At 42.4% G+C, this 144,179-nt stretch overlaps 4 protein-coding genes across 4 annotated transcripts; all 4 read left to right on the forward strand.

Moving 5' to 3' along the window:
• The first annotated feature begins 1,478 nt into the window (after positions 1-1,478).
• LOC125438105 (PTTG1 interacting protein) lies at positions 1,479-17,914 on the forward strand. The gene is made up of 7 exons (XM_048506290.1): positions 1,479-1,686; positions 5,565-5,617; positions 13,652-13,760; positions 14,244-14,349; positions 14,466-14,531; positions 14,883-14,929; positions 16,332-17,914. The coding sequence occupies exons 1-7, from the start codon at positions 1,587-1,589 to the stop codon at positions 16,376-16,378; spliced, it is 528 nt and encodes a 175-aa protein (XP_048362247.1). The 5' UTR covers positions 1,479-1,586; the 3' UTR covers positions 16,379-17,914.
• Positions 17,915-21,959: 4,045 nt separating this feature from the next.
• LOC125437892 (small ubiquitin-related modifier 3) lies at positions 21,960-31,507 on the forward strand. Its single transcript, XM_048505941.1, has 4 exons — positions 21,960-22,148; positions 27,357-27,485; positions 28,396-28,467; positions 29,879-31,507. The coding sequence occupies exons 1-4, from the start codon at positions 22,128-22,130 to the stop codon at positions 29,939-29,941; spliced, it is 285 nt and encodes a 94-aa protein (XP_048361898.1). The 5' UTR covers positions 21,960-22,127; the 3' UTR covers positions 29,942-31,507.
• A 2,380-nt stretch (positions 31,508-33,887) lies between these two features.
• Positions 33,888-60,334, forward strand: UBE2G2 (ubiquitin conjugating enzyme E2 G2). The gene is made up of 6 exons (XM_048505401.1): positions 33,888-34,003; positions 39,821-39,856; positions 39,946-39,991; positions 49,553-49,671; positions 53,267-53,407; positions 53,717-60,334. Exons 1-6 carry the CDS (start codon positions 33,961-33,963, stop codon positions 53,827-53,829), a joined length of 498 nt encoding a protein of 165 aa, XP_048361358.1. The 5' UTR covers positions 33,888-33,960; the 3' UTR covers positions 53,830-60,334.
• A 33,287-nt stretch (positions 60,335-93,621) lies between these two features.
• TSPEAR (thrombospondin type laminin G domain and EAR repeats) lies at positions 93,622-138,364 on the forward strand. Its single transcript, XM_048506354.1, has 12 exons — positions 93,622-94,096; positions 104,678-104,898; positions 108,983-109,221; positions 110,001-110,091; positions 115,883-116,039; positions 119,999-120,130; positions 121,785-122,017; positions 128,605-128,791; positions 130,659-130,888; positions 135,106-135,293; positions 135,593-135,694; positions 136,387-138,364. Exons 1-12 carry the CDS (start codon positions 94,003-94,005, stop codon positions 136,538-136,540), a joined length of 2,028 nt encoding a protein of 675 aa, XP_048362311.1. The 5' UTR covers positions 93,622-94,002; the 3' UTR covers positions 136,541-138,364.
• Positions 138,365-144,179: the final 5,815 nt, after the last annotated feature.

Raw genomic sequence — 144,179 nt, forward strand, 5'->3', positions numbered from 1 at the left:
CACCATGTCTCTGTTATACAACTTTACACTATGAAATCTAACACAGTGCTAAGGTGAATGAGCTTAAAAGACAGTGATTCTGTTTAGGACGGTGATCTGATTCATTAAGTTAAACCAATAGATCAATTGCACATGTGCTATCTATCTAAACTTCGAAAGTGATTTTCAGCCAGTTTTGGATCAGATCCACAAGCCACTTTATATTTCGCTATTGTACTTACTCACCTGCTAGATTTTTCTGTTCAAACAGGAAATTCCAAATAAATTATCAATGGTGGTGAAAAACCCATAGGATTTTCAAGGCAGGAGATTTTCGGAGGTGGTGTTCTTGGCCTCCACAGAGCAACTCTGGTTTCCCATCCAAGTACTAACCAGAGCTGATCCTGCTTAGCTTCTGATATTTGAGATCGGGCCAGCCTGGGCCATCCAAATCAGGGCACTGAATTATTTTAATAGTGAAATATCCAATGACTTGGGAGCTGAGCTTTAGTGTGCATGTGTGAAGGCGAGTAATACAGATAAGAGTGGGGACCTATAAGAAACTTCTGAGTGTGGCTAGTCCATTCCCCCCACCTTTGCTTCCTCCCCTCTCCCCTTACTTCAGTCAGTCTCTCACTCTTCCTCCTGCTACCCCTTTTAATTCTAATTGAACTCAATTGTCTTAGAAGGGCACTTAGAACTACATTGCTAGAATCAAAAGTGCAGCTTTATCACACTCCTGATTTCAGCCCTGCTTAGCGCAGGACAGTTTTTAAACCATGCCTATCAAACAGCAAGGGAATAAATCCTGTTTTCAACGGTACATTGATTCTGCACAGCGGATTTATAACGAGTTGCAATCATTTAAAATGAATTCGTTTTTCATTTATAAAAAGTGGAAGCACTGCCCTGATCCACAGCTTCAGCCATTCGCAGATGGGGACCTCACTTGGGAAACAGCTATATAGATAACAGATGTGTTTGTACACAAGCTCTCAATGAAGCATGCATATAAGTTCTACGCAGACATTTTAAAATACAGGAAACGCTGAACTGGACATAAGTTAATTGGAACCTAGGACTGAGCACTGTTTATAAAAAGGGAGAACCCTTCCCTTCTGCACATGCAGAATAATCCACTTTCACGATTGTTTGCAAGTGGATTTTGCTATTCTGCACAGTAAAATCCAGCTGTAAAGTACATTGAAAGTAGAATGAAAGTGACGTATTTTGTATATGCGGAAGTGGCCAAGTTCATTTATAACGATTGCAACTAGTTATAAATCTCCTGTGCGCAGACCCCGAACAGCAGATTTATAACGAGTTGCAATACAGTTTCTCTTCTCTTCTGGTGAGCCTTCTGGGCCTGAGTACAGAAGTGGAGCAGAAAGCCCCTGAGTTACCGGAAAGCACACTTGTGCAAGACCCCCACAGCCCCGCCGGACCCCTCCCCAGAGGCCTCTCGCGAGCGCTCTTTGTCCCGCCCAGTGCGCGCTCCCGTCAGTCCCCAGAGCGAGGGCTGGGCAGGGCCGCGCGTGTCACAGGGCGCTTCCTGTTGTGGAAGGCGAAGGCACGGAGGGAGCCGCGGGAGGAAGGAGGGCTTCGCCATGGGACCCTGCTCCAGACTGGCGCTCCTGCTGCTCCTTCTCCCGGCTCTGGAAAATGCTGCCTGGGGAGCGCCCACCTCCGCGCCAGCTCAGCCAGGAAGTAAGGGCTTTGGTGGGGGGCGTAGTCTGCGGAGGCGACCCCTGGATAAAGGGGCGTTTGTGGGCCGGGGGAGCCGCTGGACTCTTCTGCTGGGAGAGCAACTTGCATTCTGGCACCTAAAGCTGTTCCTCGGCTGGGCCGAGCGCTGCTTACAGGGGAGGGGCAGCGCCAGTCGTGGAAGGCGCTGGACAAACGAGCTGTGTAGACTGGCGGCTGCCCCGTTCCTGACGGTGTCAGAAAGCCACTTTGCTTTGGAAAAGAGAGTGTCCTCGTTCGAGTAGACGCTTGGTGTGTGGTTCTGGTTCGCCTACATTCCTTGGTGTTGCGGCATTAGACCTATGTGCTTGGAGTGGCTGGCTTTCTCTAGTTCCGGAGCTGACCGATCTTGTTGCTTTCAAGAGTGATTCCGCACAGCATGCTTATAACGAGTTGCAGTCGTTATAAATGAACTCTTTCCCGTTTTTCTAAACAGAAGACGAATTCATTTATAACGATTGCACCCCGTTGTAAATATGCTGTGCGGAATCCACACAAGTATTTACGGGTCAGAGTAAGGCCCCTTCCGCAGGTGCAGAATAATCCACTTTCAATCCACTTTCAATCCACTTTGCAGTTGGATTTTACTGGGCGGAATAGCAAAATCCACTTACAAACAATTGTGAAAGTGGATTGAAAGTGCATTATTTTGCATGTGCGGAAGGGGCCTGAGTGAAGGGAGTTCTAACAGAATTCTCCGGGTGCCAAGAATGCGCAGCCATGGCCATGTGAATGGAGACTTCTTAGCATCTTTTAAACACTTGGTAGCCCTGTGTTCCAAAGAGCTGAAATGGAAATTCCAATCAGTTAAGAGTCTGATTCTGGCAGTTGCATCAAGTCTCAGTTAAATGATGTGTGGGCGAAGGGTTGAATTTAGTTGCCAGGCTGTGAACCCCATTAGGTACCTGTGCTACTGCCAGCTATATTATTTCCAGCAAGATGATGGACTGCAACCCTTCAATGGGACATGCTCTGAGTTCTCAGTGTTGCTGTATGTCCAGTTCCTTAAGCCCATTTAACTGTCTAGCTTTGCTGTAATTGGCTCTAAGCATGTTCCTCTTCCCCTTTAGAAAAAAAGTTGTAAAAAGCCACATTAACCTACACAAAAGAAGAAACAAAATCTATGAAATGCCTTTTATGCAGTACTTAAGACCTGGGCCTGGAAGACTTTCATAACATCATAAGAACATAAGAACAAGCCAGCTGGATCAGACCAGAGTCCATCTAGTCCAGCTCTCTGCTACTCGCAGTGGCCCACCAGGTGCCTTTGGGAGCTCACATGCAGGATGTGAAAGCAATGGCCTTCTGCGGCTGTTGCTCCCGCGAAAGCACCCTGGTCTGTTAAGGCATTTGCAATCTCAGATCAAAGAGGATCCAAGATTGAGGTAGCCATAAATCGACTTCTCCTCCATAAATCTGTCCATTGAAGCTCCCCTTTTAAAGCTGTATCTCAGGTTGAGTGGCCATCACCACCTCCTGTGGCAGCATATCTCCAAACACCAATCACACGTTGCGTGAAGAAGTGTTTCCTTTTATTAGTCCTAATTCTTCCCCCCAGCATTTTCAATGAATGCCCCCTGGTTCTAGTATTGTGAGAAAGAGAGAAAGATTTCTCTCTGTCAACATTTTCTACCCCATGCATACTTTTATAGACTTCAATCATATCCCCCCTCAGACGTCTCCTCTCCAAACTAAAGAGTCCCAAACGCTGCAGCCTCTCCTCATAGGGAAAGTGCACCAGTCCCTCAATCATCCTTGTTGCCCTTCTCTGCATCGTTTTTTCTATCTCCTCAATATCATTTTTGAGATGCGGCGACCAGAACTGGACACAGTACTCCAAGTCGCGGATTCAGCACCACTGCTTTATATAAAGGGCATGACAATCTTTGCAGTTTTATTCTCAGATTCCTTTCCTAATGAGTCCCCACCATAGAGTTTGCCTTCTTTCACAGCTGCCAAGCATTGAGTTGAGCATTCCCATGGAACTATCAACTTAAGGCAGCCCAAATCCTCTTTCCTGGTCTTGTGACTGATAGCACTGGACCCGCCTTGTAGCTTGTATGTGAAGTTTGGATTTTTTTTGCCCCTATGTGCATCACTTTGCATTTTGCTACATTGAACTGCATTTGCCATTTCTTAGCTCCACTCTCACCTAATTTATCAAGGTCCGGCTTGGAGCTCTTAGCAATCCTTTGGCTGGTTCTCTACCACCCTACCATAATTTGGTATCATCTGCAAACTTGGCCACCACGCTACCCACCCCTACTTCCAGGTCATTTATGAATAGGTTAAAGAGCACTGGTCCCAAAACGGATCCTTGGGGGACACCACTCCCGACATCTCTCCATTGTGAGAACTACCCATTTACAACCACTCTTTGCTTCCTGTTTCTCAACCAGTTTTTAATCCATAGGAGGACTTCCCCTCTTATTCCTTGATTGCTGAGTTTTCTCAATAGCCTCTGGTGAGGAACTTTGTCAAAAGCCTTTTGGAAATCCAAGTAGACAATGTCCACTGGTTCCCCCTTATCCACATGCCTGTTTACACCCTCAAAGAACTCTAGTAAGTTTGTAAGACAGAGTAAGTTTGTAAGACAGAAGTAAGTTTGTAAGACAGAAATGCTTCATAAACTTGATAACTTACAATGTTTTGTGTTGTTTTGGTTGCCTCCAGCAAAAGGCATTGGATGAGTGTGTTTATCCGTTGGGACTCCATGGTTTCTACTCTAAGTATGCTGGAAGGAGACATCTATAGAGTTTGTAGTACCTAGTTAGATCCAAAATAATGACTCAAATGCCCATCATGAAAAAGGTTCAGGGTATATTTCATTTAATAGGTTTTAAGGGTATGTAATATTGGGATTTTGTTCAATAACACTAACATCTACACTTGAGTTAATCAGCTACTGTGTAGTAGACTAAAATTTAAATATTCTTGATCTCTCACTGTTACTTTGTATATATATGTATCTGATACCATATAGTCGTACTGTAGCAAACATGTACAAGCTTAGATAAAGGCACACAAAGATGACCACCCGGGCTTTGGTTCTGCTTCAGAAATAATTATCACCACCTGCTGCTTTTAGTTTCTCTTGAGAGAAATGACTGTATCAGAATATGTAAACAAATCTTGTAGTTACACCTCCTCTTTTAGAAAGTAAGACTAACAAACAGCACACTGTCATAGGGAAATGGGTTTTGATCCTGAGTTTCAGTAGTTGAAGAAGTTGAAATTGGTTCCCAGTTTCCGATTTTCAGTTGCTGGTTCCTTAGTCTCAATTCCATCTACAAATAATATTGATGCTTAAACAGTTCTGCATCCCACAGTAACATTTGGACTAACTCAACCTGTTCATTCCTGGAATTTGGAGATAGTTCCCTCAAAGATCCTATATAATGTCCAGTTTAGGAATCTCAGTGAGGAATAGGGATTTGAGGATTCTGCACCCCAGAATAAATTTAGACCACCCCTACTCATCCATCCCTGGAATCAGAAGACTGTCCTGCAGGGTGCCATAGAATGGTGCCCATTGCATCGCTTGGCTTCTGAGAAAAGCCCGCCAAAGCAGAGTATTCCTAAGAATCCCAAGTTCTCATTCTTTGGGTTTTAGAAATACAGTTCAGTAGGATTTTGTAGAGGATGCGATCTTCTGATTCTAAGGATATATATGAACTGGGGTGATTCAAAAGTATTGTATATTATAATAAGGAGCCAAATTTGGCCTCAATTATTATTATTATTATTAATAATAATTTTACACTATTTTAATCCCCCTTTTTTGCCTTTTTGTTAACACTGTTTTAATCCCTCTCTTTTTTGCCTTTCTGTACTCTCAATAGGCTGTGGCCAGTACACAAATACGAGTTGTGAGGCATGCCTGAAAAATGTTACAGTAAGTAATAATCTCTTAGCTTAAAGTCCTGATACATGCTGTGTTCTTAAACAAAGTCAGCTGACCCAGAGTTGTTCTGAAATTCTAATGTACACCCCCAGCATACTTTGTCTAGTATGATAAGGAGAATCTGCATATGCATCAGAGATGCACGTAGGCAGCTGTCTTTAACTTGGCATGATTTGGCAGTATCTCTGAGAGAGTGCTTATTTGGAGATTAGAATGCCTGTGTGGAAATTCTGCCAGTTTTTGTGTTGGATTAAAGGGTGTACACAAGTAATCATATTTTATTTAAGGTGGGCCATGCAACATTTCTTTAAAGGGTTGGTGAACGTTTTATTGAGTAGGGTGGTGTGTGGTTTCCGGGCTGTATGGCCGTGTTCTAGTTTTATTGATTGTTTATTGATTTTTATTTATTTATCTATCAAATTTATATCCTGCACTATTCCCTCAGGGCTCAGGACGGGTCACAACATGGAAGTATACAATCAGTAAAACCATTCAAATAGCAATACAAATATTAAAAACAGTAAAAGGCCAACACCTAATAAAAAAACAACAGATGGTTATAAATAATACAGATCCCCGTCACCACTTCTCCCACCTCCTCCCCCCAGAGGCCAAAGGGAAATGATCTAATAGATGACTTTAATTAATTCTTGCTGAAACATGCACTGTGTGAAGAGGAGAATATAATGATTCCTGCTTAAAGACAGAGCATGATATCATATCCTTACATATTTTAAAGTAAGATCCACTGAAAGTGGTGCTCAAGATTTGATATGTTGGATTGCATTTATTGTTTGTTTTCAGTGCAGTCTCATCAGATGATAATCTTGTGACTGCTCAAGCCTTCATTTCTTTAGTATTACTGTTTTTAGATTACTTAGGGCCCAATCCAGATTGGGGGGCGCACAGTGAATTGGCCTGTAGGAGCAGCGGAGGGCCACGCCAACACATTTGCCCACCACGCTGGAGTAGGGGGCACTTATGCTGGCAGAGAAAGCAAAGACGGCAGCGTGCAAGCACTACACAACTCTGCAGTGGCCACATCTGGAAGTAGCCACTGCCCAGAAGTTGTGCCAATATCCAAGTGCATGCTGGCACAGCAGGGGGCAGGCTGGGGGCATTCCCAGGTATAGGACTAACTCCAGTTGGCTTCCTGTCCTTCCAGTCCAGGAACGCTCCCCTCCATGGCTGCAGATTTGCATCACCAAAAAGTGTGAAGTAAGCCTGTTTAGCCTATGAAGTTATTTGGGTGGCAGAAGAATTTTTAAATGTCCCTCCTTTCTGTGCTGCTTGAAGCCACCCATCTGGATTGGGCTGCCCAACTAATTACAAATGTATGATTCTCAGCACAATATAAGGATCTTGAACTCATGTAACCTGGTCGCTTTTTGAGATTTTTCTGAATTGAATGTGTTGGCAGATGCCAGAACTGTTCTAAGAGAGGGGACCACATGCACAGCTGGTCATGTTAAATAAACTGTCCTTGTGTTGTCAACAAAGTTGTAGACTTGGAATTTCTCTTACCTTGGCATTAGGTTGAACACATGGATTTAGGCTACAGTCCAGTGCATGTGCAAAAGTGAATTTGACTTAAAGGGACTGTCTTTTATATGAAACTTGTGTAGCATTCAGCAGCAGGTTTTATTTTGTGATTACACTGTTTCACCAGATAGACATCAGCTTATCTTTTTAGATTCAAAGAAAGATAAGAGACATGCTGACCTGTTCAAATTATTGCTGCAAGAAAAGAGTTGGAAAACTTTAAAGATTCTAACAGTGCAAGAATGGCAACTTAAAAGTCATGGAGTTTACAGGTTACATTTTATGCAAGTCTGATATGGAATTTAAATTAAAGTGGGAAGAATGGGTAGATTATATTTTATGAGATTACAAGAATGATAACATTGTGGCTGGCTGTGTAACGTTATAGTTATAAATATAATGTTATCAATAGATAATTATACATAAGATCGAAGAAAGACGGTGAAGGAAACGGGAAGCAGAGCCAACATTAATTTTTAATTGACATTTTTCTTACTAGTAATGTTGCATAGTGGTATCGTCATGTAATACATGCCACATTATTTACATTGCAACTGTATGAAAAATTTATGATGTTAATAAAGGATTAATTTTGCAAAAAAAGGAGAGGTAGGCATCAGCTGATTGAACTATTTGGTTCTGCCTATCAGATAGGGTCATGGAAGGAACTTGTGTTACAGTGGCTGAATTAGCTTAGTTTATTGTATACTCTTGACTAGTCGCAGCTCTGTTAAGTAGAGAAATGTCCTTCTCCAAACCTTGTTTTTTGAGACCCTTTAACTGAACCCAGGAATACATGCAGAGCATCTGTTCTTCTGTTTTCCAGTCTCTTTTCTCTGCTGTACTTTTCTGTACAGATAGGTATCTGTGCTTTGCAGAGGCTTGATGGAGGATGAAGCTGGTTTCTTTCCAGTTCTGAAGAGCAGAATCCAGTTTGCACTGCCTTTTGTGTGAGAATTTCAAAACTGGAAATTTGATTTAAAAGTTTGAAGACAAACTTCCTCATGAAGTCATTGTCAATAAAACAAGGTGCTTATATGCTCATGAACTAGAAACTGAAGCAGTTTATCAGCTTGTAAATGTGAGACAAGCCTTCTCAACACCTCCTCCACTTACAACTCATGATAGTATATTAGCACAATTTGTTCAGCTTTTGTGTATATATGTGTGGTCTGGGTTGGGGGAAGATAGTATCTGAGGGGCAAAGTATCTGGCCTTCACTAGTCTAAAGCTGCCAACTGAGAGCTGAGTATACCGTGTTTCCCCGAATATAAGACAGTATCTTATATTAATTTTTGCTCCCAAAGATGTGCTATGTCTTATTTTCAGGGGATGTCTTATTTTTCCTGTGTTCTGTTCGTCAGGCATGCTTCCAAACAAAAACTTTGCTATGTCTTACTTTCGGGGGATGCCTTATATTTCGCACTTCAGCAAAACCTCTACTATGTCTTATTTTTCAGGGATGTCTTATATTAGGGGAAACAGGGTAGTAGTGCCTGCAGTATTCAGAATTCACTGGGGCTATTCCTGGTCAGAGCTTTGAACCCTTTTGTATTTTATTGCTAACATAGAAGGCACTCCATTGCTTTTCAATATGGAGGATAAAACACTTAGGCTTTTCATACACCTCCTGAAAATGGAAAGAATAGAATGTCCTCACTCAGTTTCAGACAATCCAAATGTATATGTTGACTGAAATAGGGATTATTAACTCTTTGCAACTACACACTTGTTCATTTTTCGGTAACTTATACAAATCCTAAGAATATTAGCAATTTTGCAACATAATATTGAAATATTTTTTCTAAAATGCTAATTACTTTGACTTTCCAATGACAGACACCATGTAAACAGCACTAGGAAGTCTCTTCCTGGCTTTCTTTGTATGATGCCAGGCAAGTTGCTAAGCACACTGTTGATGGAAATGTTACAGATTAGCAGAACATTTTGTTCATCAGACTCTTTTCCTTGTTTTATCCTTCACAGCTGGTGGGAACTCAAGCAGGGTAGCAACATCAAGCCACAAGACTCTGTTGTAGTTTTTATCATGCTTTCTCTCAGTTCCACCTGACTAGTTCATGTAGTGGACATGGCAATCAAGGAAGCTGTAATTAGTTGCTTTTTGGGCAAGGTACATTAGCAGCAGTAAAGAAGAAAACATGTTTTCCTGTAATAATTTGAACATTTTGATTTGCAGTTAAATATGCATCTCTGTCTTCTAGGCCCATGATAGCTGGCTGATCTAGTTCAAGAGGAATGCCCACAACAATCACATTGTGTTTGTAATGCTTAGCATCAGAATTTGGGCAGAAATTCTCTCTGCTTCCTGAAATTTTTATGTGGAAATGGAGTGTTTTTAATGCTATCAGTGTTGCAGTGGTATTATTTTAGGTTACCAGAACAGTTAATAATGCTAACTTCAGTTTTCATTTTAAATCAGGTTCTTTAGATGTTTATTGAAGCTCTGAAAATTCAATTTAAACAAAAACAATAATCCATTTTGTTTATGTAGCATCTCTGAGAATATGAATGTTTTCAATATATATAGGAGTCTGAAACTTACATTCCTGTATTAAGTGAGAGTTGTCTTTTCAAAATCCCCCAAATCCTATATATAACAGGATTTTTTTGCATCTGAAAAAAGTCAACTGTGTCCTGAGTTGAAAGTGAATTCAGTCACTTTCTCTATAATGGGCTATTTTTGAAATTGTCTTTTGATATTTTAGTACTAAAAGTATCTCCAGTAATATGGAATTTTCAATATCACTGAAAAATACATCACTATTTGGACTGTGCTCTGGAACTTCATTTTGTGTGTCTGCCTGAATTTGTATAGAAGAAAGTCATTTGCTCTGAGTCAGAAAGCAATGAACATTTTAATTCTGTTTCCAATAACAGTCAGTGCAGTCACTGAAAAAGATAGATGTAGTATGTGAATTAAAGACACTTATTTCAATTGTATAGGCACTTAAAAACATTATGCATTTCAAGGCAGGCGTATCCTTTGTACTGACTTGGGCAGGATTTCCTTTTCGGATCTCTCTGTCCATTTTTTCCTTGGAATCCACCTAAAAGTAAATAAAGTGTGTTTTTGGATATTCATAAGTGCAGAATATGTGAGAGCCTGTCTTTTGGTAATGAACTATTTGAAAATGTTATTTTTGTTTATGGATCAGGAATAGAGGACACAATCTAACAAACATTACCACTGTGTAAGTTCTGTTGATTTCAGTATGAAATATCATTATATAATAATATTTTATTTATATCCTTCATGGAGAATTACAGAATTTTTAAAATTACAATAATAAAGGATAATGTATCCAATAAATGTTGCAATTTGACTGGGATTACAGAGTTAGAAGACACTGGGCAAATTACAGTGGAATTACAAAAGTAGAAGACAGTGCAGTAAAAGCAAGATAATAGAATAATCACTGCAGTAGGCAATTCTGTTCGATTAAAGGTGCCCTCCTGAATCATTCCATTGTACTATGGGTTTCATTCCCTTTATAGAAAGTGCTCTCCTGAACATTTCTGAGATGGGGGAGCCTCACTGACTTCAGGCAGATCATTATGCAAGGTGGGAGCTATCACAGAGAATGAGCAGTGGCCAATTTTACTCTTTTGCAGGGTGGCACCTTCAGAAGGTTTTGTTCAAATAAGTAAAGCTGCTGTGGTGGCACATACTAGGAGAGGCAGTTCTGCAGCTATTTGGATCCAAGGCCATTAAGGGCTTTGTAGATAACCAATAACTAGAACTGAACCTGATAACTGGACCAAAAGCATGGCAGCAGATTGACATACATGTTCCTCCTGGCATCCAATAATAACTAGGCTGAGGTGTTCTGTACCAACTGGAGTTTCAAGTTCCAGTTAAGGATTGACTGGTGTGAAATGTATTAAAGTAGTACAGTCCTGAAGTAATCCTGGTGTGGATCCACATGGCCAGATTAGCTAAATTAAGGTAGGGTGCCATTTTCCAGGCTAAATGGATGGAAGAATACAGCTGTTTTGACTTCTCCAGCAGTAATGCTGGATCTAATATAGCCCTGTACCTCTTAACTGAGTCAGCAAGTATCTGCTTGACCCCACCAAATGTGGTACGCAAAGTGACAAACACCTCAGCTGTCTGAAACTGCATTTCTTCCATTTTGTCAGAATTTATTTCAGCTTGTTTACCATCAGCCAGACACTGATTCTGGACCTCTATCATGCAATTCTGGTAAAGAAACGGAAGAACTGGATATCATCAGCACATTAATGACAATCCAATCTGAAGCCATGACTGATTTATTCTAAGGCTTTACACAAAGACTGAATAGCATGGGGGTAAGACCAAACCTTGTGGAACCACAGTATAAGTCCCTCACTGATGACAACTGGTCTCTCACATCATCCCTTCCCATAAAGAATTATTTCAACCAATCCTAAGCACATCCCCTATTTCTCTTTCTAAGTGGCTTAACTGGATGGCATGATCCAGAGTCTCAAAAGCTACTGATGAATCCAGTATGAGCATGGCCCTTGTCTAACAGATGGAGAACACTGATTAAACCTGACACTGATTAAACCTGCCAGCACAGTCTCTGACCTGAAGCCAGACTGCAAAGGGTCTAGAGTAGATGAGTCATCCAGGAAGACCTGAAGTTGTTCTGCTACTGTTTTTTGTATCCTTTTGCCAAAATAGGGCAAATTAGAGATTGGGTATTAATTGAGCATGTCATTCTTCTCCAGTGACAATATTTTTTGAAGTAGTGAACTGCATAATTGCTGTTTCAGTGACTAAGAACAGGTGCACTGATTTATTATGGACATAATGAACTCACTGATGTGGTTCTTACATGATTTCAGTAACCAGGATGAGCAAGGATTCAAAGGGGTAGCCTTTACAGAACTAAGGATCCTGTCAACATCCATCATGGTGATTAGATCAAAATGACAGTTCCTTGGGCATTCCTAGTGCCTCAGCTATATTACAATTGGCATCCAAATCTGGCATATTTGATATATTTCTCTATAGCTTCCATCATAATTAATCATCAGTTCCTGGGAATTTAGAGGCTGAAACTTGGGAGGAGTAATTTAAACAACTGAGCTTGGTATGAACTTTGTACGAACTGGTAGCATTTCTTTGCAGCTGTCACCACTTCCCGCTAGTTGTTCCAATGAACTCTATAGCACACTCTGTCTCATGTGGCTCAAGTTTTGCACCAACATTGTCCCAGTTTTCTTCAGGTCACCCAGTTCCATAATAAACCTTGTTGCTGGATTCCATCTTGAGGGTTGAAGGCATCAGTGGGGTGCAACCACGTGGGTAGCTTCCAGGAGCTTCTCATTCTAGGCTTCTACTTCTACTTCTATTTTACTTTTTACTTTTATTTGGTTTCTACTGGCTCTCAATACAGTTGTCTATTGGGGTTTTAAAATCCTGCAGAGATTCTTAACATTTCTTGCAGGTGTTCAATTTCTAATATAATCAAGTGAATACGAAGCAAATAAATTGCCTTATTCCAGCAAATAAACATTGCCAGTATAAGACAGATAGCAACAGCTGATTCCTCAACTCTTAGTGTAAAACATTTATGTTACTTAAACAGGAAACTTCCTGTATTGAAGATGGATCCAGGTATGCATAATGTAGCTTTTGTTATGGTGATTTGAATATGTTATTGAGTGGTGCCAAACACATTATTGTTTCTTTGGAAAGTATTGCAATTCATTCATAGAGCACTTGTAGGCTGCACAGTCCTAAGACTCTACAAACAAGCTTAAGTTTCTTCCACTTTGAATATTGATTCTTTGGCACACTGCTCTTGTCTTAAGAGCTGCCTTATAAGATCAACCCATGGTATGTAGAGCCCAGTATTCAGTTTCCATAAGTGACCAGCCACATGATTCTGGAACAAAAAAAGGATCTAATTTCTTATGTTTTTATTTATCATTTCTCAGATTTTTTTTACCAAACAGATGTATATGAATTAACTTGTCTTAGAGAATGTTTCAAGGGTTGTTTAAGTTTAGTGGAACTAATTTCCAAGAATGTGCAAGATTGTCACTGAAGTCTCTCTTCCCCTTGTAAAAACTGCTTTCTTACTAAGGCTGTCTGAACTAATGACAGATTTCCTCCTAAAATTTGATTTACAAAATTGGCCAGTTTTTTGGCAAGTATGGCTCATTTACTTCTATCTGTTTTCAAACAGATAGAGATTAAAACGAGGACCATTTGGGTACTAGTTGTTTCAAAGCTGCCTTGAACCAAGAGGAGAGGGTGGGATATAAATGTTTTAATAAATAAGATAAATAAGTAAATGATATGGACTGTGAAGACCTTCAGAGAAACAAGGTGGACAATCAGTCTTGCCTCCATATAGAACTGGAATACAGTTGAGCAAAAAACACTACGTACCTGTCTGCAATTTAGCTGGTTTCTGCAGTTGTCTTATTTACCTTCCTTTAATTCTCTCTCCCCTCCCTCCACAGTGTTTATGGTGCACCAGCAACAAGAAATGCATAGAATATCCTGTTAGGAGTATCCTTCCTCCCAGTTCTGTCTGCGCACTGAGTTCTGCACGCTGGGGGGTCTGTGGTGGTGAGTGGCTTCTAGAAATACTTGAAGAATGTTGTTGCTGTATTTAAACCATTTGTAGGCCTCTTGTTGAATGTAATCTGTGCATCTTCCCCTTCAAGACATACTACTTTAGCAGGCTCGAGGAAAAACTTAGTATTAGAAGCCGGCAGTCCCATGGCAATATACAGAGATTGAGCTAATATCTATTTCAAATTGATGAATAGAGGAATTTCCTTTTCTACCACTGTATCAAATCCACTTTCTCCTTAATAACGAGAATAATGCGACGTTGGAGGCCGTAGCCAAATTTCTGTGTATTGTTATTTCAATACGCTCTTAACCATTCCTTCCTACCAGTATTATTGTTCTGTTGCTTCTCATGCCAATAAAGGTAATAAAATGAAATGACCATTTTTAGCTGTGTTTAAAATTTTTAGAAGCGGGCTTTTGTTACTGTTGCTGCTGTTTTGCAAATAACTCATTTGACCTCTTACGTTGTTCCAGTGAATTTTGAAGCTCTGATTATTACAATGTCTGTGGTGGGAGGAGGCATCATTGTCGCTCTGTGTGTTTGCTGTTGCTGCTGCTGCAGGAAGAAAAAGAGCAAAAAGCAAGTATCAGAACCTGTGTAGTGTATTTGGCATAAACATAAACAAGTACTTTTGATCTCATCAGCTTATCATATGCATAATCACATGTGTTGCAATTATTCTCATTTCTGAGCAGACCTGATAGGGAAGATGAAAAGGCTGCCAGGGAGAAGGAGCAAAGAAGAGTAAGGCAGGAGGAGAGGTGAGTTGTTATCAGCGAAAGACACCCCCCCCCCTTTTTTTTGGCCTGTTCACTGAAGATCTCTGGAATAGCAGGCTTAGATTGTTGCTGTGTTGTCTTGTACATTGTTCCTTTATTGTGATTTTAGTATGTATTTGGTGTATTCTATGGGTCTTGTAAATATGAATGTGGAATAATGTAAATTGCAACTTGAAATTCTTATTAGGATGGGTAAAAGGGCAAAGTGTAAAATTTACATTTCGTAGGTAGTTCTTATTAGCATTAAATTCTTTCATGCTTGGAGGAGAAAAATAGATACCCTTACCTTGCTTGATTTTAATAACTGCTTGATATGCTTTGTTTTCCTTTCAGGAGAGCAGAGATGAAATCTAGACATGATGAAATCCGGAAGAAATATGGTAACTTGCCATTGGGTTCACTCTGAATATATATGACATGTCAACTTCCTACAAAGTACAGGAGTTTTACCATATCACCTATTACTTGTTTTTCAGTGTCTGCCTAAAAGGTGGTGACTTCCCAAATGTCCTGCCTCTGGAGCAGGATTTGAACAACTAGAATTGCAACCATCCCCATATCAACTAGGAAACCTTAGTCTACCAGTTTTTCATATGTGGAATATCAGTGACTGGCACTGGTGCCCTAAGGCTTAAAAATTGATAGTAGCTTTAAAAAAAAGTGCTTCAGTAAGGTCTTTTAAGTTGCTAAAGCCTGCCCTTCCTGTCTTTTCAATAAAACTTTGGAATACTTCTTAATTGCACCACAAAAATATTGGCCTTGGAAGCTCTCTGTGGTTGAATGTCACGAAGGCCTGGTCTACACATTCAACCGAAGAAATGTGTGTGAGATGGACTGTACCACTTCAGCTTGCTGGAGGGTGAAGTCATATTTCTAAAACTGCCTTGCATAAAACCTTCCGGCCAGTGAAAATATTAGCATGACAGGGAAAGATAATCCTGGTATAGCCATTCACAAGCTTTGCTAGTTTTCTACTGACAGGATATTGTTAATGCAGATGAGCAATGGAAAATGCATCCACTCTCCTGCAGTCTGCTGGTACATTCCTGAGCCTCCTGCCACTGCATTAACCCTTCACCATTGCATGTCTAGAGTAGGCCCAAGTTGTTGGTACTTATGCTCTTTTCTCACACAAATACTAAAGGTACACTGTGTTTGAGCTAGCAGCAGTTCATGCTCCCTGAAGCAGTCACTTGACTGAGATTTTGCTTGAATAAGAACTTTTGTCCTGGAAATTCTGATAAGCTGTTATTAAGACTCCGTTTCCCTGGCCTCTTAAGTACTAGATTAGCAGCTCTAAGTGACTGGAGGAATAACCGGTTGAGTAAGCCAGAGTGCTACAAACCACTTTGTAGTGTAACATAACTGTAAAAATAGGTGTCCAGAAAAGAAAGGAGATGTTGCTTTACTTTTATTTTTGTTGCAAAATTTATCCCTTACCCTTAACTAGATTAGCCTGTGCATTCCAACACATGCCAGCTGGGTGACCTTGGGCTAGTCACAGCTCTATGGAGCTCTCTCAGCTCCACCCACCTCACAGGGTGTTTGTTGTGGGGGCGGGGAAGGGAAAGGAGATTGTAAGCCCCTTTGAGTCTCCTTACAGGAGAGAAAGGGGGGATATAAATCCAAATTCTTCTTCTTCTTCTTCTTCTTCTTCTTCTTCTTCTTCTTCTTCTTCTTCTTCTTCTTCTTCTTCTTCTTCTTCTTCTTCTTCTTCTTCTTCTTCTTCTTCTTCTTCATCCTTAATGTTTTTGTCTGACAAGAGCTTTTTATATTTTCTAGGTCTTTTTAAAGAAGAGAACCCATATGCCAAATTTGAAAACAACTAAAATGCCAAAGCCAACCCTGGCAACGCTGTATACACTACAGCTGCTAAAGATCTGTATATATCTCTCGATGCCTTAATTGCAAATGGAAGAAATTGTACTTGCACAAGACAAAGCCAGCTGTAATTCCAGTGAACTGTTAACAAGTGGATCAAGCCAAACATACCTCTGAAATTCCACTAGTCTAGCAAACTATAAATATTATGTTTCTGTTCTCTACCTGCTTTGCAGGTCCTTTGCTGATACAATATCTTGTTTGTATCTTGAACAAACTCTTCATGGAGGGGCAGTGTGTTGTGTCGTGTTTCTCTGATTGTAAAATAAAGTTGTTTTTAATGTCAGGATAGGAAAGTCACACAAGCCTTAATTCTGCCGCTATTAAAATGCCTGAACACTTCTGAAAACAGGTTTTCTGCAGCAGTTTTTTAAAAATCCTGGGCTTATGAGGTTTGCACTTTTATATAGATACTTTTTATCTTTAAATTCTGTGCCAAATATTGCTCCTTTCTCCTTTTGTGCCTTTTAATTATGTCTCAGAAATTATAAAAAGGCATTTAAAGACTGATTGTATGGATTTTTATGCCTGGATGTATTGAATGGTTATTTGAATTAGAATTTTAAAAGGCTCTGCTATACTTAAGTGAATTGATGGCCCAATCAGACTACTCTTGTCCTAACAAAAGTACTGTTCGTAATATTATGTTGCCAAATTCCTGTTGTATCTGAAGCTATTTGTAATCTCAGAAAGAATGTCTATAACAGCCAAATAATCAGAAAGATGAGAAGACTTCTTTTTTAGAAGAAACTGCAGTAAACCTTGGGGTTAACTTCTTTTACTTGAGTAGAGTTCTGGTTCTTTATACAGTCTTGTGACTTGATGTAGTAACTGTTTTTTTCAGGTTCTTCTATGTTTGAAACCTATGTACTGGTATATCATTCTGACTATGCAGACTGTACCATCAGGAAAATAATGTCTCATGTTACAATGCCAGGAGGGAGGGAGAGTAGACTGAAAGAGCCACGGTGAAAAATGATGGATTGGGGGGGGGGGGGGGGGACTGTTTTGATAGGAATATTGAATGTGTATTTTCCAGGGGAAGTCTTGAATATGCCAATTGCTCTGAAAGTGGGGGAAAAGGCATGAAAGTCTTCAGGCACATGAGTTGTTGGTGAGATAGTATGGCATAATGGACACAACTGTCAATGACATTTATGCTGTTATGACCCCACGTCTTGCACAAACTTTGCAATTTAAAAATGCTGTTTCCATGGCCAGCATTTTCAGAAGGAAAAATTCTGAAGGGTAGTCATCACTTTCTGATGTATTAAATTGAACATTCCATTGTGGTCTTAAAGCTAGTATAGGTGTCAACAGCAGCACACACATGTATATAATTTTTTTTTGTTTACTTAATTGCATAAATGAGTGTGACCTCTGCGGAGCTTTCTAGAATCCTGCCAAAACATACGTGATTCAGAAGTGATGAAAAGTTTTCATATGCTTCTCTGTTGCCGTGTTAATAAATATCCTTAAGTATACATCTACTTGGCTAAAAGTAAGCAGATTTTATGTATATGTTGGTCTCTTCCTGTTTGCATTCTAAGATTTCTAGTACTAATCTCTTAAACAGAAAAAAAAGCCCTGAAATTGTTGTTCAAGAGGTTGGATAGTGGTTAATTTTCACATAGGAGTAAATAATTATTTGATATTAAGAGAAGAAAATTCAAACCTGATTGTTTAATTGAAAGGTCTAATTCTACCATTCTGACCTTTCGCGCAGATTCACACAGACTTCCACATATCACGCCATTAAAGGTCAGCCCTTGCAGAATTATCAGTCCTGTCGTTCACCACAAATCCAGAGTGGGAACCATTGTGCAATAATCAGGAGCACAGGTGCACTATTCTAGGTGACAAAAGAAAGTTAAGCTATATATGGGGGAGAAAACAACTGTACGAGCATCTTCGGGAGTGATGAAGATGCTGTTTTTTTCCCTGCCACAAACAGAATGAAGCTGGAGTACAGATGTATGTGTCATCTTTTTCTCTGCAGTGGTTCACGGATTCAGAGTGTTTTTTTAGCCTCAAATCAACCCGTTGGTAGGTGCCAAGGTGTTGTAGAATGCCACAGTTAGCAGTAAAATGTCAGTTATAGGACAATGTTCAGGCATTCGTTGTGCATCATATATTATAGTTCTCTTTGGGCTACATGTTTAAGAGTGGATTGCAATTTGTGAAGTCAATTTTCTTTTATTCGGTAAAAAAAATTGTCAGCAAATATTTTAGAATATCAAGTGTTGCTGAAGTTAAGGGTGGGATTTCCTAGGAATTTAAAATAAATGTCCAGATCTGGAATTAGACTAGGATAGTTTGTTTTAGCAATCTTTAAGTGATGGCGCTACAATACAAGGCTAAAGTATTGGTAGAATAAGTGGATAAACTGGTTGCGGTGGGTTTTTCCGGGCTTTGTGGCCATGGTCTGATAGATTTTGTTCCTAATGTTTTGCCTGCATCTGTGGCTGGCATCGTCAGAGGTGTATCACAGAGGGAAGTCTGTTACACATCACAAAGTTTACTGGGCAGACTATGTTTATGGGGTGGTTTGCCATTGTCTTCCCCAGTCATCTACACTTTATCCCCAGCAAGTTGGGAACTCATTTTACTGACTTCAGAAGGCAGAAAGGCTGAGCCAGCTACCTGAAACTGACTTCAGTTGGGATCAAATTCAGATCATGACTGCAGTGCTGCAGCTTGCCACCCTGGGGTGGTGAAAGGAGAAACTCCGCTCGGGGCACACGTGCCCCCCTGTGCCCCTGCCGTGGCGCTGCCCACCCCAGAACACCCCCTTCATGGCCGTGCCACGCCTCCACTGTGGCTCCACCCAGGGTGTCGCACCCCACTGCTTGCCACTCTGCACCACAGGCCTATTAGAGGCATCAGATTAAAACAAAATCACAGGAAGGATAAAAACCCACCAACCCAACTATGGGCATAAAGAAAGACCGTTGCTGCTTAAATGCATATATTAAAAGTGCCAAATGAACCACACAGGGAGATAATTCTGTAAACACCACACCACCACTGAGGAGTCCTGTCCCTAGTCCCTGCCTGTTTCAGTTCACCTCCATAGAGGAACAGAATGCCCTTTCACATGTTTAAAAGCTAGAAGAACAAAAAAGGTCTCCTACCCCTTCTCACTACTAAATGTATGCCCCCCACCCCCTCGGTCTGGGTATCTGTTAATCCACATGTCCTGGGAATTAACTTGTTTATCAATTGAAATACTTATATCTTGTATTTCCTTGTGATGAAAGATGGCTTCAAATCACAAGAGCACCACAATTTGAAACAATCACCCTGCCCCCCCAGTAACACCCATTAAAATGTTTCTATTGCATGATCTTGGAGGCTAAGCAAGGTTAGTCCTGGTTAGTACTCAAATGGGAGACCAAGGAATTCCATGGCCACAATGCAGGGGAAGGCAATGGCAAACCACTTATATTAGGCGGATTCTGCATGAGTCAAAAACAGTGGCGTGAAAATGGTGTAAACCATTTTACATAGTTTTCAAACCGGTTTCACACCACTGTTTTTGGCCCATGTGGAATCCGCCTTAGTCTCTTGCCTTAAAAAGTCCCATAAATCAGTTGTGGCTTGACAGCATTTTACAAATACCCCATTGACACCCCATCCCTTGAGCAAATAAAATGACCATGCAAAGACTTCTAAGGAGAATGTTTCCTTCAACCTCTGGCAACTTGTTCTACAAAGTGGAGTTATAATGGAAAAGGAATGGGTTCTGGTTGATGTCGTGGGGTGACTTTGGCAGGGGAGCAATCAGTAGGTGGTTGCCTGAAGATTATTTATGGTGCAAGGTGTTGGAAGGTCCTCATGGGGACAGGAACATATTCCATGTCTGCATGGGATAGTCCTTCAAGTCCCACTTTGGATGGGGCCTTGGGGAGGTAGGTTAGTCTTTCCAAGTGAGAGAGCCATGCAGGATTGTGAGCACAGTGGGGGTTTGCAAGAAACCAGAGGGTGCTGAAATTGACCAGATTTATGGCAATGTGTACAGCCAACCCCTTTTGAGCTAAAACTCCCTCAAATCTGTCTGCAACTGCACTAATGTATGAAATGCAGGTGCCAACCTACATCTTCCTTACGTGTTTATCTGCATTTTGGAAACTGACACGGGACTTTTCCACCCCATGGATTGAGTCAAATATGATTTCATGAAATGATAGTTAGCGTAATTATCTGAACATGGCCCACTGCAGTATTTAGGGTCTTCCAAATCAGGATCTGAAACTATGTTTTCATAAGTTGGCTTAAAAGTCACAGGTAGTTTTTGATCTTCATGTGATTTGCAAATTCAGACTTCCTGCTTAATCCTGACTTATTCCTCAGTGCTGTCCTTGTCCATTCCCTGGTTGAGATGGAAACGAGATGGAACCAGCATTTGATGAGGCGAGCCAGGATTTAAATGAGAGCAAGTCAAATCCTGGTTTCACCACATACCAAGTTTAAATTAAATCTTGGTTTTGCATGATGTCTGAATAGAGTCTTAGTCAATATTTACAAGTTGAGGCCAATATTTACAAGTTGAATGCTGGTATCAGAAGCACTAGTGGAAAGGTTGTACCATCTGCATCATCGCAAGTCTTGTAGGCCAAGAGGAGGCAGCTAACCTGGAGAGAGCCACATTCATATTAACAAGCATATATGCAGTGTTCAAAATGGTCAGATTACCTCCTAAGGTAATTAGACTAATCAGTGCAAATTTGCTATCCAGTATAAATGGTTTAAATGTATTTCCTTTTTTTTAGATGAAAAAAGGCACTGAAACAAAGACGTGGTTAGAAGAGGAGCTACAGCATTCAGCACTCATGCTACTCACAAACTTTAAAAGGGTCTAATGACCTATGTTTGTGACGTTGATGCTATTACATATTATGCACTGTGCCCAAAATTTGATAGCGCTCTAGCTAGGAAGAAATCATTCTGTGGTTTGAATACTGGGATTGGGATATGATCCATAATATTCCTGAAACAGAAGCACCATTAGAGCCCTGCTTAACAGTGGGATTCTTGCACCTCTATGTCACAAAGGAGGTGGCAGGTAGTGTATATTTGTGGAACTGCTGGGAGAGATGCAGTCATCTGCCATATTTTGTGTAATTTAAAAAAAAATTCCTTCCACAGACCCCTTTCAAATGTGATGTTTTGAAGTGTAAATAATAAAAAAATGTGTCTGTATGAGTATGTGTTGATGGTCATGGGTGAGAGATGCATGCATCTTTGAGCCTGGTCTCTTAGAAATCTGCAACACATCAGGCTTCCTTAGGGTCAGGAAAGACAGTTTGACCCTATTCATTTTTCCGGTTCTTAAAAAGATATACATTTGAAGAGCTGGCCACGCCCCCTCCGCTGAGGTAGACCCTGACTCCACCCTCCCCTTGCACCTTCCCCCTCCCACCCTCTGGCTTGAGCGGGCGATGACGCACGTTCGGCGCCATCTCCGCCACCCTTCGAGGCGCGCTCCCGACGAGAAGAAAATCGTTCGGGAGCGCGCCTCGGGAGCGTGCACACCCACGTGACCCCTCCAGGGCCAACCGGGAGCCGAAGATTGTGGGGCGCGAAGCGCGTCCTCGCGGGCATTTGCGGAGGGCGGGAGAACGAGCGTCAGGAGAAAAGGGACTGGAGCGTGTGCGGCCCTCGCTCCCTGAGAGACCTTCTGCCTGACGCGTCGCCATGTCCGAGGAAAAGCCCAAGGTAAAGGGGAAGGGGGGAGCAGGCGAGAGAACCCCTCCGTCATACCTCCCCCCCTCCACGCCTGCCGTCCTACGCGCGGCTGCGGCCCGGGCGGGGATGGCGCAGGTGGGCCGGTCCTCTCCTCTCTTCCGAGCTTTCGCCGCGCTTCGGCCTTCGGAAGAGCCGGGCGGACTTTGTGTGCCAGGCCTCGGGCGGCCCTTCCCCCGCCCCGGTTGTGAGCGAGAACCGGACCCGCCTCACCCGGAAGGAGGGCACTGGAGAAGGGGCGGCCCGTCGGGGCTCTTTCGCGCCCCCGTTACGGTTGGCGCGGCGCGCGCCTAGGCCGTGTTCGCGCCACGCTCGGAGCCAGAGTGTGTGCCAGGCCTTCCTAGCCCCTCCCGGAGCGGAGTCCCCCATTTGCTGTGGGGAGAAGGGGGGCCGCGATCGTCGCGTGGTTGCCCTTCTCAACTTGAAGGCTGACCACAATTCCCTCTCTCCTAAAGCAAGAGAGGTGAAGTCCAGGTCCCTTTTTCAAAAAGTGCCATGGCACACACTCTGGCCCCTTCCGCACATGCAGAATAATGCATTTTCAATCCACTTTCAATGCACTTTACAGCTGTGCCAAACAGCAAAATCCGCTTGCAAACAATTGTGAAAGTGGGTTGAAAGTGCATTATTCTGCATGTGCGGGTTGTGGGGGAAGCTTTGGTGGGTTGGATGTTGCTTCAAGAGGATATCGCAGACACCGGCAATTGGGGCAGTGAGGTGGTTATGCTCAGGCTGTGATAATCATATGCAAGCTTACTCAGGAATAAGTGCTGCTGGTCGTTTGTAGGCTGTGGTTGGTCACAGGAGACTGAGCCCTTTCATATGGAATCCACTAGTTCCAATATTAAAGCATTGGAACCGATGATAGGGTGCTTAATTGTGCTCATAAGGTGCAGAACCTAAACATAATGATGTATGAGTCATTCTGTATATAGCCTATGTATAAAAGGTTGCATGTTTATAATGGGTTGTTATGAATTCCCCTAAAGGGAAACCGAGTTCATTTTTTAACATTTTTAAAATGCTTTATTGAAGGAAAGTAAAAAACACAATTGTTCATTTATAACGATTGCAACTTGTTATAAATATGCTGTGCAGAATCCACTTATGAGTCAGTGGAGGAACGTTCAAACTTTTTAAAGCAAAATTAAACAGGAGTCTAGTATTACATTGGAAAAAGACTTTGAAATTGTATTTCTGTGTATTCACTTCAGCACATGCTCTTGTAGGTAATTCAGGTATGTGGTGTTAAAATATTTAAAAAATAGAACTGAGAGTATTAGACAGTGGATTGGGGTGATTAGTTCATGATGGCTTGCTAGTGGATTTTTTTCCTGGCAAGAGTTTCAGCTAATAGACATTATTTTAAAACCAAAAAACTTTCCCCTCTAATCCAGGACACTATTGATTGTTGGGAAGTGGGAAATTCCAAGATGGTGAAGGTCACATTCAATATGTGTAAGCTTTCTGCAGCAGTTGCTCGAAAACTGTGCAGGGATCTGCTGGCATCTTGGAAGGTTCTGCTACAAATGGTTGAAACTGGTAAGGTTAAAGAGCTGAGGTGGTGTTTTTTTTACAACAGTTGGAAACTCTAAATTGCCCTCAAAATGTTATATTTGGGGAAACATCAGATTCTTGGGAATAAATGAACGATTGACCACTGTCCATCCTGGAGAAAAAGGCTATCATGAAAGCATCTGTCATCTTTGTCCTTTTGCAAATGATCACTTTATGCAATAATGGAGAAGATTTGTAATGATTTTGGGTCAGTTCTTTAAACAAGTGCATACAGTCTTATCTGGTAGTAACTTTGCTCTGGTAGGCTATGCTTTAGAATTCACAAAGTACTAAAAGGCCTTCACATTGATCTTCTTTAATGTGTTATCATGAGTTCTTTTGGAAGAGAGGTTTGTACACATGTATATATACACACAGCCAACACCCAATTTCAAATCTTTTGTTCCTGGGTAAGATAGTTGATTGGGCGGCAGTGAAGCAGCTTCAGTCCTTCTTGGAGGATGCATCAATCTTAGACCCTTTCCAGTCCTGGCTTCTGACCTAGCCATGGGACGGAGACTGTGCTGGCCACTCTCACAAACGATGTCTGCAGGTAGCTACATTGGGATGAATTTCTGCTGCTGCTGTTCTTATATCTTTCAGCAGTGTTTGACATGGTCGACCACAATTTGTTGACCCACTGCCTTGCCAAGGTTAGAATGTGTGGGACACTCCTTCAATGGCTGACCTCATTTCTCCAGGGTCAGCAGGAGGAGGAGGAGGAGTTTGGATTTATATCCCCCCTTTCTCTCCTGCAGGAGACTCAAGGGGTCTTACAATCTCCTTGCCCTTTCCCCCCCCCCCCCCCGCACAACAAACACCCTGTGAGGTGGGTGGGGCTGAGAGAGCTCGAGAAGCTGTGATTCGCCCAAGGTCACCCAGCTGGCGTGTGTGGGAGTGTACAGGCTAATCTGAATTCCCCAGATAAGCCTCCACAGCTCAGGCGGCAGAGCTGGGAATCAAACCCGGTTCCTCCAGATTAGATACATGAGCTCTTAACCTCCTATGCCACTGCTGCTTGGTGTGTGGAGTCGCAGTGCTTTTAAATATCTCTATTATCCCCTTGCCTAGCTAGTCAGGAGTTTCAGGCTGGGTTCCCATCAACATGCAGATGATACATGGCCATATCTGTTGACGGACAGCCAGCCACTGACCCAGAAAATCTGACCAGATGTCTGGAGGCTACTGATGATTGAACAGCTGCCTGAAGCTGAACCCATTAAAAATGCATGTTCTGTAGCTGGGCTGGGGTGGCCTTGGTCAGGGAATTCAGCTGCCCATTCTTGATCAGGTACAGCTGGTACCAGCCCTCTTTATCAGGAGTTTGGAGGTGACTGGATCCCTCCCTGCTGTTGGAGGTCTAGGTCACAAGCACTGCTTGGATGACACTCTTCCACCTCCACTAGTTCTGACATCTGACCCCTTACCCTGTCATACAGTGATCTGGCCACATTGATCCATGCGGCTGTCACTTCTAGATTAGAAATGCTGTAACTCACTGTATGCATGGCACCTTTAATTGCTCCAGAAAGTACAACTGGTTCAGAATGCGGTAATGTAGGTCCATATGGGGACCTCATTGATTGTGAACATACCACCTGAGCTCTGCAAGCTGCACTGGCTCCAGATACCATAACAGATCAGGTTAAAGACCTTTGAAGGTCCGGACTGTTATGTTCCTCTGGAAACAACTTCTTGAGAGTTCTAGACCCTAGAACCATATAACTGTCTTCAACCAGAGCCAGGGATTTCTCAGGTCTGACTCCAGCCTGGTAGAACTCTGTATGGAGAGACCTGCACTCTGTAGACTTAGCTCAGTTCTGCTGTATGTGTAAGAGGTTGAGTACAGTGATGATTATAGATCAGCTAGCCTTCCTTTACCCTCCCCTTTTCTCCTCTCCCTCTCCTTTGTATCCCTTCCCTTGTTCCATTTTGTATTTATAGTTGGAAGCCACCCCTATCTCAGCTATGCTGGGGGAGGACAGGGTACAAGTCTAATAAACTGAACTAAACTGACACGTCCCTTTCTGACATTAGGTTTGCCACTGCCTGTTGGACATGAATGAAACTGTCAATCATGTGTTATTGTATTGTCCTTTGTATAGGGACATTTGGTCTCTGTGTATAACTCCTATCACATTTTCCAGGCAGACCTGATTTTTTAAATATTTCCCTCTCAGATTATTCTAATGAAAACGCCTTCAAGGTGGCCCAATTTTGCACCTTGATATGCTAATCAAGGAAGTGAAGTATTTTTATTAAGCTCTGTCTGCATTATTGGAATCAGCTTATTATATGATTCTGAATTTTTATTGGTATGCAGATGTGCTGATTATTTTCTCTCTCGATCCTGGCTGATCTATGGTTGTAACATATAAAGATTTATTGGTGATGCTTGTTGTGAGAGATCTAAATAGTTGTCCTTAGGTGGTAGTGGAGCTTTTAAAAAGGCATTAATGACACTGTAGTCCCCTATTATAACATCCATGTGTATGCATGTTGAGCTTCCCTTTTAAAACTAAGAATGTACTTTACTTATCTGGTTTCAGGTTAAATAAGGCCTAAAGTGTATCCTAGAGATTATGAAATTTGGGAGTTTCATTTAGAGTGTCAAAGACTACATCTGCTCTTCACTGAGTACAGGAATTGAGTAACAGCAAAGGCAGCATGAATAAAGTACAATTAAGACTCTATTGTTTCAATTGTTATTTGATTTTACTTTCTTAGTCACTGTTTGGAGGCACAAATGGCTCCTGAGTATTCACTGCACTTTGCAAAAAAATACCAGTGGGGAGCATGAAACACTCCAGGGCAGTAGAGTGCTGGAAAATGTGGAGCGTGGAATTGAAGCTCATTGAAAACAAAGTTTATCCTGTTTTTTTCTGTGGCTTTGTTTGACCTCCCTTTTCAGTGGGATGGGATAGGTAGTTTGAAGCCTGAGCAAAGCGACCTCTTTTCTCACAGCTGCACAGCACTTTTTATTCAAACCTTCAGCTTTTGATTTTTAAAATATCTCTTAAATGAAGTTAATTTCTCTGTGGCACTGGATTGCCTGGCTGTTTATTTGGTGGATAAGTGGCAGAACACATCCATGAAACAGGCTGCTCTCATCCATTACATTGTGATAAGATATAACGGCATTGCATTGGATGGTACTAGTATAAGTGTAGTAGTATGGGAATATTCCAAGGGTCTTTACTCATTGTCTGAAGAGTTCTTCTGTTGAGTTAATTTCTAATCTGCCATAATTGACAGATTTTAATTTTTTAGGATTTCTGGAAAGCGGCTTCTGTGGATTTCAGTTTTGTTATTTCATTGGCCTGTGGCCTCAATATATAATGCTAGAAAACGGGGTCGCCATACATCAGCTGTGACTAGGTGGCACTTTCCTCCACCACTACCACTGCCACTCCTGCTGGTAATCTCCCAGATTACTTTATGAACTAGGGTGATGAGTATGGAGAGTGAGGATGTCCTTATGGTTTGCAAGGCAAGGATGCCTTTCTCAGCGGGCCCGATCTTGAACAGTCCTCATTGTAGATGTGTTTCTCTTGGATTCTGTGAGGGTCATAGGTGTGTATGTACTTCTTGCGCTGTGCTATATGTCCATATCTTGTTTTTCAGGAAGGAGTAAAAACAGAAAATGACCATATCAATTTGAAAGTAGCTGGTCAAGATGGCTCAGTGGTCCAGTTTAAAATAAAAAGGCACACGCCACTGAATAAATTGATGAAGGCTTATTGTGAGAGACAGGTAAATATGCTGGCCACATATTTCATACTTTATGGTATTGTCCAATACAGAAACATTCCAAAATGTTGTTACAGGGTTTACCAGCAAAAAGAATTCATGATGGCAAAATGTAATTTTTCTTGAGGTTTATGGCATTTGTGAAGATGTGAAGACAAAATCCAGTATAGTGGAGTACTGAAGTATATGAAACGCAGTCTGCAATTACTTCTGAAGTGGAGCTGAATTAATTTCAGTTTCTTTTTGCATTGATTGCGATAGACCTGGAACCTTAATTGGGAGTATTTCCATCAGTGTAATTCTTTCCAAATTTATGTTTAAAATTGGCTCCTGAATTGTGATAAATCCTGAATTGTGGAGGACGTCTGCACTGGTGCCACATTTGTCTCTGTTACTGTGCACTATTAAGTAGCAGTGCGATAAAACATTTAACAGAGGCCTTTCTAAGCTTGTTTTCTTCTAAATTGGAGACCCACAGGAGAAGAGAAAAAGAGGCAGACATAGCATGAGATGGATTGACTCAAAGAAAAACTTCAGTTTGCAAGACCTGAGCAAGGCTGTCAATGAGAACATTTTGGAGGTCATTATTATAAATATCATCAAGAGTCAGAAATGACAAGCTTGACCTGCTTCTATAGAGCCAGCTTTACATTGGGCCTATAAGATATTGTTACCATTATTTTTATAACTTTGTGGCCCTTCTTAGATTATTAAGATCATATATAAATGGTATATGAAGGTATCACTATCCCTGAGCTGATACTTCCTTATAAAATGTGTGTGCTATTCATCGGTTGTCAGTTTGTGTTTGCAAAAGCTGGTGATCATTAGCAATATTTAGTTTAAATTCAACGGAGATTTCTTTCTGTGGATTCTATTATGAAAGCCTTACGTGTTAACTTTCATATTACAGGGCTTGTCAATGAGACAGATTAGATTCAGATTTGATGGACAACCAATTAATGAAACAGACACACCTGCACAGGTAAGAGGGTGTGGTTATTGTATTAGTGGAGCTGTTCACAAATTAGGCCAATTTGTTCCCTTTTAGTTTTGGGAAATTAGCGGGGAACAGATCTTGCAATGTGAGAGGCTGGGTGGGAATCTTACACCTGTGTTTTGCAAAGGTCTTTTCCTGTAGAAATCCACACACACCAGAATTTAAGAGACGGTATATAGTGTTATTAAAGAATGAAAAATAGTAAAAATACACACGCAGTTCCACAAACACCCACAAAGTTTCAAGGAGCCTAGGATGGAGAGAGAAGTGAAAGATAGATGGGAATAGAAGAGGGCATTGAGGAGACGGCAATATTTACTGAGATCCGAAGAAATGAGGTCCAGTGCTGTTTGCAGAAAAAATGATGTCAGGCACAGTGAAGCAAGGTGCAGGGGTGGAGCAAGATCCAAAGATGAATTGGGAAGTCTAGGTGGAGGAAAAGTTAACCCTCTGGCAATGATAAAAGGAGCCACTTTCCAGAAACAAAACAGAGATCTCTTCTCAGGCAAGAACAATTATATGGAAAAAAAGGCTTGATATGGTTAATGTCTGGGAATGCCCAACTTCTGATTAGGTTGGGCTGCAATTGATGATATTGGATCCGGGGCATTCAAAGTCAGAATAAATCTGGAAGGTAAACAAAGAAACTTCAGTAGATTGATGGCTCTTTGATAGTTGGACAGGAGCTTTAAGATTAAATGAATGTTTGTGAAGAAGGGTTCAGGATGAGCTAGCTGAAGTCAGGGTATGAGGCATTTGCATGTTCTTTGTGAAGTCAAGGACAGGTTTGCCTACTCAAGGCTGTGCTGTTGTTATCCAGATCCAGGCTGCTGAGCCTTCAGGCAAACCCCTCTTGGTATCAAAGTCCAAGAACTAAGATGGTATCCATCTTAGTCTGAACTGGCTATGATACCAAGATATGACTCGCAGAACATGTTAGAAAAGAGCTCCCCCCGCCCTGCCTTGCTATGGGCTTTCATGGTAACAAGTTGCAGCCTTCCATGTTGCACTCCATTCTTTCATGAGTGTCTTTGAACCCTAAAGAGTGGGTTCTTTATAAAAGAAAGGTGGGAAGAGCCATTCGTGAAATCTCTTTTTTTAAGATCCAACTCAACATGGTCTAAAATGTAGTAGTTGTAGATTTTCTTTTGAAATGTTGTAACCTAGATGGAATATGTGAGGTATGAATACTCTGAAGGTTTATAGCAATTAAAACTGGAAGAATAGTTTGGTGAGGAAATAGTATGTTATCAGTTACTTACTTCTAAACAAGATGTTTCAGAAAAAGACATTGCCCTTTATAGATTTTTATTATATTTTTATATGGCTGTTTTAATCCATCTTTATCAACAATGGATTTTCACTACTTATCACTTTGTTTCCCCCTCTGTTACAGTTGGAGATGGAAGATGAAGATACTATTGATGTTTTTCAACAGCAGACGGGTGGCATGTTGTAGACATCCTGTCCTTTGGGGAAGAGGGATGTAAAATGTCACATTATCATCTGTCCTTGAATTTGCTATTAAATAGTAAACAAATGAACATGCCAATCATACAGGAATCTTCTCACGTTCTGAGGACACTTACCCAAATTCTTTTCCTGTCCCTGATATACTGCGTGTGCAAGTCGAAGCTGTGTCTGTGGAAAATAAGTGCATCATAAAATGGGCCCAGTCGAAATTAAATTTTCAAATAAGTGAAATACTGGCTGTTTGCTGTCATCTTGTTCTTATAAATCTGTGGCCTAAATACCCATCTACTGTAAAACAAGAAGTCTTTAGTCTGGCTTTTGTTGTTTTTGTTCTACAGCTTGGTTATGGTAATGTAAATATTGAAGTATTTTCTTCCTAAAAGTAGTAAATTTCTTCTGAGAAAAATGGCTTGAGAAAGAAGAAAAGGTTTTGCCATTAAATGCAGTTATTTTAAAACTGCTGATGGGATATGCAGAAAGGATAGTACTTGAGACACAATGCTGATTATAGTGGCAGTTTACAGTGATGCAAATGTATGTGTGCTTTTTCATAATAAAACAACATAGAATCCACCAGTTTTTTTTAATTCATGGAATGTCTACAGTTGTAGCACTTGCGTTTGTTAGTCCACTGGACTGGGCATCAGTGCATTTAGTAAACTGTTTAAAGAATGGACCATAATTCTCATGGAAGGTCTGCTGGGCAAGTTTTGTTCATTTTAATGGGATTTATACAGGACAGATTATTAGTAGCTAGTTTCCAATGATTTCTCCTTATTGATTTATTGGGCTGTTAATAAAAATGTGTACCTTATTCCCACTGTCTATTTTGAAATCTGACACACACCCACACATACCCCTTTGGTCAATTGAAGAACATAAACTGGGCTTAAAAAGGACAGTGCATACTCTGTGCACAGGGTCATACTGCAGCCCTTCATCCCCTGCCACCATATTTCTGAGGGTCTAGATTCTAGAAAATCCTCCAGAGCCCAGTGGTAAGAGATCTAGCTGATGTGGAAGTTGAAAGGTTGTGATGTACCTGCATGCATAGTCTGTGGTACAGAACTGTTTTCCTGTTTACACATAGGCTGCTTGCTTCCCAGCCATGGATTTGGAGGTTCTAAAAGGACAGATTCATGCAGATTTATCATTAAAACATTCTTGAACACAGAACCTGAATAACGTAACCTGGTGTTAACAAGACGTCTGCTTGGTTACTTTCAGAGAAGTTTCTAAGTTTTAAATACAATTTTGAGGTGACGGCCAGCTTATGACTAGTTTGGATATGCTTCACATAAAAATGTACGATCAGTGTGTTGATTTTCAGTAGGCTATTTGATGCTGCTTCCGAAGATCACTTTTCTGCCTTTCAAATCTTCCATGTTAGATCATCTACTTACAGGACATTCTGCTGGAAGAAACTTATTTTCTTGTTTGTATCTGGGCCAGGGAGGGATATTCTCTTAAATCTGTCATTGTTTATTCACCAATTTGTACTATATTTGTGGTCCTTTACTACTGTATACAGTAAATATAGTTTGGTACTCTGTCTCTTGGCTTATGCTTAATGCTGCTGCGGTTCATATGACTGTACTCAATGCTATATCACTGAAATACTGACAACATATTCATATGTACATCTTTATTAAAATACTTTTATTGAGAGTGAAGTACTTTTCAGGGTATAAACATCTTTTCAAGATGCAGATAACCCCTAGACACTTGTTCTTTATTTATTAATTCTTTATAAACAGTTCAAAGACTATGGTCAGTTTCATTTGAGAAGAGCTGATGTGAACCCTGTTTTTATACATAAGTATTCTCTGGATTTGCCTCCAATGCTTTTGCTTCAGTCACGTGTATATTAGAAAAATTGTATAATCAAGTTTTATTCGAAACTTTTGAAACACCAAGATAATCCTAGGAATCAATCTATGCATAGAAAAGTGCACTCATCCTGGAAGTTCTAGTATACCAAGGAGTGTTTCTATTGTGATTGGTTGTCGAAGGTAGGTTTGACATGTGCTGCTTTTTGATAAGTGGCACTGTCCTTTCTAGTGTTATGAACTTCTGTTTTATTTGGTCTTGCATTGGATGTACGTAGATCGAGAGAGATGCCATCAGTTGTAATACAGGTATCTAAGAGTTATTGGGAATCTGCCAGTCTTCAGGATTTGATATGACAGTTGATTTATTGTATTTCAGCCCAACCCAGATGGGGGGGGGGGGAGGAGATGAAGCAGCTGGAGGCAGTTTGGGGTCACACTGGCAGATTTGCCCTCCCTGGGGCACTTACCTTTGTGGAAGGGGAGCCCCACAGCCCTCTGAGATGCTTGAATGTGCCGGTGGTGATGGTTTGTTGTAGAACTGGAGATTACTGTAGTTGGTGCTTGGTCAGTTGCAGTGCTAGCTTTAACAAAAACAATTGTTTAAAAGTATGGATGTAATGTGTTCCAGAAGTGTTTGTCTATCAGTCCAGTGGTGGTGAACCTATGGCACAGGTGCCAGAGGTGGCACTTAGAGCCCTCTCTGTGGGCACGCACAGAGTGCCCCCACACACATCTAGGCTGGCCTGGGCCGCTGGGCTCGATTATTAGCATTAAACCTAAGACCTAGTTTTGGGGAAGCAGTGTAGGTAACCCTGTTAAGCGCTGTTAAACCCCACTGATTTTCATGTGAAGAACTAAAGTGTGATCCTTTACCTGGGAGTAAGCTCAGTTGCTGCCAATGGGGCTTACTTCTGAGTAAACCCTCCTAGGATCGTGATTCACCCATTGGAAGAGTTGCACAATTGCGTCAAAGCAAAGCTACTGACTACCACCATGCTTACTCCTGAGTAACGCACACCTCAGAGCCAACCGGTTTTTCTAAACGAAAACCTCAGTATTCAGATTAAATTGCCGTGTTGACACTTTGTGATAAATAAGTGGGTTTGGGGTTGCAATTTGGGCACTCGGTCTCACCATCACTAGTCTAGTTTGTTGACTGGGTTTAATGTGATTCCTTATTTTTTAAAGATGTGGGGAAGCATAAATATAATACACTTGAAGTTTTGATGTTAGATAAATTTTAAAACATGCTTTGCTCCACTATTCTGTAATAGCACCCCTGTCTGTAGGCAAGGACAGAGACAGGCCTGACCTCTGGGGACAGAGAAGACGGTGCTGTTTATTGCTGTGCAAAGATAACTAATTACTTTGTTATATACAGCAATTGAGATTTACAGAGCAAACCTATTTGAACACTGGAAGGCAGATGTGCATGAATGTATTACAAGATAAACATGATTTTTAAAAGTATTAAAAATAGGTAAGGAGATGTGAGCTTTTAAGCTTCAATAGGCAGCATTTTCTTTCATGAATACTGATCACACCAGCAACACTAAAATTTTTGAAGGGTAGAGACGACATTCAGCAAGAAAAAAACAAGCGTGCTTTAGAGATGGTTCATAGACATTGAAATAAAGTCTGTTAACTCATCTCTATCACTTTACTAAGACAAGGACCAGCAAAATTTGACATCTGGTTTAGAAAGGTAATCTGAAAGGGCCTTAGTCACCCTCTAACTAGTCTTAACCTCTTATTTCGTAAAAAAAAATTGATTCCAATCCGATGGAACTCTTTCCCATAGGGAAGAAACACTCTTAAACAAACGGGAAGACTCCCGTGTGCTTGTTCTAGGGGCAATCCTAAAACGTGCACTCCATTAAATAACATGAACTTCTGCGTAGGACCGTACCCTTTTTGAGAGCCGGCTGGCACCGGCTTGGTTGGTCAAACCACAAGGCTCGGGTGTGGCACCTTCCATCTAGTCTCGGTCGCGGATCGGACGCTCGAATATGCAGAACGTGTCTATGGTTTCAGAGAAAGCAAGAGGGGCAAAGTGAGTATGGGCTCTTTTGCCTCTCTATGGTAACTGCCAACCCGGAAGTAATTCCTTGGAGCGTTGCGGTCGCTGTGACAAAACTTGTGTAGTTGGGTCTTGCGGGCGAGGTAGTTGGCCATGGCGGGCACGGCGCTGAAGCGGCTGATGGCAGAGTACAAGCGTGAGTGTCGCCTTCGGGGCGGGGGGCGGCGACTGAAGAAGCCGTTGAAGGTCTTTGTCGCGTTGCGGGTTTCTCAGCTGAGCTGGTGCCGATCGGGCTCTCCCGGTTTCTCTTCTGTAACGTGGGTCGTTCTTCATCGCAGTCGGAGCCCCTTTGCCTCCGCTGCCACTCGCTCTTCTCTGATCCAGGGTTGGGGCTGAGACGTCTTCCTCTGTGTGAGGAAGGGGGAGAGAAAGTGAACTGATCAGGGCTGGCACCGAGCGGGACTGTAGTTTTCTTTACGGGAGGAGGCTGGGTCTTCTGCGTTGTGCGCATGCAAGCAAACAATCTTGCTTGCTCATTGGTCTCTATGAGAAATTCTTATGGTTCCGCCAATCTAGCAAAAACCAGATTTTAAAACTTAAGATCCTTGCTGGTCTTAGTAAAAACAAGAGGAGGCCGATTGTTCCACCTTGCCTCTGAGAATAAAGTAGCATGTTTGCCCCCATTCCTCTTATTCTTGCAGCACCGTTGTGGTAGGCTGTGAAGGTGACTAGTCTGACGTCTCCCAGTGAAGTTTCATGTTTGGGTGGGGATTTGAACTTCTGTGTCCTTCGTTTTGGTCCCACACAATAGTTTGCTTCCTACCTTTGATGAGGACCACGGGGTTTTTACCTAACTATTTTGTAAGAGCCTGCTCTCCAAGTTACTATGCCTCAGTAGCTTGGAGGCCAGGATGTTGTAACACAATTTTGATGGGACTGACCTTGAAGAGAAATCAGAATTGAGTGACATCACAGTTTAGGCTTATCGCAGGTCGGCACCAAACCCCACCCCACAACAGACGCTACTTTGCCAACCTGACTGCTCTTTGATCTATGCTGCCCCACCACACAAAGGAGTGCTGCTGCACAAAGGAAAAATGTTACATAGTTTTCCAGATTGTGGGGGTAGGGTGCCATACCCCTAACCCCAGCTATTTGGAAGGGTCAACTGTAATATGAATACATCATCTAGCTCCTAATAATGGTGGAGCTGCAGCATTCTGCACCAACTGGAGTTTCCTAATTAATTTGAGGGGAGACCAGTGTACAGTGCATTATAGTAGTCTAGTGTTGAACCGGGTTTGATTCCCCACTCTGCCACTTGAGCTGTGGGAGGTTATCTGGTGAATCAGATTAGCTTGTGCACTCCAATACATGCCAACTGGGTGACCTTGGGCTAGTCACAGTTCTTCAGAGCTCTCTCATCCCAACCCACCTCACAGAGTGTTTGTTGTGAGGGGGGAAGGGAAAGGAAATTGTAAGCCCCTTTAAGTCTCCTTCAGGAGAGAAAGGGGAAATATAATTCCAAACTCTTCTTCTTAATGTGGCATGGATCCAGGCAGCCAGATCGGCCTTCTTAAAGTGCCTTTTTTTGAACTAGGCTGAGTAAGACGAACGTTTTTTTCCCCAATTTCCTGCAGCAATAATGTTGGGTCCAACGTAACCCCAAGACTCTTAACTGCATCAGGACAGCAATCCCACTGAAAGAGGGAGAATAATGTCCTTCAAGACTTCCACCTTCTGAACCAGCATTACTTCTGTCTTTCCTGGCTTTGGTTACAACTTGTTCATTCTTAGCCATTTTACCATAGCAGCCAAGCCATTGCCATGTCACCAGGGGATAATGTCATATTTAGTAGGGTGTTATCACCATGTTGATGACTGGCAACCCGAGTGCTTTGTCCTAAAGGCTTTAGAAGAAGAAGAAGAAGAGTTTGAATTTATATCCCCCTTTCTCTCCTGTAGGAGACTCAAAGGGGCTTACAATCTCCTTGCCCTTCCCCCCTCACAACAAACACCCTGGGAGGTAGGTGGGGCTGAGAGAGCTCCGAGAAGCTGTGACTAGCCCAAGGTCACCCAACTGGCGTGTGTGGGAGTGTACAGGCTAATCTGAATTCCCCAGATAAGCCTCCACAGCTCAGGCGGCAGAGTGGAGAATCAAACCCGGTTCCTCCAGATTAGATACATGAGCTCTTAACCTCCTACGCCACTGCTTCTCCTTACATAATGATTGAAGAGCATGGTAGGTAAGATTTCTCCCACTCTGATAAAACTGGCCTGAAATAGCAAGTCTTTGTATCTGGTCCATGAGAAATGGTTTGAACAAGTCTAACACACAACCCCTGATGCCTGCTTCTGCCTCCAGATGCCTCAAAAGGATGTGTCAAAGGCAACAGATAAGTCTAATAGGAGTAACAGGGGAGCCTGACCTTTGTCTAAATTTAGATGGTGGTCACCAACTAAAGCTAGCAGTGGACCATGAATAGAACAGGTCTAGTATTAGGCAGTTCTTCTGGTGGACCTCTGTTATAGCCAGCATCTGAACCAGAGGATATTCATGATATTTTATCAGGAAAGAAAAACTTCGCAAAAGTATCACACCTATTTGCATGGTCCTGATATAATGAAGGCTCACGAGTAGCATGCTTCACCATGGTCCTGATATAATGAAGGCTCACGAGTAGCATGCTACTTCGTGATCTTATGGAGTCAGCAGGTGCTGCGTTACCTTAAACAATTAGGATGGTCAGAATTAGCTGATGCAGTAGCAAAGAAGTAACATTTTTTAGTAGCCATCTCTGCCATTTCATGGATCTCACAGTTTTGTAACATGATCTGTCAGAATCAGGTGTCCTGGGTCTCCATGTCAAGGCTCTGGGTTGCAGCCAGCCGGTCCCAGGAAACTGCTCCTCCGTCACTCACCCCGACCTGCTGCTGTCCATCTTGTGCTGGGCTCCCATTGGGTAGGTTGGCAGCGGAGGTCCCTTCTGGCTTGTTTTCCTCCCCTGCACCTGTCACAACACTGCTGGTGAGTCTTAGGAGTGCACTGGGGAGCTGGATGGCTGCGGTGATGGACCCTGACAAGGTGGTGAAGTCTCTGGACTGGTGCCTGCCACCGGTTCCAGACAAAGGGATTGAAAGTTGGACAATGAAGAAATCTGACAGGAAAAAAGTAGATAGCATTGAACTGTGGTGTTGGAGGAGAGTTTTACAGATGCCATGGGCTGCCAAAAAAGACAAATAAATGAGTGCAAGTACAAATGAAGTCTGAACTGTTCCTAGAAGGTAAAATGACTAAACGGAGACTGTTTTAGTTTGGTCACATTATGAGAAGACAAGAGTTACTGGAAAAGCTGATAATGCTTGGAAAAGATGAAGGCTGCAGGAAAAGAAGAATACCCAGCATGAGATGGATTGACTCTATAAAGGAAGTCAGCAGCCCTTAGACTGCAATACCTAAGCAAGGCTGTTAACCATAGGACATTTTGGAGGTCATTGGTTCATAAGATCACCATAACTTAGAACTGACTTGATAGAACTTAACACAACACACAGAGTTTCCAGTCTGCAATCTGAAGTGATGCAGTACAGGAACAGCTTTGCCTCTTGATTTCAGTGAAGGTATACAGGGGCCATTAGTGAGAATTGTTGCAGTGGGGTCTTCTGAAGGATCTTAACTAAGGTTTATAAGTTGTTTGCATTAACACGGTTAATGTAGTGTGTGGTGTCAATATGTGGGCTAATGTAAATAATAAATATACACCTGTCTTATACTTAGTCAGACCATTGGCCTATCTTACTCAGTATTGCAAGCAGTGAATGGCAGTAACCTGTCCAATCATCTGCTTGGGAACATTTAACTGGAGTGCAAGGGACTGAAGTTAGGACTTCATTCATGCAACACCTGTGCTATATAAACTTAGCTGTGTACTCTTACGTAGGTAAAAAATTGGTAACAAGACACAGTTTATTAAATCATTTGATGGTGGCATTTGCAGTTTCTCCACTAGAGAGAGCAAAAACTTTTCTTTTTACTGGAGTTCATTTCTCCAATTTTTCTATCCCTTTGTCTTTGCTACCCATGCAAAGGTTTTTTTCTGGCAAACAGGTAGAGATCTAGAAATTGGATAGGGCAAATACTTGTTAATACATACTGTAAAAAATAAAAGAAGCTTGTGTTTTTTCTCTGCTAAGTAGAGGATTGTTCGTATGAAAGCTATTTTTCTGCCTTTTCCTTATGGTTACACTTAGGCTTCACATATGTAATTCTTCTCAGTTTACATTGCGTAATATCAGAAATATACATATTTACATTTATTTGTTCATTAATGAAGACTAGACTTTTTCCCATTGAAAGCTGGCATTCTCAGAACACTACTTTAGAGAATTTGGGTGAAGCATGCTACTCGTGATCTAAAACTTTCTTTCCTGTTATTGTTATAATTGTTGGTATTAAAAATAACCCTGGGAGTGAAAAAGGGAGAAGAGTTCCTTCATGCATGGCCATATTTTTAGTCATTGTTAGGCTCTTGTACAGGCTAATTGTTTAAATTCCTTATTGATTCAACTACAAGAGAAAAAAATAGTGCTGCTCACCCTTCCTTCTAATTGCCATAGGAGCAGAATTGTTTTAATAAATACTGTATGAGTTACCCTGTAATAAAAGGGCTGCATAAAGATAAAGGTAAAGTTTCCCCTTCAGTCGTGTTCAACCCTGGGGTATCACTGCTAGTAGTGATTTCATAGGCAAGCTGTTTTTGTGGGGTAGTTTGCCATTGCCTTCCCTGGCTATTCTTTACCCCCTATCTGTGTGCTAGGTACTCATTTACTGACCAAGGAATGGATGGATGGCTGAGTTGACCATGAGCCAGCTGCCAGGGTATCTGGCCCACAGGGGGCTCGAACTCCTGACCGTTGTGAATGGCAGTGCAAGCACTTAACCACTACGCCACGCGACTCCTGCATATTAACACCCAAACTCATACTGTGCTTCTTTTCACAGATACAGCCATCATTATGATTTCTAATAAAGAAATTTTAAAGTTAGTAAAGCTATTAGAGAATTACAAGCAAGGGACTCACAAGGACTTGCAAGGAGCATTTCACTTTTTCCCTCCCTACTGTTTCCCATTGAATATTGAAAAGAAAGGAAGGAGAAAGATGGGGGATTGTCAGAGAAGGGGAGAGAGAGGGAGAGAGAAATTGGGGAAAGTTTGACAGAGAAAGGGGCAAAGGAGAGAGAGGGTCTTTTGGCAGATTGGCAGAGGGTCTTTTGGATACTTAAATGCAAATTATCTAGCTTCAGCATTTATAGAGACTGAATTAATTCATTATGACACTGCTAGATGACAATAATTGTTGCTCTTCTTACCATCATCCTGTAAAATACCTGCAAAAACATATTCCTAAAAATCTCTTGTGCCAAAGTAAACTGAAAACATTCTGACATGGCTGTAGAGAATCACATCATTAAAAAGGATGATTCTCCTGAAGTTCAGTTCATTTTTTCAAACTTGACCCTTATCTCCAGAGCTAATTAAAAATGGCAACTTTCAGTCAGTTTTATGCCTCCAGGGGAAAAATAACTGTGCTGTGTATAACATTTTCAGTCTCTTTCCATTCTTTTGATTATAGCAACATTTAATTAGTAAGTAATACACCTGGCCAGGTGTGGATCACTGGCATTCACAAAGGGGTACCATAAAAACCATGCCAGTTTTTTGCTATTCCCCTCAATATATTCATTATCATATGATTGTTTTGTAAAATCTGTTTTACAGAGCTGGAAGCAGTGGATAGCATCCCACTTCACAATTCCCCCTTTTAAACAATAAATTATTTTATGATAACCAAAAGCATAACCAGTTCAAATGAGAGGTGACATAGGAAGTATATGTTGAGACTTAAATTCAAATGGAAAATGTGTGGTTTTCAATAAATTACCATGGCAGGGAAGACTCTTAGCAAATTGTGAATGCCTTGTGCTAAAAATAGTATTTATTTTTCATTTTAGAGTTGACCTTGAATCCACCAGAAGGAATAGTAGCTGGTAAGGAAATCTTATTTATTCTTTCACAGCTATACATAGTAAGCTCAAAAGCCATTTTAATACAATTATATGTTTCCATCTTTTAACAGGGCCTATGAATGAAGAGAATTTCTTTGAATGGGAAGCATTGATAATGTAAGTTAATCCTTTATTGTGTAGAGTATTTAAAGATTGGCTAAAGGTAGAAGGGATATTGCAGAAGAATAATCCTGTGTGAAACAAGCTCATTGATTCCCTGGAGATGTTTTGTTTTTAGAAGATTTGTATGCTGTTTGAGTTTTTTTATATACATATATATAGGGCTTGATCCTGTGCATCTTCTTGAACTATATATAATTTGCTGGCCTTTGGCTGTTTTACTAGTAATACTACTACATACCTCTACCCCCAAAGCTCCCACCAGTTTCCAAGCACGACCTGGCTACCCTACCTTCTATGCAAACGATCAGCTAAATAAAATCAAACAACACTCACTCAACTCAGTTGCATGCAGTTCTTAGAGAATTAGACATAGAGAATTAAGGCTTATGGTCTCTGAAATGAAGGAGATGGCTTGACCCAAATCCCCTTCGAGACCTTGTTGTCCTGTCTTATGCTTTGTTTATAATACCCGTCCTCCATAGCAACAGTACCCTGGCAGAACATCAAGGAGGAAAATGGCTTGTTTATACTTAGAAGCGGCCTAATATTAACCTTTGTTCACAGGGAGAAGTGCTATATATAAAAACTTTTTTCACTGATCATTTATATTTGTTAAGGTGTAAAACCAACTAGAGAAATAATGTTTACAAGCATTCAGTGAAATCCAGAATGTCTTTGAATTGTGTATTGTAATTGCGGATGTCTTCAAACAGGAACTCTGCTATTTAGAAGCACCAGGGGTTCTCATGTTAGCATGTCTGATGTGCTTATGACTTCCTTAAAGTCCAGTATTGTGCAGAGTGTACTGAGTCATTTGGTAGTCTGGTCTATAAAGCTTCTTAGAGAATTGAGACTGTAGGAAACCACTGATCAGTAAAAGATACATGCTGAAACAGCATAGTAATGGTTGAAAGTTTGGTGCAAATTCTATGACACTCAAAAGACACTATGGATAATTCTTTAAATAAATTCAACTACACAGTGTCCTGCTACCATCCAGCACAGACTTGTGCAGTTACAAAGCAAAAAAGAAAAAGCAGACTGAATTGAAACTTTTAAAGGTCTCTGGGTAATTGACTATCAGCTTGAATATTGATTCCTGGCTTCCTAACATTTGTACACCCATGAGAAAAGCACTTAGACCTTCTCTTTCACCTTTGGCTCATTTGTTCACATTTGTTAAGTACAGGTTGTGTTTGGAGAAAATCTTCATTTCTTAACATGTATGCATTGTTTTTAAAGTAAAGCTTTTGATAATGCTGTCTGAGAGTACAAGTGGATGAACAAGTGAATAATTGCAAGTTTAGATACCTGGGAAAGCCAAGACTATCCATAGAGTAGTAATTATTTCCAACCTGTGAAAAGAATTGTGTCCCCATACGTGTGAGTGCTAGGCTGGACATACTCATTTAAAGCAAAATATGAGGCTAATCATTTTCTTCCTTGTTGGAATACGCTACTTTATGAACTTCAAAAGGGATAGTGTTTGAAATTGTTGAAACAGTGTTTGTTACCAGAACATTTTAGCCTACTAAAATTATACCAAAATATTCATTGTTAGAACTTGGCTAGCCTGAAGGCTGCTCTTAAAAATAACAAGTACAAATTTAAGCCAGTAATTCAAAAAGCTGTCTAGAGAAGTAATTATATTTTAGTTTAGCTATATTACTTTTTTAATGTGTATATTTACTTCAGCTTGGAATTCCCCCTCTTTGTACATTGATGAGTTTGGGGCTGAGGGTGGGTTGCAGCTGCTTTCTTGAAAACAGAAGAAACAGTTCATGTGTGCTTAAAAACAATTATTATAGAATTAACTGACCTCCAGTAAGTGTTTGTTCTTTTAGCAGTTGCTCACAGAAAGCTTGTCTACCCTTCTATTTTCTGTAATTGTACATTGCTGATGGAATTTAAAGTTATCCTGTGCTTTTGCTTATGTTTGAAGATACGTGTAAAATTACGCTTGTGCAATCTGGCAAAATATTTTTGCCTTTACATGCAACAGAAGCACCTCTTAACTTATGAAATGTGCCAAGTTGTTCTTGAGTATTGTGTTAGAGTGATTTTGGGCAGTGTAGCCTAATCTCTTTTTATCTAATTATCAAGAAAGAATATTTATATACTAAGAACTCCAGTGACAGAAGGAGGAGTGCTTTGAAGTTTTAAAGAATACAGTCCATAATGAAGGGAGCATTTACTCTGTGTCATTCTCTGCACGGAAAAAGAAATTGAGTCAAATGAATTTTCAGTGGGCTCTTGGAAATCATTGCAGTAAAACATTAGGTTATATTGACTTGTTAAAATAGTTACAAACCTCACAAATAATACCCTTGTAACATGAATTTCTCTTGTTCACAATATTAATACTTTATGATCTCCAGTTTTAATTGAAGATTTAATTAGAAACATGTCTAGTTCATGTGCTTTTTTTTGAACTTGTGCTTTCAGCATGCTTTCATCACACTAAACAGCAGGTCATGGCTGCTTTTGGTGCGCACTCATGATTGTTTAACACTGTCCTGAAAAACTGCCTGAATGATTCCAGATTCCTTGTTTCTGACAGCATTACATAAGCATTTGGTAATTTACAAAAACAACTGCATCTGTTATGCCCTACAGCATCATATCAACGATTGTGCTTTTGCTGTAGTCTTGCCCATTATGTATCTTGCCCTGCAGAGAGCCCAGTCATTCCGATGGAGTTGCTGCTTTTTTGGGGTGGGGTTGCACTTAGGGAGGAGACCTAAGAGGAGACTGCAGTTTGGTGACAGGTGCCTCTTCTTGATGACAGTCTCACTTTTGCTTTCTCTTCCGCAAGCAGAGCCGTGCGGCTGGATGAATAACATTAGCTCTTGTGGACAGCTAGTTATGAAGCATGGTGCCGTGATATATAACATAGGCAACCATATGCCTTTCCCTGTGCACAAGCCATAATTGTCAATAGAACTCTCAGAGGGTGAACTTCTTTTTGTGTGTGTGGGTACTGCTCATAATTTGCAGTCTAATTAAGATTTGAGAGTAAAAACTTAACAGAATATTTAAAGAGAGTAGCATTTGGATCAGAAGTATGCTTTGTGTCTTATCTCTTTCTTTGCAAGCTATGCCTTGGTTGTAAACATATGTTAGGGAAGGAGGCAGATATATAAAGGGGGGCTGTGGGAGATGCCTCCCTTACCCCACCTATGGCAACCTGTCTATATTCTCTGAAATTCAGTAGTACCGGTAGTTTAAATTTATTACATTAAGAAATGCAGCTTGTGCTTGTAGCTCAGGTGCTGTTGACTTTGGGGGTAGCTGGGAATGTCTTGTTAAAAAGGAGCAAACAGGTTGTCCAAAAATGCTTTCATGGTATTTTTGATGAAAGATTCTTTGTGCAATGTTCCCAATAGAGTGAGAGAAATAGGGAATTCTTGATCGTTTGGGGGTTAATTTCTGCCCCCTTAAGTTAACTGGTATAGCTTTTAGAGTGTTGACATGTTTCTTTGGAACGTTAGTACATCTCCTTGTTCTCATGACCTAAAGAAGGCTAAAGGTAACTTCTGTTATCTCAGATGTGAGTAGCTCTTCTTTTTTAATTAATTAGTCTGATGATAATTCCTTCCTGGATCAATGGCTGACTATTCCAGATAAATATTCTTAACAGCACATATTTCCAAATCGAATATAGATGTTACTTTCAAGAAAATACCATAGAGTTCCACATTATGTTTTGGCTGTAGTAGATGCAAATTTAATCTGATGCTAGATAGAATTCTAGATAGAATTCTGGCAAATTTCTTTACATGGCCACTTAAAAAACTTTTGAGACTTAAAGATTTGAAATATTTCAGCATAGCCAACATGTAGGAATACTATTTCAGCCAGGAAACCATGCCAGAACTGTTTGAATTACCAAAAACAAAACAGAAAGGGTAGTGCTTTCTGTCAGTAGGCTGGAGTGTTTCCATTTTTATTCTTAATAATAACAATAACAACAACAATAATAATAATTAGCAGCACAGTAGTTTGTTCATAGAACAGTGGAGGCCCTGTGTGCTGGGGAATGAGTGAGCAGCTAGTGTGCCATTAGGAATACATCTTTCTATGAGGAGCAAACAGTCAAGTTTATGGACATCATGTGGAACCAGATTAACATGCAGTGAAATCCTAAATAAGAATTTAATGCTTGCTTCTAGCCAAAATGATACTGTTCTAAATAGGCAAACTATTTAATAGACTTTTACAATTGTACTCAAAAGAAGGCTAATGTGTCAGTCTCAGAACTCTAAATACAGCATTTATCAGAACTGTTTGTAACTTTTGTTTGGAAATAACTACTAAATCATAACTTAAACCTGACTCTTGTTTTTGTATAAAGACTTCATAAAATGCTTTGAGATCTTCAGGTGATTACTGGAACAAAATGAAACCATATAACTTAAAGCTGTTGGTATAATACTTAATGAGATATCACATTGATGCCTAAACTTCATAACCCATTCTTTTTCTATTAATTAATAATAGCTTGTTTTCACTCAATTTCCCCCTTCATTTTAGTCTCCCTTCAATATTTTTAGCAATGCAATGTGATGCTTAGTGCTAATATGTTGCAAAGTATTGTACGGAATTGCAAAGTATTGTACGAAACATGGAAAGCAATTAGAGGGAGATTTGACCGGTTTTGACAGATTTGACAGTTAAGGGCCAAGTCTTTGATTGGCCATGCAGTCCACTAGATGGCCTTGGGCAAGTATAATAGAATATGGAAAAAATGAGAATTCCATGTTAGTAGCTGTGAATTCTTTTGGGAAAGGTGAGGTATAAATATATAGGATTAGATTGTACCCAAACTTTTTAGAAGCTTAAGAAGGTTAAGAATTTTAGAAGCTTAAGAAGCTTAAGAATTTGGAATAGGATAGGAAGAGAAGTGGGATTTAAGGGAAGTAAGGTAAAAGTGTAGGGAATTGGATAACAATAGAGGTGTGAAAGTGAGGCTTTTGTTGAAATGGGTCTTGAAAGAAGGGGGATTTGCACCCACTAGGAAGCAAAGTTTCATGTGGGCTGGGAAAAGAGAAGAGATGAGTTTGTACAGAAGGGAACTAACACGACAGTGGAGTAGTTGAGTAACTAAGTAGAGCTTGCAAACTAGAGATGTGCTTAAATTGTAATTTGATTACAAACTGTGAAAACTACTTTTAATCGTTCGAAAAGACCCAATTTTAATTAAATATTCAAGTTCTAACTTGCATATCCCATTGCCACTTCAATTCAGTTCAACCTTTAATGGCATACAACCCATTGCCACTTGGTAAGTCAAGTCTAGCATGAAGCTAACACTCCCTCACCCTCATGCCCAACAGGAAAGATAAATACTGACAAAAGAGGTAACTTTGCTGTCATGGAGGCTTGGCTGGTCATTTTGCCTGGGCTGGCGGAACTCCCTGGCATGCCAGTTTTGGGACCAGTGCTCTTTAACCTATTCATAAATGACCTGGAAGTAGGGGTGGGTAGCGATGACCAAGTTTGCAGATGATACCAAATTATGTAGTGTGGTGAGAACCGCAAAGGATTGCGAAGAGCTCCAAGCGGACCTTGATAAATTAGGTGAGTGGGCTAAGAAATGGCAAATGCAGTTCAATGTAGCTAAATGCAAAGTGATGCACATAGGGGCAAAAAATCCAAACTTCACATACAAGCTACAAGGGTCAGTGCTATCAGTCACAGACCAGGAAAGGGATTTGGGCGTCTTAGTTGATAGTTCCATGGGAATGTCAACTTAATGCATGGCAGCTGTGAAAAAGGCAAACTCTATGCTGGGGATCATTAGGAAAGGAATTGAGAATAAAACTGCAAAGATTGTCATGCCCTTATATAAAGCAGTGGTGCGACCGCACTTGGAGTACTGTGTCCAGTTCTGGTCACCGCATCTCAAAAAGGATATTGAGGAGATAGAAAACGTGCAGAGAAGGGCAACAAGGATGATTGAGGGACTGGAGCACCTTCCCTATGAGGAGAGGCTGCAGCGTTTGGGACTCTAGTTTGGAGAGGAGACGTCTGAGGGGGGATATGATTGAAGTCTATAAAATTATGCACGGGGTAGAAAATGTTGACAGAGAGAAATTTTTCTCTCTTTCTCACAATACTAGAACCAGGGGGCATTCATTGAAAATGCTGGGGGGAAGAATTAGGACTAATAAAAGGAAACACTTCTTCACGCAACGTGTGATTGGTGTTTGGAATCTGCTGCCACAGGAGGTGGTGATGGCCACTAACCTGGATAGCTTTAAAAGGGGCTTGGACAGTTTTATGGAGGAGAAGTCGATTTATGGCTACCAATCTTGATCCTCTTTGATCTGAGATTGCAAATGCCTTAACAGTCTGGGTGCTCGGGAGCAACAGCCGCAGAAGGCCATTGCTTTCACATCCTGCATGTGAGCTCCCTAAGGCACCTGGTGGGCCACTGCGAGTAGCAGAGAGCTGGACTAGATGGACTCTGGTCTGATCCAGCTGGCTTGCTCTTATGTTCTTATGTTCTTATGTTCTAATGCAAATGCTTGCACCGATGTATTCTTGTGCTGTTGCCTGGAAACTCTAGCTTTGTTGTCATGGTGTTAAGTCCTGTGATTAGCTGCTTATATGCCAACTAACCAGACACAAAGCACCTTACACTTGAAATACTGCTAGACAGAAAATGGACATTGCGAGCAATGGAAGCCCTCTCTTATACCACAGCTTGCCAGTACATTTTCTCTTCTCCACTGTGCTATGAAAACCGGAAGTAGTTTAAAGTTCAGAAGCCCAAACCATTTTATCCTTGAAGAAAGATTACATAAACTCTTTCTAAAATTTACGAATAGAAAACTTGGTTTTCTTTAACATCTGTTAAACCGCGTCTGCAGTTCTGAAATCCAGACCTACATGATTGTTGGTTTTGGCTCACTTTTCTGATTTCCCTAGCTATGCCCAGAAACAGCTTGTCCATACAGTTTGGTGGGAAAAGCTGTGTGTGCCTACTTGGAAGTTTTGCTCACCCATAATTTAGTTAGTAGAAATTGTGGTCGGTGCTTTCCAAGGTTCAAGCCAATTAATAAGCTTCAGTTCAAGCCAGTTAATGAGCCTGCCCAACCTATATATGTCCTAATTGTACACCCTGAGGACTTCAATTCCTTTTATAACTACTGTTAAATTCTACTTTGTGCATCTCCCAAAGGGCCATTAGTGGAGTTCTCTCATAAACTTTGGTTTATGTGGTGCCTGTTCAGTGACAGCCCCTGACACCTCCGTCCATGCTATGTAACAACATCTTCAAAGCAAAGAGATCAGCACCTGCCAACTAGATCTCTTGACGTGCAGGTACTAAAATCTGGAACATGCCTTGAAGACAGATTGAGTATAATTGAGCAAACACACCCTCTTAATTAAGCAATGTTGTGACCTTAGTAATTTAATGTTCAGTCTTTGATTTTTCCCTTTCTTTGCTCCCTCTTCGGCTTCTTGTTTTAGGTTAGATGGATACAAGCACATGGTATTTTCATCCTTGAGATTTCCTTTTAAACAAGACTGGATTTTTTTCCAATATGTGTGGATTTAACTGCTTAGTACCTGTACTGGCATGAGTAGCAACTATCTATAGAATGTGAGGAAGCTACCAGCACGAAACTAAGTCAATGTAGTGTTTATTGGAACTGTTGAGGGGTGAAGAGAGAAGCATGGGATGCAGGACATGGGAAATGGAAAGTGGACGATGAATACAGGGTCAGTGAGGGAGCAAGTGATAAAGGCTGGTTCATCCATGTGAGCAGACCACTGATTCTCAGTGCCGGGTTCCCTCTGTTACATTGTAAAGTGGAAATGGGAAAAGCCATGTGGATATTTTAAAATACATTTACTGGATGGTTGTGGTGGGTTTTTGCAGGCTGTGTGGCCGTGGTCTGGTGGATCTTGTTCCTAATGTTTCGCTTGCATCTGTGGCTGGCATCTTCAGAGGTGTATCACAGAGGGAAGTCTGTTACACACTGTTTACAGGATATTGACATTTTTAAAATTACATTTACAGGACATTAACATTTTTAAAATGCTAACTGATAAAATAGTAAATAGCAGAAAGCAGGCTTCCTAATGCCAACATTTAGACAAAGCAAAAAAACAAACAAACCTCCCAACAGCCTTTTATTATGAACGGGCCTTTGTTCAATCAGTTTGCCAACATTTTTGGAACGTGGCTTGGACTAGCAGGAAAGCCTTCAATAAGTAGGCAGTTTTCAATGGGAAGGGAATAGATGTTAGCTAGTCAGATAGAGATGGAGCCAGTTAGACTGGTTTCTAGGTGTCACTGTCACCTATACATGTAAAGCAAGATCTGTAGTTGCATCTGTGACTAACAGTGTCTGTAGTTTATTAACAACATGTCCAGCTTCCCCTGGATCTGTCAGTGAAAAATGAATGGTCAGTAATTAATGTGTTGGAAGAAAGTAAACAGATTTCTTCCCAGTGAGTGGGAGAAAAAACTGACAGGTTCATCATGCTGTATGAAAAGTATGCCTAATCACCATTAGGCTATGGCAGGACATTGGGTCACAGCCATTGCCTGTGTAAACCACATCACTGTGTAAACCAGTGCAGACATTTTGTTGACAATTCTTCAACTACTTTTATTTATAAATTACATTGCACTTTTTAGATTCCTTCGTGGTGTCCTTGGATAGAGATATAGGAGAAAGGGGGGGTGAGTCTTTTTGACTGCTCCGCACACTTAAAACTTAACTGAACTGGTATTAATAGTATTTGAAATTGACTTTATTGGGTTGTATTCTATGAACAACAAATGAAATGTGCTGACAGTAGGTGGAGCTTTCCCATCCTGCCGTGCCACTTATTTGTTTGTTAGAATATTTTTCCTCTGCCTTTCCTCGGCTCAAAGTAGGCTCTTCACTGGGCAAAATTTGTCCTCCCAAAGTTAGGGATCCTCGTGGGCAAAATGCTATGAGGCATGGTGTGCTGCAGTGAGGAAGCAGAATTGGGTAAAATCTCCCCCTCTCTTGCCCCAGTGGAAAACTTGATCCACTTCTCTTCCTGCATACATAGAAGAAAGGAGGTGGGCATGATTTCACTCAACTCCCTCTTATTACCTAAGACTCCCCTATGCCTCTTGTCCATGACATTATCTTGACACCCAACGTTGCCTTTTCTGGGGCTCTAGGGGCTGCTGAGAAGGGGATGGGCAAGAGAGTTTTGCCACTGCGGACCCTTTTTGCTCATAGTTCACAGGGTACAACCCATTATATTATGGCTAGGAGCTCCTATTAACTATTCTGATTTTCTCATTGACTGTGAAAGTGATTAACTACCCCAAATAACTTAGTTTTTCAGTGTAGTCTTCTTCATAGAAGAAGGCATTCTTCATAGAAATATATGGCATAATTGCTTATATCTAAAACTACATTTTAATAGGCAGCATAGACTTAAAGTGTAGTTAACAGCAGTCCCTTGCAATCCAGACCCATTTTCTTGATTTTGTTTTTAGTAACTTAATATCTTGGAACTGTTTTTAAACGGTTTAATTTCTCATTTTACTTACAGGGGTCCAGAAGACACTTGTTTTGAGTATGGAGTTTTCCCTGCTATTCTGAGTTTTCCTCTTGATTATCCTTTAAGTCCTCCAAAGATGAGGTTCACATGTGAGATGTTTCACCCCAACAGTAAGTTCTTCAAATAGGTAACACCATCTCTGATCATATGGATAAAGAATCCAGTTGTTTGGTTGTTGTGGTGTATCACCAAGAGAAGTCTGTTACACACTGTGTCCCCCAGCTTCCTCCCCTTCCCCCACCCTTCTGACCTCCTCCCCATATACTTTCTTTGATTAACATCATTAGCACCTTCTCCTATACCTGATAACTGTTGGGTCATGTGGCTGCACAAGCAGAAGGCACAATATTTTATTTTATTTATTTATTGTTTAGTTTTATATACCGCCCTGTCCCCGAAGGGCTCTGGGCGGTGTACAACAAGTCAAATCATAATACAACTAAACACAATTAAAACTAAACAATTAAATTCCAATAAAGATAGATTACTAATCCCCTTTAAAACCCCTTTAAAACATAGCCGGTTAGTTACAAGAATTAAATCAAAAGTCAGAAGGCCGGTAAAAAATCCATTTTTAAAACCCTCCCTAAATGGGAAGACTGTTGGCTCCATCAATAAAAAGATGTAAACAGAGATGGGAACAAAAGGGGGGGAGGAGGCACCATCAACGGCTAGTTACTCCAAAGGCCCGGTGGAACAACTCAGTCTTACAGGCCCTGCGGAATTCACCCAGGTCCCGCAGGGTCCAGACAGCAGGAGGAAGAGTGTTCCCCCAGGCCGGGGCCGGGGCCGTAAGGCCCTGGTCCGCGTGTGAGGCTCAAGCCGTATCATTGAGGGGCCGGGGACCACCAGCAGATTGGCCTCTGCTGAACGCAGAGGCCGAGTAGGGACATATGGGGTAATACGGTCCCAAAGGTACGAAGGTCCCAGGCCGCATAAGGCCTTAAAGGTCAAAACCCATACCTTGAAGATGATTCCATATATACCGTATATACTCGCATATGTCAAAATTTTCAGCACATTTTTTGTGCTGAAAAAGCTCCCCTCGACTTATATGTGAGTAAGGTGTATTTTAAAAATATTTTAGAATTTTTACTTTGTCGGCCACCAGGGGACGCAGTTTTTAGGCTAGTGCCACCAAAATTTCCGCGTATCATCAGGTTACACTCCTGATGATACCAGCCAGGTTTGGTGAAGTTTGGTTTAGGGGGTCCAAAGTTATGGACCCCCAAACGGTGTGCCCCACCCCCATTGTTTCCAATGGGAGCTAATGGTAGATGGGGCTACATTTTGAGGGTCCATAATTTTGGACCCCTGGAACTAAACTTCACTAAACCTGGGTGGTATCATCAGGATAATCTCTTGCTCATACCAGCCAGGTTTGGTGATACTAGGTTCAGGGGATCCAAAGTTATGGACCCCCAAATGGTGTGCCCCATCCCCATTGTTTCCAATGGGAGCTAATAGTAGATGGGGCTACCCTTTTGAGTACCCTGAACCAAACTTCACCAAACCTGGGTGGTATCATCAGGAGGGTCTCCTAAAGATACTCTGAAATGTTGGTACTGCTAACATAAACATTCTTCCCCTGACAGGCACCCTAACATTTTCCCCAGATTCTCCCTTTAAATCACCTCCCCCCCCCCCGCTTCTTAGTGGATTTAAAGGGAGAATCAGGGCTTACAGAGCTAGTTTACTGTTTTTCTTTGAAATAAATATTCAAAAACATTTAACCTTCTGATGCCTCAATTAATGTAATTTTGTTGGTATCTATTTTTGTTTTTGAAATTTACCAGTAGCTGCTTCATTTCCCACCCTCGACTTATACGCGAGTCAATAAGTTTTCCCAGTTTTTTGTGGTGAAATTAGGTGCTTCGACTTTTATGTGGGTCGACTTATACACGAGTATATACGGTATCTGCACATTCCTCTGGCTGCATCTATCTGTAGCTCCCAAACAGACATTGTTGGGGGTCTCAGGAAACCGCTGGACAAAAAGCTTCCAGGTATGGGGGAGTTACAGCATGGAGAAATTGGGTGAAATTCACAGAAAACCATCCTGTTGAAACTGATCCAGGGGCTGTTATTGTCCTTTTCATATCTTCTCCTTGCCCCAACTTTCCAAATACATGAATGGAGCGCAGGCTTTGTTATAGTATTGTATTGTGATGTTTGTACAACCTCAAAAATCTCTCTACATGTGGCAATCCTTCCTCTGATGTTTAGAGAGTCTTGCTTAGGAGGAACAAAAATAACTTATTCAAGGCCATATGGTTTTCTGTAGTTACGGTCATGTCTTCTAGAAAGATAAGTCTTATCCTGCTGCTTGTTTGTATCTAAGCATTTGGTGTGTGCATCTGTTTTTGCAAATATGCCCTTGCTTGAATTGTACCATCTTGTGTTTTGCATTATGATAAGAAAGACATGGATGTTTCATTATTGGTATCTAATGAACTATTCCACTTGAGATTCACTAGAGAAGGGTGCTTGTTCCATCAAGGATACATGCTGCTGTTGTTGTCATAGTGGCTTTAATCCTAACTGCATTTTTCTGATGCCAGAAGGCTCTTCTACAGTTGAAGGGAACAGGTGATTGCCAAGTCCGCCACTGCAGAATCACATTTTGCTCCTGTGCTACTTTCAGGCAGCAGGGGAGAGCAAACAAGGAAGTTTGTTCTTTGAGCACTGTGCTGTTCATGCTGGATCTAAGCCATAATCTTATATTAGAAACTTAATTTTCACCAAATGATTTCAGTCCATAGTTTGTTGAAACAGTTTACTGTGGCCCAGTTCTCTTGGCCCATTTGTCTCCATCATCACATTCATTAACAGCTTTCTTGAAGGTTGGCTCTCTCTAAGCCTGACGTTTTTCACATGTTTTAGCAATTATTGTTGCTTTATCTTGATCTCCATATTTGTTTGTTGCTTCATCTTTTTGGCTATGAACAGAATGGTTTTAAAGATTGAATATCATGTTGCCACCTACTTTTTAGCAGTATGATGGACTAGAACAGGGGTCTGCAAGGTAGTGCCCATCAGCACCATGGCGCACAGCAAGCATTTTAGGAAAGTGTGTGGGGCCAAGTGGGGCTTTTGCTCAGCCAGCCTTCTCATTGGCCGCTGTAGATTTGATCGACTGTGTGTATTTTTTTCACAATGTTGCTTTTGCAGCAGCTGCCACCTCTGCACAACAATTCTTACTGTCTGACTAAAAGTAAACTATGGTAGCCATTTTGTGGCTGCGCCCACCACACTATGTCAGAATTTTAAAGGCCCTCAAACTCAGAAAGGTTGAAGAAGAAGAAGAGTTGGATTTATATCCCCCCTTTCTCTCCTGAAGGAGACTCAAAGGGGCTTACAATCTCCTTTCCCTTCCCCCCTTACAACCTACCCTATGAGGTAGGTGGGGCTGAGAGAGCTCAGAAGAACTGTGACTAACCCAAAGTCACCCAGCTGGCATGTGTGGGAGAGCACAGACTAATCTGAATTCCCCAGATAAGCCTCCACAGTTCAAGCAGCAGAACAGGGAATCAAACCCGGTTCCTCCAGATTAGAGTACACCTGCTCTTAACCACTACGTGCACTGCTGCTCCTAGGGCCTAGGGCTAAAGAGACTTTGTCACAGGTATGACAGGAGGTTTCATTTTCAGCTGTTTCCTGCTGAGAACCTGGTATTTTACTTGTAAAGTATGTTCCTCTTTTCAGTTTATCCAGATGGCAGAGTGTGCATCTCTATTCTTCATGCACCTGGGGATGATCCCATGGGCTATGAGAGCAGTGCTGAGCGATGGAGCCCTGTACAGAGTGTGGAGAAGATCCTCTTGTCAGTGGTCAGCATGCTAGCAGGTATGAAAAAATTATTTGCAGATTCTCAGCTAGAAAAACTGTTCTAACAATAAGAGTTTACTGTCCTTCTCTAGTGCAACAGTACATTGCTGCTCATTCATGTTTTTTGCAATGTCTCCTCTTCTCCCCACTAGACGTCCTCTGGTTGTACCTCTGTATGTGTATTCATGTGCATGCTTGTATGTGCGTGGGTCGGAGCATACACTTATGCATTCAGTGCCACAAAACTCTTAGCTCTTTTTGCACTGATATCAATATGAATTTAAGGTATGAGATCTGCCTGATTTAGCCTTTCTTTTTCTATTTCAGAACCAAATGATGAGAGTGGGGCCAATGTGGATGCCTCAAAAATGTGGCGGGAAGACAGAGAGCAGTTTAACAAAATAGCCAAGCAAATTGTTCAGAAGTCACTCGGGCTTTAAAGAGTTAAGAAGGCTGGAACAATTGACAGTCGTAGTATTTTGAACTCTTCTCCAGACTGACAAATGGCAACACTGCCTGTTGGTACCAAAAGCAAAACTTGCAAAATTGTGAACTGAGTTTCTTCCCCTACCCCATAATCCTCTTCCCCTTATTATTCTCTTTGAAAAAGAAATATCCAACTGTGCAGTTTTATTCTGTTACCCTGGTCTAAGCCTATTGAAATCAATAAGTTTACATTGGCATAACTCTGCATTAGGACTGCATGATATGTAAGCAGATGGAATACAAATGGATTTGCTGAATGGTAAAAGTTGCATAGTCCTGTGGTCACACTGTTATTAGAGAAAGCTTGGGAATCTTACATATGATCTGTCTTTCCAGCTACATTCATATTATTTTCCTTCTACATTTTAGTGCAGGTAACAGTGTAGTACTGTGCACTTTCTGGTTGCTGGACTGGAATTATAAGCACCTGGAGAAGCAGAAAAATTAATCTTAAACACGAATAAAATCAGTTTGCTGGAAACAGACAGCTATCATTTAAGAATATATCTCTTAGATAAATTCACATAACATAAGTGGAGATAGTTTTAGTCTCCCTCCTTGGGGAAGTTAGATATGAATGCAGTAGAGTTCTTATGCAAGATTATTTTGTGAGCAGCCAAATGACAGTGTCTTATGAAAGTGAACCACAGAAGGAGCGATCAGTGTAATTGGCAGCACGCTTCCAGATGCAGCATTTTATCTGCCCATGGGATACCTTTTCATACAGCCCTTTTTTGAAAGCCTTCACTCATGCTTTGGTTTGGTTGAGACACTCGTTGAACATGTTATGACTTCAGGAGGCTTGATGTCATATGAGTAATCATCATTCCTAAAATACCTTGGATACCTGAGACATGCTTCCCTATCTGAATAGATGCTGGAAATAATAAGTACCCATATGGCTGCACTGCAGAACAGCAATCTTTCCCAAGTTGTTATGTTCACTTCTTTTTCATCCCTAATAATGTAAGGAATCTGTAATCTGGTCTTATGGAGACTAAATGGAAATGGGAAGATTATAAGCCTTAGTTTGCAAGTATAAATATTGCCTGGATTGGCAGGAGTTGGTGCTTTTTAATATAATTCACTCTTGCATCTTCTTCAGTATTGGAGTGGGGGCTTGTAGCTTGCATCCTGGGAGCATTTCTGTAAGTGGGAGTATTTCTGCCTAAGGAGTATGGCTTTCTTTCCTCCCTGGTACCAATGTTGCCTCCCCAATGTTGGGGAGAATTTTGGACTGAGGGGGGAATCTGCACTTTAGAAGTAGAAGTCCCATGAAAAGTCCTACTGCCCATAAAAGTACTCTGTGAGTTTCAGCATTCTTGTTAGCAGCAATTTGAAGAAAATGCATACTACAAGAATGAAAAGTAGTGCTGTGTTCCTCTTTGTTAGTAGGACAAAATAGTTAAGAAGTCAGCCCTCGGCATGTGTTTCATGGCCAGGTGTTTAGGATGTTATTAGCATCTATGTTCTATCAAAGGACATATGTCTATATTACTTCAGGATACTAAGTAAAGTTATCTTGCAAGACTATGAACATAGACATGGATTGGGGTTAACCTTTATGCTGTTTATACTTGAATTTGAGTTTCAGATTTATAGAGGATTTAGAGCAGTAAAATGTTTTTTTAACAGATATAAACTTGAGCTCACATTATAAATATGCAATGTTGAATATCGGTTGGCCACATCCTTATTCCCAGTAAGCTGAAGTGGGAGAGTCAGCCAATGAAAATTGTTCTTAACTGCACCTACAAATGTTGCTTCTCCTTTGTAAATTATAGGTGTTTGTTTTTAATAAATTCAGCATAGTTTGAAGAATGCAACATGATGGCAGCATTCAGAAAGGGAAAGATCTACAAGAAAGCTCTCCTGTTCTAGCTAAGCATTCACAGTATTTAAAAACAAACATGGCTTTCTTAAATAAAAGGCATATTTTATTTTATTGAAAGTGCTCTTTTGGAAGGAATCTGGCTTTGAATTCCACTAAATATGGAAGACATGAGTAAAAGTAAACAAGTAAATGGGTTCTTCAGAGCCCACAGGAAGGGTGTGGATAGGAAAAGAGCTATGTAGTGCATTTGTGATATGAACTACAGATGTACTACAAATCTGTATCACAAAATAAACAATACTTGTTTATATTTATATGCCAGCCTTTTCCCTAAACATCTCAGGCAAGTGTATAAAAACAGTATAAAAACAATTTGATAAAACAATAAAAATTAAAAGCTCTTTATTCTCACCCTAGCCAGGTATCCCCCAGTTGTCCAGAGTCATGCTGTTCCCAAAACTCTGTGGACTAATCCTGTCTTCTAGCATCACTGGAGAGCCAGGAGAGTAGGAACCCCCTGACCTCATCTAAGAGGCTTTTCCAGAGGCACGGGGGAGCCACTGGGGGGAAAAAACCAGCCCTTTGTTTTGGCTGGCACTGTCCATATTTAAATGCTATACAGAATTATTTTAATTGGATGTATAATAAATTACTATAGTAACTATGACGGAGGGAGCTATTTTGAATTTTAAAAGGTCACAGGTATAAGGCACTCGAGAGACTTTTTAAAGTACAACTTATTTTATTGGTCTCTTTGGGGTCGTTGCAAAGTCAGCAAATCTTTATAACAGGAATGTATATTGTAACAGAATAACAGAATTGAGACTTTTGAGATGGTTACGTTCAGGTGGTACATTGTACTTCCAGATGTATCCAGATGGTTCACAAACAAGTGTTTAAATCCTTATTTTCTTCTGAGAGTGATTTTTTTCTGGCAGTCTCTGGTTTGCTCCTTAAACTTTAGCTTCTTTCTTTTCAGAGTGGTTTTTTAGTTGTTGGAGTTAGGAACGTGAGCCCATTTCCTCAGTTTCTCTCCAACTGGCCTGGGATCACTCATTTCACAAGAGCTATTTCCTATTAAACTCTTAGGAAGCATTACTATAAACATTAGAGTTATTTCTCCTATGTTTCCGGCTATGGATCCTGTCTTGATTAAAAAAAACTAAAATATTTTTCACTCCTGAGAAGGATCTTCCACCACACAGCACACACAGCCGTTTCCAAGTTCTGTCTGTTAACTCCTTGCTTAGTCAACCATCGATTTTCAGCCTTCAGAACTCTCCAGTCGCCATTCTCAGAATTCTGTTGGAACTCCCTATCAATCATGGGAGCACCCTGTCAGTCTGTGATCGGGATAACTCTTTAGAATGTAGCTGCCCATCACAGAAACATACAAGCAGCTCTCCGGTGTGATTGCACAATATATGTGTGATGGGAGAAAATAAATAGTTGTCTTTTATACAGGGAGCTGCAATTCCGAACTGGATTTTTTTTTTTTGCAGGACCCCAGGATCACAGTAAAGGTCTTAAGGATATAACATTTATTATAGACTTTATCTTTCTGTCATAGATTCGGAAGGAGTCAGAATGTGTACAGTTTTGACTTAATATTCCTTCAACTGAATTAAAGTTCCTAAATGTTTCTACCAAAAATGCACAATTAAAAATAGTATGTTACATGGAAGATCCACTTGCCCCAGTTTAATAATGCCTCATGCACAAAAGCCAAAGTAAAAACAACAATTACAATTCACATGACCTTGATTAATAAAACACACAAGATCCACGTGACACTGATTAATAAGGCGAGGCTTTGGCTGGGGGAAGCTGCTCCTTCACCGGTGCAGGGCTTCTTCCAAGACACCCACTGCATGAACCGCTGGGTCCCACACACCTTCTGACCCTTGGGTGCCTCAGAGGGAGCCATGGTGGCTTGCTCCCAAGAAGTGGGTGGGGGGCAGGAAGAACCACACTCACTTTCACTTTGCTGGCTAGGGACTGTTCTCATGGACTCCACAAGAGGAGGAGTAACTGTTCTCATACTAATACTGAATGTATATGGGTATGGGGAAAAGACAACTACATTCCCCTGATGTGTTTAAATTTGCATTCTTTTAAGTACAAATATGCTTTTTGTAAGGTTGTAGTATAGATATAGGGCTAGGTCTGTATCATCCTTTATTCCTTTTGACAAGGGTGCTCACAGTGATTGTGCATCCCCTAGTCCTCAGCAGTTCTTCTAATCAGTGTACCTTTCCCTCCTAATAGGAATGTAAGAGCCCTTACCTGGGTGGCCCAAGTTAGCACAATCTTGTCATAAGCTAAGCAGGGTTGGTTCTGGTTAGCATTTGGATGGGAGGTCACCCAGGAATACCAGGATTGCTATGCAGGGGAAGTCAATGGCAAACCACTTCTGTTAATCTCTTGCCTTGAAAAGCTGATGGGGTCACCATAAGTCACCTGTGGTTGACAGTACTGTACAAAAAGAACGTAAGAAGGGTCCTGCTGGATTGAACCAGCGATCTTTCTAGTCTAGCATCCTATCTCTAAAAGTGGACAACCAGTTCCTCTGGAGATCAAACAACAATCCCAACAGGCATTGGGATTCAGAGGCTGACTGCCTCTAGAGGTTTAGTTACCATGGCTAGTAGCCACAGATAGACCTCTCCTCCATGAATCTAATTCCTATTTAAAGCTCTGCCTGTGGTCATCACTACATCCTGTGACAACAAATTCCACATTGTAATCACTCTCTGTGGAAAGAAATATTTCCTTTTGTGTGTCCTGAATCTACTATCTATTAGCTTCGCAGGCTACCCTTGAGATCTAGTAATTTGGGAGAGGGGAAAAAAGTTCTCTATTTGTTAACTCTCTCCATCCCATGCATAAAAATGCGAACCTCTATCATGTCCCAGTTGTCTCTGAAAATTCCCATATTCTTTGGTCTATCCTCATAGGAAAGGTGCTCCAACCCACTAATCTTCTTCTTTGCCCTTTTCTGTAAGAGAATGTTTCTGTAAAACTTGTTCCTTGTAAAGTGCCAGGATTATTTTAACAAGTGTTACTGTAATATACCTGCAAGTTGCTTTTTAATCTGTTGTTTCACCTTTCTGTTTAGATTGTTTGCTTTAGGCTTTGTAGTTTTAGCAGTTGAAAAGGATGCAAACAAATGCCTTTCCTTTGGCAGAAAGAACTGTGTCAGGACACACACACACAGGCAAATGAGAGACATAAATTAATCATGGTTTTCCCCCCTCAAATGCTGCTTTGAAAGAACTAACTGCTATATTAAAGGTTTTGGAACCACATAAAAGTTGAAGCTGGAGGGTAGGGCTGATCTTGTATCCTTACAGGCTTCTTTTGTTTGGCCCAGTTCTGACTTTATGATTATCAGCGTGATGAGAGAAATATGTGCATACAACAATCAAGTTGGCATGCCAGCTTTAAAGTTCCTTCATGTACTGCAATTTACACCTGTTTGTAAAGCTTTCAGTTTTGCTTATGAAGTTCCCATAGAAGGGAAATGCAGTGCCAATAGTTTTTCCACTATAAATGCCACTGCAATAGTGTTGGAAGCTGCATTTCCAGAAGTGAACTATGAGACGTGCTATGGTTTACATATTATTCCATGTACTGAAGTTGTTATGTTGCTACTGTAGGTGCAAACATTATAGTGAAGAACGATGTCTAAAAAGTGAAAATACACTTGATAGTAGTGAATCCTTTCCATTCAGTGGAGTGCAGTTAAAAGGAAGGAAAGAAAGCTATGATGCCACACCTGCCAAGATGGAATAAAGACAAGAAATTCCCCACTCACATTTTTGAGAGTCCTAATTTTGATACTATATAGATCTGAACAATCAGCATATTTGAGACTATTCGATAAGGAACATTTTCAGCAAAATTCAGATCTGAAGACTTGTTTAAAGCATTTTAAAAGGATAGTCATTGCTACCATGGAAGGGTAGCCAGGGTACCTTTGCTTACATATGAGACATCCTTCTGGGACTCTGACAACTTTATGGACTGCAACTACTTCAGCTGAACTTAAGAAGAAGAAAAATTAGCTTATTTGGCTGATCTATGTCTTAAGAATGTGGAAAAGTTGCATCTATGGGAACAGAGACAACATTAAGCTAATTTTGAGGAGGTTTGGAAACCATTATGTTTTCTGGCAATTAGAGTCTTAACTGTATGGTGGAACATCATGTTCTTTCTGTGTATGAATGTATTTTCAATTGTAAAATCTTTTGGTGGAAGGATTTACAAGCCAAAAAATTTCCAAAGTTGCTATAATGTCTACAAATAGGTTTATGTGCAAATGTTCCTGATACAGGCTATTTTTTAATTCAAAAGCCTCATTTCTTGAAGTGGTATGACTGCCTGAATCTTTGGAATTTGCCTCCAGCTGGATTTTACAACTGTTAGAGTCCAGACCCTTGTGCTAGCCAAATGAAAAAATGAATGAGTTGCTGCTCAGCTGATTTTTCCACTGTTCCGATTTGGGCACCAGGGTAGGAGGGAACCCTGCCAGAAATTTAAAAGCAGTCAAGCCAGTAGACTGTTTTAGCACTGTATGCACATTATTCAAAATTGGGTATATAAAACACATTTGGTTTAAAGTCGCCAGGTCTTTTACCAGCTGTCTTTTGTGCCTTCTCGAATCTCCAGAGTCCAAGAACTGACACCTGTGCTCTTGCCTCTCATTAACGGTCCCATAAATTCATCTGGTCCTTTTAGAACCCCATCGGGGAGGGGCGTGAATCCATCTATGAGAGCAGCACACAGCCGCTCTGGCAGATCTACCCTCCAGGGCACTTACCTTGGCGAAGGGGCGATTCCTCCCATGCATGGCCGCAGCGGCCCTCCCTAACACTGGGATGCAGCGCAAGAGTCCAGCGCTGCCACCTAGCAGCGGCTGTGCTGGGGTGGAGCTGACATTAATCAGCTCCCTTCCAGCCATTCAGTGTGTTACTCTGGCTGCCAGGAATACAGAGTTGTGCTATCCAAACTTGTGTACGTTTGTTAGACCCAAGGGGGGCTTCTTGGCGGTGGGGAGGTTTTCTTGCATGTGAAGCTCACCCACATTGCTGGGAAGCCTCTTTGGGGGCAGTCGCTGGGGGTGGTTGTGGTGCCGCCGCCAGAGGCCCAGCTCTTGGATGGGACTGCCAATATCTATGGAAGGGTTTGACTGAATTGCATCAATGTGTACATCCCTTGTGGATCCAACTTCATACCCAAGGGCATGAAACCAAGCTGCCAAGTAGAATATCTCTATCTTACCCAACTTTGTGTACACTTTTGATTTTGGTATCTTTTTCTTAGAGCTGTTCAACAAAATGGTCACTGTAGTGGAATACTGCGGTCAGCGTAAAAAGCGAGCGAAGGCAGGCGGAGAATAACATCTGGTGGAGATCGCCAGCAGCGGGAGACCGGAGGTCCGTGTTCCTAGCGAGTCTCCCGTCTGCCGGTTCCTGCCAACGCTTTTATTGTTACTCTACTCCGGTGTAGGAGGGAGAGACTGGGAGGAGTTCGGGCCGAAGAGGCGGAGGTCGGGGAGAATCATCAGGTGATACCGCATGATCTCATCTGGCTACGTCAATCGGAGTGCCCAGCGTCTGGAGCCTAATCCTCACCTGGGGGGCAAAGACCATTGTCCCTGCGCCCGGTGATTGGAAAGGCCAGACAGTTCCGCGACCCGTGACTCATGGGGGGGATGAGGAGTGGGGAGTGCGATGCGACCGGCTTATAGGCCGCAGGTCCGTTGGCGTCCCAACGTTCTACTACGGCACTGCTGGATCGGCAGTGCACTACTACATCTCCTTTTACATTTTAAGCGGGGCGAAACGCTGAAGGCGATTTAAAGGGGCGGCTTGTCTCCTCCGCCCGTTTGGTCAAGTTAGCCAATGGCTGCTTGTGCAACATTAGGAGAACTGATTGGATTTAGCGGGGTAAAGGGGAAATCGCGAGGTTTTCTTACACACGTTACAGGCAATATTAGATGCGCATTGAGCGAAACAAGATCCGATAACAAGGCACCTGAATTAAAGCCAATGCAGGGGAAGCTGTACAATAGCACTCAACCATCCTCCCGGCAGCCAGCTCCAGAGGGCTGACCACCAATGGGGCAAAACATCATACCACTTCAGATTAGATACAACTTCTTGCAGCTCCGCAGCACTTTCATGTGGATCAACTGGGAATTATCCAGAAAGATTAAAACAACACATATTATGTACATTCTCCACAACCTTGGTGATGTAACAACAACAAATAATCAATAGCGTACGCGATTGTCTAGGGTAAACGGCTTGGCCCGAAGTTCCTGCTGCTTTCGGAGGCCAGGGCATCCAGATGGATTGGAGGTTAGAGTTGATGGACTTCATAAGGGGCACAGGCCAGCCCGGCCAATAGTCTTAGCATTGTAGGAAGCGAGTCCGGGGACTCCCACTAGGAAGGATTCGCGAGGGAGGCCGAACTCCGCTTCGGAGAGGGCGACCGCGTCGCTCCGACAGGAGGGGTCGAAGAGCAGAGGCGGAGCTGGCGGCGGCGGCGTCAGGGCTCCCGGGGTGGAGCCTGGGGAATTGCAGGACAATGGTGAAGGCGACGCTGAGGCAGCTTTCAAGAAGTTCGGCAGAAGTCGGGCGAGAGGATGTGGATTAAGCGTCCTCTCGCAGGTCCAGAACCTTCAGCCCCTGGGGGAGCAGGATGTTTCGAACAGGGGGGGAATGTCCTCCATGTGTGTGCAGTTCCAACTGGCGAGCCACGGCCGAATGGGCCCGGGTTGGTTCCCGTTCGGCTGCGCCCGGTGTCGCGGGCGCAGAGTGTTGGACTACGTCGTTAGCGACCCGTCTTGGTGACAAGGAAAAGCCAGCGGGGTTTGGACGGCGGGTCCCCAGTCGGCGCTCATAGAATATCTGATGGATGAGAACTCGCATTCATGAAAGGGCTCAGCCCAGACTCCGCTTAGGAAGTCTCCGGGTGCTTTTGCAGGCGGGGAGCAGAGCAGGAGCTCAGCAGGCTCCCGACTCTAGAGTACTGGCAGAGCAGAAAGATGAAGGCGTTGGCAGCGGGGCAGCAAACTGCTCCCAGATGTTGGTCTGGTGAAAGCTTTCCAGGGGTGGCGTCATAAATACACCAAAAATCGAGCAGGAAGCAGCAGAGCAGGCAAAAGGATGGTGGTACCGCTGAGTTGAGGTGGTGATGATCGCGAAGAGGGCGGCACAGAAGGTTCTCCGAGGTGTCGGGGAGGGTGGTCTTGCTGGCGCTTAGCAGCGCTAGGAGCCTGGCTGGTGACCGCCTTAATGGCGTCTCCCAGGTCATTCGGGTCTTTGGGGCGTTGGCGGCGGCGTTCCTGCTGGGATGCGCTGGGGCGGGATCCCTCTAGAGAGATCGCGTTCCATCTCCGGGATAGGGTTTGTGGATTTTCACTCCTGGCGCCATTCCATGGGTTAGCCCTGTCATGGCGAAGATCGGAGTCCACGGGAACCTGTAGGAAGAGGGACTGAAACACACCCCCCTTTCCCGGGATTCACGGGGGGGGGCCGAGTCCATAAGCTCGGATTCTAAATGGATGGCGGGAGATTGGGATCGAATTAGTGTTGGAATTTAATATGGGAAGGAAGAAGGCTTGTTTTGCAGCCTGTGAAGGTTGCTTTTAATGCAACCCTCCTGGGGGCCGCCTACACTCCTCTTTCTTTAGTTGTTTGACAGGGAGGGCAGGAGGTAAAGCGACCCTGGTAGGAAGTAGCTTCAGAGCGTCATCAGGGAATTAGCGCGTCAAGGCGAAGGTCCGAGCACCGAGGAAGGGAACAAGCGAGTCCTGGGGGGATTGTGGATATGCATGCTTAATCAGCAACACAAAGGGGGCTTTGGAAGCACCTTTTTTTTTTTGAGAGGATAGGTGCATCCGAGGGGGAATGAAGCAATCAGGCAATAGAGGCAAATTCCTTGCACACACAAAGGAGAAAGGAAAGGGGGGGTTTCTTTGCCCAGGAGTTGCAGTTACCGTGACCTTGGTGGCTAATGCAGGAAGCTGGTTAGTGCTAAATTTTGTGATCCGGTGTCTCGGAGAAATGCAGCCGCCCGAGACACGCTCCTTAAAGTGACCTCGGTAAGAACTGAGAATAAGAATCAGAAAACGGGCTGTAACCTTGTTGGGAGTGCCCAAGCCGGTTTATGGGTGAGGCAGTGCGGCAGCACCCCCTTAACTTAGGGCCTGTCCTGACAGTGCTGCGGTATCAGGACGGGCCCAGATTTTAATCCAGGGAGGGCCAGTCAGCCAATTGGCCCTCCCGCCTCTACAATCCAAAAGCAGAAGGAAAAGGGGGAGGGGAGAGGGAAACAGATTTCCTGTGGAAATTAGGAGGCAACTTCGGAAGACACGATTAGAATCAATGATCCGTGGCGGCTTTACCCATCCCAGACCAGAGTCGTTTTAACCTGACTCATGAGGTCTCTTCCCCAGAGATTGACAGGGATGTGTAGAAGCGATAGAGCTGACTGTGAAGCTGCCGCTGAAGTCCTGGGCTGTTATTGACCGTGAGCGGGCGGATGCTCCGTCTCGCGGTTTGTCTCCCCCCCACCCCGGAGTAATGTGCGGGCAAGCCTGGAGTGGAAGCGCTGGTCGGGCCACTTCGGCTGCTCTGATGACGGTAACATCAGCGCCGGTGTCCGCCAGAGCCCTTGAACTTACATCGCTTCTATGGCCGAGCTCCAGATATGGCCAGGAGCTCCCGATAAACGTCTCCACCGCTGCGGCGGTGGTGTAGGCCTACGCGCCATGTTGGCTGCTGGGGCTTCGTAGCCTTTATTGGAGTGCGGCTTAGCGGGCAGCGCATAGAGGCAAGAAGAATCAGCTGAGCGCAGCTGGCTCCGGCGGGCAGCTCCTGTGGGATGTTTGTCCAGACCTGGAGGTGGATGGAGTCGCTTAGTGCGTGGAATTCGATCACTCGGGGGGCGATAGACAGTCCCTGTTCAGCGGCAGAGGCAACTGGCAACACTAGCGGAATTGTCCCGGTAGGGATGGGCTCGTCATACTGGAGTTAGAGGCGACAAGAACCTCGTGGGGTAAGAGGCTTAAAGGAGATGGGCTGGAGTGCATGCGAGCGAGATACCACGCGAAGGGGGTGGTTTTGGCAGGGAGCCTTGGCGTTTGAGTCTGCTCTAGTACTCTCCTCCTTGGTCCTGGGCTGGGGAGACGCGCCGGGCGGGAGTTTCCGGACGGGCGGTCGTTTCTCCAGTGGAAGCCCTTCTGGCGCGTGGGCACCGGGTTTTTGGTGGCCTTCTCACTCCTGGGGGAGGAGCCTCCTCCATCCGGGTTGTAGGCCCCCCCGCTTGGGCTGCCTACACTCCCTTCCGGAAGTGTCCGGGTCTGCAGCAGTTAAAGCAGTCATCCTGAGACTGTCTCCGCCCGTTGGAGAGTGCTGCGGCGAGGAGGCTAGCAGTGGGCGGAGGATCCAATGTCCTGGCAAGCCTTAAGCATGTCGGCCAGTTCAGGTTTTTACCCTGGGCCCGTGGTTGCCCTGCGGCACTCCATGGAAGCGTTCTCGCTTTGCGAGGCGCGCCAAGGGGCTGCGTTTTGGGCCTCCTCGCTATCTACCTGCCTCTTGAGCGCTACCTGGGGCCTATTCACAAAATTCAGCATAGGGCTCTTGGGGACCTGCCGGATGGAGGAGAAACTCTCTGGGTTGGCTAGCCGACGTAGGGGACTTTGACAAATGCCTTATAGAAGCACTCAAAGGCGACCGTAAGGGTGGCCTCAGGCAGTACAATCTGATGGGTGGGATTGTAAAGCGTCGAAGCAGTAAAGCTGAGCGGCGGTGTAGGCGCCGCCAGAGGTGGCTGCTCTGTTGAAGCATTGCTGGCGGAACTCACTTTCCCAGACCACAAATTATTGCAGGGCTCAGGAGCATCGCGAAAGGTGGTTTTCCAGTCATCTGGGAACCATTAGGTGGTTCCTTGCGATGGCTTCCAGCATGCCTCTCCAGTAGAGAGCTAGTGACTCCCTCGTCCCGCGTTGCTTTGCGGAGCTTCGGTAAAGAGGATGTATAGCTCAGGGTGCTGTACTCGACAACCCGCCCGAACTATGCCATCCTCCACGGTATCTGTGAAGTGGATGGGGCACAATGCAAGAATATCGGCATCGTCTTCCGTGGAACAGGGTTTCTTTCTTCACCGCAGGCCGTGGCTAATACGTTCTGCGAGAGTTTCGAAACCAGCGTATTACGCGGCGCTGGCCCGGAGGTGCAGAGGCTTCGGAAAAAATGAAGGCCGAACAAGGGGAGGGGGCGGCTGAGCGGCGGGAGAGTTTGAAATGGAGTGAAGGAGCGAGGGGGGCAGAAGGAGGACAGGCGTCCAATTTAGTGGATAGAGAAAATTCCGAGGTCGAGAAATTGAGAAGGTGAAAGATCGAAGTGAGGGCGGCCTACAACAGGGGAACCGTGGGTCTCTGCAGGCTGATGGCGACAAAACATTGTCTCCGCGTCAGTAGCAGCGACATCGGCGCGCGAGGCTCTGTGCGAAGAGTGCGCTGGCCGATGTTTTCCCAGTCCTTAAGGTTCAATGTCCCCCCCTCTGGGTACCATGGACACTGAGCTGTCTCCTCAACCAATTTCGCGTAGCTCCAGCTACTCTTCACAGGGACCCTGCCGCATTTATTCGCTAACGCTTTCAGTTAGATCAGCGTGCTTGTCATAAACCCTGCTTTGCAAGCTCCCATACTCACCGGTGTTCGGTCGGACGAGAGAGTGTCCTAGGACGCGATGTCTCTGTAGATGCGCCGATCCAGAGGGCGAAGGCGATACAGAAACGGTAGTCCCTGGATATAGCGCCCACGATCCAGCGGACTTCGATATCATGACCCTTCCCAAGGCGGCGGTGAAACGGGTAGAGGTTCGAGAGATTCCCGGGTTCCGGCACCAGCTTGTAGATGCGACCGCCGCGGTCAGCGTAAAGAAACGGAACTGACGCGGAGATAACATCTGGTGGAGATAAGCCAGCAGCGGAAGACCGGAGGTCCGTGTTCCTAAGCGAGTCTCCCGTCTGCCCGGTTCCTAGCACCTTTTATTGTTACTCTCCGGGGGCGTGTAGGAGGGAGGACTGGGAGGAGTTCCGGGAGAGCGGGAGGTCGGGAGATCATCAGGTGATGCATGATCTCATCTGGCTACGTGCGGAGAAGAGCGTACGCGTCTGAGCCTAATCCTCACCTGGGGGCAAGACCATTGTCCCTGCGCCCGGTGATTGAGCCAGACAGTTCACGACCCGTGACTCATGGGGGGATGAGGAGTGGGGGTGCGATGCGACCGGCAAGGCCGCAGGTCCGTTGGCGTCCCAACATTCTACTACGGCACTGCTGGGTCGGCAGTGCACTACTACAGGTCACATTTTGCATCTGCAAAAGAAACAACATTCATTTAGTTTTCAAAACCAGTGTAAGCTATATCAAAGATGGTTTGAGTATTTGAGGAAAGCTTCTTTTTACAGAGTATTCTAACTTCTAAATAATTGAAGATGAGGTCTAGAACAGAAGGCTGTCTTTAGTATTCCTGAAGTAAAAAACCTCTGGATTTGATACTAGGACGTTTGCTATCACTTTTTTTTCCATTTTTTTCCATTTCCAATATTTCAGATATTTAAAAGGATGCTTTTAACCACTTCGGCCACATGGTGGCGCTTTACAGCTTGTCTGAAGAAACGAAATGTTCCCTCGAATGACAGAATCTACTCCTGGTGATATTGTTGACAGATGCAACCACCTATCCTGGCACAATACCCTGTTCTTAGGAGCAGATTTTTCTTTAGAACTTGGCTGCTGGACTTGGAGGTTCACCAAAGACTCCTGAGTAAGCCTAGCAATCTCGGGATAAGAGGATGGTTCCTCTTGTGGATTAAAAATGGTTAATCAACAGGAAGCAGAGAGTAAGAATAAATGGACAATTCTACTAATAGAGGGAAATAAGCAATGGGGGTCCCACAAAAATCAGCATTTGGGCCACTGCCATGCTATTTGTTCATAAATGATCAAGAACTTAGAGTGATCAGAGTAGTGAACAGGTTTGCAGATGACACAAAATTATTCAGGATGGTGAAAAACAAGGCCAACTATGAAGAGTTCCAAGAGGCTTTCCACAGATTGGGTAACTTGGCAACAATGTGACAAAGTTCAATATAGGCTACTGTAAGATGGTGTATGCTGAAACCCCACCCCAATTTCAGGTGTATGCTGTTGGGGTCTGAACCTACTGATTCAACAGGGAAAGATACCTTGGGATCATAGTAGATAGCTGAGTAAAAATAACCCAGTGTACCACAACAGTAAAAATTAAAAAAGGGAAACTCTAGGCTGGAGATTATTAGGAAAGGGACTGAAAATAAAACAGCCAATGTTATAAAGCCCCTACATAGATCTATGGCACAGGTCTGCAACCTGCGGCTCTCCAGATGTTCATGAACTACAATTCCCATCAGCCCCTGTCAGCATGGCCAATTGGTCATGCTAGCAGGGGCTGATGGGAATTGCAGTTCATGAACATCTGGAGAGCCGCAGGTTGCAGACCCCTGATCTATGGTGTGGCCTCATTCGCAACACTGTGTTGCAGTTCTGGTCACCATATCTCAAAAAAGACATTGCAGAGCTGGAAAAAGTACAAAAGGGGACAGTCAGGATGATGAAGGGATTGGAGTATCTTTCCTGTGAGGTAAGGCTGTAGACTCTGGGACTTTTCAGAAAAGAGAGGACTAAGGAAGGGACCTAGTATCAGGGTATAATCAGTGCACAAAGTACAGAGAGTAGACAGAAATCTTTCTCCCTCTCCCAAAATAATATAACTCGAAAGGATTAATTGAAGTTGAGGAGCTGTAGATTCAGGATCGACAAATGGAAACACTACTTTACACAATGAGTGATTAAAATGTGGAATTTGTTGCAGTTAACCTCTGAAGCACAAGGGGAAGGCCTCGGGGGAAGCCCTCAGCCGCTATTGGACCTCCAGGACAATAGGTTCTCCACTGTGTGAGACAGGATGCTGGACTAAATAGACCAGTGGGCTGATCTAGCAGAGCTGCTCATGTGCTCTTCTTGGGTTCACTTCTTAAATTATTATTTTGCAGTACAACAGTGACTGCATAAGGGGTTAGAGGATTTCAGTTATGCAGCTTAATGTTGACTTTGGTTTAAAATTTGATGTGTAGCATAAATGTAAAACTTTCATTGACTGCAGGGCACATCTAGTATACTTCATCAATCATATGATGTGGTCCTGATAGTGTGCAGGATGTTCAGGTATGAAAATGCCTGGATGGTTTTCATTCTGGGTTTTTGTTTGTTTTGCAGAAGGGTTGCTTTTTGCTTCATTGAATTGGACTTGAGACAACTGGAGTATACTATTGAAACAGTTCCTCGTGTTCTTGTATTTAGTAGAAATTCATTTCTGCCTTAGTGCTTAGCATGTATACACATCTAAATCACATCATGTACAGTCATTCCTAAAACGGTCCTGCAAGATAGGCTTTTCCTTATATAGAAGAGGGCTGAAACCAACGACAAGGTGGTCAGCATCGACAAGCTGGACAGCATGTAGAGAATTTGTGTCTGAGGTGAGATTTGCACTAGGGACTTCACTGCTCTCTCTTAGCCACTAAGGTATGCCAGAACTGCTAATCTTAAAGGTTAATTCCAAATCCGTTTCTTGTTTTATCCCCTCAGCTATCCTGCTGAGTAATGGTTGATATTTAAAGAAGGGAACTGAAGTCAGGTTACAGCTGCCCAATGAATTCATGACTGAGTCGAAATTCCTTTTAATATAGATTTTCCTGCTTGCTTGCTTTTTTTTTTTTAAAAAAATTGGTTTTTCCTGTGTTGTCAAAATGATAAAAACTAAGGCCCCTTCTGCACACACAAAATAATGTGTTTTCAAACCACTTCCACAACTGTTTGCAAGTGGATTTTGCTATTCCGCACAGCTTCAAAGAGAACTGAAAGCAGTTTGAAAGTGCATTATTCTGCATGTGCGGAATGAGCCTAGGCTTTTGCACAAAGGGGACAACAAACTAGGATTCAGAACGGATAATGGAATGATTGTCACAACCCTCCCTACTTCTGCCCCTTGGCGGCTTCAGTCTGTTTGGGCTGACTTTCAGCCATGCCGCTTAAAGAGTTCAGTGACCCCTGATGAGCTTCCAATATGCCTTTGCAAACAGTGCATTTTAAGCATTGGTGGAGCTGTGCCAAGAGTTAGTTTCTGGCTTAGTTCAGCCAGTGGAGGTGACCTGCACAGAAATGTTGCTCTAGGCAAACATGTCTGTCTGCATGGACGTAGGTAAGGGGGGGCGGGTTTTCCTCAGGTTTGGGAAAAAAAACCCATTCATGTCTGAAGCTCCGCCCCTCCGTTTGTGGGTTTTTAAAACATTTTAGTGCTTTTTTGTTTTTGGCCTTCAGGGGGCGTATTATTTGGGCTAGCAGCACCAAACTTTCTGGGATTGTTTGGGGGACTCTCCTGTTGATACTACCCGGGTTTGGTGAGGTTTGGTTCAGGGGGTCCAAAGTTATGGACTCCCAAAGGGGGTGCCCCCATCCTCCATTGTTTCCAATGGGAGCTAATAGAAGATGGGGGCTACACCTTTGAGGGTCCATACCTTTGGTCCCCCTTAACCAAACTTCACCAAACCTGGCATGTATTATCAGGAGAGTCTCTTATTGATACCACCCAGGTTTTGTGAAGCTTGGTCCAGGGGGTCCAAAGCTATGGACTCCCAAAGGGAGTTCCCCATCCTCCATTGTTTTCAATGAGAGCTAATAGAAGATGAAGGCTACATCTTTGAGGGTCCATAACTTTGGGCATCCTGAACCAAACTTCACCAAATCTGGGATGTATCATTAGGAGAGACTCCTAAAGATACCCTGAAAGCTTGGTGCTTCCCCAAGCTTAACTGCTGAGTGCACCCTGACCAAGCCTTGAGAAGCCCCCAAATTTCCCCAGATTCTCCTTTTAGAAATCCACCCCCCCCTTAGGCATGGATTTAAAGGGAGAATCCTGAGGTCCTCAGTGAGGCTAAGAAGAGAAGAAGAAGAGTTTGGATTTGCTATATCCCCCCCTTTCTCTCCTGTAGGAGACTCAAGGGGCTTACAATCCTCCTTGCCCTTGCTCCCTCACAACAAACACCCCTGTAGCCTTGAGGTTGGGTGGGCCTGAGAGCCTCCGAAAAAAGTTGTGACTAGCCCAGAGGTCACCCAGCTGGCACATGCTGTGTGGCCAGGAGTGCATTTTACAGGCTGTAATCTGAAAGTCCCCCCGGATAAGCCTCCCACACAGGCATCAGAGTGCGCAGAGCAGGGAATCAAACCCGGTTCCTCCAGATTAGAATGCACCTGCTCTTAACCACTACGCCACATTGAAAGTGATGCTGTTTCAGGGTGGGGGATAATCCACCCCCAAACAGCATCACTTTCAATGTTGTTTAACTAGGGACCCCAGATTCTCCCTAAGGTGGATTTAAAAGTAGAATTTGGGCTCTCTAGTTTAAACACCATTGAAAGTGTTGCTGTTTGGGGGTGGATTCCAGCATCACAGCGGCTGCCTGGGGTGTGTGTGTGTGTGTGTGTGTGTGTGTGTGTGTGTGCAAAACTCAGATTTTGCACCAGGCTCCATTTTCCCTCCATGCCTCTGCCCAGAGGGGAGGGGCAGGGCAAGGCAGAGCAGGGGAGTCTGCCATCCCCGACCTTGGAGAGCTGCTTTTATAAGCGCTAAGCCAGGGGCAGGGCTTGGGGAGGTGTGGCCATGCCCTAGGGGCGGGTGGGGGTGTGCCCCCCCGAATCCCCCCCATAAAAAAATCTATACCTACGTCCTTGTCTGTCTGGATTGGTGGAAAACTGCAGCTGTTTGGAACTGAAAACTCACTGCACAATGGAAAAATCTTTATTTGCACTAATAAGTCTTGTCTAAACCCACAAGCTGGCAAATATAATGGTATAATACTGATTATATTTCATTTTTTTCCTTAACCTCTGACCAAGGAGAACTGGGTGGCATTCAAGCTTCTCTCCACCATTTTACCATACAACAACCCTGTGAAGTAGTTTAGAGTGGTGGAGAGGGACTCTCAGTGAACATTATGGCTGAGTGGGGATTAGGAAATCCTCATCTTCCAAATCCTCATTCAACACTAAATACTATATGGCAATATGGATGATTGCAACATATGCTGGGTTTCATACATTACATTTTATGGGTACACCTTAAAGGAATGACTGAAGCAATTAAAGGGGTGGGGGTCAGTTGAAACAGGCTGAACAGCCGTAAGGAGTAGAAGAAAAGGCTTGCCTTGTATGCATGTTTCTGATGTTCTATGGTTGTAAATGGGAGTAAGGACGTGTAAATACTTGCTAATGCATATTGTGTAACTTAATGCTAATAAATAGCCAGGATCTAAAGAACTGCAGATTCCACAAGCCCAGGGGGCCTTTATGTTTGTTTTTGCTTTTGTACTGCATGACACGCAGCTTTTAAAACAAGCTGCTTTTTAATACGGCACGGTGGTGGAAAGTGCCCTCAAGTTGCAGCCAATTTATGACGATTCCATAGGCCAATTACCCACTGGCGCTGGGGTGCACGGTGGGACCGGAAGCGCGTTGGGGCAAGAAATCTTGTCCCGAAGTGCTTCCTCTTTGCACTGTGCCGAGATAGGAGGTGCGTTGGGGCAAGATTTCTTGTCCTGGCGTGCTTCTTCTTGCCCCGCGTGTGCTGCTCACTTTCTGCAGGGAAAGCGAGTGCACTTCTGGCACGACTTTTCACACCAGAGCAAGGTGAGGGTGGGAAATAACCAACAGTGGGTAATCGGCCATAGTGATTCCAGGCAAAAGGTGTTCGGATGAGGTTTGCCATTGCCTGCCTCTGTGTAGCAACCCTGGACTTTTTTTTTTAAACCAAAGCAGCCTGGAAGCCCTTAAGGCTTTGTGGGGCTTAACACAATGAGAAGAACCAGATGAGCAATTACTGCTCCTCTGTGGCTGGATTTAAACAGATGATTGCTCCAAATGCTGCCCAGCAGCAGCAGTTAGAGAGGCCTGGTTGCAGCAGGGTGCCTGAGAACCATTCTCCTGGCAAAGCTGGAGCCCCTTCAGAATTGGCTGCTGATAATCGGATCGTGTTGATTGTTCAGCCTGTTGCTTGCTGATGCTCAGAATCCTGCTGCCTTGTTGCTGAGGTCTCTACCTTACATCTGCATAGATGAAAGTCTTGACTGTGTCTGCACTGTGCCTCTCAACTATCTGAGAAGGGGTCAACATGGGAAATGAGAGTCTGTAACAGGGTTGCACCCCAACCAGAATAGCCCCAGGCTAGCTTGATTTTGTCAGATCTCATAAGCTAAGCAGGGTCAGCTTTGGCATGTATTTGGATGGGAGACCGCAATTTCATTGAGAAATATTGGTTATGTGATGAACTGAACTATTCTCAAGAACTATGGGGTGTATTCAGTAAGGCCCCATCTAAATTGTCAGTCACTCCAGGTTCACACCATTGATAGTAGCTCTCAGGTTTTATTTTGTCAGTTGCATGACAGCAAATGGACTTTCACAGAGCCAGATAGTTCCAAACACTGCCCAGAATTTGACCATAGAGGCAGAAATTTTAGGATACTTCTGTTTCTGAAAGTAGTTGTGTTGGTTTGTAGTGGAACATAGGATCCAGCCCAGTAGCATCTTAGAGACCATCAAGATTTTTCAAATATCAGCTTTTGAGAGTAAAAGCTCCCTTTGTCAGGTACTTCATCAGGATAGTTCTTGGGTTGCATATACTCCTCTCCAAAATCCCAGGGACGCTGTGTCTTCTTAGTGGGCACAGTCTCCCCCTACCCCAGCTCAATCTGTTCCTCTTAAAAATGAGACACCTTAACAGGGCCGATGCTTGTCAGTAATTCTTCATAATACCCCAGTTTCATGATGTAATTGCAGAGCAATTAAACTGCTGAACACTAAACAGCTAAAAACATTTTCTACTAAAAATCACAGGCAGGCACCACCCTGGGGTCAGGAGGTCTCCCTTAAGCTAAACTGTAATAAAGCAGAGAATGTATTTTAGGACTAACAGTACTTCTATCCTACCTTCTAGCCCTCAAAAAGGTCTATTCAGACATCATAGCAAGCCACATTTCACGTCCAAAGTATATCAGTTTCCTGCTATATAGGCAAGCCATGGTCTAGAATTCTTTTCTGTTTCCTTTTTCTGGCTGCTCAAAGTTTCTGTGTGTAGGTGAGACATGATCCACATTCAGCCTTAACTCCCCTTACAGTGCTGTAGCAGGGATACAAAGGAAAAGATGAAACTGTTGTTAGCCACTTTGAGTCCCCTTAGGGGAGCAAAGTGGGCTATAAAGCAGGGAAAGTGGCTGACCGTCTGGGAGTTGTTGCTTTTTACCATAGAGAACTGGGAAATTTCCAGAGCATCATGCAGTGCAATGGCACCACTTTCAGGTACGTGATCAGAAGTGATGTCATGCTCTCATGTGACTCTTCTCTTTCACCCCTCATTTTGCTCCCACTTCTCTACTGAGCAGCAAGTGGTGCAAATGTAAGGCTTAATATATAAAGAAGTAAAATAAATCATAGTTCAGCTTCTTGAACAAAGTTTAGCATGATGTGTGCAGAGCCTGTCTTGAGCTTGGCTAGCACCTCTTGTTATTCAGCGACCACTGCATGAGCACAGTAGTTGTGTTTACGTTCTTTTCCCCTTTAACCAAACAGAAAATGATTAGCAATTCACCACAGTCTTAACATCGATTAAGATTTTTTAAAGACTAGGATATCAAAATTGGAACTCATTACAAAGGAAAGCAGGTTGAAAGCTGGTTAGGGTGTAGTGGGGAATAGGTCCGAAACATGGACTTCTGAGAGCAAGTATGGGAAGAGTGGAAAATGGGGCTGAAAAATGACATTGAAAAGTACTATAACCATGTATATGGTTCTTGAATAGAGAATTGCTTAAGATAACAAATGTCCAATAATCCACTATTAAACAGGGTCACATGTGGAGCATAAACTATGTTAACTATTGAAATAGGAAATATGGCCTATATATGAAGGGAAAAAACCTTAACATTCAGACATTGATTCCCTTTAAATTATGGTCAGTTTGACAGAATTATGGCACCAGTTGAGGCTAAAAAACCTTTTGAATACAGCATTACAAAATGTTTGGCTATAGTATCCCCTAGTTGTTGCCCGGACCTATTCCACATGTAATATCTGACTTTGCTTACTGGTTGGGAAAAGGGAAACTTAATAAGGAAAATTAATGAATTAAAAATTTAGGTAAGGGGATAGAACTCAATTCTGCTATGGCATGGCCTCCTCTCCCTTCAGTGGGTGTGGCTTCAAGGACGAGTAGCCTGGAGCTGCTAGGTGAGGGCTGCAAATGGAGTGAGGCAACACAAGAATAGGCCAGATCAGGCAGGCTGTGGGGGAGGAGGGGAATCTGCATGGCCCTAGTTTGCCCCTCTGCACATACCTATATTGTCCACTGGGCAAGGGCTAATATGGATGACACACTGACACACTGAGTGCTCTCTAGAGATCTCCAGTTCGCTCAAGCCAATATAGTCACAACAGGCAGCTGTTATACCTTTCGTGATAGATGAAAGCTCCATCTCCAAGCAGTCTGGCACCAACCACTTTCTTCAGCTGCCACCTGATTCAAAATGGTATAATCTTCCTTTCCCTCCCCTTGAGAGTCAACTAGCCAGCTCAAGTAAGGACAGGTGAGCATCACAATGTCAGTGAGCGGGTGAGAAACTGAGGAAGATGGTGAGGCTGCTGTGGGCGGGCATATTACAGTTTGCCCCATTTCACACCTTTCATGCTTATAGGCCAGGGATGGCGAACCTATGGCACGAGTGCCAGAGGTGGCACTCAGAGCCCTCTCTGTGGGCATAAGCAAACAGAGTCGCCCTCCCCTCTCCCACACACCTAGGCTGGTCTGGGCCACTGGGCTTGATTATTAACATTAAACCTAAGACCTAGTTTTGGGGAAGCAGTGTAGGTAACCCTGTTAAGCACTGTTAAACCCCACTGACTTTCATGCAAAGAACTAAAGTGTGACCTGGGAGTAAGCTCGGTTGCTGGCAATGGGGCTTGCTTCTGAGTAGACCCTCCTAGGGTCATGATTCTCCCGTTGGAAGAGTTGCACAGTTGCTTCAAAGCAAAGCCACCGACTACCACCAAGCTTACTCCCGAGTAACGCACGCCTTGGAGCCAACCGTTTTTTCTAAACGAAAACCTCAGTATTCAGGTTCAATTGCCGTGTTGGCCCTTTGTGATAAATAAGTGGGTTTTGGATTGCAATTTGGGCACTCAGTCTCGAAAAGGTTCGCCATCACTGCTATAGGCCAAGAATAGACCCCTGATAGTAGTGAGACCCAAGCAACTTTTGCTTTTACCTAAGGGATAAAATAACTCTACCTCTAAACGTGGGATGTGAAATAGTGTAATATAGCTGGAGCTAGGAAGCTAAGCAGGGTCAGTACTTGCATGGGAGACCCTAAGGAAGACTGAAGAGGAAGGCAATGGCAAATCACCTCTGCTTAATCACTTACCTTGAAAACTCTATGGGGTTGGTTTCCAAAAGTCAGCTGCAGTTTGACAGCACTTCTGACATACGTATGCACTTCTAAACACTGCTAAATGTAATCTGGGAAGAAAAGTCAGGTCTCTTGCTTCTGAGAAAAGTTTTTAGAAATCTAATTCAAAGGTCTCAGTGACACAGGTATGCCCAGGATCCAGCATCCTCTTCATGAGTGTGTGAGTGACTTTGGCAGACATGTCGTATTTCCAAGCTGTCTTTCCACTGTAAAATCTTCTGCCATGGGACAGTTTTGTCCAACGGTGGGATTCAGCAGGTTCATACCACTTCAGCAGGACCGGTTGTTAAAATGGTGCTTGTGAACAACCAGTTGTTAAATTATTTGAATCCCACCACTGGTTTTGTCCCTCATTAAAATCCCAGCAAAGCTCTTCAGGACATTATAGACCATTACCGCAATCATCCAACTATAAACCACTTTTGGGATTGTTATCTAGAGAGAGAAGGAATAAGGGCTGATTCCAACTTTGGAAAAATGTGACTTAAGAGGCTTAGGAAATCTGCATGTGACTCTTAAAATGTGGCTCTTGCTTCTTAAGAGGTTATTTCAGATTATGGGGCTTACCAACATATTATTACTGTTAATTATATATTTTGCTGTGTCATTAAAGGGTATGTGCTTCCACTAGTATCACATGTGTAAACTGCATGTGAAGCAAAACAGAGAAACAGTCTCTTTTGAACAGCAGGTGTTTTAGTATTTGGTGGTAATTGAATAGATTCATGTGAAGGCTAGTTCATGTAAACATTTTGGAGCGATGAGATATGAATTTATTGAATATAACTTGATTTTTTTCAAGACTTGTTTACTAAAGAAAAATGAGGCTTCTGGAAGATACAAAAATATGAATCTGACCTGCAATTTTGAGATTCTAGAAAAATTGTTTTTTGTCAATCTCTAAGATACCATCAGTAACAATAATATCAGCAGGTGTGTTGAAGTAGTTACGATTATGAGCAGTTCTTTTTAAAAAGGGGTTGATGAAAATTATAGGGAGTTAGCTAACTGAAAATTTAGAGACAGAACTGGGCACTGTACATATAAATTTATTTGGAAACCCTCCCCCACAATATCAGTTACTTGTGAAAAAATTTTTGCTAAGACAAGACAGTGATGTCATTACACCAAGTAATGGAAACTGTAAAGCTCCTCAAGCCTTATAGATATGTCAGCAATAAATTAAGTGTAATTGACAGGGGTTTTTTAAAAAAAGAAATGGGCCGGAATATTGTTGTGGCTATGCTAAACTCCGCTGCTTCATATTGATGTATTTGGGGCTGTGCAGGGATGGGTGGAGGATGATGATGTATGAGTCTGAAATTGTGTGCATCGAGGAATGCTGCTGTAAATTTCGTTGTGCGTGCACAATGACAATAAAATGCTTATGCTTATGCTTATGCTTATGTTGTCTATTAATATTTAGAGGAGATATATTAGAACAGATATATGAAGGTCATGTGGGGATGGAGAACAAGAGAAAATGAGAACAAGTTATGTTGTGTACTGAACACAAATTAGCAGACATTTAATTAATATAACATGATATATGTCAAAATATTGAGATTGTAATAGCAGAAAAACTTGGATTGTGAATAAAGTACTGGGATGATAGTAAAAGATAGAAAACAGTTTATTTGTATATAAAAGGAATAGCTATGTGTTTGTAATGGATGATTGTTTTGATTTCCAGAGTTTGTAACACTTTGCATGATAGCAACAAATATCATAAGAATTAAATCAAAATTTTGCTTTAACAGTACACTTTAAAATGTGTAACAATCAGACCACAGTTTAGATGTTCTGGATTTAATAAATTGTCATTAGAATATGATTTTCAACATGTCCCTTTTTATTGGCTTAACAGAAATGGAGGTGACACAACTTTCTTGTAAAATGGAGGATTCACAAGGAGATCCATATCTGGCACTATTAAACTGCAGAACTACTCCTTTAGGAATGTTGTGATCAGCTATATTGTTATTTGGGAGGAATGTCAGAAACAAATTCCTAAGTTATTTGCAGATGAAATCAGTGACTGGAGAATTGAATAAAAATAAAATAGAACATTATCTGTTAATTTTTCCTTGTTAGCCATTAGAAACAATTGAGGGGGGGGGTACTTTATAAAGGGCATGGTGCCTAGACTAAAAATAGTCAAAATGAAGAGTGGTCAGACCACAAAAAGTCTGTTTATGGAGTCTTTGTTTTTATAGTAGAAAAACATAGCAAAACAAAATTTTGCATGACCCATGAAAAGCCAACAAACTAGGAGTTTTCACACTTGCTCATGTTGATTTTGGTACATATAGCTGAGTACAAGGTATCACCATCACGGAGTACATTGGAGATCTGACCTAACAGGAGAACTGAGGCAGTTCAGGTATGTTGGGTCCAGATCACAAGAGCATTTATAGATATATGAACCCTGAAAACCAAGTGGTAACCAAGGTTTCCAGATTGTTTGAGTGTGAGGAAATTGCCCATATCCAGCCAGTTGCATTTTGCAACATATTGTTTTCATGGGCAGCCCCACATAGAATATGTTTTCTAACCTGGAAATTATGGGAGTCAGAATCAGCCTGGCCAAATAAGCTGAGTGTAAAAGGAAGGATAATCTAAAAGCCAACTACAGACTAGTACCTGAATGGAGTGGTCAGCTGTTGCCAATCGAAACCAGGCTGGTCAGTGTCCCTATCAGAACATTAGTGTTGCTAAATAATGCCACTTTATTTTGTCTGGATTAATGTTTAGTTCTCATCCATTTGATCAATCCCTTGGGGGCTCTCATTCAATACTGAAATGGCTACATAGTGAATTACTGATGATATTCATCCCTTCTTCTACAAACTATTTTTATCCTATCTTTCCACCAGTGAGTTTAGAACTAGTTGTAAGGGTCTTTCTTCCTCTTTTTTGTTCTTGAAACAGTCCTGTGAAATAAGTTAAGGTGAGGAAAAGGAAGCAGGTACAATTTTCTAGAAAGCATCACACAGAGACATCCAGGAGGAGCTGATGATGTATTGTCTTGTGGCAGGGACAAATATCATGTTTGTTAGATGGGCGAGCTGACTCTGGATCTCGCTTTTTCCAGAAGTGAGCCGGGAATGTGAATAAAACTGGATGGCTACTCTGTGGATGTTGGCAAGAAGTGCATTGTCCTGAAATGTTCAGGGTTTTTTTGGGGCGGCGGCTAAAGGGCTATTCTTTGATCAAGGAGACGGGAATATTAATGAGAAAACACTGGGCAGCTCTTCCGCTCCCTTTCTGGAGGTGTGCCAGTATTTAAAGGAAACAGTCAAAACTGGAATCTGCTGTGGAATCCAGCCAAAACTAAATTTGCCCCCTAAACTTGACTGTGTGCTGTTTCCCCTGTGTTTGTTAAACTAGCAATTAATACCCGGGAACACCCTGTAAGCATGCTATGTATGGGAGAAATACAGCAGTAATCTTTGATAAAAACTCATAAGAAGCTAGAAGGTAAATGCTTATAATTATTGTGCTGATGGATATGACATTGTAACAATCTAGAAGCAGAGAAATCTGATGTTTAGACACGTATAATGTGAAGTACCAACAACATTTTTAACAGGCTATTTGCCTGTCAAGGCATAGTTTATTGCTGTTGACAGGAGCTTTTTCAGATTCTCTTATGGAAACAATGGTAGGATCCAGCCAACATCCCTCAGGATGGGATGATAAGTTACATCTGGCTGAACCTCAGCATGTTCTCCCAGTGAGGAGAACAAAGACTAAACAGCGCCATGAAAGTTGTCAAATTGTGTGTCAAGGTGTTCGTAAGCACCTCTGTTGAGAGAAACCTTTTAAAGGAAAAGACAGATATAGTGGTCAAGACACCCATGGAACAGATACTATATGATGTCACCAACTATTCATCAGCTGGTACTGAGCTTGGCAAAATACAACCGCTCATGGCCTTCAAGAGCTCTGGCTAATGCATTTCATGGCAGGCATTCCTCACTGCTAGTCAGTTACTTCTTTCGATAGCATCCCAGGTGTACTGGAGGCATCAGCAGCAAAATGTATGGCTGCACAATGCAGGAAATTCACAAAGAGGAGCAAGTACAATTGTGAAATGATTTTTAAAAAATTAATATAGAAAGTTAAACATAGGTTATTCAATAATTAAACAACACACAGAGAGAAGTGGGGCAAACCCTCTAGGTCTATCCAGCACGGTGTAGTAATTAGAGTTTTGGACTACTAGGATCTAAGAGGATCTAAGGACTACTAGGATCTAAGAGACCAAGGCCCCTTCCGCACACGCAAAATAATGCATTTTCAAACCACTTTCACAACTGTTTGCAAGTGGACTTTGCCATTCCGCACAGCTTCAAAGAGCACTGAAAGCAGTTTGAAAGTGCATTATTCTGCATGTGTGGAATGAGCAGATTCAAATCCCTATGCTGCCATGACTTTGAGCCAGTCATTCACTCTCAGCCTCCACTATCTCATAGAGGTGTTGTGAGGATGAAATGGAAAAGAGAACAATGTAAGTCTCTTCAGGTCCCCATTGGGGAGAAAGGCAGGATACAAATGAAGTACAAAAATAAAAATGATAATGTAAAGGACTGATTATTTTTAAGGAAATAATTTGTGGCACGGATAAAAACATCCTGCAGTTTTGTCAAATAAATTGGTGTTTGTTGTTTTTAAACATGCTATGTTACCATGCAGTCCTATGCAATTATGATAGTTTTAACTCTGCACAGGAGTGGACTATGCATGTATGCAAATTGTGATTATTTTAAATATTAAATATTCAGTCCTAATCCTCTCTCTGTGCAATTATCAGGACAATTATCAACCTACAGAGGAATATGATAGCCTGTATCAGACAAACCTAATAGTACTTAGCTCTCTTATTTTAATGGCTGCCACATGGCTGCTAACGGGTCTGCAGCTAATTAGGCCATTTAGGACTAAGCAACACAAGATACAGACTAGTTCCTATTTTCACAGAGATCCTTTTTTTTTTACCAGTAAGAATTTCCATTCATGTTTTTCATGAAATCAAGAGCCTGAAAACGTCAATGACACCCAAGCACACTGATGGCTTTCATTACAATGGTGGTAATAATAGCATTTACAACACTTGTCACCAGGCTTCTGCTGCTGTTTCCAATCTGCTCTGCCATCTATTAAATTACATTAACTTTTCTAAAATATATCTATGTGGAAGACATTCTGGGTACATGCACCTCCCACCCCCAAATTATCACAGACCAGTGTCAAGTCTGTCCTTTGAAATGCTGCATTAAAGCAAGACACAGTTTTTGGCTTTAGCACAATCTGAGGAATCTGATGGAATCCATATAAATGACTCCAACCATTTCCACAAATGACTCATTAATTACTTTTTGTATTTTGCACATTTGTAATTTGAATGGAAAACCTGTATTTGGCTAGAATGTACGTTTAATTTTAAAGTAGTTTTCTCTTCTATCTGTATTTCAATAATATTCCCAAAGGGCATAATTTGGATTCAGAAGTATAATCCATTGAGTTTAATGGGATTTACTTCCCAGTAAGTCAAAAGTGACTTACTTGGGGGGAAGCCCAGTGAAGGCAGACTGTAATTTATGAAAACATTCCCAGAATGTCCTTTTCCACCTTACCTTCAGCATTCAGTCAGAAACAAAGACTCTGCCAGCACTCTCCCTTAATTCCTGAGTAAACAGATGGTTCCTATGCTGCCATGCCCTAACAGTCAATAAATAACATTTGTGGCAAGCCAAAAGCATAGGAAACATTACTTGTAACTTTTCAAGAAAGGAAAGGAAGAATTGCAAATAGAGCTTCTTGCAAATAGAGTTTTGCAGAGAACATGTTTGACAGTTGAACACACCATGTTCTATGACTGTGATCACCTGTGAGTGGGGCCTCTGTTCTGTTCACCTGTCCACCATCTGCCTCGAATGCCTGTTGAACAGCTTTTCAGCTCTACTGTACCCATGGGAAAGGAGTTTCATTTCCTAGTGGTGGTTGTTCATCAATGTGTGTGTGTGTGTGTGTGGGGGGGGGGGGTGCTTTTGCATCTGTTCAGTAAGTGTGATGATGCTACCCAGGGTCATGAATGGTAAATGATATGAGGGCGGAACTATGCCTCCCATGAGACTGAGCAAAACATGCGTGCACATGAAATGACATCAGTAACACAGATTTAAGTAAACCCCAAATGGTAAGTTTTTAAAAACAGTGTTTAAAATTCCTGCAAGAACATGTGTGCATGAAACGCTGCTAGTTTCAAGTTTCCCCTTGAAGTAAGAACCCATCTATTCCCATTTGCATCCATATAGCAGTTCTCCAAAATGTCACCCAGCACCAAAAGCCACACATTTTCTTTGCCATTGCTTTTGTGTAAAATTTCCCACATTCAGGGGTGAAAGACATGAGCCCCTAAGCTATTTCAAGTTAAAAATACAAACCTAGAAACATAGAACTGGAAGGAACCCCTTGGGCCATCTAGTCCAATTTCCTGCATAATGCAGGGAATTCATAGCTTCCTCCCCCATCCCTCAGTGACCCGCTGTTCTATGCCCAGAAGGCAAAACAAACAAACAAAAAACCCTCCAGGATTCCCGGACTAATTTGGCTTGGAGGAAAATTTCTTCCTGACCCCAAAATGGTGATCAGCATTGCCCTGGCCATAGAAGAAAGGGCCACAAAAACTATGCACTAGCTCAGGGGTGTGCAAACTATGGCTCTCCAGATGTTCATGGACTACAATTCCCATCAGCCCTTGCCAGTATGGCCAAGTGGCAGGGATGATGGGAATTGTAGTCCATGAACATCTGGAGCCCCATAGTTTGCAGACCCCTGCACTAACATCTCTTCTTGCCTTTTCTCTCATGAGCTACCTAAATTCATAATAATGATTCATAGAATCATCATTGTATGGCTATCTATGTCTGCTTAAAAACAACCAAAGGAGAGCCCATAACCTCTCGAAGAAGACTGTATCTGTGAGGAGCTGGTCTGTCAGGAAGTTCTTCCTAATGTTTAACCAAAAACTCTTTTGATTTAATTTCATTCCATTGGCTCTTGTCCAACCTTCTAGGCTAGGGCAACAGAAAACAACTCCATTCCATCCTCCATATGACAGGCCTTCAAATAATTGAAGATATTGTATCACCTTTCTATCAGATGACTCATAGAACAACCTTTAAAAATGCTAATTTAGGAATGGTTAGTAATGTGTTTTGTATTTACAGGCCCCTCATAATCTGCGGTTCTAAACTGTAATTTATTTAGTTTGTGCATTAAGCCCAGCTCTGCATGTGTTATGATAGAATTTCAGTGAAGCAGCAGGCTCTGAGGTGATGGTGGTGGTAACAAAAAGAAGAAGTGGTGTAATCCAGGGCAAGAGTCCTGGATCAAGCCCCTTTTCCCAGCTGCCAAAGATGCTGCAATTAAGAGTGCAAAAACATGGGAGCATCCTCTGTGTAATTTCTGAAAGTGCTGACTTCAAAGGCTTGAAAGTGGCTATACTGCCGTGGCTCACTAGCAAAAAGGTATAATTACAACAACAAAGGGGGGAGGGGAGAGCTCAGGGTGCGATCAAGGGCTTGCTCATCGTCGTCATCACATGCAGCTTCCCATCTATTTATCTTCTGCTTTTTGTCAGTGAAGGCCTCTATTTACTGATGCACAGCCCTATTAGGAACAAAGGCGGATTCTGTTTGATGTGAATCAAATGCAGTCTATAAAAAGGAGGCCAGTGCCAGATTCTTCTATGATAGATTGTTGTTTTCTTCTTCCTTTGCTCTTTGATATGTTGGCTGTGTTTAACCTCCCCCTCACTTTTTAGCAGTGAGAATACATGCCAAATTACACTGAAGATTTGTTTTCCTGACCCGACCACCTGCCTCTTTTTAAAAGGTTGCTAACTTCTAGATAGGGCGTGGAATTTTATCTGATATCCAGATGACAGAAATCAGTATCCCTGAAGAAAAGGACTGCTATGAAGGGTGGACTCTATGGTCGATTCCCCACTGGCAGGTTTGACCTAGGTTCAACCTAGGTTTGACTTAGGTATTCCCCACAGCCGCTGAGTTCGACACGGTTCCATCCCAGCTTCACCCCCTCAAACTGTCAAATTCCGACTCCATCAGGGAGGTACAACTTTTTCAACGAACCTAGGTCGAACTCAGGTCGAAGCCGGTAAAGTGGGGAATCATCGACACTCTCCCTCACCGAAAAAGGCTTTAAGTTTGAGTTGCCTTATTAGTTTGCACATGTCTATGGTTGATTCGACCTGGTTCCCTGAAAAGGAACTGACCTAGGTCAACTCCATTGTTACTCCCCACAGCAGCCAAGTTTGTCCCACCAGAGCTGAGCTCAGAGGGCGGGATCACCTCAGCGCCTCTTCTGCTCTTTGTTCCCGATTGGCTGTCGTGTTACCATGGGAACGTGAACATGCGTCCATTTTTTTAACATAACAGCAACATAGTCACAAATCAGTGCTCTATGTAGCTAAAAGCAGCGTGTAAACGTGTGCTGTTTATATGTATGGCCATCGCTTCATGTACAAGAAGGATTTTTTTAAAAGGGCATGCTTTTCCCCGCCATGAGTCTTTGGTTCTGAGCATGTCCAAAACACTGAACTGTGATTGGCTGACCGGAGGGAACAGTTCCTATCTTACTAGGTTCCCTCATCTCCCCAGAACCCGCCCACCCCAAGTTCCACTCCCAATATCCCCAGGAATAGAAATTCTCAGTTCATAGCCGGCAACAACATAGATACAGTTAATGGCTTAAATGTGGACTGGAGCTTGAGGTCCATGGAATTCCAAAACCAAAGGGGTTTTTTGGGGGTCATTGTGGGAAGTGTTGTCCTCAAGATTGTTCCACAAAATCCTTTTTTTGTACAGGAATCACTTCATGACTTCTCAGTATGCCACTTTTTGGGGTTATCCATTTTGGATAGTATCTAGGGAAGACGGGTCTCCTGCCCCGTGTTTTGCCTTTCCTGTTACTGCTTAGTGGAGCTAAGTTTTCCATGGCCTCCCTGGTCACTCGGCGCAGCGCATAGGGCTGCCAGCTCCAGATTGGAAAATTCCTGGTGATTTGAGGGTGGAGGGGGCCGGATGGGGCAGGGTGGGGGCGTTCCGGAGCATGAGGGGGTGGAGGACACACCGGTACACTGGGCGCTTACCCCCTTGCTATGCCTCTGCCCCCAAGGCATCCATTTTCTTCAGAACTGATCTCTGTAGTCCGGATATGAGCTGTAATTCTGGAAGATCCCCAGGCCTCACCTGGAGGCCAGCATCCTACCTGGACCAGTGGAAGCAAACTTGGGAAAATCAGTGTTGCACAGGTGCTTTACATCACTTCTAGCATGAACCTGGAAGTGATGTCATTGTTTTGTGGTTGTGCTAGAAATTTGGGTGAACCCTAAATAGGGATGTCAGCTTTTAGATGGAAGCTAGGAATTCCCTCAAATTATAACTCACATCCAGACTGTAGAGAGCAGTTTCCCTAGAGAAAACGGATGCTTTGAAGGGTAGACTCTATGGAAGTGTACCCCACTGAGGTCCCTGTCCTCCCTTGGCTCCATCCACAAATCTCCCAAGAGTTTCCAGCCTGGAGTTGGCAACCCTATCACCCACTGGGGAACCCTAAAGCATCATCCTGATACAAAGATGTCACTTTCAGGTTAACACTGGAAATGCCCTTGCAGTATTATGACCCCAATCATCAGGTCCCTGGCTCTTCATACCATAGTTTACATTTTGAGAGGAAACAGAAAGATTTGATATGTTTGCTCCTATTTTAATTTTGTGCTTGCATTTAACAATATCTTACATTTAACAATATCTTATCTTATTTGAGAGCAAGGAACTATCTTAAGCAAGGAGTGATGAAGGAGTCAGGCAGCTGACAACTCCACAGACTGGGATTGCAGTTACAGAATCTTTCCCCCCCCAGAATGGTCTAACTTTTAATTCTTTATTAACTTAACCCATGGCTCACTGGTCTTAATGTTCTACCCATGGGCAGTGCTGGATTTAGATGAAGAGAGGCCCTAGGCTATTCCCCTTCCAATCTCCCACCCTCAGGACTAGAGGAAGATGGCTATAGTAAAACGGTTACATTTATTCTTGTGGTTTTCCCGCCAGAATCCCCCCTCCTTGGTTCTCATGAAATGTGGAAATATTACAGCAGAAAGGGAGATGTTTGGGAGTTGAACATCTCAAGGACAGCGCAGTGATAGTGCCCAGACATCTGCCGCCTCCCCCTGCTAGGTCGGCACCAGAGTTGCTTCTACTTTGGCTATGGTTGCAAGCATCAAAGGAAAGCAAAAGAACAGAAAAGGTCCATTAACATATCAAAAGTGAAGACAGCTCCCCCCCCCCCCCACAGGCAGGTGTGAGTCCTTGCACCTTAGTCCCTTGTATCAATGGCAGGCACATCCTGACATACACCTTGGCTGCAGGCTCCCTAGATTTTGAGGCCCTGTGCTTCAGCCTGCCTAGACCGTAGATAAATCCAGCCCTACTGACAGGTTAGCTGCAACTTTCCATCTTAAATTGGCAAGTTAATTGCATTTGTGTTTCTGATAGACTGGAAACATGTGCATTTATAAGATTTTCCACTCTCTCAGCATGGATTATGCCGTATAATCTCTCTCCTTGTTTTGCTGTGTAAATCATTATGAGGTCAGCTGTAGAAAAAGGGTGAAGAGCATGATATTGACACTAAATGGCTCCTTTATACAAACAAAAGTGAGGCAGGAAAATAAGCATTTGCAGTCGTGTATTTAGCCTGGAGAACTCCATTTGTTGCTCTTCAAGAAAAATTCCAAAGGAGGTTAAAGGTAAGCAATACACATTGCAAATTGCTCCCAGAAAACTGCCAGAATGACAGGAGGAGCTACAAATTGCCGGCTACAAATTGTCAAGTAGTGAGAACAAGTCAGTGCGTCTGATCATAACATGGAAAGTTGCCACGTGCATTAAAAAACAAACAGGCATACAGGCAGGACAGACAAGAGCAGTTAGAATTTGTTGGTCTCCCGTTTTCAACCAAATATACCTGACATGAGTGAGATAAGGCTGAAGTACACCAGAATTTCTCCCTCTGGGTCCATATTCCTATGTGTAAGTAATATAAGTAGTCCAAGTGCCAGATTAGAATTCAACACAGCCATGAAGTTCACTTGGGCCAATCACTTTCTCTCAGCCTAACCTGTTTCACAAGGTTGTGGCAAGAATGGGGCAGGGGGGAGGGGGGAGACCTATATATGCAATCCTGAACTTTTGGGCTTGTTCTCCTTAGATGACACACATGCCCCTTTTCCAGTGGTGGGATTCAGCAGGTTCGTACCACTTCAGCAGAACCGGTTGCTAAAATGGTGCATGTAAACAACCAGTTGTTAAATTATTTAAATCCCACCACTGGAATCAATTGTTAAATTATTTGAATCCTACCACTGCCCTTATTCCCAAAAGTCATGCTACAAATTTATTTTATTGGCATTTTATCGGGAACAATTACTTAAATAAATAAAATAAATATATAAACCTTTAATGGCATAATTAAAACAGCAGCAATATACCAGAAAAATGGCGACCTCAGTGTAATGATACAATCTCCAGTACAGTTATAACCGTTTGCTGATGACAGAGCACAAAAAGTTAGCCAGCGCTTCCAATACACTTGCAGAACCACAATCCAACATCGTTACCACAATTGATAGATTAATATTATCAATGGGGGGTTTTAACCACGGGTTTAGATATTTATTCCTGGCTAAACTGTGTAACGGGCAGTGTAATATCACGTGTTGGATTGATTCTTCGTAAGCTGAACTGCAGGGACAAAATCTTTCATTAAAAGGCACTTTCTGTATTCTGCCCTGAGTGGTAGCTGAAGGGAGAATATTGCACCTGGCAAGGGTCAGGGCTCGTCGCAATTTGGGTTCTAAGACCAAATGGAAATACTTGGCCATGGTATAGGGTTTTAATGGTATACCCAAGTGCAAGGGAGAGCAGCGTTTATTAGCCTGCTGCATCAGGTGACTATTACTTAATCCGTGAGCTACTTGTAGCTAATGAGCTTACATTTGATGCTGCTTTAGACATTGAGAATAGGAATAAAAGAGCAGAAAATTAACTGAGCTCTTCAGTCATTTCAAAATGTTTCTTTAGATACTTAAAGAAGTCATGCGGCATCTTGGATGGTTTCAGTTGAGCAATGATCATAAATTTGTAGACAACTCATCAAATAGTTGAATAATAGAGGCCCAGAAATCTGACCATAGGTGGGGTTACTCATCCTATGAAACAATCAAAAGAGTAAGATTCCCATAGTACCAGCAAAACTTCAACTACAAGCAGAAGACTCTCATAAAAAGAGAGGAAGCAGGAGGCAAGCTTTCATGGCACTCCCCTTAAAAGTTCCTGTGTGACTTCTTAAATTATTTGTATGCCAGAGTGGGAGGTGTTTCCCTTATTTGGCTTGCTCCATTTAAGCAATTCATTCATGACTTTTGGAATCGGGGATACCTAGGCCCTTCACTTTCTGAACAATTTCACTTTGAGCTGGGAAGAATGCAGTCATGCCTTAAGCCAGTGATGGCGAACCTTTTCGAGACTGGGTGCCCAAAATGCAACCCAAAACCCACTTATTTATTGCAAAGTGCCAACGCAGCAATTTAACCTGAATAACCCCCTCGAGCAAGGGCCAGCCTGCTGTAGCTTCCAGCAAGTCCCACATGCGCTGCTCTGCGCCTCTCTAGCATCTCTGCCACCTATGTCCTGTCCCCCCACCCCTGGGCAGCAGCCACCTGGAGTACAGGCACCAGGCCCGTCAGCTGAGTCCTCCCTGCTTGCTGAAGTGCACGCATCATCAAGTCCAGCGGCCCAGGCCAGCCTAGATGTGCGTGCGCACCCACAGAGAGGGCTCTGAGTGCCACCTCTGGCACCCATGCCATAGGTTCAACACCACTGCCGTAAGCTCTTCTTCTCCCATTAACGACTGGGAAAGAGCCTGACTGGCCTAGGAACAGGTGAAAATCAAAGTGCACCAAGCACTACTTGCATGTTATCCTTTTCCTTCGCAGAAACAAGCAGTATGAAGAATCTCCCTGTATAGGTCTGCTTGCCAGCACCAAGATACCTTATTTTAAGGAGGCAAATTTAATTGCTATAAGATCCATGGCCTTCTTTGCAACTTTCCCCTCCCTGGTCCACTTTTTGTTCTCAATATCTCCTTCATTTTCCATTATTGCTTTTATTCATGTGATACATCTTTTAAGGATATGTGGTTCGTACACAGAAATTGGAAATGATTTGATCCATGGTTTCTATCATTCCAAGTTCTAGCCACCATGCACCGGAGCACCCAAGATGACAACTTTAAAGTAAGAATGGGAAGTTCTTTGTTGACACTCACTTGATATACTTAGTGGAGAGGGGCATTTAGGAAGGCTCCATCTGCACATTAATGCTGCAGGTTTCTATAAGGCTTAGTATACTCCTATGAACTTGTGCTATTTCTAAGTTCAACAGTAGTCTTCAAAGAATCCTTGGCTTCCATGCTTTCAATTGAGCTCTTCTAGCCAGGCCTCCAGTGAATAACATGTAATGGTAGTACAAGAGCAAATAAGCCTCAGCAGTGTCTGAAGTCTCTGAAGTCTCTAGGCCTGACACATGGCAATCTGGACCCAATTTGTAGTCTGGTTTTGATGTTCGGAGAATGTCTACCCATTTAGTCTGGGAAACCTGGATTCATTCCAGCTCAGATCTGTTCTCAGTTGCTTTCCACCAGTGTATTGAGGCTTTATATTTCCAAAATGGCTTTTTTATTTCTAAAAGTGCATCGCTGTCCAATCCAATGGTAAATTTATACATAGAAGCTTTGGAAGGTGTGCAGACACAGAGAAAAAGGAGGAAAGGGAAGAGATGTTGTTTGTATCCACATATTTGTTCTCCAGCTTCCGGTTACTCCATGCTACAGTTCCCAGCTCCAGTGCCAATATGTTGTCACACTCTCCCATAGGTTTGTTCTTGATTTATGCATTTCTTTCTCAAAGCAACCATCAGAGCAACTTGATGACATCCCTAATCACAACTGAAACCAAAAATACATATTGTAGCCACATCCAGGACCTGTAAGAATAGAGGCTTAGCATTGCTAATGATCAGGAAAATAATAATTACCATTTGTGGCTTGCGTGTTGAAGCTCCTTGCTGTTATTATTTTTTTCAGGATTTGCCTGTGTGTCTTAGCATAGTTTGCTAAAGGATTTCCATGTGGCAAGAATGCAGTAATGTCTGCAACCTTGTCACACATTTAGCTGTTTCAAGCTAATGAAGAATATGGATAAATTAAGAATTAGGCTGGAAATTAAATTACTATGCCTGCAGTACTACTAATGGTGAACAATCATGACCCATGCAGCGGTAATGACCTATTCTAATTTTTGGCCTCCCTCATGCCTCAAAGAAAACCTTATACAGCTAACAATTGCTAATTGATGTTAGCTATGTATTTGGCAAGAACCAGTGTGGTATAGTAGTTAAAGTGTTGGACTAGGATGTGGGAAACCAGCATCAGATTCCTACTTTGCCATGGAAACTTGCTGGGTGGCCTTGGTCCAGTCACACACTCTCAGCCTTGATCCTGGCAAGTATTTGGATGGGAGACCTTCAAGGAATACCAGGGGTGTAACATGGAGGCAGGCAATGGCAAACCACCTCTGAATGTATTTTGTCTTGAAAACCTTAGGGAGTTGCCAAGTCAGCTGTGACTTGATGACAAAGCACGTGTGCGCATGCACACACACACATGTATTTAATAGTCTGGTGATTCATAAAATGTAACTAACAAGGGACCCATATTTTGATGATTTTTGTGTGCATTCCCAAACCTTCCCCTCCTCCCTTGCTGCCACGCACCATACAATCCTTTTTCAAAGCACAAAATTAGATGGCTGTTTCTCAGGTGAAAATGTGAGCATTTAATACTGTGTGGACATTTAATGCCTTCAATTTCCTTCTTCCATTACCTTTAACACATCAGATCTTCTGATACACAGAAATATACTGGATCCAAATGTAACAGGTGTAGTTTGACCTGGAAACATGATATTCAGAGATCATTTCGCTTCCTGAAACCCTACATCAAGACAGAAGGAAACACTTGGAAATTGTTATTTAACATATTTAGTCAATGTGGTTTTATACCTGCTGTTTGTACCTCACCACTCACCTGTCTGTTTTTGAAGCACAAGAGCAAGAGACATATGGTCGCCATCTTTTTTCATTTGACAGGATGCTTCTGTGTAGTGGTGTCAAAGGCTGTGCCTGTTCATTTATGTTTTTTCTATGAAGGAACCTTGCCAGGAAAAAAAGATATGCCAACAACATCAAAATACTGAGAGAATGAAGAAAGGATTGTGTTTATGGATGAGGAACTTTCTTTATGTGGTTCTAGCCAGCAGAACTGCTGTCCATTGTGCCTTGGAGTGCCCAACCAAGTAACATGCTCTCCGAGCCTCTTTTTGTCTCACCACTACACTTTCTTATGCCCTAAAATAGGCAATCTAGATTTTCGTTCCCATATTTTCACATGCAGCAAGTGCAAAAGGCTGAGGGGATAACACTCTTCCATGAAGAGCATGCTACTTATAACACTGAAGAAGCTGTACCATATTAAAGCTATACTTTTCTTTGTTTATAAACATTTTCTAAACAAACTACAGAAATTTAAGAGAACATGCAGGGAAAAACCTGCTAACATACTCTCTTTGGGATGTTCAGGTATGCACAGGTAACTGCAACTGCAGTCTTAATATACTCGTTCGATTGTACTGAGGAAGCCAACATCCATGTCGAGGGACATCTTGAACACATGAAGCAGGCCTTGGTTTATGAAGGTCAGCACTGCCTATCCTGGCAGGCAGTAACTATCCAGGTGGAGGTTTTTCACATCACCTACCATCCGATCCTTTTAATTGAAGATGCCTGGGACTTTCTGCATGCAAAGCAGATGCTATACTCCTTTGCCAACTTGTCAAAATTAGCTTAGGATTTCATGGCTAATGTGATAGTTATGTAGGTAGGACATACATAGCCCGTTAAATGCCAAATTTATGGTTCTGCTCTGCAGAACTGAAGAAGGGAGAAGGCAGTCTTATCATTCTTTCAATGGTTAAAAGATTTATGTGGCATAACGCTTTTCCAGTGATTTGTCTGATGAGAATAGCCTGTCCCAAACATGTGTGTACCCAGCATGGTTCCAGAGCACTATAGAGATGCAGGGGAACTGTTCATCAAATTTGATAGCTACTTGGTCAAGGTGGAAAGGATTTGAATGAGTGGGAAGCTTAGTATGGGATTGGCTCTGAAGAATGCATGACCACTCTGAGATACAGCTTAGAAGGACGGGCATCTTCTTCAAAAGAAGGCCAAGTGTTCTGAATGGTACTTGGCTGCTCCTCCAAGACATCAGTTTTTCATTTTGAAACACATCTTACAGGAAAGTGGGATTGATGTACTAATTCCATTGTCAAATGGCGAAATTCATGTTTTTGTGGTAACAGTAATAAAATAGTGCTGCAATTATAAAGAGACTTTGCATTTGTCTCCAATTCTAATATTTTAGAATGTTAATGAAGAGAGCTTCTAAACCATATGTTTAATGGCTCAGCTTCCTCTTCTGAGCCCATTACCCTAAGTGACCTTAGTTTTCATTGCCAAGGGACATTATCAACTGACCCAACCTTGAAGTAAACATCACTTTTAAAATCCAGCATCAGTTTCCTTTGTTTTCTGTACACATATTTCAAATTATGTTTTGCCAGATTTTAGACAGGCATGTATTCACTGCAGTTGCAAGAATATTCAGAATCCCAGCAGCTGCTCAGAAATTGTGTCTTTTTAAAAAGTCTTTGTTCAAAACAGGGTGTGTGTATGTGTAATTATAGAGCTGGGAAGACACTGTGGGCACATACACATGCACATGGCTATATCTTAATCCAGGTTTACAGCATCACGAGAGAGGATGAACTTAGGTGCAAACACAGCTGAGTGCCTCCCTTTCAAAAATCGGCTACCCTCTCTGAATGCTGGCTCAGCTGGAGAGGGAAATTCCTTTGCTCAAACATTAAAACCTAACCTCAAGAGGGCTGGGCAAAAGATGAAAAGCTCCCAAGGCAGTAGCACTCCTCCTCCTTTTCAGGCTAGTTTCCATTTAAATGTCTGCAAATTCAGCCTCCTGCTATTGCTCACTTTGTGGCTGCTGGGAGGTCTCTGCTCTTCGGGGATAGGGCATTTCAGCAACTAGACACCAGCCAACTGAAGAAAACCCACTTTCTGGACTTTCTCTGTTGATTGCTTTAGTGCTTCCATGAGTGGTGATGAGGAATGCCTCTTCCTAGTTGCCTAAGAATAACAGGCTAAGGTAGATTTGATAGTTTTAGGTAATATTGTAAGAATAGCTCTCTGTGTTGGGGGGGGGGGCACCTATCACTCACTGCTTCTAGGAGCTGCACAGAACTGGGTCACAGTGTTCGTACTAGGATGTTTTTGAAAGACCTCTGAAGAACTCTAGAAGAGAGCAAGTAATTAGGATGCAGAGGTTAGATGATGACCAAGAGGGTTCCCATGCATGGAACTGCTGACCAAGTTCCCCGATGTCTGCTGTGCTGCTGGTTTGGACTGTGCTCCTGCACTTGGGGATTGACCAGTCTTTGGCCAGAGGAGGCAAGTCATGGGAGCATTGCACAGGTAAGAGCTGAGGTATCAGTATGATTTCTTGGTGTTTCCTTAGGGGAGTGACTCTCTGTGCACCATCCTTACAAGAAGCTGCCTTCTAAACTGGGATGCTTGGTTTGCTTACAAATATCAAGACAAGCATAGCAGCTATTCAAATACTGGGACTCTAAACTCTTGTTTTAAAAAATGTACAATAGCTTGAATCAGAAGGGTAGTGATTTTTGGTTGCTTAAAACCATTTGCAAACTTTTCAGTAATACTGGGTCTCTTTATCAGCCACATACATTCAGGGAAAAGTAATGTGCAAAGAGTTCTGGATAATTTGGCATTGTATAACCTACTTCTTCTGATGGTAAAGAATTTTAAACTAGATGAGTTTCTTTTAGGTATACTGGCTAGCAAAAAAAATCACAGATAATTCTCACATTACTAAAAATCATTATTGCTTGGGATTTTTCCATGTCGTGCTTCATTATAGATGTCCAGAAGCTCTGGTTGTTTCTGCACGGTCCAAATATCCTGGGTTGAGCAGGGAAATATCCCAGTTTGGCCAAGATGTTCACATAGTTCCCGGTCCTAAAGCGGATTTGTCCCACAGTATTTCCCTCATCTTGGGATTTTGAAAAATCACCAATTTGGCTATTCTTTTCAAAAATCCTGCAGCGAACCCGCTACCCTGCAAACACCATGGAAGCAGAACCAGTTTATTTTCCCCACACAGTTGCCTCATCTCCCCAACCTGCTGCCCACCTGCCCCAATCTCCCCACCTGACGTCATGTTAGCTTTCAACTTTTCTGTTCTGTACATGTACTGGTTGCAAGGAGCACATGGCTAGGATATGTGCACTTTGGGCCGAATGTTAGTGGGCATATCACGGGGGAGGGGGAGTCTATCGTTTTTCACAAAAATATGAGAACATGAATGGGAATGTGATGTGATGCTGTGCCCCATTGTTTTTTGCTGCCGCTTGCCGTGTTGAGGCCTGCTCCAGGCCCTATCCAGAACTGGAAAGGGGGTTCATTTTCCCCTGCTGCTGCCCCCAAACAACAGCCAATCAGAATACGGGACGTGTGGGTATGCTTGTGGTGTACATACAAAAGACCCGGGCTCGTGCGAAACAAAACGGAGTATTTCCTCACAGTCTTCACTCGATTCCCTCACAGAAATGGGCAGTCATGCAAAGGGAGAAACAAGGATAAAATAGACCCGGATTGTAAAATACCGATTGTAACCCAATATTTGTGTCATGCAGAAACGGCCTCTGAGAGGACTAGATTCTATGAGCAAAATAAACAGCACCATTTCATTAGCTGAAATGGAGGTTAAATTGCCAAATACTTTTGGGTGACTGTGAATTGACATTCAGTCAGTTATCAAGTTGTGGTTATATTGCTTGGCCTTCTCAGAACAATGTTGCTTTTTAAAAAGTTATTAGATTTTTTGAGAAATATTTTGATTGACTGAAACAAAACTGACTTAATAATTGTAATGCAATGTCAGTTGGTGGCACTTTCTCTCAGCATATCCAAGAGAAAATTGTGATTCTCCACTCTCCCTCTAATATATTTTTCTGCTAGTAGCCTTGTTTTCAACTCTGTCCCTGAGGGAACCAAAAGATTGGAGCTTGTCAACCAGAATGATGGGAAAATGTCCTCCTTTAGTCATATTGGCTTTAGTGGGATCAAATTGGCTTTGGTTTAAGTGCTCTGATTTCTTGGCTTCTGGCTCACAGCCATTAAACAGCAAGCCTTGGGAGATAAGTGCTGCTTTGCACGTTAAAAACTTCTGTACAGAAGGTACTATGGAAAATAATTGCTCTGATTACATATAGGATACATATATTTGGAGTAGTATAATCATGGCTTCTTAGTGTGAAGTAAAACACTTGCATTTACACATTACCATCTACAGGCAACACTAACACTAACTCCGACAAGGAAGGGCCTTCTGCATAAGATTTTTGTAATGTACAGAAGCAGCACTAATGTAGAGGCTCAGTTCCAATGCTGTCTCTCCGGACTACTTAACTTTGTTAGAAATACCAGAGCAATTTCCATTCTCCTTGCAAGTGTTCCCATTACTGCAGCAGTAAATGAGTTTACAGCCTAGGAAAGGATTTAAGGCTGCTTCTATAAATCACCTTCATTCGTTGTTAACACAAAACGATAATCTGGGGGAAAACTGGAGGGAAAACTATGGCTCAATGATAGAGTATAGGCTTAGCATGCAGAAGGTTCCACGTTTAATCCCCTTCATATCTGGTTCAGATAGTAAACACAGAGCTGGAAGGGACCTCAAGGGTCATCTAATCCTAGTCGCTGCATAACGCAGAAAATCCACAATTACCCCACCACCCCTTGCTGTTCCCCCAGTGTATTCTACTCTATGCCCAAATGAAGGCAAAAAACCTCTAGGATCCCTGATCAATCTGGCCTGGAGGAAAATTTCTTCCTGACCTCAAAGTGGCTATTAACATTACCATGGACATGTAAGAAAGGGCCATGAGAGCCAGGCACTGACTCATTCATTCTTGTCCTCCCTTCATGATCTGCCTAAAAATCAGCCTTGTTGTCAGATGGCCATCTAGCTTCTTCTTACAAATTTCCAAAGGAGAGTCCAGCACCTGTGAAAGCCTGTTCCACTAAGGAACTTCTCTAACTGTCAGGAAGTACTTCCTAATCTTTAGCCAAAAACTCTTTTGACTTAATTTCAAACTGTTGGTTGTGGCCCAGCCTTCTGGGCAACAGATAACAACTCTGCACCATGCTCTATATGACAGCCCTTCAAACACTTGGAAAATGGCTATCATATCATTTCTCAGTCATGTCCTCTCCAGGCTAAACACACACAGCTCCTTCAATCTTTCCTCATAATACTTGATCTACAAACCCCTCACAGTCTTTATTGTCCTCCTTTTGAAACATTTCAGTTTCTTTCTTTTTTAAAAATTAGTTTTCATCTTTTCCCAACCAAGTAGGGCTCAGTGGCTTCCAAAAATAATCTATTATAGTACAAATATGCCATAAGTTAAAAACACACAATTTAAAACTACAAATAACAATTTAGCTTAAAAGATGGCTTTCTAATTTACATACCTACTATATGTATAATACACTACTCATTCTCAAAGGTCAGTTGGCCCACAATGATGGCCAGCAGGTGACCAACCATGACCTAGAATTCCCAGGTCCTCCAAGGAATTGAGACAGGAAGAAGATGACTAGAAGAAAAGGAACAAAGAGGAGAAAAGGAGGAAAAGGGAAAAGAAGAGAAGAAGAGAAAAAAGAAGGGAGGAAGAGGGGGAAGAGGGGAGTGGAGGGAGTCCTTCAACATCCTTCTTAAACTGTGATGCCCAAAACTGAACACAGTATTCCAAGTGAGGTCTAACCAGAGCAGAGTAAAGTGATACTATGCATGATCTGGACAAAACCTTAACCTTGCTAATAGACTGAATGAAGGCAAGGCAAAAAATGAAAGAAGAACCTATGCTTCTGTTAATACAGCTCAGAAATACATTTGCCTTTTTAGTTACCACATCACACTCCTGACTCATGTTCACTGTAGGGTGATGTGAAAGACCTCTGCTTGAGACTGGAGACTAAATCTGAGTAGACACTACTGACCTGGATAGACCTAAGGTCTCACCCAGCGCACGGCAACTTCACATGTTCAGTAACTGACCTTCATTTTCCCTGATTTTCCAGAGGACAAAACCTTAACCTTGCTAATAGACTGAATGAAGGCAAGGCAAAAAATGAAAGAAGAACCTAAATTGAAGGAGTATTTCGGCATAAATCAAAAGAATAAACACAAAATACATGAAAGTATAAATTAAACTGCAAGGATAAAATCTAAAACTCAAATGATAAGAACATGAAGACCATGAAGAACTAGACCAAGCCAGTCAATCCTGTTCAGTATTCTCTACTGCAGTAACTGGCAGCAGCTCTCCAGATTCTCAGGCAGAGTCTTTCGCATCATCCACTACTGGGTTCTTTTTTACTGGATATGTTGAAGGTTGAATCTGGGACTTTCCGCATGCAAAGCTGATGCTTTCTCACTAATCCATGGCTACTCCTGCATCCTTTCCATACAATGATAAGCTATTTGAGCTTATTTGGAAGAACAGTTGCAACTAGACTTGCTTGACAGAAATCTAAAAATGCACATTTGCTTTGTGTTAATGTCATGGCGGGGGTCTAACTACAAGTTACACAGTCTTCATATTGGGTCTGGGATTGCCATGGGGACTTTCTATCAGACATGATGTGCTGCAAGCTCCCTGCTGGAAAGTTAATGGTCAGGTGTGCAGGGTTCCAATTTGGATAGGAACTGTAACACAGTCAAGAGGGAGCTAGAGGCCGTTTCCGCACGGCCACGGTAGGGGTCGGGTTGGCGTACATGACGCCGACCCGACCCCTCTGGGACTGTTCGCATGAACGGTCCCAGAACCTCCCGGGACGATCGGAGTTAAAGCGCTAGTGCTGTTAGGGGTCAGGAGCCGAGCTAGCCTGCGCCTCAGAATTCCCGCACGTTATTGTTGAGGTTAGGGGACACGCCCCCTGCCCTGCGTGACCACTCCGGAGTCGCAGGGCAGAGGGGGCGTGTCCCCAGACCTCGGCGACGTGCCGGAGGGCCGCAGGGCAGGTAGGTCGACCTGACATGGGGGGAGGGAAGACGCCTTGGAGCTGCTGCCGTTCGCACGGCAGCGGCTCCAAGCTGCTGTTTTCCATAAACCTTGCTTGGGAAGCGAGGTTGGAAAACGGCAGCTTCGCGCCGCTTGGGCGGCACGGCTGCGAAGCAGCTGCGCCCCCTGTGCGAACGGCTCCCTGGGGATGGCGTTTTTGCCGTCCCCAGGGCACCTTATACGGCCCGTGCGGAAAGGGCCTAAGATTCCTGACATGGAAAGGCTTGCAGGTTGCTATTTGCCCTGTTGTGGGGCGCTTGCAGGCATACCCAAAGAGGCAAATTGCAATCCCTGGGCCATTTCCTGTCAGAAAAATGGCACAGAATATGGCTTGAGACTCTCCTGGCACATGCCATAGTCACAGTTCAGATCAGTTAGTCACATGTGGGGGAACTGAATTCCCAGCATGGAACTTGCAACAACATGTCTGACAGTAACGTCATGGAGGACCAGGATATGATGCAAGGCCGGTGTAGCATATAGTTTAGCCTAGGAAGGAAGTATTTCTTGGTTATCCTTCGGCAAATTGCAATGAGTCCAACTGCAAATATCTAATTACATAATAAATCTGCTCCAATTTATTTTCTCCTTTGTATTTCTCATTAATTGGTCCTTTTATATACAGCAATACTCAAGATTACATATCAACAAGGAGCAATTTAAACAACCCGATCAATATCTCCTTACAGTCTTCCTTTGCATAGAGAAACATACAGAGCTGTTTCTGCTATATTTAAACGTTTCTGCTATATAAAGATGTTATCTTTTTTGTTAATTATGGAAATTCGTGCCTTTGTTTCAAACCTGAGAATTAAAACTAACACAGCCTCAAGAGTGGAAACAATCCGAACATGGAACACTTCTACATTTCTCCTCCAAGGAAAAAGTGCAGAAGATTTCCAGTTAAATACAATGCACAAATTCTCCCACGTTCTTTGTAGTTTAATCCTGCTGAGATGAGACTTTGGAACTAAAAGCAGACTTTACAAAGGAGCACGAGCACTGCATCATACTAGTGAATGACAGCTGGTGATTTTTATTGTGCTTGGGATCTTGTTCTTTTCTTTTGAGCACACCATGGAAAACCCACATGTTAAGTACAGGCTACCTGCAGCTGACCAAAGAAAAATAATATTGTGAAATATAAAACTATTTTGCTAGTAACCCTCTAAGCTGGCATCTTCTAACTATATGTACAATACGACCTCACATAGGTCATTGGGAGGGCAAACAACATGATGAATGTAAAGGACTTGACACATCAAAAGCACTATATACACTGATTCAAAATTGTGCTCCAGGGCAGTTTACCTCAACCCTACCTGCTTGCTCCTGTGTAGGACCATTGGAGTCACTAGCAGAGACACGGTCTCTGTTGATTTGCCAGTCAAGAGAGATTTAGACTCCTGTGTATCTTCAGAACCTTTGAAAATGGGGCCCCAGGCATTCCCTTGATCTGTATGGTGTGACTGTCCTCATCTCCCTGTTAAAAGTGAAAGAGGGCTCTAGTAAATCAACACAACTCAAGTGCCTGACCTGCTCCCAAGCATCCACAGCTGTTGTTCTGTAATCATTAGTGAGATTGTGTATAATCCTTAGCTGCACTTTAATCGTGAAGAGATTCAGTGAAATGTGGGTGGTGAACTGAAAACAACTTCTTTGGCTTTTATCAAGTTTGGATAATGCCAATCTTCCATCTCTGAGTAATCTGTCTACAAACTACAGACTCTTGAAGTAGTCCAAGTGTTTGTGGTAACCTACCACAGGGAACTTTTCCAATGAAGCGAAAATTATGAAACACTATCAACCACAGAAAAAAATAAAAAATCCACGACAACAAATCCATTTTTCCCCACATGTGCTTCTTTTAATTAGTTGATACAGTTCTTTTAAAAAAATCTCATCCCTATCCTGGTAGTCTAGGTTTAGAACAAAGATAGAGTAAAAATACAGCAAGTTAAAATGTTCCCATATTTCCAGCTGTAGACTTGGAGTCCAATAGAAAGTCAATATGTCACTGGTTTTGAAAGGTATTCATGGATAAGACCGTCTCAAAGTATCCTGAAAGAAGAATTCTTCTTTGTGTTGACTTGCTCCATGAGTACAGTCAAGTAGACAAGATAGCTTTATTTGATCACTTTACAGGGAAATTTTTAATATAGACCTTCCAGCAAATGTATGGTTTGCTAGTGTAACATGTAGTGAGTCATTAATAATTAGGGACATTTCTCAGAGTGGGTTTGTGAACAGAATCTTTAAATATGAAAGGAAGAGCTTGAATTTTCTACCTAGAGTTGGCTGAAATTGTGGTGTAGCATTACTGGAGAACAGGTTGACCATGTTGCTTCCTGGGAATTAGATACAGAAATAGCAGACTTGATAACAACGTGGGTCATGCAGCAATAGTGTAGTTTGGCTCACTTAAAGAAAATAGGTCACAGAGGCATACCTCAGTTGATGCTGTTGAATAATTGAAAATGGGCACAGTCAGAACACATCTGAGTGGATGGGAAAATGCCAGAGGTGAATGATTTCTGCTGAATGATATCCAGTGATATGTGGCTAATGCCAGAACAGCACTGACTGATTTGTGGAGAAGAGCCCTAGTGAAGAACAAGATTGGTAGCTCTGGGATGGTAATTCCTGGAGATTTTGAAAATAGAGGCTGGTGAGAATGGGGTTTAGGGAAGGGAACGACCTTACCAAACTATCTCTGGAAAAAATACACAAAATATGTAATGTTATAAAAGATCATTTTCCAGACCAATTTATGATAGGAGTTATACAGATCTGTTCAGAAGATTTAGATTGATCTGTATAAGAAGCTAGATACAAATTCAAATACTTTATTCACAGATTTTTAAAAGGTATAATTTCAAACATATTATTAATGAGTAAGTGATGATTAAGAGGGACAATATTAAGTGATGACCCACGATCAATACCTTTCTATTTCTTCTTTTAGGCCGCTTCACTTCGCGACGAAGCGGAAAGCGGCCGGTCGGGCGTTTCCGACGCCGACCTGGCTTGACGCTGGGACCGTCTCCGCGACGTGACGGTTCCTTGAACAGCTAACGGGCAGCCGGGCGCCACAGAAGCGCCTGGAACAAGGCCGAGGCATGTACCCCGGGGCCTCCGGCGCGTCGCCGAGGCCTGGGGACACGCCCCCCTGTCCCTGCGCGCAGGGGAGCGTGTCCCCAGGCCTCTGTGACGCACCGGAGGCCCGGGGACAAGGTAAGTGCCGGGTGGGGGAGGCGCCGTGAAGCTGCTGCCGTTCGCTCGGCAGCAGCTTCACAGCGGCGTTTCCCCAAAAAGAGCACTGGGAAGCGCTCTGGGGAAACGCCGGCTTCAGGCCGGGCGGGCGGCGCGAGGGCGGCGTGGCTGCGTTGCAGCTGCGCCCCCCGTGCAAATGGCTGTGTGGCAAAAAGGAATGGATAAACCTCACATGGGGTGTTCGTGCTAGCATAGGATCTATATAATTTCTCTTTTAAAATAAAAAGCATCTTAAATTAAATGGTATTATTTAATTTAAGATGCTTTTTATTTTAAAAGAGAAATTATATAGATCCTATGCTAGCATGAACACCCCATGTGAGGTTTATCCATTCCTTTTTGCCACACAGCAAAATATTTGTGAAGACATTAAAGGTATGTGTTTTCCATGCTGCTAAGTGCATTTAGTTTGCTGTTGTGTTTGTTTGAAACACTGCAGGAAAAAACCTTCATATGGTTTTGTTGGCGCTGGAAGGTAGTTACCCATTATTTCCAGGTGTATTCAATCAAATTGGCTTACACTGCCTATTTTCTAAGAAATTTAATCCATGTGATTGCCCAAGGCTACATGTATATTGCTTTCTTATGTGAATAATGTGAATTATTTGGAAACCATACATCTGTTTGTATGTAGACATGAATGCTTGGGCATAACAGAGAGATAGAAAGACGTTCTATTAAATTCCTAGAACCTTAGCTCCAAATATATATATCAATACCAAAACTGTCCAGTTCTGAGCTTAAGCTGGGCTTGCCAGTTGTGGTTTAATGAAACTGTTCTCTCTGCAGAGCTGCATGCAATAGCAGGCTAGGGCAAAATCTTCCCCTTTTAATATCTGTGGCAGTTCTGCTTCTTTTTTTAAACAAGCATACACTTGTTGTATGAAGTATCTTCACCACAAGCAAAACTGGAGAGTTCAAGCTCAGTGAAACAGAGTCTGCACAGCACAATAAAATGTCTTGAGGATGGGCGAAAAAGTGTGTTGGGGAGGAACTCCATACATTTTTTCCCCAAAAACGTTTTTGAAAATATTTTATTTGTGCTCAAGATGGGTTTTTTGAAAACACCATACAAACAATCTTTTTTTCCCTGAGACACTTTGAAAATGTTTCCTGCTTGCTGTGAACAAAGCAGGAAACATTTAATTTTTCCCACCCGACTTAGTTTCTATTTTCATTTTCTTCACAGTTCACACCCACCATTTTCTGTGACTTCAGGGTCCTCTGTGCTGTCTGCCATTTGCTGAATGTTGTTCCCCTTGGAAGTTTCCTCAGTTGGCATCATGATTGCCCACTATTTCAGTGTTTAAAGTACACAAATAAATAAATAAATTACACAAATAAACAAATAAATAAATAAAGTTCATTTTGCCTGTGGATTACTCGCATAGGTCTTTTTTTTCTTTTTTTGTTTTTGATGAGGTGTCTTCGAAACTATGGAAACATGATATAAGAATTGGCAAAAAATGTATAACATCTGCAAGATGTTTTATTTATGCTGTGCAGAAAAAGCCTCACATAACTGAAAAAATCTGAAGAGCCATTTTCTCAGAGAAGGCAGCATCAATGATTTATTCTTCAGGAGTACTGATATCTTTCATTACAACGATTTATAACTACAACAAATGTTCTCATACACTACTTTTTTTAGCAATTTAATCTTGACTGAACCCAAGAATAGGTTTCCAAACCAACAGCTCCCTGTTGAAATTCTTGCCCCTTCCTAGTGAACTCTGAAATTGTGTCCTTGGGATTTGGGGTGAGTGTGTGCAAGCACAGTTTGTACAGCACATCCTGCTTCTTGCAGGGATAACGTTAGTGTTGTTAAAATTTCTAGAACATTCTAAAGTTGTTGTCTAAACTGAAAGTATGTTATGTAATATGAAGCTGAAATACTCTGGAATAAGAGCAACCATTATTTCTCATGTTGTTGAGGTAATCTGAAACAAAATGACAATCTTTTAAAATGTAGGACATCCTTAAAATAAGGGATATGTTGCAACCATAGGTGTGCAAGTAGGAATAGGTGGCCTGGTTTCAACTTGATGTCTTTCCTATTCTGTTTCTTTCTGTGTTGGATAAGATCACCCAAGAACATTTTATCCAATGCCTGTCACCAGCTAATCAGTCCTCCCCATATGTTGATTCATCAGAAAGTGAATGCATGGCCTATTCTTCAGTACCAACCTGCATATTTTTAAATTTCTAAAGCCTGTGAGGTAGGTCAGCTGAGAATGTGGGACTGCCCCAGCATAGGGTTGCCAACTCTGTATTTCAAAATTCCTGGAGATTTTGGGGGGTAAACCTGTGGAGGGTGGACTGCAGGGAGAGGAGAAAGCTCAATGGGGTATAAAGCCGTAGAGTCCACCCTACAAAGCAGCTATTTTCTCAGGCAGAACTGATTTCTGTAATCTACAGATCAGTTGTAATTCTGGATGATCTTCAGGTCCTACCTGGAGGTTGGCAATTTAGCCCAGTGTCACCCAGAAAGCTTCCATGGCAGAGTTGGATTCAAAACTGCCTCTCCCACATCCTAGCCTGTCACCCTAACTATGCCAAACTGGCTGGCTGTGTATCAGTCTGCTGTACTCCCTCACATTCAGTGATAAGGCTTTGTGTGTTTCTGGTGTAGACCTGCGTCCCTTGGATATTCTCTCTGAAGTGATTCCTGTGAATGGGGTGAAGAATGGAATACGGATGATCCAAATCCAAGGGGCACGTGGCTTCCAGTTCTCTGCAAGGCGCTCCCGCTTCCTCAGTTTTCCAGCATCACGGATTTTCATTTACTGTGATCTCTTCCCAGAGGAGTTTTCCATTGTGTTCACCCTGAGAGCTTTCCATATGCAATCCAAGGTAAGCAATATGGTGGATTTTACATTAACAGCAGAATCAAATATCCACTACTAATAGGATCACAGACAGAAAATTCATTCATTCAGAATATTTCTTTGCTGCCTTTTCAGAGCCCTGTTTTTTAAAAAAGTTTCTAAGAGTAGATGAGAATATCAAGAAGGCTTTTATCCTCATGCCATTCAGCAGACACTACGAAACCAAGTGGTTTCAAAGGTTGTTTTAGAGTAGTGTCTTTTTTCCCTTGCTTTGGCTGTCTGTTTTGTTGTTTACATTATTGTTTTTAAATGTTGTTCTGAATTGCATTGGCTTCTGGTTCTGGTGCGTTTTCCGGGCTGTGTGGCCGTGGTCTGGCGGATTTTGTTCCTAATGTTTCGCCTGCATCTGTGGCTGGCATCTTCAGAGGTGTATCACAGAGAAAAGACAAAAGAGAAAAGACACCGGCGAAACATTAGGAACAAAATCCACCAGACCACGGCCACACAGCCCGGAAAAAGCACCAGAACCAGTTGAATTTGGCCATGAAAACCTTCGACAATACATTGCATTGGCTTTGTTTGGGAGGTAAGCAGAATAGATCTGTTTTAAACCAATATGGCTGGCCACTGTGGTAAACCAGATGCTGGAACTGGATGAAACTTTGGTCTAATCCATCAGTGTGCTTCTTAACTACATAATGCTATGAACTGTAACTGACGCAACTTCTAAGCATGTTTATTTAAATGTACATTTCACTGAAATCATTTAGATGTGAGTAGATGTGTTTAGAAATCACTGTGTGTGGTGATGTTAAAGCCAAGTTATGCAACCTATAAAATGTAATTTTTAGTGCTTCAGGTAGTGATATAAAACTGTCATAGATAACAAGATATAATTTTTAATTGGATGAGTGATGCATTTTTATTAAATTATATATATTTTAAAAACCAGAACTTTGACAAACATCCAGGAATTTGCTAATTATTTTACTTCTATGATGCAAAAAAAAAAGTACAGAAAACAAAATTCAACTTGGAAGAAATCCTCAATACAATCAAGGAAACTTTCTTCCAAGTAAATATTTTTTATTTAATGGTATTTAAAACTCTATCTGTGAGATATGGAAAGGTAAAATCAAGGACTCTGCTAACCCATTAACAGATTGCCTCTCTCTCACCAGTGGGAAGTATTCTCTCGTTACATGAGAACTTTGCCTCCAGTGGTGAAAGTAGATGAAAGGATAGTGAGTGACTGTGTTTCCGTTCTTCAAGTTAACAGGCTTTCATGATTGTTGCAGTGGTCAAGTAATATAGTCATCTGGTCATCTTTCTGGCCATCAAACCAATAAGTATTAGAGAAAAGTAAATAAAACCAGGTGCTGACATGAACTGATGAACAGTTTCAGGAAGGATGAGTATGGTAATGTGATAACATTTATTTGTGTGCTGAAAAAACCATGTTTGTTTTAGTTCTGTTGGAGGCTCCTGAAGTGTTTGATCTGGCTGAAAAAACTGGTAGCAGAGCTGACTATGCAAATTTCTAACCACAAGCTGAAATCTGAATCCCCTGAATTCTTGGGATCCAAGTTTAGCAGCTGGAGCTGCTACTGAAGATGTCAGCTGTTAGAGCTGTGTGTGTAAAGTGCTATCAAGGCACAGCCAATTTATGGAGATCCCATAGGGTTTCCAAGGCAATGCAATGGCATATCGACAGAAGATGCCCGGGGCAAGAACTGAGTTTTCCGAGAGCCCCAGGGGTGGGATTCAGCAGGTTCACACCACTTCGGCAGAACCGGTTGTTAAAATGGCAACCGGTTGTTAAATGATTTGAATCCCGTCACTGGGGGGTCCTCCCCCACCTTCTCACATCCCCCTATTTTATCTTCCCCATTTGCTGAAAAAACACAGCATCCGCCCTGGGGATATATAGACAAGGAAGCAGCACCCTTCAGCCCCTACCCTGCTTGTGCAGGGAGGAGGAAAAAGCAGCACCGGGTGAGAACCCAGCAGACGCCGGAAGTGGCTCATCCTGCCTCTGCCTCACATCTCTCCAGGGCTGGCGGTCCCCAGCCATGCTTCCCAGGACTTGCTGCCTCTTGGGGAAGGTGCTCGGGGGAGGCTCCGCCCGATGGCACCGCTCGCCCTTGACATTGACTGGCTGACAGGGACATCTCTGGAGCACCACGACACGGGGGGCAGGGAGGCAATTTTCTGCCCTCCACATGACTTAATGACCTCTGCCCAGGGACATTTGTCCCCATATGTCCCTCTGGATGATATGCCCCTGAAGGCAAGAGATGTACAGAGGGAGTTTGCCATAGACTATCTTGGTGTAGCAACCCTGGATTTCCTTGATGATCTCACATCCAAGTACTAAGGTTGACTCTGCTTAGTTTCTGTGATCTGATGAAAATGGGCTAGCTTGAGTCATCCAGGTCAGGGCTTCTCTTCTATAACAAATGAATAAGCCATTTGTACAGGAGCTGGTAGCAATGTGTATTCAGCTTTTAAAAAAATAGATCATGATATCTACAAAGAACATGATACTTGTCTGCTGATATACTAAAAGCTTATGTTTCAGATTCCTGAGGTATTTGCATGATTGGCAATGTAATCCTAAGAACACTTTACTGAAAGTATCATGGAATATCCCCACTATGATGGACAGAAGGCTGTCCTGTCCCTGAGGGGGAAAATAATCACTCAGCTGTTTCATCCTGAGCCTATTATGAGAGTGCTGCTCTATCATCCAATCACTTTTCAGAAGGGGTTGAAATGTTGGAGGGAAGAACTGCAGAAGATAATCCAGTTCTGCCTCAGAGAGAAGGTCTGCCTCACTAAAAGAGCTGACAGTTTGAAGAGTATTGTGGTAGAGTGGTTTATCTCTACTTCTGGAAGAGGATAGAGTTCACAAATGGTAGGCTGTCTCTGGTGATGAGCAGACCTGTACAATTTACAAGTGTAGGCTGGTGTGAGTAGAATCTTATGTGTATGTGAAAGGATCCAACCTAGTGGCAGTGAAGACCAGCGCTCCTAGCTTTCCTTCTGTGTTGCCATTTAAAGGTACCAACCAGTGCTCATATATCCCACTACCCAACAACTGACTACCACGGGGATGGCTTGTCACGCTTTCTCACTCCCAGGGAAATAGCAGTCTAGCAACCAATTGCCTCTTTTCCCTTGGCACTCATTGAGAACCACTGCTTTATTACCTTCTAAGTGTTAAAATCCAGCTAAGCTGTAAACTGGCCATTTCATTTCTTTAGCTGAAGGAGCTATTTGCATTGATAAAGCTTTGCTGGCTGGGTATTCATCAGAGAGGATGACAGGATGGGTGACTTAGGAGCAGTCAGCTTCTGCAAACAGGAAAGAATACTTTCAAGGCAAGTATATATATGGGGTTATAGTTGCAAGCCCCAAACCTCAAAATATTGGGATGTAACCATAAATTAAGGCATTTCTTCACAGGGATTAAGCTCGTTGAATACATGTGAATAGGATTTTGCTTGGTGTTGCATTGTAGATAGTCTTGCAGTATCTATTGTCTTCTCATGAGCATATTTGCTTAAGAACTCGCAAGTGAATACATGTTTTCAGAGAGGGACTTATTAAAGGCATCCTGTTAATGAAACTTGCAATAGGAATGCTTTACCTTCAGAAGTAATTTGACATAAACACTTTTCTCTTTCAGCAATACAAGTTAGCCTTTCAGACTATTTTTTTTCTTCCTTCATGTCAGTCAAATTAATACAATACAAGTTGGAGACTAGAACAGGAGGAATTACACATACTGTAAGGGCTTGCTGAAGTTGGAAAAAAATGAAAAATATCAAACTGTTCTATGGCAACAGTGGAACTCTTGGGTGCTAGAGAGATGCTGGTGGGTGTCAAATATTTCTCCCAGAGGAGCAACTCTACAGTGGAAGGAAAGCTGGAATAGTTAGCCACCAAAAGATGTATATTGCGCACAGTTCAGTAGAAACCTTTTTCTGTATGAAGTTTGCAATCCTCCTTAAATCCCAGAATCAAAATGCTATGATAATTTGTTTTAGCAAGAACAGACTGATAAAGAGATTGTTCAGGCTAACAGGCTTAATTGTGTTTTTTAGAGAAATGAATACATCATGACCATTCTGGAGGAAAATAGTGACACTTTGCTTCTTGGACTCCGATATTCACGGAATAAACTTCACTTCCTCTTCTGGAGCAGAGAGTTCTCCAATGGCTGGCAGACACAGGTCACCTTCCGGGATATATTTCTGACAGACAATCAGTGGCACACGCTGGTGCTGGCAGTCTCTAGAAATTCCTTCTCTCTCACTGTGGACTGCAACATCCCCACAGATGTGTATGTGAAGCACGTACAATTCAGGGGTAATTTTACCACCTCTCCCATCCCTGAGACTGGGCTGCATGGCAGTTGGTACTCCACAGAACTGGGGTTTCTGGGGGCCATAGTGTGGATCATAGTGTGGGAGCTCCCATCTCCTGGATATAATACAGTCTCTCTCTCTCTCTCTCTCTCTCTCTCTCTCACACACACACACACACACACACACACACACACACACAACACCACGGAACCTACTCTATGTCAAAAACAAAAAACAAAGCAAAACAAAAACAGGAGAAATTTTATGATACATTACCGTTTAGTTTGGTTCCAGATGAGTAAGTCATCAAGACACAGGACCACGAATCTGTCCATGTAATTAGTGAAGCACTATTGAAGGCATGTAAAGATGGGAGAAATCAGTTTTAGGCTCAGTATGGGCCACATGAATTTGTGTAGATTTTGAGCTGTCCCAAAATGGACACAGGCATTTACAGGTTTCTAGAATAGTTATGGGAAGAATATTGCTGAATTCACTATGTGAAAACTCAGTCATTTTCAAAAGATGGAAGCAAGAAAGACCATGAAGGGGCACAAAAAACAACAAAGCATTGGAATTTTTGTAGGGTTCTGAAGCTGTTACAACAAATAACCAGCTCAGATTAAACACCCAAATTCTCATTAAAGATGTGCTTTTAATTAGTGTAACCCAACCCTTTTTCACTGCTGGCACTCTAGGACTGAGGATGACTGCAGATATCTGAAGCCACATTTTTGTTGTTGCTTACCTTTAGGATTGCAGATATTCCTTTCCCCACATCTTTGACCATGACAGGATCCCGCTTTTATGTAGGGAGCAGAAGGAGAAGAAAAGGTTTCTTCACTGTGAGTATAATTTGTGATTTGTTTTTAAGAAGTGGTTATGGCCACATGATGAAATGCCACACACATGGAAACAGAAAATTTCCTAGAAAGTCCAACACATTTGCATTTAATTTCAGCACAGAGGATTAGTTAAAAGAGAACTGAAACGGATAATAAAAAGTCCCTTCAGGGAACTTGCATGATACTGAACACTATTACCATGAAGGCTCAGAGAAAACGCACATTACAGTTTAGAAATGTGATGAAGCCTGAGAAACTGACTTTAGATAGCAGATCAGACCTTAACACCATTACCTAAGAAAGGCCAGAAGGATCACAGACAGGTTCAATGAATTCAGCACGATTGGTCTTTACTGTAGAAGATACCAAAGTGTTACTCTCATCTGAGTCATTATTTTTGGAGGGGAGAGTGCCTGGAGATCGAGGTTAAATAGAGCTGACAACGTTTTGTGGATAACTCTCTCTTTCTGTCTCTCTCTCTCACACACACCCCTGCTATACTAAATCAAATTATACATCCATCTAGTTCAGAATTATCTGCTCTGATTAGCTTTTTAAGGTGTTATGCACAGAAATCTGTTTTCCCACCACCTACTTGAGTTCCTTCAAGAGCAGATGCCAGGCACTGAAACTGAGACTTTTCTTGTTCTCTTACCACTAAGCTGTGACCTGCTCCTGATTAACATCAGACTCCTTACCAGAGGTTTAGAGAACAGCTAATGTAATTTCAGTTTTTAGAAAAGAATTCAGAGGGATCTAGGAAGTAATGAACCTGTTTGTGGAACATCTGTCTCAGGTAAATTAGTAGATACCAAGCTAGACTTGTTGAACACTTAGAACAGTGGTGGCGAATCTTTGGCACTCCAGAGGTTATTGAGTACAATTCCCATCAGCCCCTGCCAGCATGGCCAATTGACCATGCTGGCAGGGGCTGATGGGAATTGTAGTCCATAACATCTGGAATACCAAAGGTTCGCTACCACGGACCTAGAAGGACAAACCTTACTGGGGATGAATTGTCATAGCTCCTGCAAAATAAGTTGTGCTTCATCAGCCTTTTAAAATTCTGCTAGAGTGTCAAGAAGCATACAGATAGGAGACATCCAGTAGAGATTTTATAGTTGGACTTCCAAAGAATTTCTCATCAAAGGCTTCTAAGAAGGCTTAGTAGCCATGGGACAGAAGGACAGGGCTTCTTTCTGATTGATAACTGGTTAAAGCAGAGGCGTAAATAAATTAACAGATTTCATGATGGCAGGAATTAAACAATTGGGGCTAAATAATCTGGAGTCAGGATAGAGTAAAGAGATGGTCAGGTTTGCAAATGACACTAAATGACTGAGGGGGATGAAATCCAAAGCAGACTATGAAAAACTCCAGAAGGAGCATTCCAAACTGGAAAAATAAGAAACAAAATGGCAAATGAGATTAAATGTAAGGGCATGAACAGTAAGGCAAGCTGGAACAAAAAAATCCTGGTTTGCAAGGCCTGAGTTTCACTATGACTACACAGCAAAGAGATTGTGGGGTTAAGCTCACTTAAACATCCTCTCACTATACAGTAGTAGTGAAAAAGCAAAATCAGTATATGTAATTTCCCCCCTCACAACAAACACTCTGTGGGGAAGTGGGGCTGAGAGAGCTCCATAGAGCTGTGACTAGCCCAAGGTCACCCAGCTGGCATGTATTGGAATGTACAAGCTAATCTGAATTTCCCAGATAAACCTCCACAGCTCAAGCAGCAGAGCAGGGAATCAAACCCAGTTCCTCCAGATTAGTGTACACCTGCTCTTAACCACTACGCCACTACTTACAAAGGAGTAATGCCATTGCAGAGGTAACTTGGGATTTTTTTTTTTTGGTAAGGTAAATGCAGATAGAAATGACATTTAAAAACCCAAACGTGCCTTTAATTAAAGTATTTGTGACCACTTCTGGTTCATTGTGTTATATATAACTAAAAGAAAATAATGGTAGTTGTTCTGCTGAATAACAGAATTCATAAAACAAACAGTATGTTTGTTTTACATTACTACATTACACTGGTCCTGGTTCAGATATGTGAGGTTGAGTAGCTTTACCTGAAGCCTTAACAAAAACACCCTTAATCCTAAGTCCCATTTCATATCCAAAGCATACATGGAACTCCAGGCCAGACTGACAAGGCTTCCTCATTTACTTCCACAGAAAGCAGCATAACTCTTGTGTACCTCTCCATTGGAGTGAATGGGGTGATAGAGTTGGATTTTATGGACAGAACTGGATTAATTCTGCTCTGAAATTGAAAGATGCAGTTAGGTGAAAGTAATTATACCGCTTTTGCATATTTGGGATCAAATTCCCATGCTTTATTCTGAACCCAGACCTTGAGCATTTTTTTCAGAATGTATATTTGGCAAGCAGCACTGTGGTAGCTGAAAGAGAGGTACAGGTAAATGACAGGTGGGACCATGACAGATCAGCAGTAATTGGGGAGAGGGATTAAAACATAATCCTTGAATTCACAAGTTTTTGCAGGTGGAGCTTGTTTAAAACTTGCACAATGTCCTGAAAGCAGGTTTGTTTTTTTAAAGCGGAAATCCTTTACATCTGAATTCTTAATCAGACAGCAGATTTTATATGGAATTCTAAATATGATGGAATTGACCTTGGACTCAGTCAAGTTCTTTTTCACATAATAAACATTTCTTAGTTCTAAAAGCACCGATTCACAGTAAACCACTTTCCCCCTTAATGCTTCATGATAAAGGTCAGCAACTGTGTATTTAAAATATTAATAAGAAACTTAGTGCCCTTGTTAGTGAAACCTTTCTTACATCAAATAGAATAAACAGAAAGAGGAAAAAAGATATTAAATGAAGTGATTTATAATTATTTTCATTTTACACTTAAACATGACATTAGAATCAGATTAAGATAAAACACCCTGAAGCAAACATCTAAAACCTACAGCCAAAGTATTTGAGTTAACGGTGTGGGTGGGTATTCAGGATGGGTGGCTAAAATAATCATATTAGGGTAGTACTTCAGTTGGCTCCCGGGGGATATTGGGAAGAGGGGGGAATGGAAAATTACACTTAGGATGCTGAGACTAAATTTAGAGATAAGATAAATGCCTGTACACAAAGGATCGGGTTACGCTTCCAACAGATCTATTATGTCTCCCAAGCTGCATGAGAGCCAGAGGGAAAGCAGTCATCATAATATACAGGGGTTCTATTTATGAACCCAAGAGGGAGGCCTCTCCCATTCATCTCTGTGATCATCATTTTGAAGTGTATGTGTTTCTCACCTATTCAATAGTTCTACAAGTCGAGTGAATACCTATACCCAGTGGTGGGATCCAAAAATTTTAATAACAGGTTCCGATGGTGGTGGGATTCAAACAGTGGCGCCACTGCACACACGCACCTCCAGTCCCTATTGGGCAGGGAGGTTGCTTTAGTAACCCCTTCTCGGCACTCAGAAAAAATTAGTAACCTAGAAGTGGTGAGAACTGGTTGGATCCCACCTCTACCTACACCATAATTTAAACTTTTCCCCACAGATACCCTTATATCAGTAAGAATGCAGATAATTCTGAAGGGAAGGGCAGCTACCTCCTGTTCTCTCTCTGTATATCCATAGTGGTGTATCTGCCACTGCCCGGGCGCCACTCTTCTGCTCATGTGGGGGGCACAAAATCGCCCCCCCACGTGACCAGGAAGTCGTGCTGTCTCGTTGTTTTTGCACGCCTCGACCCCAACTGAGGCACGCAAAAACAACAAGGCAGCAGGACTTCCTGCTGCTTCCAAGCGCCCTCAACCCCCCTGGCCTCCCCCCCTGCCAGCTGGGCTCCCGGCCAGCAGCCTGCAGTCTCTTCTAACCTCCCCACCCTAGACCTTGTCCATGTCCATGGTGACATGGGCCGGTCGAGGGCAGTGGGGGGTGGAGCCTGGGGGCATCGGGGGGGCTGGGGGTGGGCGGCAGAGCCTGGGGGGCATCCTGGAGACAATTTGTCTCTGGGCGCCATTTACCCCTAGTACGCCACTGTATATCCACGAGTAGAGGGCTCTTTCAAAGGCAGAGTTCTTCACATTACCTTAGGGTGGGTGCAACAGTTCTTTATATTCTTGCTTGTATAATTAAGGCCTGGCAGTTTTTCCCTAGCAAAAGCAGCCACTAGGATTCTGTTATGCACCTAGGAGTGTGTAACATTATTATTATTATTATTTTATTATTTATTTAATTTGTATACCGCCCGATCCCCGAAGGGCTCCGGGCGGTGAACAACATTCACTACAACATCAACAGGAGCGGTCGTACAAATATAAACACATAGGCTCCATCCCATAAAATAGCTTAAAACTCATAAAACAGCAAAAAACCATAATACATAATAAAAGGCGTCCGACCCCAATTTAAAACCTACCCCCATGGGGGGGGGATGGCAGGACCCCTCAATATGAGGGGACCCTGATGTAACTGCCCTAGGGGCAGGGCATGTCCATTGGTTTAGATTATATGGGGCAATGGTTTAGATTATATGGGGTCTAAACGGCAAGGGAAGGAAAACACACCTTACCTCCCATTCTCGTAATGCACACCCCAACTAATTCTGCCTGTCTGGCTACATAACTTGCCAGAATCCAATGCACATAAATTGTGTGTTCAGTGTAGTACTTTGAATTAACTGTACCTATAGCCTAGGTCACATATCCTATGCTTCCTGATGTTGAATGTCGGCTATGCTTTCTCCTTCCCTTAAGGTTGCCAGCTCTGGATCAATGAAGTACCTGGAGATTTGAGGGTTGAGTCTGGAAAGAGAAGGGTTTGAAGGGACCCAAGTGGATTATAATGACCCTTTGAGTCCATACTCCAAAGCAGCCATTTTTTTCAGGGGACCTGTCAGCTGAAGATCAGTTGTAATCTCAGGAGATCTCCGCCTCCCCCCACCCCCCGTGAGGTTGGAAATCCAACTTCCCTTCCATGGTATACAGGGCCATGCATCACCCAAACCACCACATGAAGTTAGGCCAGGGGTAGGGAACCTGCGGCTCTCCAGATGTTCAGGAACTACAATTCCCATCAGCCCCTACCAGCATGGCCAATTGGCCATGCTGACAGAGGCTGATGGGAATTGTAGTTCCTGAACATCTGGAGAGCCGCAGGTTCCCTACCCCTGAGTTAGGCTCTTGGCAGGGCTGGTTTCAGCATAACCTGAGTGGTATCTCACTGTCTTCCCCAATTCTCCCCAAACCTGGCATTAGCCCTGATTTGTCCAGAGTAATATGAGTCAGACACTGAGGGTAGGGATATTCCAGTCACCAAAGTACTACACTGAACACACAATTTATGTGCGTTAGATTCTTTCAAGTTATGTAGCCAGATAGGCAGAATTAGTTGAGGTTGCCCCAATTCTGTTCTTGCTCAATCATCATATATAGTTTGCTAAGAAGCTACTCCTGTGCACAGTCTGACAACAAAGAGAAACATAGATCTTTAATTTGAGCTAATGTTCAGTCTGTGAATTCAGCACAGAACATGCTCTCAATGGCAGAGCTCAACCCTTAAACCCGTGAAGAAATAAGAGTGTGTGTCTGAATAGTGGATTTTTCCCACTTAGAATCACAGTTTCCCTCCAGACATTGAAAATTAAAGCTCAGATTTCTAGGTCAGTGATTTTCAGACAGGTTTAAGTCCCAGAGCATCTTTTCCCAAAGAAATCAAACTCTAACCCCCTTCACCTCAACATTTTGGCCATATGAGCCTGATAGCATTGATTCCTTAGTTTTTCTTCCTCTCTTTTCAGGGCTTATTAAGGCAGCTAGTCCTCTTGCCAGGATCTGATGCTACCTCACGGATGTGCACTGGCATGAACTTTAATCTAGCAGTGCTCTCCATCCCCCAAATACTTCAGGATCTCCCTGTGAAACCTGTGGAAAATGAACTGCTGAAATACCCTTACGGTCAGTAATATGGGACAGAGTGCTTCACCAAGTTGCACTGGACAACTGTAGAGCAGAGCTACTTTTTAATCTTTCCAAGTTTCAGAGTGAGTCTGGAATCAGAGCAGATTCTGATAGTTCACATCCACATGTCATTGGATGTTGTGCTCTCATTGTACAATAGCAATTATTTGCAACTGGTTATTCTTTGTAGATTAGCCAATTCAATTGCAAAAGACTGTAATAAAAGCACAATATCAAATGATGTGTGGATGTATAAAAAGGCCTAATATTTCATGGTATTTTATTAACTGAGGGGGAGGATTTTTTGTTATATTATTCTTTACTCCCCTCTTTCTTCCAGAAAATTGCCATGTTGATTCCTTTGTAGTTGATATATCTTGTGTCACTATGCTTTGAGTGTTAGAAATAAACATGCAATACTTCTGTTCTTAAGTCAAAATAAGTAGGAGAGCTCTTTTGTGTGCTTTCTCCAGATCTACACTCACATTTACAACAAGCCTAGCTCTCAAGTCCTTTTCTGTATGCTTTTTGGAGTTCAAGAGAGCTTGAGAGGTTGGTGCCACATATATGTCCTTCAAATGTGTTAGGTTGGCAGTAAATTCTTCCTGGCATACTAGTAGAGCACAATTTATCCAAAATTTATCACACATTTGCTTCCTGTGTACCATTTGTAGAGAACACAGACTTCATAATTTCTTGGGACAGAAAATAAATTAACTGAAGGTTGTTAAAAAGAAAAAGGACAGCGCGGGCCTGCTATTGCTGCTGCCGAGTCCCCTCACATCCCAGTTGGTATACTTGCTCCTGCTGGAAGTCAGCTGCATGTAGGGGGCTTGGAAAACAGTGAACTACAAGGAAGAGGGTCTTTGTAACATGATGGCATGGGAGAGCAAGAGGAGGATTGCAATATGGCTGTGCAATGGCTGTCTGGGTACTATGAATGGGTATACTGTGGGAAAGTGGGCAGCAGAGAAAGGTTTGTTCCTGCTGCTGCTACCTGTTATTGGCTAGCGTCATAGCAGCAAATGGGTCAGCAACCAATTCAAAATGCAGCTGCCCACATTAATTGTTACAGGCATCATAGCCTCCAGGGCCCCTAGAGTACTGTAATTCTCTCAGCAGCCCTGTTCATAAGAAATTTAAACATATATCACAGTGGCTGTCTCCTACACAGGAATCAAGCTAGAGCACCACAATAAGGTAGTGAAAAGCCCTCCTGGTCCCAGATACTATCTAAAAATCAGGAAACAGAACATGGCCCAGTTCCATAGCCCGGCTATAGACTTGTTTCTCAAGAGTGAGTATAATCCATCCAAGGCATTTGCCTTGAAGTCATCCTTGAGGTCACCTAGTTTCCTTACCATTATTCACAGCTCCATCTTATCTGGAGTGAGATTCAAATTGTTTACCCACAGCAAACCCATTACTTTTAGTAGACATCTGTGCAAGATATCCATCTCCTCACCAGGATTCAAGATGAGAAATATAATTGGATGACATCTGCAACCTAATGACTTTTCACTTCAGGCCCTTGGATGACCTCTCCTAATGGTTTCATGTTTCTGGATGGGGGATAACATAAAATGAGCTCTGCTGGATCAGACCAGTGGCCTGTCTAATCCAGTATCCTGTCTCACACATTGGCCAGCCAGTTCCTCTGGAGGTTGCAGCAGGGCATAGAGGCTGAGGCCTTCCCCAATGTAATTTCCAGGCACTAGAAGTCAGAGGCTGATTGCCTTTGAATGTGAAGGTTCCCTTTAGTCACCATGGCTAGTAGCCATTGATAGACCTCTCCTCCATGAATCTGTCTAATTCCCTTTTAAAGCCATCCCTGCTTGGGGCCATCACTGCATGGGTCCATGAGGACCACACAGAATAATTCCCTTTATGAATATGCTGCTGGTTTTAGGCAACTTGTAGCATTAACAAACAAAAGAAGAATCCTAGACTCAGAGGATGGTAGGCAGAGCTGTAGCAAGGGCAAGACAAGTGAGACACTTGCCTCAGGCACACAAAGCTGAGGGGCACAGAAAAAGTATGTAATGACTAAAACAAACATTTTGTTGTTGTTGCTGTTGTTATTTATGTATTTACATTTTTGCCAAAGTAACTACTATGAAAGTATAGGGTACATTTGTATATTCTTGCCTTGGGTACAATATTCACTAATTATGATTCTGATGATGGAACTAATACATGTAATGCATTAATGTGGAACTAATGTATGTAATGTATGTACATGTGGGTGTGTGGCGGTTGCAAAGAATGCATGGGAATCTGAACAAGCACTCCTTTGAAAGCCAGAAACCAAAGCAAATGAAAAACACTGTGCCTATTGTTAAAAACGCCGAACTTTATGTTTCTTGCCTTCTCATATGCTGCTTGCTCTGGTTTGGTGTCCAATGAGGTATTGTTGAAACAACCACACAAGATGCCCCTTAACTGTCCATTTCCTTGTTTTTTTCTGCTTTGCTATGATCTTTCCCAAACCTGGTTTGAGGTATCTTTTTGGAAAGAGCACAGTCAAAACCTTTTGGGATGCCACGTGGAAGGGAAGGCATGCATTTTTGCAGATCCTGCCCATGCTGACACCATACTCCTTGCCTCCTTTAGGCTGCCTTTACCTACTGCCACTAGGAAAAACTGCTGTGTAGACTCTGTTGTCACTGTGACTGCCTATGCATTGGCCATGTAGTGAATGTTAAATGGATGATCTTCATTTCAAGGAAATAGTCATCGTAAGGCACTCCCATGGTATTTGTGGTCAGTCTTGATACTTTGGAAAAGCTTAGTGATGAATATTACCAGACAAGGGGAAAGCTGGCTTCACAGTGCCACTTCATATATTTTTCTACATGGAGATAATCTCCATATAAGAGAAGATTTGCGCACCATCATGTGTGAAGTTGGTGCTTTTTTAAACAGGAGCACATGGGTTAGGAAGCCACTGTGAATGGCAACTTCTTGACCCATGTATTTTCAGTTCAACTTCACACATGATAGTATACATTTTTTTTTCTAGATGGAGGCTATTTCCATGTAGGAACTAGCTCAGAAAGGAACTGTATCTGTGCAATGGGAATGAGTGGATTTCCATGGCAGGAGGTAAGTACTGCCTGGGCATACTTTGAATTGTGACTCTGTTTAGTTCTGTAATGTACAGGCTAGAGGGAACTAGATATTTAGGCAGCAGCACAGAACGAGCAGTTTCTGCAGCCTTATGTCATATTAAAGACTATTTGTGTATTGAGGCCTAAGTGGTTAAACCTGATGAAAATCAGTGGATCTTAACAGCAACTAGCTTGTCCCATTGATTTCAAAAGGACATGAGTGTGAATGTGAACCAGAGAGCTGTGTGGGGTGCTCTCAGATGTTTTAAAAAATCAGTTATTGTACTATGACAATATCATTAAGAATGATTCCATCACTGACTCCCCTCAACTTAATTCAGAGGAACTTTGTTCCAATTCTTACTGAAAGTCAAAAGGCCAAAAGAAGCTGAGTAAAAAATCTATAAGTCTGGTGTAACTGCAGCAGCTTAACTCATTACCTTCCACATATACCACTTTTTCCTTGGTACAGATAAAGCAGGTAGCACACATTTTAACGTATAGATGACCACAAGCCAAAGAAGGGAATACAGATTTTAAATTATTTTATTTTCAGTTCGTATTTGTCCAGGATATTTGGAGTGGTTTTCAAAAATCCACACAGATTTGGAAATGTTTGTTACCATACTTCTTTTTGTTTGGGTGTGTTCATATTTAAAGGGTGAATCAGGCAGTGAAATTAAACATAGCATTTTTACCACACAATATATTATGTGACATAATGTCATTACATATTGCGCCAGAGAAAGTATTAATTTATTCCTCATATCTGGAGGGATTAATTTGCTTGTGTTTTTTGTTATTATTGTTGTTGTGATTGTTGTTAATATGATTATGATTCTTCAGAGGCAGACATGAAGGTGACTTTGGGGTTCAGCCCTCGCTGCACCAAGAGTGAAAGTGGCCAGTTCTGGTTTAATGCTGCTCAGAAAGGACTGTACATTTGTAATGGAAACGAGTGGATTTCCTTGATAGAAAGTAAGTGTTGTCTGAACGCATCTGAACTGTTGGCTGTGTTTGGTGCTATTGAGCATTCTGACTGGACTCCCTCCCGTATGCCCTGAGTGGAAAAGAGGGTTGATTCAGAAACTGGTGTTTGTGATAGGCATGAATCTGGTTCCCTTCCTTCTTCTTTCATGTAGAATGCTGAGCTTAATAGAGACAGAAATTCTTCAGCTTACTCCAGTTAGTCATGATGTAGGAATGCAGAATCCTTAACAAATTGAGGTTGGTCTCTATCCCAGTAGCTTTGATTCTTAACCATAATTAAATTTGTGGTTAAGAATCCTGGTTACTAGAAAAGAAACTAGCCTCAGTTCATTAAAGAACTCACATTCGGATGTGACTCATTGACTTGATCTGAAGACTTTGTCTTCAATCTCAGCATGTTGCTTGAAGAGAGAATGGGAAACAATGAGGAAGGCAGAGCATAAATAATTAAGAAAACTAATGCCCATCATAAACAAACTCTAGGCTGTTCCCAGTGGAACATTTACACAGAGGACAAGTCTTGTACTTGAAACCCTAGTTTCTATTATATACAGTTGCATATGGAGGGCACATATATGATCCTTTACTACTTTTCTGAGTGCCACGGGAATGGGAGTGTGTGAGTAGATGGCTATGTTGTGTATGGGGTCTTTAATTTTCAGCCCTCATTATACAATTTCCAGGATCTTTGGAGAAAATCATGGCAGTTAAAATGATACACAAACCAGTATGTATGTATGTGTGCGTGTGTGCGTGCGTGTGTGCGTGTTTGTTTGTTTGTTTGTTTGTTTATTGGAGTTCATAGACCACCTCGTCCCCGAAGGGCTCTATGTGGTTTACAGCAACAACATCCTAAAATTAAATCAATAATTAAAAAACAATTAAAACCCTTAAAATTCAGTAGCAGCGTAACAATCTCTAAAACAGAGACAGCTTAAAAATCCCATGGTAGTGGCGCCCGTTCCTAAAGTCGGGAGGTTGGGAGTATAAATGAGTAGAGTAGATATACCTGAAGTGAGATGTTATGGTGAACAGTTCCAAATTTTCTTTTATATTGCAGGGACAGGCAAGGCATTATAGACATCAATACAATGAAAAGGAGGAGATTCATTGGCCCTGGAACAAGGTTATGGGGTGGCTTACAGTGCAGCCCTATGCAGAATTATTCCAGTTGAAGCCCATTGATTTTATTGGGATTAGATATAAGTAACTCTGCAAAGGAGTGCGCTGTCAGTATAATATTCAGTCATTCATTTATTCATTTTTAGCCTGCCTTACACTGAACCTTACACTGTTCTCTCTTCCATTTTACATGATCAGTGTAGTGAGCTCAATGTGTAGAAGGTAAACATGGACAAAATCAGGCCAGGCCAGACAAGCCTGGGAGGAAATTTGGAATGGATGATAGACGAGAAATAGGATGACACGTTTAGAAATGCTAATATCTATCCTGCTGCCACTCAGCAAAGTTTGAACCTTCCTCCTGCTTAGGCAGCCGCAGCTCTTCCTCTGAAGCACTTTAGGTTGGAGGAAGGCTTCAGACATTACAAAGGGGTGTGGTCATATTTGTGCCCCTCTTTCTGCTGGACCAGGCCTGTTTCACTTCATGATATTTGAATTCCTGTTCTGTTTTATTTTCTAGTCAAAGAAAGATTGGACTACCTGGAAGAATATCAGAGTTTTGCTACAAATTCTGAAACGATGGGTATTGCAGTCTTTATCATTCCCAAGGTGGGACTCTTCGCAGCAACTGCTAATCGATACACTCGTCCTGGCTCAGCCATCTACAAATGGACTGATGAGAAATTTGTAGCTTACCAAAATCTTCCCACCTATCAAGCGCAGTCCTGGAAATTCTTCACTATTGGGAAAAAGGTATGTTGCAAATCATGTTTCAGTGTTGATAGACCCTCTATTAAGCCAAAAGAACTGGGATCCATGGGTCACGCCAAACCTGAATTTCTTCTGAACCAGCTTTGTTGAAGGTAAAATCCAGAACTCACCGACCTCTGTGTCCTGTTCATCTGCATAATTTATATTGTGCTCCTCCTACCTTACAAGGCAGTTTATAGAAAGAATAAAGCAGCAAGATCAAAAATCAGATGTCTATCTAATATATTTTTATTCCTCCGTTATTTCTAAGGATATCTGGGGCAGGTTCATTGTCTTTTCATCCTCCACTTTCTTGTCACAACAGTCTCATGAGGTACGTGAGGCTTGTTGGCAGAGCGTCTATGGAGCAGTCAGGAGGACACTGGACTGTTTAAAGAGTGACAAAAGCTTCATTCAGAAACTAACAAACCAGATAAGAATGAGAAGAGATAAACTTTATTGCCTGGCTAGCTGAGAGAGAGGATTCGGGACTGTTCTGGAAGAAAAATCTAAAAATAACACTCTGTTTTAAAGGAGAAGCCCCTATAGAAAGAAGGTACTTTCCTTGTATTAGGGCTGTTAGCCTCCAAGTGAGACCGGGAGATGTCCCAAAATTATGATTTCCAGGCAACAGAGATCAATTCCTCTGCAGATATGGCAGTTTCAGAAAGGGGACTCCATGGCATTATATCCTGCTGAGATCCATCCTCAGGCTTGACCCCCAAATCTCCATGAACTTCCTAACTTAGAGTTGGCAACCCTTCCCTACAATCCATCTAGCTAGAGCTTGCCACCCTCCGCAGGATCTTCTGTCCTCTTTCTCTTTGAAATGAAGCTATTGCTGTATTCCAACAATGTATACTATCTAGCAGCAAAGCCCGTCATGGGGGAGATGCAATGGGCCCTAGCAAAGAGTTGATGAAGAAGCATCTCCCCCTGCAGTGAGCTTTACTGGGGCAGGCCTAGTGCGCTTGGAAGTGGTAGGGGGCAGGGCAGCCTTTGCCAGGTGGGAGTGCAGGACACACAGGGCTTTGGTCCCTGTGCATCCAGCACAATAATTGGCTAAGTGTTTATTGTTGAACGTTTGAACCCTGAGCCAATTATATAGTTATATGATATGATCAAGTTGCTCAGTAGCCTCCAACATTTGTGTTGTGCTATAGCAATAATTTGCAACTGGATTTCCATGTGTAGACAAGTCAATTTAGTTGCAACTACTATAGCACAATAATAACATAATACCCAATGATGAGGATGCAGTCTCTGTTACTTATCTGCCCCTGAATGTTAAACCAACTTCCCATGGGTTTATCCTCCCTCCCCACATTTTCTTGCAGTCACACAACTGGTGATTATTTAATTTTACAATATGCTGAACAGGGAGTTGTGACACTTTAATGAAGCCTTTATTGTAGCATAAGCATTTCTGAAATGGATCCCACTTCATCCTATGCATGCAATGGCACTAGACTACGTGCCTAATGAAGTGCAAATTGTACTCCGGTCCAAATCAGTTTGTACTGGGATAAGAAGTAATAAAATGTTTAGGTTCTTAAAACTCTTGTTTCTTTTTTTGTTGCAACTGACATGACTTACAGAGCAAAACTTCTGCAATGATTAAATATACTAGGCCCAACACAAAAAGAAAATGAATAACTTAGAAGAACATCATGTGGAAGGCATTTTGTTAGCAGAAATAGCTCTTGTTACAGGAAGAAGAGCTTTGCTCAAGATGTTGGTTTTAAGAATCTTCTACCACCCAGGCTGAGCTCATCTGGGGTGACTTAGCAAATAGATTAAATGCACATGGTTTAAAATGCTGTAAGATAATGTACCTCACAACTCTCTGTCCCCAGAAAAGTTTAGATCTTAGAAACATATAGGAACCTACGGTCCATTTCGCACAGCACCTGAGGACATCTTAAAAAGAGGTAACTGCTTAGAACATAAGAACATAAGAAAGAGCCTGCTGGATCAGACCAGAGTCCATCTAGTCCAGCACTCTGGTACTCACAGTGGCCCACCAGGTGCCTTTGGGAGCTCGCATGTAGGATGTGAACGCAATGGCCTTCTGCTGCTTCTTTTCACTCCACACCTCCAAAATAAGACATCCAGGGGATGTCTTCAAAAGAGGTGGCTGCTGGTTTGGTTTTGCACAGCAAAAGTGTCAGAGGGGAAAGCAGACTTTTCCCCATCCAACCACTTCGCCATCTAGTCAGTTTCACCCTCAGCTTGCACCCAACATTTTGTGTGCTGCTAAAGGGATTCTCCCTGGCTCCGTTTGCTGAAGGTTGCCCCAGGATGCTTGCTCTGCAGACTCTGATCCTGGGGGCCTTTTCAGCATACATAGTTGTACTCAGCTCGTCCTGCTGATTCTGGCAATATATAGTTTTCCTTTTTTAAAAAAATTGAGGAGCATAAGAGAATCTTAGCCAACCAAAAGACTTCTTTACCTCCTATTGAGAAGCAAGACCATCTTAGTTTTTCTGTGCAGTAAGTGGAGGGCAGGTCTACCCAATGCTTCTCAATGTGAAGTAAAGCAGTCCTCCAAACTGCTAAGAATATTTTATGTGTGTCTGCGCATCTTCGAATACTGCTCCTTGAAAATTAAAAAAATTAGGAAAACTATATATTGCCAGAATTGGGAGGATGAGCTGAGTACAACTATGTATGTTTTGGGCTGAAAAGGTACCCTGGATCAGAGCCTGCAGAGCAAATGTATTGGGGCAACCTTCAGCAAATAAAGGCAGGGAGAATCCTTTCAGCTGCACACAATATGTCAGGTGCAAGCTAAGGGTGAAACTGACCAGATACTGAAACAGTTGGGTGGGGAAAACAAGGTACCTCCTAAACTAGGCAGGGAATGTCTTGTAGGCACCTTAAGAAAAAAAAAGGTGCAATTTGAATTTTTTAAAAAAGACACTTTAAGCTTAAATAAGTCATCTTGAGAATGTCGGGGGGGGGGGGTGCAGGGTGGATGGACAGCATGTAATTCCTTCCCAAGATGCCTTTTTTAGGTTCTTAGGAGGACTTACTTGTGCTGTGCAGGATGGACCTAGGTCTTTAAGATAATACTAGACTATGTGCAAGAGCTTTACATGTGCCATTCAGAGTTCCCTCTTTGAGCTGCTTAATAACCACCCTGGTTATTATGGAACCAACAGATATGACAGTTTGTACAATGGATTCACTGATACGTTTCAAGTGATCTGGTGAAGGAGCAAAAATTGAAATCTTTGTTCTGGTCAGATTGTTATCTGCTTGAAGATATAAGCGGTTTTGTCTTCCTGCTGCATAATTGGAGCATCTCTGAACCCAGAGATGAAGGGATTCATTTAGTTTCCAGACTGTTCTAAGGATTTTGAGAATTTCAGCAGCAGCTCTGTGAATGCCTTGTTGGGGTCATACAACAAAAGGCTCTTTAGGAGCAATTGGCATGTACTCCTTGGTCTCTGCTCCGCAAACAGAGCCCTGATTCCTTGGCTTACTGAGAACTGAGCTCACTTAAAAGAATTGGAAGACATCTTGAACACGGATGGTGGAAGACTCATGCCAAATCAGATAGAGACAACTGAAAGCCTTTGAGATGGTGGCACACTTTGAAGGCGAAGTATATCTCGACTATTTCTGGTTAATCCGTTGGAAGAAGAAATGCTCACAGTTCTCCAGATCAGAGACAATTTTTATACATTCAATTTTCTCTTAGAAATTCATTAACTACAAGACTGGGCTAACGTGAAAAACATGAAGTATGTAAAGACATTGCCAAATATCAGTGCTTTGCTATTGGCAATAGGACATATTTTCTGCCTGACAAAAGCCATTTGTTTATTAGTAGTTTGAGTTCCTCTTGCAGATGTTCAACAGTTTGTGAGTCTTGTTAGATGGCCTTGAAGCATGAGTGATGTTGTTTGTCTTTCTGTGTCCCAGTCTTCTTCCTTTGCTTTTGCTGGTGTCTGGCTTCAGAATATCAGAATCACAGAAATTATGATAGAAAGATAATTGAACCATTCTTCAATATATCTTACATATGAGTGCTGGAAATATACCCCATAGAAAGATAGCATATGATATGGTGCAGTCCATCTGTGTATAGATCAATGGAATTTTGCAGTAGAGTGTATGGATTATGTTCTCCAATTCAGTGCTGTTGCCTGAAGTATCTCTTCCACATTTTACTAAGTTCAATAACATTTGCCCCCAGTGTGCACACAATTGAAATTCTAAATATTTCTGGTTTTACTAACTTCTTTCGAATAGGATTTCTACAGCAGTAACTTAAACCAAGTGAAGGTTTCTACATGGAAAATGCAGCAGTGCTTCACTTGATGAATCTGCTGCCCTGTGCCTGGGTCATACATTCATCCAGGGGAGGTACCACTTGTCCCAGTCACTTTGCAGACTGTAAACTCACCATGGGTGGGTTAAATGCAGAGATGGGATCCAGCAGGTTCTCACCAGTTCCCGAAAGTGGGTTACTAATTATTTGTGTGTGCCGAGAGGGGGTTACTAATTGGGTCTGCTTTTCCGTTAGAAATTCCATTAGGTCCCAAAATCATAAAGTCCTGTTGTTTCTGATGTGGCTGGTTAGTGAAGGTAGAAAATGGGGTAATTCTCCCTGTTGGGCTGTTTTAAAAACATGTTTTAGAAATATGGTAAAGTTCCTTGTTTAAGGAAAGTATCCTTCTTTTGATTTCTAGAAACAAAATTAAGTATTTGAAAGTATTAAGTATTTGACAGGCAGTCAATTAGAGGAGAAGTAGTTGTTTCTGTTGGCAGTGGATGATAGGACTTGCTATAATGAGTTTAAATTATGGACAGAAAGATACCAGCTGGAAATTAGGAACTTCTTTTTTACAGTAAGAGTTTTTTGCAGTAACAGAGAAATTATTAATGCCCCGTCCCTGGAATGCCCGGCCACATCCCCGTCGTGCCCCGCCCAGCCCCACTGGTGCTACGCCACTGTTTGAGTCCCACCACCATGGGAACCTGTTACTAAAATGTTTGGATCCCATCACTGGTTAAATGTATAAGATAAGCCTCTGGAGACAGCTATGAAGGTTCTGGGCCAGTATCTTGAAGCTGTGGTCAGATTCTGTGAGTGAACTAACTGAAGGTTAATCAAGACAAGATGGAGGACATACTAGTCAAGAAGGCGAAATGGTTGGGTTATGTTGATTTGCCAGACTTAAATGGGCTGAAGTTTTCCATAGCAGATCAAGTGTGCTTCTTGGATTCAGCCTTATTAATGGATAAGTGTTGTTGCTAGGAAGAACACTTTTTTTCAGTAGCAACCAGTGCTGGCCACATCACTTTTCTAAATAAAGGCTGTTGAAAAGCAAGAGGCAGCCATGGGGACAGGATTTCCAATAGTTAGGAACAGAGATGCCATGCTTAACTCTTGACACCCTCTTCATGATCAGAGAGAAACAGAATATAGTAAACAAAATAAACATATGTCAATGTACTTAATTTTTTGTACATTTTCTCAAAATCTATTTATTTAATTAATTTTGATGTTGAGAAGGTGCCTGGTTCACTAGGTGGCTGTTCTGTTGCACTGGCATGGCAGTAAAAATAGTAGTAACCACAAAGGGTGGTCCTTTAGTTGAGATTCCTTACATCTGCAGACTGTTCCTAAGAGTATAGGAAGACAACCTTCCTTTCTCATTGGCAGTCTTTCTGTTCCATGTCTTCCCATATCTCTTTTGCTGCACAAAAGAAAAGGAGTCTTGTGGCATCATAGTCTCAAAAGCTTTGATAAAATTGTAAAAATAGAGGCTAAAGGCAATGAAGTGCAAGAAGTCCAGTGGCATTCTTATGCAATGCTCATACTTACGAAAGATAAGAGCAACAGCCATCTGAATCCAATAAAATAAATAAATAAAATAAACCATTCACAGCAGCGAAACAAGAGAGTTCCATTTCTCTGCCCCCTCATCATTGTGGAATCTCCCTCCTCCAAGTGATCTGGAAAGCCACTGGAGAGCTCTTAGGAACAAAATTAAATCCAGCATGGAATGCTGGAGAAATTACAAGATATTTCCTCCCTGCCCCTTGCAGAATGCTTTCCTCATTTGTGGAGAAGCTCACACAAGAGGGACAATTTCTGTTGGTTTCCGCTCAAACTTCATCTCCCACCACAGCATCCCACTCTAATTCCAAGAACCCTCCAACCTACAGGAACAGCTTTTGGGGGGAGGGGCTCTAGAAGTTGCAGTGGGAGGAGGAAAGGGAGAGCTCCATCCCATGAGCTCCTGATGTTGATGGTTTATAAGGCCCACTGAGATGGTGTTAAACATCCTGTTGAGTTTGAAGTCAGCCATTTCATTTTGCAATCTCTCTGTGAAGTTTGTTATTTGTTGCTGTGATTGTGGTTGAGCTACTATGGGGAGGGAAGAATAAGAAAGCACAATCTTCCGAAGATACTGTAGATATGATCCTTGAGTTACCTGATGCCAGCATACCTGGAATCCCTTGTTAGGTTGTTACAACAGATTCACAGTTTGTGGAAAAAACATCCAACAATCTGTATGTTCTTTTCGATAGTTTTCTGCAAGAAGAATACCTGAACTGTTCTTGTTTTTCAGATTTTCCTTGCGGTGGCTAATTTTGAACAGAATGAAAGGGGCCGGGAGCTCTCAGTAATTTACAAGTGGAACTACAGAAAAGAGAAATTTGTCACGTACCAGAGGATCGCAACACATGGTGCTAGAGATTGGGAGGCATTTGTCATTGATGGAGAGACCTTCCTAGCAGTGGCTAATCACAGAAAAGGTATTGAGATGCTAATGTGCAATAATGATAAGGAACATGTACCAACTACCTTTTCTTTATCACTGGGCTACTCCAACCATCTGGTTTGCCATCTTTCTTTCCTGACAAAGATCCTGACCTCTAATAGTTTCATGAGAGAGAGAGAAAGCCAATAGGTGTAACGTGTAGCATGTTGATGCAGTCATGAGAAAAAAAATTCCCCTGCTGAATGTATCCCTGCCTTGTATTTGTTGAATGTATGCCTTTCCCTATCTGTAAAGAATTCAAGTTACCTAGTTGTCATCTTGCACCTGAGTCCCGCCCCCTGCCCTTCCCACCCACTGACAGCCCTAGATAAAGGATGGGACCTCCATGTAAGAAGATGCAGCTCTGCTCCTCCCCACCTGGCAGCTCTAGATTAGGGAATGGAATTGCCATGAGACAGGATGCGGGCTGTATTTGCACATACCACTTTAAAAGCTTTTCCATCTCACAGATGGTATACGCATGTGTGAAAATCAGGATTTTAAACACACTTATACAGGGTTTCTGAAACAATTTATGATCCTGCAAGAAGGTTAATTCACAATCACATTCTAGCCTTCTTGCAAAGTGTGTGCAATTTCAACATTCCTCCTAGAAGAAACTGTACCAGGAAGGGCTCTGCAGGAGACGGTTATCACTCTCACCAGTATTACTCTAATTACCACTTTGCTAGACAAGTATGTTGTTTTGTTGCAAGAGCCAATCAGGCGTATCTGCAGTTCAAAAAGTCTGTAGACTGTCTGCAAAAGTGTTAATATGCTCATGAGATGTAAAGAAACTGGCTGAACATATTAACTTTAGATCATGTTTGCTAAGTAGTGGGAACCGTTTTCCATTTCACACCAGATTTTTCAAATTAACACCTGTAGTGTGTACACTGTGTGGTTATAGGTTTTTAGATGTTTGTGAAATGCTGTGTTTTTCCTGTGTGTGTCAGTCCAGGCTGTGAGAACAAGCAGCTGATTCTCTGATTTGGACAAGTGACTAGAGTGCTAGAAATCTGCAGGGAACCTGACTTGAAGGGTTTCGATTGCAGACACTTATGCCCAAATACCTCAACATCTCTCCAAAACATCTGGAAGGCATGTTAGAAATGAAGCCTCCTAAAATCTTGTCAGGATCCATCAGCGGCTTTCTTTTGGACGTTAGGGCATTCTGAGGGTTGATAAACTGCCATGTGCTGCCACCCAGTGGAATCAGATAGCATAAAAATGACTTAGCTGAATGAAAAAGTGATATGATAGTAAACGGGTAAAATTGTCTAAATTCTTACAGTAGCTTCCAGCTATATTCCTAGTGGACATCTGTTCTTGCTTTTTTCCAAACAATAATAACAAAATGGTTGAAATCTACTGTTGTACTGATCAGAATGATCTCATTCTTGCACAGTGCTTGTAGTGGCTATTTCTAATCTATATGCTTGGGAGTAGAAAATTTGATTCAATTTTGATTTTTTTTTAAATCTCAAAAGTTTTCTGATTTAAAAATATTCAGCCAACAATCATGTCTTAATGTGCTGTAAATTAAGGATAGAATTTACAGGATGAACTAACGGAGCCTAAAAGAACTGTAATCATGGTGTATAGTCCTTCATTTTAGAACCTGCTGCTTTACAATTTCTTGCATGCTCGCATTTTCCTTTATCATATAAAAATTAAGAGTCTAGTTTCCATAAACCTATCAGTAGACTTTCATCTGACTGTCATGACCAGACAAAACCCCACCATTCAAATCAGACGCTATCATCTTCATTCCTCTTGCCTAGGAATCTTCCTGTCCTTCATTCCTTCCTATGTTATGGTGCCCTTTTCATACATATTATTCTCTTTTTATTCCTCCACAGGGAATAACCACAATATATACAGTGTAATATATAGGTGGAACTCCAGAACTGGACTTTTTGAAATCAACCAGACCATTCCTACCTCAGGAGCCTATGACTGGGAATTTTTCACCATTGGACCTTATTCCTTCCTTGTGGTGGCAAACACATTTAATGGAACATCCACGATACTCTACTCTCACATCTACATTTGGTTCAGTGGTGCCTTCCAGCTCTTCCAGTCAATCTTGGTAAGATGCTTTAACATGCAAAGCAATTCCTCATGTCTAAGTGCTAGGACAGTGTCTTTCAAGTAATTAATTTGTAACCATGGGATGTATGTCTTATATAGCAAGGTGGCACATGGGAAGAAGATGCCTTCCTTGTACTCCATCTGCACTGGAATGCTGATGGAGACAAAAAGGTGTATCTTCCCTTCATGCAAAATTATGTAAGATACACCTTCATACACACATGCAGATATGGGTAAGATCAGAAGGATCAGGATGTGAGCAGGCACTGCTGAATTATTTGGCATAGAGCCAATGCAAGTGCAGATCACTTGCTTCAGATGGGTATGAACATCTCCATACGTTGTCCAGAGTCATTGCACATCACTTTTGCCCACGCTGTTTGTTTTGCATGATATATGCCCCATGTGAACTCAAATCATAATTGAACGCTGCTTTTTAATAAGAACTGGTACTAAACGTACCGACTTTATCCATCTTTGTTTGTGTTGTATATGTATGTTGTGAACCGCCCTGAGCCCTCCAGGGGAGGGCGGTATACAAGCCTAATAATAAATAAAATAAATAAAATAAATAAATAAATTATGGGAAATGAAGTTTCTGCCACAGATCACATCCTTCTCTCTATGCTCCTGTTGAATGTTCTCAGGAATCCATGGCCAAACCTTCTCCCCTTCTCTTTTACTTCTCCTCTTTCTTGAACTGATTTCTTCTGCTCCCACAAATATCTCAGAGATTCCACAGTTCTGTGGTGATACTGATATATATTCTGGTCACCCTGATAACTAAGCCAATGCATTTTCCCCAGCAGGAGCTGGCAGCCATTCTAGAGTATATTCCTGTTACCATGGCAACATGGCAGCCATACCATTTCTTGCTGTCCTGTAGTTCTCTTATCAGTCAGCCCAGTGGCTCTGGTAAATGCATGTGAAGGGGGATAGGTCCAGCCACCTGTTCCTCTTGAGGGGAAGCAGGGAACTCACAATCCCTGAACACCCCAGGAACAGAGGGCACCAGATCTAGTGGCTGAGTAGTAAAGGATAAATTGCAGAAAGTGGTAAGCAAGTACTTTGTCTTGCCATAGTTCAGGCTGTTATTAGCTGAAGCTTGGAGTGGGGAAGGGTATATTATCAGAGGAAACACTGGAGGTCCTTCACTTGGCCAACAAAAACAAGGAGCTAGCTGTGGTTTTTCTCTGTGTTGCTGCTTTTGCAATGTTGAAGAAAATCCTTGGAAAATGTTACATCAATATAGAAAATGCATATGAATTGTTTAGGCAAAATCCACATGGGATCTAGGACTGATCTCAAGGAACTCTCCTGAAAAATCTATGAGAATTTTCATTCTGACTATGTTTCCTAGGTAGATTTCTCAATAGAATCTGCAGGGCTAGCTCTCTGCCCAAATGATCCAGCCAGCCACTTTGATCCAGCCAGCCACAACTGCAAGTCTGCATCAAGTTGGTCGCAGAATGGGAGGCTTTTGTCCATCTTTGCTTCCTAGACTCATGTTAACAATGAAAAACCCCTGCAGTTTTGTTTATGGTGGCAAAATACAAGCCCTGGGGATATGATTCCAAAAAATAATGAAACAAATTCTGATGACACAGCCTGCCATTCCTAGCCTTTGTTATAGATGTACAACAAAGATAAGGCTGTCTGCATCCAAACAAGTGGCCAGATTGGTAGGTTGGCAACTTGTTTGTTCAGCACAACTTTGGAAATTGCTTTAGCTTGTTGGACTAGTAGCTGAGAATGGGATTGTGAGTTGCTAATGCTTACTCTTTTCAGTTTGTTAATAATCATAGCAATTTCGGTCTGTTCTATAGGGGGCCATTTAGGGTGTTCAACTAGGGCTGATAGTTGCAGGTGATCCGTGGTTTGGATGTTATTAACTTGACCAAAGAAAGCAGAGTAATATTCAAACCATTTATCTGGAGAGATAGGTGTTAAAGAACAATTAGAGTTGTTAACCAAGGCCTCAAAATGTTTGTGATTGTTAGTGACTATCGCCTGGAGGAGCTGATGCCACCACGATATTTTTGTGAAATTGAGTTCCATGAATTTTGTTTTGAAATAAACAGTTGAGAAAAAGCTTCTACAGACCAAGTGGTTCGATAAATCTAATAAGATTTACATATGGCTCTATTGCTTTCAATGCATTCTTTATCAAACCATCTACAGCCCCCTTCTTTGTTGGCAGTTAGTGTTTTTAAGGGAAAACACATCGATAATATCTATGAGTTTCTCATAGCTTGTTATTGCCACATTAGGGGACTTGTTATTGGTCACTAAAGTTCTCAGGTTCATGATAATCAGTGAGTCAAGACATAGATTAACCTTGCAATATTCCACGACTTCCTTGGAACATCCCAATGAAAATTATTGCATAGGACCTTCCATGAGTACATGTCAATTTCATAATCTGTAGATATGGAGTTGTCCATCCAAGAATTAGCGCCTTGAAGGCAATCATTATGTATGAGACTAGTCAGAATATCAATGTTATTTGTTAAGCGTGATGTTGTTAATATTGTAATCTGATCCATTCAATGAGAAGATTCACAATTCTTGGGGTTTATGGTAATCAAAGTCCCTGTAGATACAGGGATGGGTGGAGTCATGATTGAGTTTGACTAAGATAGGAGACTGGTTTTCCTTGCCAGATAATTTAATATCTTGTCAAGTGAAGTCCTGATTAGCTGTTTATTAGCCCATTTATTGTAATTTAGAGAAGTGTCCCCAATTAGGACAGCGACCTCATTCTTTAGCAATATCAATGCCATCGGGAGTGACTTTTCCAGTTAATAGTACTTTTTAAGTCGTGTTGCCCAGACTGCTGAGAATCCTCTAATTGCAGGTAGTTCTTATTTTTGAATGAGTCCATCTTTAAGCTCAAATTAGAAATACTGGCAGCTAAGACTTCAGTATACTGCAATCAGTATAGATTTCTTTGCCAAAAGATCAATTAGATGCAAAAAGTTGTTCACCATCTCAGGAGCTATAGAGTCTCCTGTAAAGTTTGGCAACAGCCTTTCTCTAGTATCTATCTTTTCATTTGGCAAGCAGAGTGGTCCTTTAGGAGATCCTTGGCTTTTGTATTTTTGAGGAGTTCCTCTGGAGATGTTTGCTCTGCAGTGTTTTCTAAAGGAGCAAACCTGTTGGAAAGTTCAATACCACTAAGAATCTCCTCATCAGGCTGTGGATCATTTAAAAAGCCATCAAGTTTTGTCTGCTTGGCTTCTTTTTGACAATGAGGGTGTGTGGAGGGAGAGCGGTAACTGTTTTTGCTTCCTTGTACCCCTTTTAAAACAATTGTAAAAGAAGCTAAAGGTAAGCCAAATAAACTCCAGAAAGCAGTAATTAAAATTAAGAACAGTAAAGCAAAAGTTAAAACAGGTCAGCTGCTGAGAGTGTAGATAAATCACCATGAAGGCAGCTGAGCAAAGAGTTCTAGCAAAGAATGCAGTTAAAAAACTCCAGCTAATGAGTCCCATCAACTAATAAGTGTCAGTCCATTATAACAGCAGGCAAAAGCTGTAGGGGAAACATTTTACTTTGGTTTAAAAGGTGTAGTTCTTGAATAGGTTGTAGTGGGGGGGGGTGTTCGTTTTTGTTCTTAAAAATCTATGAGACAACCTATATGGGGGAAATGCTCTTTAAAAATATTCTCCAAAATTGCTGAGCTACTCTTGTTATGAGCAAATGTTGCAGATGCCTGTTGGACAGTGTTTGTGGTATTACTTTACATGCTTCATCACAATGTATCAGGTGGAAAGACTCACTATTTCCCGCACATGCTGAGTAATGCACTTTCAATCCACTTTCACAATTGATTGCAAGTGGATTTTGCAATTCCGCACAGTAAAATCCAGCTGCAAAGTCATTGAAAGTGGATTGAAAGTGCATTATTTTGCATGTGCGGAAGGGCTCGTAGAAAAGCCATTGTGATTTGTGGTTCTAGTGCTGGTAACGTCAGTTCTCTCAGTGATGGAGATACAGCCTGAAGAGTTATGGGGATACTATGATTTAATCGGCAAGCTGTTAATGGAGACTTGTACTTGATCTGTCTGCTAATTGTGTTTGTATGCATACTGATTTTCATACCTGAAATGGCAGCTCCAAGTAATCTAGAATGTACCTCTGTGTTACTTTGAATTAATTTGTTTATAACTGCCCCACATATTTTCTGATGATAATTTCCCCTGCCTCCTTCAGACTTTTGGTGCTGCTGACTGGGAGGTATTTCGCATCCAAGACAGAGTCTTCCTTGCTGTGGCAAACAGTCACAGCTATGACAGTGGAACTGTTGCCCCGAACAACTTCTACACCATCAATTCCTCCATCTACGAACTTAACATCACTGCACAGAAGTTTGTGAAGTTCCAAGATATTCTTACTTACAGGTGCCTCTTTTGTGTGTTGTTCACACTGGGATTGTGTTATCCTGACAGGGAAACTAATATGTTTGTGCCTTCAAGAATGTTTTGATTCTTTCTCAGATTCTGAAAGTGAAATTCTAGATTTTAAAAAAAAATTCTTGTCACTAGAATATTCACAAAGACAACCTCTCTGAAAATTAAATAACTCTTGAGTTTGTAAAGTAAGACTTTTCCATTGGAAACATGAAATAGAAACAGGATATATTCACTGGTGATTCTAGGTTTGTTGCAATCTCTTCTTGTCTGGCTTGTTTCTGTTGCAGTGCTCTGGACTGGGAGTTCTTTTCAGTGGGAGAAGATTACTTTTTGGTGGTAGCAAATTCCTTTGATGGTGCAACCTTCTCTGTAAACAGTATTATTTACAGGTAAGAAGTCAGGAGCAGAACTTCCCTCTGTCTTGTAAGTTAATTCATAACTGTGGTGTCATTGTTAAGAGCAGGTGGACTCTAATCTGGAGAACTGGGTTTGATTTCCCACTCCTCCACATAAGCAGTGGGGTCTTATTTGGTGAACCAGATTTGTTTCCCCACTCCTACACTCCTGCTGGGTGCTATTTGATATTAGTCTCTGTCTGGAAGTCTAGAATTTCAAACACTTCACTATGGCTTGATATTATGACCGCAGCAACCCCTTCAAAGATGACATGTGTATAGTGAGTGTGAGCAGTGCGCCCAGTTTCACTGATGAGCATTATTGTAAGTTTTCAGGGCTAAGATTTTCTGCTATCAGTTTTTCTGAGTAAGAGAGAAAACCATTAGGAGATAGCGGAGCAGAGGCGTAGCAAGGGGGGAAAATGCCTGGTGCACTGGTGCATCCTCTGCCCCCACCCCACCCCGGAACGCCCCCATCCTGCCCCGGAACACCCCCGCCCCGCCCCAAGAATGCCCCTGCCATCCCCCAGAACGCCCTCACCATACCCCCACAGGGGTGCACGCCCGGTGCATCCCACACACCCTTGTCCCCTTGGAGCTACACCTCTGTAGCGGAGGGAAGAGAATCCAGTCTTATTAGGGTTAGGTTCCTGAGCATAGTATAACTCTCTTTCTCTCCATTGCAGATGGCAAGGATATGAAGGGTTTGTAGCAGTTCACTATCTACCAACATTCGGCTGTAGGGACTGGGAAGCTTTCAACACTACAGCTGGCTCTTACCTCATATACTCCAGTGCAAAAGAACCACTTTCCAGAGTGCTGAAGCTGAAAACCTTTTGACCTGGAAAGAAATTAGTTCATTCGGTGCAAGCAAGGCGTCAGCCGGGACTTGTGAGGAACTACTCTGGTGTCTCAGGGCTAGAATACTGTACCTTGGGGTACCTTCGGGTCAGTGTGGTGGATGCTAGTGATGAGTTGGTCTCAGTATGGGGCTCTTGGCAATGAGGTTTTAACCCTCTCCCTTGTTTTGATTACCCTGTTCCAGAAGTGGGCAAGTAATATTAGATCCGCCCAATGGTACCAGTGACCACAGCAATCCAGGTTCTCACTCACACAGACATATTTACATCCCAGACCATAAGGAACTGCTGATATAATCCACACTCGTGTCAGGTTGTGTACCTTTTATGTCCCTGGTTATTAATCCACACCTTAACATGTATACAACAAATATAAACCTCTTCCAGCTCATAAGTGCATAGATTCCTCATGTTGCTGCTTGTCCCTTCATGGGAAAAAGAACAGGTGTGCACCATGTTGATAGATTCTAATTTACTTGCTTATAACACAGTCTATTATGAGACCCTATCAAAAGGACTGGAACTTTGAAATAAATTGTGGAAGAGATGAGGGAAGGTTCCTTAGAACATGGGGCTTTGTAGTATGTTTAAAGATTTGTGAGATTTAAAGAACCAGCTGGTTGTTTCCTTTAAAAAAAAAGCTTAGAAAATTCTGGATCTCAGGGTTTCAAGGAGAAACTTTTGAGGTTTGCAAAGCAAATTGGAAGGTCACACATTCCAGAAGTATTCTAGTCAGAGGTAATGAATACTTGGGGCATCATACCAGTAGCTGATCACATAAGATAAAGCAAAGATCCGGTCTCTACATAGCGCCCATGATCTGTGCTTGAGTCTTTCAGATTCTCAATGTAACATAATTGGGTGGGAAGTCAAGTGCTTAAATAGTTTATACTTCAGCTTTAGGAAAACTGGAGTTGTGGATTGCACACACTGGTACCTAATGACATGGAGAAAGGATCTGTGACCATTGCATAAGAGCCTCCTTCTCGACCATGACTGGTGCTCTCTTTGTCCTTGTTTTCATGTTAATCTGTGAATAACTTCCAAAGCCTCTTGTAGCGTTTGTATAGCTTCTACTTGTTATGGCAAAGAGTTTCAACCCCTGTCTACAAATGGTATGTTTATGTTGCATCCATTGATATTATTGATAACCATATTTCTTACATGGAGGTGAAATTATTTATTATCAGGAGAGTATCTGAGCTGTCCAAAATATTCACTGACAGAGTGACTGGCTCAGATGTTTCGTTTTGACTGGAGGAGGATTTTGTTTCTGAGTTTGTTTCATAATGTAACTGAGCGCAAGCCCATATGGTACGAATGGACAAATGCAGCACCAACTGCCATAACTCCTTAGATCCACACAATGTAAATTACCTATGCTAGATATAAAAAACAACAAAAACTCAGGAGGCAAAATATAACAGGGAAGCACTCAGGTAGCTGAATATTGAAGCAAATATTTAAATATGTGCTTGTGAAAATCTCTGATTGCATGCAAACCCGAAACAAAGACAGCCAAGACCTTCTGTTGCTATGTCATTTGGAATGGGATTTTGGCCTGTGGCCAACATGGATTCCTCTTGATCAATGTAAACAAATGAAATAAATAAGTAAAGTTGGCCTTTTTCTTACCCAATAGAAGTGATTCTCCTTATTTTGGGTTTGCATGCAAGGGAGCTCCTGAACCCTTGACATAAGGAAGAATTGGGAAGGAGTTGATTTGCAAAATTCATCAGATGGGGAAAGTGGAAAGCGGGGAGCTGGATATCATGACAGCTATCCCCTTTGTGATACATTTGGGTATGGGGTAGGGACAAAGGCCATATGAGGGACAGCATATGCCCCCATCCCATTCTCTTTATGACTGACAAGGAAGACACTGATGCATTCTGTACAGCACAAAAAAAGGCATCTGTGGGACATCTTTAAAAAAGGTGACTGCTTCTTTTCATTCTGCACACTTAAAATATGACGTCTGGGGGACGTCTAAAGAAGAGGAGGCTCCTGGTTGTTTCCAGACAGCAAAGGCATCGTGGGCAGGGGGGGGGGGCTTTTTTCCACCCTACAGTTAAGGTCTCTGGTCAATTTCCTCCTCAGCTTGCGCCTGACATTTTGTGTGCTGCTGAAGGGCTTCACCCTGCCTCCATTGGCTGAATTTTGCACCAAGACGTTTGCTCTGCAGTCTCCAGTTCTGGATACAGCTGTCTGTGATGATATGAGAATTTTTGCCACTCAGAAGATTGGTCTACTGGCCATTGAAAAGCTTTGGGTAGACCTGCCCTCCACAGACTATCCTACAAAACATATTTGTGACTGTGGATCTTCACAGACAGCTCATCAAAATTTTGTTTTAAATAGAAAAACTATATATTCCCAGAACGGGCACAATGAATCTGAGGCCCTTTACAGGCCATTTACAGCACACACAGGCCATTTACAGCAGTCCAGGGACGGCAAAAACATTGTCCCTGGGCAGCTGTTTGCACAGTCCTGTGTGGCCCCGAGCGGAGTGAAGGCGCCGCTTTCCACCTCCCTTCCCGAGGGAGGTTTTTGGAAAGCGCTGCCTTCCCATCCCCCCCACTCACCTTGTACTCCAGCGTTGGTCTGGAGGGCTACTGAGACCCGCCCATGCTGCCCTCTGACCCCAGGAGGTCGGAGGGCAGCATGGGCAGGTCCCTGCAGCCCTCCAGACCGACGCTGGAGGACGAGGTGAGTGGGGGGGGGGCACGCAGAAGAGGCGACTCCATGCGGAGCAGCCTCTTCTGTGCTGGCCTCAGCAGGGGCCGCTCGCACGCTCCCGTGCGAACGGCCCCCTCCCCTCCACTGGCATAATTTCTGCCGGTGGAAAGAGTTGGAAGAGACCACAAGGGCCATCAAGTCCAATCCCCTGCAATGCAGGAACACACAATCAAAGCACTCCTGACATATGTTCATCCAGCCTCTGTGTAAAAACCTCCAAGGAAGGAGACTCGACCACTCTCCGAGGCAGTGAATTCCACTGTCAAACAGCCCCGATGGACAGGAAGTTCTTCCTAATGTTTAGGTGGAATCTCTTTTCCTTCACCTTGAATCTATTATCCTTGTCTTTGAGGCAGCAGAAAACAAGCTTGCTCCCTCTTCGACATGACATCCCTTCAAATATTTAAACATGACTATCATGTCACCCCTTAACCTACGCTTCTCCAGACTAAACATCCCCAGCTCCCTAAGCCTCTCTTCATAAGGCATGGACTCCACACCCTTTACCATTTTGGTTGCCCTCCTCTGGACCTGCTCCAGCCGGTCAATATCCTTCCCAAACTGTGGTGCCCAGAACTGTACACAATATTCCAGGTGAGGTCTAACCAATGCAGAATAGAGAGGTACAATTACATCCCTCAATCTTGATACTATACTCCTATTGATACAACCGAGAATCGCATTGGCTTTCTTGGCCGCCGCATCACATTGCTGACTCATATTTAGTTTATGGTCTACTAAGACTCCCAGATCCCTTTCACATGTAGTGTTGTCAAGCCAGGTGTCACCCATCCTATATCTGTGCATTTCATTTTTTCTGCCTAAGTGTAGTATCTTACACTGTTGAAACTCATTTTGTTTGTTTTGGCCCAGCTGTCTAATCTGTCTAGGTCATTTGGAATTCTAACTCTGTCCTCTGGGGTACTAGCTACCCCTCCTAATTTGGTGTCATCTGCAAATTTTATTAGCATGCACTCTATTCCATTATCCAAGTTGTTGATAAAAATATTGAATAGCATTGGACACCCCAGTAGTCACTTTAAATGTGAGCTGAGTACAACTGTGTACTCTTCGGGCTGAAAAGATGCCCAGGATCGGAGTCTGTAGAGCAAATGTCCTCTGGCAACCTTCAGCAAATGGAAGCAGGGAGAATCCCTTTAGCAGCTCACAAAATGTTGGGTGCAAGGTAAGGGTGAAACTGACCAGAGTGAAACAGTTGGGTGGGAAAAACAAGACAACCCCTGAGTTCCAAGCAGGAGATGTCTTGAAGGCAGCTTAAGGAGAAAAGGTGCACTTTGAAGTATTTTAAAAAAAGACACCTTGAGCTGAAATAAGGCATCCTGAGGACATCTTGGGGAAAAACTTAGGGGAAAAATTCCTCCTCAAGACACCTTTCTTAGCATCCTCAAGGCATTTTATTTGTACTGTGCAAGGACCACTCATGCTCCCCTCCCTTTATTTCAGTGCTAAATGGTCTTCCATTTGAGGGCCAGGTAGGATTCCCAGTGGATTGACATTAGCCTGGGAGGATTCCCCCCCACCCCACTCATTAGTGTATAAGACCTGTGGCATACAGTGGTAAGCTGTAGTACTGCAGGCAAAGTTCTGCTCATGACCTGAGTTTCATTCTGGTGGAAGTTGGATTCAGATAGCCAGCTCAAGGTTGACACAGCGTTCCATCCTTCTGAGATCAGTAAAATAAGTACTCAGCTTGCTAGGGATAAAGTGTAGATGAATGTGGAAGACAGTGATAAACTACCCCATGAACATGATCTGCCTTGCAAAAATTATGATGCGATATTGCCCCATGATCCAGTAATGATCTGGTGCTTTGACAGGGGACTATCTTTACCTTTTGACTTGTTGGTGATCAAAAAGAGAAGGGAGTGGGGCACATGTTGTCCCTGGTGTGGCCTTCATCCCTCCCACCCCTAAATACATGGCTCTTCCTTCCACCTGCGGATGCAAATCATCTCTTTCCCAACTCTTCCTTGCAAGGAGGGCTCAGGAGCTCCCTTTTCTTGATTTCTATTTTTATTAAGACTGCTACATTGCAGATAGGCATGTTCCTAATATTCTACTACAAAACAGAAAAGCCTTCTTTATGGTTGGTCTTCTATAGTGATGCATTGTTTTTGATGACTCTAATTTACTTAGGTATTGCATTCCTTCACTTCACTGTGCTGAACTCTTTTGCCCTGAGATTTTGACGTGTCAGTGAATTTAACTGCTCTTAATTAAAAAGGCATAATATTTAGTAGCTTTGCAAAGATACACAATCTGTTCCAGTCAGTTAAGGACAAAATAATGAATCCCTTTTCTCTGTTATGCTTGCTCTTGTTTGAGGCGTAGGCTGTAATCCACCAGTTATTTCCTAGCCGCATGCTCTTACTCCACTGACATGCATTTACACTTCTACCCCTCCCCCCCCAATAGCCCTCTGAGGAATGTACTAGTTGCTAAGTAAAACTAAACCAAATGATCTAGTGTTCACTGACATCTTTTGTAGTTGGGATTTTCAACTTGCTTCATTTATCTTACTCTCTAAGGATGTTCTGTAGACTGTTTCAAATACAATCAAACATAGCTGAGCCATAAAATTACTGAAATGCCCCCTTCCTACTAGTTTTATAATGCATATCAGTAATTATGATCAAGGCTACAGGGGCATCTATTTCAGCAATCTTGCATGTACAGATACTAAAATGAATGAGCCCCAGATTTCAGCTCATCAACTGCCTTACTGCCATGACTAGGATGGAATGTTGTTGTGGTATCTGCCACACATTATTATTGACAATCCAGTGCCCAAAGAAGACAATACAAACCAGAAGCTTGAAAGGTCTAAAACAGGGGTAGGGAACCTGCGGCTCTCCAGATGTTCAGGAACTACTATTCCCATCAGCCTCTGTCAGTATGGCCAATTGGCCATGCTGGTAGGGGCTGATGGGAATTGTAGTTCCTGAACATCTGGAGAGCCGCAGGTTCCCTACCCCTGGTCTAAAATAAAGGGTGACTATTTTGATGAATCAAAGCATGCTACTGTAATTGCTAGTGGCTATGTGTTTGGGGATCTTCTGTATGAAGGGAAGTGATGCTAGGTATGGTGAGAAAAAGGTTAACCACTCATAGCTATTAATCAAAGTGAGTTTTCTGGTGACTGGTACAAAGATAATTTATAATGTGCGTTGAATACTGTTTCAAAATTACAGAGTAAGGATAGCCAATTAATTTGAAACCATGAGCCCTTCGGGGATCGGGCGGTATAGAAGACGAAACAATAAATAAATAAAAATAAATGAAGGCAACTCAGTTTCATCTGGCTCCCCACAGCCCTTCTGTCACACCACTCCTTGGCTGTCTCCTTGGCAGAAGAAGCCAGAAACAAAGATGGGAGCATCTTAATATCACTATCTGAGGCAGTTTCAGTTGAAGGAAAGCAAAGAGTCTACTGACTAATTTTCTCTGACCTAGGGTGTAAAGCAGGGCCCAGGGTGTCAAACAAGTGACCTGGGAGCCAGATTTGACCCCCTGAGAGGACTTATCAGGCCTGCGAGCCAACTGAGACAACCTTGCCTTTTCTCCCAATTTGGCTTGGTCAGGTCGCTGCAGGCTCGCCAGTTCAGGTAGTCACCCTCCCCACACTACCCAGAGCTGTTTTTGGCTGGTGAGGTGACTGCAGACTCACCAGCTATGGCAGCCCCACTCATGGCAATTACCTTCTCCATTGCCATGCTGATCTGGGCTGGTGATCCCACTGTGGGCTCACCAGCTGGGGCAGCTACCTGCCCCTCCCCAGTGCTGATCTGGGCTGGGGGATTGCCAGCCAAAGCAACCACCATTCCCCACCCCCAAGCCCAGCCCAACCAAATTACCTTTGTGTCATATCCCTTGCCCTTGTAACAAATGAATTTGACACCCCTGATCCAAAGGAAGGGGGAACTAGCTGCATGTTTGAAGACATATATTCTGGGCCCAAACCTCTTTCCATGTATCATCTCCAAATGATGAGAAGGACTATTTACTCAGAAGTTAAGGGATCCCAGGGAGAAGGACTTACTCACATGCCCCCTCCAAGCTCAATTCCTTATAAGAAGTCCACCAGAAATCTGCTCAAATCAAGCACTTCATGGGGAATCAGTGGTACCCTGTGTTGCCTTCATGGAACCACATCTAAGGAGACATGTTGCAATCTCTACTTCAGCAGAAAGAAAGCAGCAACTGTCCTTAGAACCAGTCCTTAGACAAGAATGATGGGTGTGGGTACAAAGGTAGAGAAGTCTTCTGCTCTTTGCCATGTTTTTCTTCTCTCCCTTCCACTCTAGAAAAGTCTTTCCCAGGTCTTTATTTGCAGTGGAACATTCTGTCCATATTTAAGTAGACTGGGTGCACACATTGCTATTTCATACACTACAGAGCAACATGCCAGATGTACACTAAAATTAAAAACCCTGATAGAACATGTACGTAATATGCGAAGAAGGCTCAACCTGTCACTAAATGATACTGTAGGTATCTGTTGCCAAGGAAACAGAAAGAATGTAATGAACAAAATTCTGTCAGCAAAACTTGCCTGGTAATGAGTTGCACATTGATTTTCTGCCTAAAGTAGGTAAAAGGCCATATTTCTGGTCAGTCTTTGTGCCCCAGGTCCATGGAGTGCAATTCATTACTGGAAAATACTTGATTTGCAACAAACACCTGATTTAAGCTTTAGTATTCATGTTGCACAATCTTTATGACCAGCTACCAATAAAAGACTCAGATATTATTCATAGTGCTGTCCCTGCTGTACACCTAATCCAGCAAATATATCTCAAACAAATATAATGAATGCAAGGAGCCTTCTGTACTGATATGGGAATAAACTTGCTTTC

This window comes from Sphaerodactylus townsendi, linkage group LG08 (assembly GCF_021028975.2).
Source record: "Sphaerodactylus townsendi isolate TG3544 linkage group LG08, MPM_Stown_v2.3, whole genome shotgun sequence".
Classification (NCBI taxonomy): domain Eukaryota; kingdom Metazoa; phylum Chordata; class Lepidosauria; order Squamata; family Sphaerodactylidae; genus Sphaerodactylus; species Sphaerodactylus townsendi.

Bases quoted from the DNA above. Each gene is read 5' to 3' on its own strand.
- LOC125438105 (XM_048506290.1), top strand. From the start codon at position 1,587: ATGGGACCCTGCTCCAGACTGGCGCTCCTGCTGCTCCTTCTCCCGGCT. The intron at 14,350-14,465 runs GCAAGTATCAGA...ATTTCTGAGCAG, and splicing joins AGGAAGAAAAAGAGCAAAAA to ACCTGATAGGGAAGATGAAA. The intron at 14,930-16,331 runs GTAACTTGCCAT...TATATTTTCTAG, and splicing joins TGAAATCCGGAAGAAATATG to GTCTTTTTAAAGAAGAGAAC.
- LOC125437892 (XM_048505941.1), top strand. From the start codon at position 22,128: ATGTCCGAGGAAAAGCCCAAG. The intron at 22,149-27,356 runs GTAAAGGGGAAG...CTTGTTTTTCAG, and splicing joins TGTCCGAGGAAAAGCCCAAG to GAAGGAGTAAAAACAGAAAA. The intron at 28,468-29,878 runs GTAAGAGGGTGT...CCTCTGTTACAG, and splicing joins AAACAGACACACCTGCACAG to TTGGAGATGGAAGATGAAGA.
- UBE2G2 (XM_048505401.1), top strand. From the start codon at position 33,961: ATGGCGGGCACGGCGCTGAAGCGGCTGATGGCAGAGTACAAGC. The intron at 39,992-49,552 runs GTAAGTTAATCC...TTTTACTTACAG, and splicing joins GAATGGGAAGCATTGATAAT to GGGTCCAGAAGACACTTGTT. The intron at 49,672-53,266 runs GTAAGTTCTTCA...TCCTCTTTTCAG, and splicing joins TGAGATGTTTCACCCCAACA to TTTATCCAGATGGCAGAGTG.
- TSPEAR (XM_048506354.1), top strand. From the start codon at position 94,003: ATGTCTGCTGTGCTGCTGGTTTGGACTGTGCTCCTGCACTTGGGGATT. The intron at 122,018-128,604 runs GTATGTTGCAAA...CTTGTTTTTCAG, and splicing joins TCTTCACTATTGGGAAAAAG to ATTTTCCTTGCGGTGGCTAA. The intron at 130,889-135,105 runs GTAAGATGCTTT...TGCCTCCTTCAG, and splicing joins AGCTCTTCCAGTCAATCTTG to ACTTTTGGTGCTGCTGACTG.